At 42.2% G+C, this 144,179-nt stretch overlaps 3 protein-coding genes across 4 annotated transcripts in view; all 3 read right to left on the reverse strand.

The window, feature by feature from the left end:
• Positions 1-2,619: 2,619 nt before the first annotated feature.
• Positions 2,620-106,361, reverse strand: ccser1 (coiled-coil serine-rich protein 1). The gene is made up of 11 exons (XM_079162010.1): positions 106,212-106,361; positions 100,335-101,355; positions 99,117-99,537; positions 95,386-95,570; positions 87,748-87,838; positions 85,334-85,439; positions 69,526-69,700; positions 64,511-64,588; positions 54,234-54,311; positions 49,640-49,720; positions 2,620-3,572 (listed from the first exon to the last, which is right to left on the reverse strand). The coding sequence occupies exons 2-11, from the start codon at positions 101,328-101,330 to the stop codon at positions 2,736-2,738; spliced, it is 3,048 nt and encodes a 1,015-aa protein (XP_079018136.1). The 5' UTR covers positions 101,331-101,355; positions 106,212-106,361; the 3' UTR covers positions 2,620-2,735.
• Positions 106,362-109,545: 3,184 nt separating this feature from the next.
• trim36 (tripartite motif containing 36) lies at positions 109,546-137,537 on the reverse strand (the record flags this gene model as incomplete). 2 transcript variants are annotated; one of them, XM_079161973.1, is made up of 13 exons in its annotated part: positions 109,546-110,097; positions 110,804-110,917; positions 111,349-111,532; positions 113,879-114,084; positions 114,215-114,332; positions 119,398-119,519; positions 120,761-120,876; positions 121,079-121,216; positions 122,012-122,107; positions 123,190-123,336; positions 124,033-124,379; positions 132,785-133,019; positions 137,475-137,537. In XM_079161973.1, 13 exons carry the CDS (start codon positions 137,535-137,537, stop codon positions 109,737-109,739), a joined length of 2,247 nt encoding a protein of 748 aa, XP_079018099.1. In that variant the 3' UTR covers positions 109,546-109,736. The 2 variants fall into 2 exon arrangements, with proteins under 2 accessions (XP_079018099.1, XP_079018100.1); XM_079161974.1 differs by having other exon boundaries at positions 113,879-114,053; positions 114,211-114,332.
• A 3,214-nt stretch (positions 137,538-140,751) lies between these two features.
• pggt1b (protein geranylgeranyltransferase type I, beta subunit) overlaps positions 140,752-144,179 on the reverse strand; it is a gene marked incomplete at its 5' end in the record, with an annotated part of 13,239 nt that continues 9,811 nt past the window's right edge. Inside the window, one exon of the mRNA XM_079160567.1 lies at positions 140,752-144,179. This exon is cut by the window's right edge and continues 188 nt beyond it.

Raw genomic sequence — 144,179 nt, forward strand, 5'->3', positions numbered from 1 at the left:
CAAAATCCTCCCTTATGACATTTCACTTAGTGCCATTATGATGCATGCGTTGACGAGGGATGCAGATAGCACTTCTTAAAGAGGTCGGCCAGCGACACGGCGTTGTGTCGGGGAATGCTTGGTTCACATTGCAGCTGTGGTTCTCAGTCCCCCGGAGCCAGATTACTGCTGGCCGTCTACACAACCAGGTAGCTAATTACATTCACCAGGTGTAAAATGATTCCCTGATTAGACAGCTGGAATGAAAATCAGGCCCCAATGCTCAGGACTGAGAGCCACTGCAATAGAGTCTGTTATAGATACACTGTGTGACAATACAGGCTCTGGGTAAGTACGCTAAGCAGGGTGGAGACGTGGAGGGAAGGAGAGACCCGGGACATGATAGTGGGGGAAGGAAGATAACCGATTGAAGAGGAGCACAGCAACAAAAGGAGCTACTTAGTTTGCATGCAGTGGAGAGGGATGCTGGGGGATAGAGGGAGGGAAATGTATAGGGAGCGATTAAGGGGGAGTAAGGAGTGGACGGATGGAAAACACAGAAAATAGGGTAGAGAAAGAAATAAGGACAGCAAGTGAAAACGAACAGGGAGAAAAAGAGAGGAAATAATGTGCAAGTGAAGCAGAACAGAGGGAAAAGTGTAGTTTCCGCCAGTGGGAGCTGAGCTGTATTCCTTCAGGCTTTTCTTCACCTCTACCAGGTCCTTGCCTCATGAGGTGTACATTACAACAAAACACAATTTGTACAACCTCCCAACAGCCGGGTGCCGTCTAGAGGCAGACAAGGTCAACAACTTCCCCAAAATCTAACATTCTCCGTCGATGCCGGGAGCGGTGAACTCCTGGCCTGTGCTTAGCAGCGGCGCAGGCCACCACCTCCCGGTCGACGTTATAATATTTGTTTACCTGAAATCCTGTTCGACGGTTCAACAGAGCCGTCAGAGCCTATTCAACAGTGGCAGATTGAAGACGCTGTCATGCAGTCAAGTTGCTCACAGATTTTCAAAAGATGGGTTTTCAAACTTTATCAAATCCAGGTCATGGCAGTGATGATATATGTAAATCTCTATCAAAAGCTATGAGTCCTACTGTCCAACAACAACTTAGCCTTCCAGTACCAAATGTCATCACCCTTTTTTAAAAGATGCCCAACACATCTGAGATCAGGAAGAGAAAAGAAGGCGATCATAGAAGGACTGGGTATCATCGAAAAACTCAGTGCTGATCATTTTTCCAAATAGAAAAGGTAAAGCATGTTTTCTATTTCTTCCTTTTTCATTATTTGATCAGGTAAACAACTTTCTGTGCAGTATTATGGTCTGTCACTTGCTTCCCTGGACAAGATCAGACGTGTCAGTTCACTGCAATGCCATTATTTCAAACATTTTTCCTTTTGAACCCAAAGAATTGATTTTGATTTTGTCATTTAGCGAAGCACCAGTCGGTCTCCCTGATCAATACCCAGCCCGAAAGAAGATTTGAAGAGGTTCATTCCAAAACCTGATACTTTAACTCTCATTTTGGTAAGAAAATACATAGTGCAGGTTGTGCCAAATCCTAAAACTTGTTCTGTTGGTCTCATTTCGTGATGTGTTTTGATAAAGTTAGCTAAGGGTTCATTCAGTAAAGCTTTCGTGTACAACTTTAGTGTCATTTTGTCATTATACATGTTGAATTATTCAAATGGCAGATATCTTATTTTAGAATGAAACTCTTCATGTCTCTCCTGTACTAATCTAACATTGCAGATACACATTGATTCTTGTATATCATGCAACCTTGTATTTCTAAGCTAAAAGCTCTTGTAATGTCTTATCCATGTGAGCATAAGAACTCAAAAACACTCAACAAGCTCGCGTCTTAGAGGTTTTTGGCATGTTTGATTCCCTTCTTGAAACACTGAGATGAGGGTTGATACTGAAAAGTTATTAAAAGACTTTTAAAGTCGCCCAGATCTCTATTTTGTTGCAGTACAAAATGCTCACCTGTATTCTCCTGAATTTCTAAAAAGCATGCAGTAAAAGGTTCATGGATGTGGATGTTCATCTAAACATTAGTCTTCTCATCTGGACTTCCGTCAGTGGACATCAAGGAATGAGGAGTTGATCTGATGTAGGATTTGGCAATGCGAGTCAAATGACGGTCATTTCCATCGTTCGTTAAGCAGCACATGTTTTAACTTTTAAAGATGATCAAATAAATGGATACAAAAAAAACAACACAACACAAACACAAACCTCATCTCTGCGTTACCGAACTCTTATTTGTGCAGATTGTGAGGCAGCTATATCACAGATGACGTCTCTGTGTGAGAGTGTGCGTCTAAGTGTGTGTGTGACTAGATCTGTGTATGTGTGCATGGATATGAGGCTGTGAGTCCTCTGTGCACTCTGTGGGTCTGTGGGCGTGAGCACATCTAAACTGTCAGCATGACACACCGTGGGAGTTCTGATAGACGGGTGAGTGCCTTTTTTATACTCAAAGCCAGATATTTGTGTGTGTCTGTGTGTGTAACCTGGCATATGAGTGTGTTAAAACGAGCAAAACTAAGAACGAAATGTCAGCAAAAGGTTGGTCTGGATTGTAGAGCGAGACAAGCATGATTGTAAGCGCGTGCGGTTGGTGATTCAGGTGGAATTGGGACAAGCAACTTGTACCGAAAGAGCAGCAGTTATTTCTATAAAGTCACACAATCTGTCGCTCAAGTCAATATGGACGGCGTAAATGTTTGTGTGCCCTCAACTGTCTCTCTGCGTCAGCGCTTGCAGTTCGGCAGTCTGTAGGGAATGTTGGAGGAAGACATTTTTACGACTGTAGCTATGCAGAGACAGAGGGCCCCGAGGTGGTTGCCCTAAACGACCCGTAAACGTGGAGGAAGAGGAGGAGGAGGAGGAGGAGGACGCTGGGGAAGGAGTAGGAGGTGGAGGGGAGGCTCGGATGGGCGATGAGATGCTTGGGGAGGGGCTCCCTCTGCTTGCAAGACTGTGGAGGCTCGACGAGGCGCTGGCCCCGACTGCACGAGGGATATGGCTGTGGGGGTGGTGCTCTCCTCCTCCTCCTCCTCCTCCTCCTCTCCTTGCCCCACCTGACAGACTCACTCCCCCTCCTCCTCCCGGAGTCAAGGACTCAGAAGAGGAGGACACCCCCTCCGGCTGCCTGGAGGACAGAGACGGAATTATGTGGTGTTTAGCAGCCGCTGAACCGGAGCCGGGGCATTGATTTGGACTATGGCCCAGGTGTGAAACTTGAAGCTGGGCTGGAGTAGTAAGTGAGGCTTGGGCTGACGCTGCAGAAGTGGCACAGGACAAGTTGGAGGAGACTGGAGCCAGATTGGGAGCAGGGTTACGGGCTGTGGAGTGTGCCAAGACGCCCTGGAAGTGGCGCTCCTCCCTGGCAGTGTGTCGCTCAGAGGCAGGCGGGCGGCCGTGCAGAGGAGGATAGTAGTGGGGGAGGTGCTGGTTACAGAGGTCCCCTCCGAGTGCTGCCCCCACTCCCCGCACTGCCCTTCGTTCCCTTGAAGCCAGGCTGCTGCTGCTGCTGCTGCCTAGTCCTGACCACCGGCCTGGATGACTGGTCTGAGAGAGAAGAAGAGAGACAGAAACAGGGAAAAACACATGTTAGAGAGACTGTACCATTTACTCCGCTTTCTGTCTGTGTGATGTGGACTGAACAAGAGGAAAAGAGAGAGAGAGATAGAGTGTGTGTGTGGGAGAGAGAGAAAGAGACAAACGGAGAGACAGACGGCATGAGAGAGAGCCCTGTTGAGTGTTCACTATAGATTGTTAATTTGGTTGACATTTGGAGAACGATCTCTGGGCTCCTGCAGCTTGTTCTAATTGTTTCTAAACCAACCGGAACCCTGCTCACTAAAGAACAGACACACACACATGCAGAAACAAACACACACAGAAACAGTCGTAACATACGCATGTATTGAGATGTGCGCTCAAGGTACGCACAAAGCCCCACGCACAAAGCAGTGGGATCTCACTCTCTCCCTCAAACACACAAGCACACACACACACACAATGGGCAAGATGGCACATAACGCTGGATGGCAGAAACAGGAGCCACCTGTTCTCTTTCACACTCCACTGCACCCCCTTATGCAACCTCTCTCTCTCTCTCTCTTCTCTCCCCCCCCTCTCCCCTCTCTCTCTCTCTCTCTCTCTCTCTCTCTCTTCTCTCTCTCTCTCTCTCTCTCTCTCTCTCTCTCTCTCTCACCCAAACCCAATATTACAACGGGACCAAGTGTGCAATGTTCAATAAAAAACCACAATCTCATCCGACACTGAAGCTCATGGGAGAGTAAGCGGAGTTGACGTTTGCCGACACGATGGCTGTGTGTGTGTGTGTGTGTGTGTGTGTGTTTTTTGTATGTGCTGCGCTTATGTAAGAGCATGCAACATGGGTGTCAATATGCATGTCTGTGGGTACATATATTTAGATGCCCAAGTGCTTTCATGGGGATGAATGTGATCACGTTTCTGTGCATGAAAATGTATATTACGTTAAATGTATTACTGTGTCAAGACTGTCAACAGAAATTTGGTGTGAAAGGTAGAAGTGTAATTAGACTACAGCTAACTGAATACGTACAGTGTAACAGTAGCAATGCTAATTCAATGAAATGTTTTCTATTCATAAGAATTTCAACCTGAAATCACATTAAAGCAGCAAAGGGAGAGAGAAAGTGGGGGATCGCAAAGACACTGGAACACTTTGTGTATTGCAAATGATGCTCATTGGACACAGAACTGTTAGCTGGGATGTGTAATTGTGTCACAAGCACTTACAGATAAAACGCTGAAATGAGGAGTTATTTGATTTATTGCTGATCCTTCATTCTCAACTCGTGTAATTGGACACGTCCAACATGATGTGTTGCACTATACAACACATTTTTTGTGTTTTGTAGTACACACTGAGCATCATGAATTGTGTCATACTGATGATTTGGCTCAGTACTTTCTATACGCTGGATTTAAAAGGACAAATGAAGGTATCGGCTTTAATTTAAGTACAAGAAAAAATCCAAACCCTTTTTGTACACACCTTCAATGAGTAATTGGACAGACAGATTATATTGAATAACGAGTGTATCTCGTGCGGAGTGTAACACTAATTATATTTCAGTCAGGAACACTCTCGTTATAGATTTTAACCATTTATTGCAACAAATGGAATACAGTTAAACTTGGCGATAATGGCTCCGCTCTTTGAATGCTCCCCGGATTAGCCAGCAGCTACTGAGCTAAGACCGGGAGCACGAGCAATAACCCCCCTGGGTTTACAGGACAGAGGTACATTTTTTTTAAATACATTTCAAACATTTGCCAGAAGATGAACTAACAAAGAGGTGGAGGCTGGGGTGGAAGAGGCGAAGCTTCGCCAGCAGTGTGGTCTGTAGCAGCGTAGATGTAGAATGAATCAGTGAGAAGGAAGCCATATTTAAATAAACCTCCGTGAAGTGAGAGTGGGCTGTGATTGGTGCGTGGCCGATCGGAAGCTATGATTCAATCGGCTGGCTGTCAGCTGGTTACAGCTGGGGCGTATAACTTCCGTGTCCTGCATGAATTTACGCTAGCTTCATCATGTGGTTTGAGAATTCTGTTGGTGCAATGGCTTGTGAAAGTTTCCGGCCCCTGAACACCGCCAGACTTTTAATATCTTACTGCGAGGTGCTTTGGTTTTTTTGCATTTCAAAGTATGAAAGGATTCTATGAGGATTTAGCTGTGACTGTGCTGGGCTCTAATTTAGTCTGAGGCGGTATTGAGTACAGTTTGGGGTAAATATGATAAGTAAACAACGTCCCAAGAGCTGCAGAAAAAGACAACAAGTGAACTGAGTAAACCTCGCTTTGAACCTTTCTGTACTTGATATCAATAATCATGATTAGGAAATAGAAACAAATATATTTATTCTCTTACTTTAAAGATACAGTAGAGGGAATGTCTTGTAGTTGGTATATTTCTTATATTATTTTCATTGTATTTTTTTCATTTTGCACAATGTGTAGGCCAGTTCAAATGATGGCGACAAAAGACTGCTACATTTGTTGATTACAATCTGTCCATGCTGCGTCTCTGATGCTTGTGTTCCCCCACATACAGTACACAGAACAAGTTCCTGACATGCTCATTTCATTATTGGTATGGCTTTCAAAAAATCAGAATTACAGCCAAACAATCTGCACTTTAAAAGCTCGGTCTCTATGTCCTTTCATGTCCACAAAAAAAAAAAAAAAAAAGAACCACCACAGCGCTCCGCCAAAACATCAAACAGTATGTCGTTGTCTATGCAGCTTACTTAAAGAGCTCGGGGAGTGTGTCTCTGCTTTCTAATGGGCACTAATGGGTGCATAAACACTACAAGACGTCTTGCAGATTGCTTGATCTAATTAAGAGGAATGAGAATTTCCATTCCAGCCAAAACTTCCTACATAGGGGCGCTGTGAAAAAACATAAGGGTATTGCCACGGTGTTGAATATCCACTGTGCTGGTGTAGGTTTATGTGGGACGGCTTAATTAGGGCTAAATCTCTTCTGTAGTGTTTTTCCACCCTCAGACATTTGAGAAAACAACAGAAGGTAAGGCGAGAACAGTAAGATACAAATTGGCAGACAACGTTGAAAGAAATAATTACCAGGCACAGTACAAAGAGTTGGTTGTGGAAACATATGCTCTGTATCAAAGGGGCATTGCTGATCCAAGTTTGGAAGGAGGAAAGAAAAAAAAATGAATCAAATGAATCAAGTATAGGCGTAGGATTCGCGGGGGGACACACACACACACGGGGGAACCCCGCCCCCCCCCCTCTACCCAATAAAAACTTGAAAGTAGCAGAGGACTTTCATTTTTGAATAACCGCTTGTACTCGACTCACAGACGCAACAATGCCTCCGGCAAACATGGGGCAGTGTGTAATCTCAAAAGCAACGGTTGCAATCTTCCATAAAAAACGGAAACAAGAAGCACTGTTGAGCCTTCACTTTGACAGATAGTGCAGGCTGCTGCTGCAGGAGTCCTGTGGGAGGACTGGAGTAAACACAAGTTAACCAAAGAGCCGGGATTCTAGTCTGTCAACTGTACCGCAGTATAATGTAATAATCTGAGATTTCAAGAATTAGGTCATAATAGAATAGGTTGCTTTTTACCATCTCTGCGTCCCCCTCGCTTTGCCTTTGTTAGAGACTGTTTCCTTACGGCAGGATGATTTCCACTTAAAAGCATGGGGAAGTGGCTATAAACTGCACTTTATGAGAAGTGTGGTGAAGTGAACATTCATGTGCACAATAAGATTTATGCCTGATCAGAAGTGTTTTCTGTTGGTTTCAGTTTTTCCACCTTTGATGAAGATCAGCACCCCGAACATTGTCTCATCCAGAGACCAGGGGCCCCATTACGAACACTTCCGAGGTCTAAAATCCTATGACAGTTTGATAACTGCACTTAGGATAGGAGATTAGCTGTCACGGAACCATCCTAACGAAGGGAAAATCCAAATTAGGAACCATAAATTAGGATGGCATACACCAAGTCCTAAATTCAAAATAACTGCAACACATGTCTCGCCTAACTGGCGCCTAATCCAAAAATGGGCAAAGAGGTGGATCGTCGGTGGAGCTGAGGCGGGCCCCGGTGACGCAGCATAGCAGAAAGCTAGCAGCAAGCGAACTGCGACTGCACCCACATGTCACTCACAGCGGCCCCGTCCTCAATTATGCCTGACTTAAAGCCTTAATATAATCTAAACAGTGAATTTTAATATAACGCAGCCCCTGTCCCGGTTGTCATGAACAGGGATTTTAGCAATAAAAACCAAAACCATTTTGGGGAGTTTATGGGGATTGACTCGCTTTTGGATGAGCTGCAGTTTTTGGCACTTCTTCACTGCACCGGAGGGGACTGCCAAGACGATAAAAATAATAAATTAATAAACACGTGACACGATTAGTGCCTCAGACTACAGCTTAAATTGAACGCCCATCTTTTTTTTTTGTCCATGATGACAAGTGAAAGCTGTTGATATAATTGCTCGTCCACCTTGAGTAGCCCACTGGTACAATGCTAAATATAGATACAGACATGACAGGACGAGCGCCGACTGAAGAATCAAATATAGTTAGGATTTCTCAAGTTAAGGTATGATAGCAGGTCTGAGGTGGGATAGGATACAGCCATGAGTTTAGGAATTGCTCCTGTAATAGGAAGACATAATTGTTCCTAACTTTGAAACTTATGTTAAGATAGGATTTTCTGTAATGAGGCCCCAGAGACCCAAACGGGGTTCTGTGTCTGTCAGATGGGATACTACCTTACCAGCAGAGGAATAACGTAACACACAGGGAACTATAGGACAGGTCGCTTTTTGTCTTGAAATATTATGACCGTTAATATAATTCAAAGTCAAAATATCCTGACTTATTTTCTTCATTATGACTTATTAACCCCCCAGGGCCCCCCCCCCCCCCCCAAACATACACCTTTGAGTCAAATGCAAATAAAAGCTGGGGCGGCGTATGTGTGAGTACACAAGAGGGGCAGACAGACAGAGAAAGAGAAAAGACAAAACACAATAAAAGAGAGGAGTAAACATATTCAGAAAAAAGACTGGGAAAAAAGAATAAGAAGCTGATTAAAAACAAAGATAATAAAACAAAACATTAGAACAGACAGCAAGGCGCAGAAAGAAAGAGAGCAGGTCTGATTTACAAACTCAGGTGTCCTTTCTCAAGTACATGCTCTGCGGCAAGCAGGCTGCCTCTTCTCCAGTCGGAACGGCCTGTGTGTGTGTGTGTGTGTGTGTGTGTGTGTGTGTGTGTGTGTGTGTGTGTGCAAACACTCTCGAGTCACACACACAGTCCTAAACACACACACACACACACACACACACACACACACACACACACACACACACACACATTTAGACCTGGATAAATCGGAGAGATTTAAGGGGGCCTCTCCTGCAAACTTAGTTTTTATTGGGCAGTGATGAACACAGCAATGTGGTAATGGCCAAGTTTGCATAAAAGAGCTCCTTAAAACCCTAAAACATCCCTGTACAACGATTGCTATTGCCTGTCAATGTCATTTTTATACTGGCAGACGAGAGCTGGTGGAGGATTTATTTCCTGATTTGTCCTCCCCTCAAACAAACTAAACCCATCTAATTATAGAGAATGGAACAAACTGCAGCAAGGTGTTAGGCGGGCCCAAAAGTTTCTTCACAGTCAAATTAGAGAGGTAAAAGTTTGTAAATGTGAATTCTTTATTTTCTTTGACACCCACATACTATGTGAACAAAGTAATCCCGCGGTTCTTTAGAGTGTGAAACGGCGGGGTGTTCAGAGCGGATATAATAACTGCAGTACAGCCACACAGATGGTATTTAGACTGTAACCAAATACGTTTCCCAACCGTGAGTCCAAACCACCCTGTCTACCTTTATCTTAACAAACAGTCATTCATATGTGTTTGCCCATCTATAGTTTGCGAGGTGCAAAAACCCAGGAGCCAGAGTAAAACCAATCTTTTTAAGTGAAGAGGCAGCAGACTGTACATCAAGCTCATTTGGAGAAACTATCATTTCCTTAGCGCCTGCCCAGGAAGTATCATTGAATATTCAGAGACGAGGTTTGCACAGCAGTCTCCCACATCAGCTGAAGGCACTTTGCAGCATACACCTGCAACAATCAAACAAGGGGTGAAACTGCAGCCCGAGTCTGGTGTCTCAAGGACAAAGCAAACCTTTCCTTTGAACTGGGAGGTTTTCATCAATACACAACCCCCATAGGAAGGGAGCCTTTTGCACAGCCGGGAGCGGCATCCTCCCTCTCTCCATCTTGACTTTGTTGCAGTCTTCCACCTTTGTCTCTCTTCTTTTCCCTGCCTCTCCCCACTAGTTCCCTATACGGCTCTTCCAATTTTCTGACTGCTGTCTCACTTATGAAGTGAAATTCAACTTATACGATATGGTACAGGGGAGCACATTAAAATTCAGGAAATACAGTAGCAGTAAATCTGCTACCGATCAGGATAGTCATTTCCCCAAAGTAAGAACGGGAGAGGACAGGACAAAACAAGTAAATAAAGTTAGGGGTCAGAACTAATGCTGTGAATTATTGGACTGGGCAGGAAGTGCAGGAAAGGACACAAAAAACAAGGCTGAGACAAAAGAGCATTGCATATTGTTTGCTTATTGTAGTAATGGTCAACTACTTTGTAAGTAACATTGTCTCTTAGTTACATACGTGTTTGTGTACATTTAATAGGGCTTTGCCGATGTGTGCTAAGTCCTTGAAATGTAGCTTTTTTTATTTTCAGTAAATCTGAATAGTAAACTGCTTTTAACTGTGTGGGTATTTGAACTTTGGAGGTTGCCTATGTTAACATGAGCAGGTTGATCTCTTTCAGCCTAATCAGGACCCTTGTCAAAATAATGCTGAAGTCCAGCAGGCATAAACATCGTCGGCTCCCCTTCCACGTCCGTCTCCGTCTTCTGTCCTTTCCCTGTCTCACTCTCACTTTGTCCCCCTGACCTCCCTTCTCCTCTCATCTCTCACCTTGTCCATCACTCTGCCCTCCCTTTGGTCCTTTCTTCCCTCTTTCTTTCGTTATGTAACTTGGTGCTTAAGAACGCCAGCAGCAGGAAGGGCTGAATGGACCCTGACAGATGTTGAATTGATGGTACGCTGCTGTGGTCTGGAGACCATGTAGAGAGAAAGAGAAAGAGGGGGAGGAAGGGATGTTTTTTTTCCCCCTTATTTTTCCGGTGGTGACAGTTGGGGTGGGGTTGGAGCTGAGCTGATGAAATAAAGACGGCGCGGACCAAAGTTGAGCTTACGTCACTCCAGTTGTCAATCCAGCCCACACTGCAGCAAACTGCCAACCAGCTGGCTGGATGTCTCATCCTGGACCTTCCTGCTGGAGGCACACACTGAGAGGCAGGACACTAATGTGATGCACTGCACAGCTAATGGGCTCACAAAGCTCCCAATCTTCCTGTCACTGCACGACTGCAAAAATTATCGACATCAGGCTGATGTTATATTGAATAACTGCAGTCAAACACAGTAACCTGCTGCAACCCACGAGTATCAAACAGGGTTGTGCGCGTCTGTAACTCGATAAATATTTAGACTTAATACCTCAGACAGAGCATCTCCGCTGCATATCAATGTGGCTGAAGGCCTGAATATATAACAATGTCTGGGACTGAGTCATCTCTTGCCTATTTCACTACAAAAGAAATTCGGAAAGAAAACAAACTTATTTACAGCAGTCGCCTGGGGGGAATGTTGCAAATATTATAACCATACACGCAGCACATAAACCATCACATGCACTCCCACATGTTCAAACACACACTTGGAAGAGGTGTGCATCTGGTGGAGGTTACTGTAAGATCTTTAGGGGCATATTGCTGCTAACTTGATGCCTCTGTGATATTTACGATCTCCCCACAGCTTTGTTATCGTAAGAACCGGCTGTGTTGATGTTGGTGTGCACAAACTATTTTGTGTACCTGTCTGGTCCAAATAATTTAGATTCAAAGCACTTCATACACACAGCGCCGCCCCGTTCTCTGCTAAAGCACCTGGGGAGAGCAGGGCCGGTGTGGCAAATACTGTATAATCATAATGCAAATGAGTCCACCATGTCCTCTGGTGACTTTTATTGACTTTTGGAGCGCCCAGTCATCATTGTCCCCTTTAAAACAACTAAACTCTGAAAGCACGCTTGAATGGACAAGACGCATTGAACTACCTGGGGTCATGAGCTCACTTTTAGCCAATGATGTACAACAATGTATGGAAAACTTAACTGTCAACAACAAAACAAAAGGAGAAAAGCCAAGTAGCTCTTGCTGACAAACTGGAGGTACTTGATACCATCACAGACAGCTTAATGGCACACGGCTAATGGGGCGTTTGGAGCTCCAGCTACATTTTACATTTGTTTGTTGTAACTGTTTTTCGATTGCCTGCATGTAGATGCTGTTGATAGTTACTGTGTGTATCTTGCAGGCACACCGCTGATTACACGTTGCCTAGCAACAGCCAGACTCGTGTCACTGATAAAACTCGTCAGTGCGACCCGGATCACAGCTGCAGGGGTCGGGAGCATCGCGGTTCACCTTGGTTTTGAGGCATCCAATGGGATCGCCGCCTAACACTGGAGTGGCTGAACGTGGGTCTGATCAGTGATTCTTAGTCACTACTAGTGATTGCCGATGTTGATAAGTGTGTGGCCCCTGGACTTCCAATTGTAAGTACCGTACCCTGTGCCATGCTGTGGCCACAGGAAGCCTAATGAGGTTTCTTGAGCAGCTCTGATGGGCATAGATGCTGAGAGTCTGGCATCGCTCATCAACCACCATCCCCAACAGGTCTGAGTGTGCACGCACATACGCATGTGCCTGCGTGTGCGTGTGTGTAATCACGGTGAAATTCATCGACCACCAGCCTGTGCCACTATGCTTGGTGAGCATTGCCCAGAACCGCAAGCAGGAGAAGCGGGGTGGAAAAGGGAAGGTGAGTGAACGAGTAAAGATGAGGGAAGGAAATAAGAGAGGATGGAGGGAGGGAGAGATGGGAGACAGAGAGAGAAGTAGAGTAAAGGAGAGGTTAGTAGAGGGGGGGGAAAAAGAGGACAAAGATGTGAGAAAAGACAAATAACATAAGGAGAAAAGAGTGGGTCAAAGAAATAAAAGGGAGGGGGTGACACATTGGTAAACGTGAGGTAAAACTAGAAAAGAAGAGGACAGCAAAGGCATAGATAGTCGGGTGAGTGAGAGGAACAACGGGGGACAAAGTGAGAGTGAAAGGTGACAGCGCAGACCCAACCTTACAGAAGATCAAAGAGAGAGATAATTAGAAACCTAGAGTCCGGGATGAAGAGACGCGAGAGAGGTAGCATCAATAAAGGCAAAGAAAGAGAAACTGTTGGAAGTCCTTTTGATGGAAAGCTGCACGGTGCAGAGGGACATGAACTATTCAGGGTTGTAATAAATGTGTGTCAACAACATACACTTCAAGGGTCCCATTGGTATCCAAAGAAAGACTAGGCCTCATTTCCCGAGAATAAAATCCTGTTAAAATAGCAGTCACAACTAATATTTGATCCTGTCTGCTCTGTAAACATTGACCCTTCTAGAAAGTTCAGCATGTGTACGCCAACTTCTTTGTAGGTATAACACTAATGAAGGTTTTGTGTACCAACAGCGCGACTTCTATTTATAAGGATTGCTGAGAATTAAATGCCTGTCACGTGCTGCTGCTCATTTCGGCTCAACGGGATTGTCTGTCTGATTTAATGCCTAATTTAGGTAATAAAAACATAATTATCCACGACACAATTACCCATTACGCTTCTAACATCTATGTATCCATGTCACCCTGAACATAAAAAACACAGATTGCAATCCAGTATTCGTCTTTGCTGTTGAATCCCCACTAATAGCATCCCCATATCCATGCTTGGATCTTTTATACATGTCTAGTTATACCATTTTTGCCTTTCTCCCCATTTCTTTGTTTCATTTTCTTTTTAATTGTTACTCAATTGAATGCGTCATATAATAGTCCAACTGGCTACTATAACTGGCTCTACTCTCTTTTACAATGAAGGAGACGCTGGTTTGCAGGATTGTCACTTCTCTATTGCTGTCATGCCAAATCTGTTGAATCTGCTTTCCTATCCAAAGACATGCAGGTCAGGTCAACTGGAAACTCTACGCGGCCTGTAGGTGTGAATGTGTTTGTCTGCCCATGTGTGTTAGTCCTGTGATACCACGTGAAACCTACCTCTAACCCCATGTGTGCAGGGAGACTATCCACACTCCTGCATCATTGAGTTTAGTGGTATAATTGATGATTAGAGGGATGTTTTACCTGTTACACCGCAAACAGAAACTCATCATGATTTTTAGCTCCACACAAGCACACTTGGCTAACTTCCCCTCCTTGTCCCTTCAACTGTAACGGGATTGATTGCTGCACCTGGCTGCTCCCCCAGGTGTCGACATGGTCCCCACTGGTGCTGTCTAATTATTACAGAACCTGTGATCTATCCTCAGCATTACTCTCCGCCTAATATGTTCCTGTAAGCTGTCACTACTGCTCATCATGTGCGTACAACCAGTAGGCGATTTGTTCATTTTTACCAGAGGGGGACGGTTCACCCATTTCGCTATACTTCAGCAACACGGACAGCGCAGTAGATTTATCAATTCACAGGAAAGTGAGAGTTGCTTCTGAAATGTGCTGCGTCGCATCTGGTGGAAACACCAGCATCGTCTCGAGTGGCCGCCATCAGCTCTGGGGGCAGCTAGGCCTGGTGGAGGCTACTGACTCGTGCAAACCTCAGTCAGATAAATAATCAATGAGTGAGGTAGACTAGACTAACTTATTCAACTACACTCTGTCTGATAGTAGGGGGATGACATGTATGACAAGGTTAACAAGGGGGCTGCATTTTGGTCATTTTGGCATCCACATTGCCACATTGCATGCAGTAGTCTAGCTCACACAATCACAGCGAGCACCGCGGCGCTCAGTCCCGACAACTGTGCTGCTATAATGCATAAAGGTTGTTGGACGGGTTTGGGTGGCTGTTTCACTCATATTTTTGAGGGCTCTCACGAGTCGGGTGGGTAGTACACACTAACCTGCGCATCACTTATGTACTGCTCCATCAGTCATCCCCCTTAACTCCCCTACCACATTTCCAAAATGTTACCAATGTGTATTAGCTACCCTGAACTTTAGCTAAAACTTCTATCTGTACTTCAATTATGTTGACAGTAGGGCCGGGCAGTATATCAATATAATATAATCATTTTCTGAACTTACCAGACTGTTATTATTTTCTTTACCCACTTTATTATTACTGATGATTATCAATCAAAAGACTCACTAAATATTTAGTGAAAGCACCAATGGTCAACCCCACAATATCGTCTCAATATGAACATCGAGGTATTTGGTCAAAAACATTGTGATATTTCATTTCCTCCATATCCCTCGTTGACAGTATTGTTTACGAGGGTTGTCCTCATAATACGGAGCCCTGGCCACACCCAGATCTGGACTCTTGTCAGTGTACACTCCCTTGGCTTTACATACATGGTCTAGCTGAGAGCTGGCAGTATACCTGGGATTATTCCACCTTAATCAGGCTACCACTGTTGGCTGGCTGCTCCTTCCACCAGTCTCACCCTCCAGGCTGCGGGGGTGGGAAAGCTGTTCTGTCCCACTCCATGCCCAAGGCTTCCACTCGAGCCCTAAGATTGCCTGCATGCATGCCCATTAATCACTGACTTCTGCACACCCGAACACTTTATTGCACTTCTCTGTAACTTCTCTGTAACTTTTAAACTCTGGTTATTCCATGTCTCTCCATCTGTTTCAAAACTGTGGTCATAAGTCTTGTTTTGGCTCGCTGTCGAGCCGTGACAGAAAAAAAAAACTAAACATGTTATTTTATTTAGACACAGCGTCACCATCCAACCATGCACAGTCTTTCCAGTTCCACATAAGAAACATCTCGAGGACTGCAAGTTTATACTCTCGAAATGTCTCCTGGCTGGAATACTGTAAATATGACTTCTCGCAAAACTCACAAAGAAACGTCCAACTCGTCCAAAACTCTGGCTGAATCTTCACTTCTGTCATTGTACACAGCACCCATCCTCTCCCAGTTACACTCCCCAAACTTCTAGGATTCTGCTACTCAAATACTCAATACTCAAATACCTCTGGTGGAAGAACAGCAGCACTGTACTTCTGCTTTCCATGTCCACAACCTAGTCAGTGCTCTCTGCCTCCTTTTCCACCGAAACCTACAAATCTGTCGCTTTGCCTTCTGCTCTGCAGCACCCAGGCACGCACATTCATCACGCAACACAAAGCGCTTAGCATCCACAACTATACCCATTACATATTAATTGGATTGGAAGACTGTAATATCTACAATGCAGCTGAATTACATATCAAACTATGAGAGTATGATAGTTTTCTGACTCAGAGGCTGTGAGTTGGTGGAGTCCTCTCAGTGTGTGACATTTGCAAATGTGTACTCGGCGCATTAATATACCGGCCATTTTTCATGTGATCAACAATGACATTTTGTGGCCAAACAAAAAGACAACAATATAGTAAAGGGGCTTGACAGCAAGAGTTTGATAGGATTGATTGACAGCCCGACAGTCGGGAAAACAATGAAGATCGTGGTTACGACAGTTTGGTGAGGACTGTCAAGAGTGATACATCATGTGGGAGAGCTCAGGAAACATAGCGGTAGTGGTGCTCGAGTGTGACTGTAAACATCTTCACATGGACGCGTACATCTACATATACCGGCTATGTGTGTGTGTGTGTGTGTGTGTGCGTGAGAGCAGTGGGGTTTGTAACACAATGGTGAGCACTGATGGAGCATGAAGCTGATGGGAGCCAAAAGTATTTTTCTCTGTCTGTCTGTATCAAAGCCTCCCCCAGACGCAGCAGCACACACGCACGCACCGGCTGATTACAAATACTCATACACACACCCATGCAATTATGTGCTCATACTGCAGCAAGTACACATACAAGTATGCATACACACACACACACACACACACACAGAAGTATGCACCGAAACCTTAGCACCAATCCATACAGTATCATTAACACACACGCACACAACTTCCCTCCTGTCAGTTGGCGCAGCTGATAAGCTGCTTTCACATTTTCTCATCTTGTTGTGTGTGACAGCCCAGGAGGGCTGAAACAATACAGGAAATCTGATTGGCGGGGGTGTGGGAGAAAAACAAAGATTGAAAAATGAAGGATGAAGAGGAAAGTAGAAGAGAAGAGAATGAAATAAGTAGATTTTCCATTAGATATCTGGGATGCCCGATATTAATGTTGCAGCTGCCACCTGTGTCGTCCCACTGAAAACGACTGACTGCCCTGCTGCACCCACACTCCGCTCAACAAGACAGGGAGAAGACGAGAGAGACAGAGTTCTCCCATGACACATTTAAGTAGGATATTTAACACCAGCTGCTCTGGTGGATCCACCTGGTGACCAAGAGCACATGATGATATTGCTTGTAGGGGATCCCAGTATTTCCCTTTCTTCTCTCCTCTTTGGGCTGAATGGTGAAGGTATTTTGCTTTACATACCATATTCACCAATAAAAGGATTATAGCTATACAGTCGCATTGGTCATTTCTTCACATCTTTGTTGCATATAAGTGAACAGGTTGTTTTTGGTGTCCATTTGCAAGCAGCTATACGTGGCACTGAATGGTTGAATCACTATACAGGAAGGCTGTAAGTTACTTTGAGTGGCCAAGTTGCACAATATATTGAATTGGAGCTTGATTTCAAACAGCAGCCTTAACGTAACACCAGTAGATACAATTGAACATTTTGACCCCAAGCTCCTGTTTGTAGTTCACACTTTAGTCAATGGCTTAAGAGCGAATGCCCTATCTTTTTTTGTTTGTTCAGATAAAATGCACTCGACCTAGCACCCAATGTATCCTAGCACTAGCAAACTGGTTCTTTCTTTGGTGACCTTCTCAACAAAACATTGGCCTGGACTCACCTCTCCATTATGCACCGGTCAGTGTACCGTGACAGGGAACACAGTGCTTTTAAAGACAATGAGATTAGCTGATTTGATTGGCTATGACTGTTGCCAACTCCTGACACACCTATAATTAATTCTTCCCAATTCAACCCATTTCACATCTATGCCTCTGCTGCATCAGCACCTCGGGTCATGAAATTACCAAGTACCCGTTTGTCACAGCTAAGTGAGCACGTCCTGGGAGCTCACATTGTGGGCTTGTGAGACAGCATGGGCCCGCACCTTGATTCACAAAAACAAACAAGCCCTGTTTGGTCAGTCGGCTCCAGAGAACTGACCATTTGCACAGGCAATAAATACAAGAGACAATGTCAACGGCGTTTATACTGCAGAGACAATTGCTTTAGAAGAAAGTAGTTTCAATGAAAACTGTTCAAGGTGAAGTGAAGTCTGTGGCGATCAACCCTTACAGGGGACATTCTGGTCAGGGATATATTAAATATCATGTTCCAGTGTTGTGAGAAACAATACTGAGATTACGGCGGCAGAAACAGATGTCATAAAACCTTTCACAAAAAAACCCAAAGCATCTGCTCTGCATACATAACACGATAGAAAAAGTGGATGGAAAGGTAAAGGTTAATCCAGTTCTGAATTGCTTAATGCATCTGAATCCTTGAGAATCCTTTATCAAATCTCTTTAGGTAGTTTGTTTGGTGAGGAATTAAGACGTATCTTAGCTACAAGAACATTCAATAAATCTGCTCTGTGACATTCATTAACCCTGTCCTGACTCATCTTCCCTTTTGCTGCAAGGGAAGACAGTGTTGGCTCCTCACTGATGGGCTGCGCGACACGCTGCAGGAGCTAAAGTAAAAATACCACAGTGGAAACTATTTTAATTCTACTTTATCTTCTTTGATTAAGTACAAGAAGAAGGAGGCACTTAATACCTTACAGGACACGCAGAGAACACGTGGGCTTTGTTACTATGATTCTAACACAAACACCCGTAGAGCTGTCCGTGGCTCTTTTGTTTAAGACAGATGCTACAGAGTGGCACACTGTGTCAGACTATCCAGAGCAGACAAACACTGGCACACAACCAACAATGTATTCACTAAAGGAAGAAGGAATGTGGCCACGCTATCATCAGTGTAAATCGTTAAATGCTACCTTCTTCATGAACAGAGATTCCTGGTCGAATTCTGTGTCTATTAACACAAACTCTACCATGATAAGCTGGGCCGAATTGCCCTTGCACAGCTTCTGGAAAGAATCCAGAAAGACATCATTTTTCCAAATGAGACACATTTTCCAAATGAGGTTGGACACGGAAAATGAGTTTGCAAAAGTTATTTTGTTCTAATTATGTTTTGATGAACTATTTTTTGCTCTGAATAATTGAATCTAAAAAGCCACAGAGATCATTAGCCTACATTCTACATTGGTATTGTCATTGTTTCTGCACTGTGTCCCATTTTCAGCCTTGTTATCGGCGGATACATTAAAAGGCAGTATTTAAATCACTGCTCATTGCGTAGCAGTTAGGGTGGCCACAGACCACCCAAGCTCACTGGGAAAATGATCTGCAGAGAGCTGCTGCAAATACCAATCAGAGCTAAACAAGAGCTGAATAATATTTCAATACCTGGAAATCACAAATTGTGCTCGTGAGAATAGAGAACAACATTTAAACTTGTTATGGGCTGTATCAAATAGAGTCGATTCGCACCTGGTTCGGGAAATAGAACGCAACCTTATCCGAGCAGAAGTCAAGAAGTCAGAATATATTGTTTAACAAATCTGTGTGATACTAAAAAATCAGCTATTGGTGGAAAAATTTATTTATGACACATGTACAATTAGAAATAAATGACAATTCATGTTATTATACTGGATAACTCACAAATCAAATCCCTGAGAGGGGCACATAAACGTGCAAATAAAGAGAATAGAGGAAAGGAGTGAGAGAGGATAAAGATCACTGTCCTTCATGGCCCCGTGGTGGGGATCTATCAACTGTCACTCCTGGTATGCATGGGGAATGTGCTGCATATGAAGCTTCGTGAGCATCTGTCCATGTGTGCACACGTGGGTTCGTGTGTGTGTGTGTGTGTGTGTGTGTCTGTATTGTGTGTTATCAGTGAGTGCAGAAAGTGTCATGTCTCATATCTCTGAGTACCTGAGGGCCTTGAGAGTCCAGCACTGACTGTCTGACTAGGAGAAACAGCAGCAAAGAGAACATGGAATGAGGAAAGAGGCAAAGCGACAGCACAAAGAGTGGACGATAAAGGACATGCAAGAGAATTGGTTTATGTGCATGCAATAATATTGATGTGAGAGAAAGAATGAGAAAAGGACGGAAAGAAAATATTAATTCTATGATTAATTATTCTCATTGTATCCCTGAAAAGCGCTGAGGAAAGAATACTTTGGGAACTGGAGGAATACACAAAGACACCGACTGAAAGACACAATCAAAGCAGAGACACAAAAGGTTTATAAAAGGTTTGTGTCGCAGCGTTCTTGAAAGTTCATTAACTTCCCCTGAAGTTCTGACGACGGGGCCAGAATAACAGAAACAGACCAGCTTATGAAGTCATTAAATATACACTATGTGTAAACACTTCTGTCTCAGTCTTGTTATCTTTCAAGAAAACAAACTAGAACCACATTTGATTTTCGATGAGACTGCCCTGTAGTATAAAGTCTGGGATGTTACGGTATAAATAGCCCATAGCAAAGAAAAACAATTTCCCACACTCACAACCTCACAGGATGCACACCAACACAGAAAACACTTCTCGGACGGATGTTGTGAGTGGCCCTTTGCCCGATTATTTTTGATTGCATTGACGGAAATTGTTTAATCCCGTAGGGTCATGTGTATACATGCACACACGTTGTCACAGAGGTGCTGGAAGGCAGGTATTGTTACCTTTGGAGATAGCCAGGCTAGCCGTTTCTGCCTTTCTGCTAAGCCGCTGCTGGTGGCAGCTTCATGTTTACCATACAGACAAAGTATAAAACTATTCCTCAAATGAATAAACAAGTTTCTTTCTGACTTTCCAACATACTGCAGTTCATCCTTAACCACCCACACATGAGCACACACAGGCAATATTAGACTACTTACATCAGCTGAGTAGGATCCTACATACAAACTGCTTCTCTTGTACACATGAAACCAGCAGAAAGAAAGAAACACCTTTGAACCACAAAAGTGTCTTCAGGTGTCTGTGTGGGGGAAACATGAGACACCCAGACAATTTCAGATTTCATGTTGTCACTGAATATTAATTTGCAATATTTGTCAGAGAAATATTCCATCCTTGTGTTGTGTGCACTTGCGTGTGTGTGTGTGTGTGTGTGTGTGTGTGTGTGTGTGTGTGTGTGTGTGTGTGTGTGTGTGTGTGTGTGTGTGTGCTACTGGTATTTTTGCCTCTAGGACATCCGGAATGTGCAGATTCCAAAAGAATGGCTCATCAATATTCATATGAGTTTATGCTTTCATTAATGTTGCAGCAAATTGTCTCAGATCAAACTCACAGCTCGTATCTGCGTCCACACTAGTGTATCTCACAGACAGAGAGAGAGAGAGAGAAAGTGGGAGAGATGGAGAGTTATCAGAGGGGGATAGAGAAGGAGAGAACAAAGTGAGCTGCTACAGATGGCCCTATGTTTCTAGGAGATGAAAAGGAGACTTTGAAAAAGAAAGGGAAAAGATCATACAGATGAGGGGAGAAGGAGAGGAAAAGAAGGAGGAGGTCAAGAGAAGAAAAGAAAAGACAGGAAGAGAGACTGAGTGGGAAGGAGCAGGAAGAGAAGAGAGTCAAGTTCTAAAGGTATCTGTCCTACTTTGGTTTGACTAATGAACCCAAAGTGTCCTGAATCTGTCCTGAATCACCGCAGGCCCAGATAGACCACCCTGCGCTCAGAGTGTGTCTGTGTTTCCTCTCGTGTGTGTGTGTGTGTGTGAGCGTGTGGGACATCTTGATGTGGGCTTGATTTAATATGCTCTCTACTGTATATTGAAGTTGTGTGTATGTGATCGCAATGCCCTGCATGTGTTTAATGAGCCACTGTCCCTTCGAGTCATCTGGCCTCATACCAACATGTGCAAGTGACACACAGGCGCCCGTGCACACACACGCACACACACACACACAGAGAGAGACAAACACACACACACACACAGAGAGAGAGACAAACACACAAAGCAGAACCATGTATCATTTGACATAAATTTGCCTACAAATTTACCTACACGGGTAAATTAATGCCTGGGGTGCCAAACACACATAAATTGCAACACCTGTAGCAGGATGATCCAATGTCCGGGGAAAGAAGACACACTTACAAACACAGCACGAGTAATGACTAAAGGTTCTTGTTGCATGATGGCGATAACACAACCACAGCTGCCAGCTTCCAAGTCAAATATCTCATATCAGCGTTTAAGTGCCTGCATATCCTTTAAATAAACAATCCCCAGCGCCTTGACATGTCATCTGCATGTATGTGTGTTCGCGCTTCCTAATCTCTATCCTCTTGGCACCCCCTGCATGATTAACTATGTTCAAAGGGGACAACTATGAGCTAATGAGAGTCATGTAATTGGTTTTCATGAGCTAGATGGGGATATGTAGCTCAGGGAAAGAATCAGCAGAAGAAACAAATGGTACTAGCCTGGTTTTCAAAGTGTATACCGTGAATAAAGTCTACAGAATGAATACACGTCGTCTTTGACAAGACTTTGTCATATTTCAGTTTTACTATAGTCCTTGGTTATTTCAAAATGATTTGAAGCAAATGTGTTTTTAAGTGTTGAAGAAAAAAATACTTACAAAATAATAATAATAATAATTGAACAAAGTGTATGCTCTGTGACATTCACTCTTTACAAATGTCTGTTTACTTGCTGGTTAATCAACATTGTACTTCGGGGGCTTAAGTGTAACAACAGAAAAGAAATGCAATCTCAATTATATGTTGCATGTTAACTCTAATTATCAGCGCGAGCAGCACTTAATAAAAAAAAACTAGAATAAACATCTATTTTCTTCTTGAATACAAAGCCTGGAGGAAAACTGTCTTTAGCCGGTTTCAGCAATAATTTGTCTTCTTCTGTGTCTGACGGATGTATTTTTCATGTGGATTAAATATATGTCTTGCATTCTGTGTTCCCTCTGCTGGCATCCCACCAGTTCTTTCCACCAACTCAAGCACACCTGTTTTGATCATCTCTCTCTGCCTCTTTCTATATACACACACAGACACGACAGCACATTCTTATGCATTTGAATGCACGGAGCCGAGATGTTCTCCTCTCTCCTTTACATGCTCCATCATACTTCTCTTTCTATGCAAATATACTATATAACTCCCATGGCTTTTTCTTTGATACTCAAAGATGAAGCTCAAGCTAATTGCTTTTTTTAAACATGGTTTATTTTGTGTGAGTGTATGGCCCCAAGTGTATTTGATATGGGTGTGAACATGTGCAGCTTTACAGTGATATGTTTACTGTAACGTGTGCAAGACGCTCTTGGGGTAGAATGTTTTCTCATTTCGTGTTTTCCATCGACATGCTGTTTAATGTTGCTCTAAAGCCTCATTGTGTTTGCTGGATTTATTTAGCTGCTTGCCACAAGAGTGAAGTGGGAAGATATAAGTTTCCCACTTCTAATTTCTCCAAAACTATTGAATGTAACTCCTGGGGATGTCGGTGTGGTAGAGTGGAATAAAGAGGGTAATAATATGAATCTTTTTTTTCTGTTTTTCGATTTCTTACAACTCTTTAGGGCAATTTCAAATCTGTTACTTGTCTTAATGGACCTGACTACGACAGTAACAGGAATAATGAGAAAACTCAAAACACTCAAACCTTAGCACAAACACGTCAGACTGAGGAATGAAGTATCAAAAAAATACCATCATCGAAGGAAAGTGGGAGACGGACGCAACGTGTTGCAACAACAATGAAACGCGGCATCACGTCTCTCTTAAAAAGGATGAAAATCATAAATAAAATAAAAGCAAACTTTTATTTTTTTAAATGACAAAAAAGTGGATTGGGGTTTGAAGGAGTATGTAGAGCAGTGTGGAGCTCTGATACGGGCCGCTCTTCAAAGGCAAATGGCCTTTCATCTCCGCCTGCAGAACCTCACAAGCATGTAGTGCCTATAAAAAGTAGTCATCCCCTTTGGACCTTTCTGTACGTTTATGTTTACAAAACTAAATCACAGAAGATGTAATTAGGCTTATTTTTGAAACTGATTTAAAAAGAAAAGATTATTTCTTGTGGTGAAAACAAATCTATACAAAGTCATCTAAAATAAGAACAAATAAAACACAAGATAACTTAAGTATTTGCTTATTCTGGTTGATTAGACCTTCAAGTTGAGGGTAGAGCAATACTGGGAATACCGTGTGCGCAACAAACTCTTTGTACTGACAAAAATTATAAAGGTGTGAACAAAGCTAGTGGGAGAGTGGGTGCGATGTCAATCAAGCACAGTTTGTATGTACCTACACAATCCTGAGAGAACATCTAATTAGCTAAAATAATTGAAGGACCTTTAAATATGCTTATAAAAACCGGAGTTACTGCGACGACAGTCAAGAACTGTTGTTGAGGAAAGGTTTGGATAGGACGGCCTCCCTTCAACTTTTAGGCCAATATCAGTCCGTCGGAAGCAGTAAACATGCAGAATATCGTAGTTGCTGAGGCCTGGTTGTGCTCACTCAAACTCTATTTATATATTTGACTATTTATTCATTTGTGCTATCTAATGAATTCACGTGTACACAAAAGGTGACAGCAACCAATGAAAACGTGCCAATTACTAACTGATACTGTTACTGGAACAGATATTAAACATAGCCATGGGAATCTTAAAAACACTTAATATATGCTTCTTCAAACTGTTAATAACTTAAACCTCCACGTCACACAGACGAATGGATTCAGGCAAAATCCATTCTTGCTTATCCCTCTTTTGTCAGGACGTCTCTCTCTCTCTCTCTCTCTCTCTCTCTCTCTCTCAATATGTGTCCTAATTCCCTTTTATCTTGCCAAAGTGTGTGCCCTGAATTACCTTTTATTTATTTACAACAAACACTATTTGCACTAATCTTTTTTTGTGTGGGAGTAAGTAAATGTAATAAAATAAACAACTAAAACATGAAATGCATTGGAAAGTGTTCGAGCAAGGAAACATGACCAGTTGTCCCCTTTTGCTGTAATTCTACCTACATCTATGCCTCGTTTTGGAGCAAAATGGTTAGTTGTTATTAATTTAGGGGGACAATGTTGCTAGCATATGCAAATTCATTTAAAAAAGCCAGTTATCTGGCAGTCATGTTTTTTTTATCAGCGTTGATCTGACCTTTTGAATCATTTTTCATCCATTATCTAACAATGAAAAACTCATTAAAGTTGTTGAGGCCCATTTAGTAGAGAGTTTAATTAGCTTGTCGGAGAGACCCACAGCAGCCAATGCAAACCAAAAAGGACTGCACTCATTGCATTGTGTATATTGCATCACTGAAACAAAGCAAGGACACGTATATATTTGAAGAGAGTCACACAGTAAGTGGGCAATCATTAATCCTCCCCCATGCCAGAGATAATCTATGTGGATGCACAGTACTGAAAAATTGTAAGTACTCCAGGGCGGTTATTTTCTTCTACTGGTGATCATTTTAGGAATTCGAATGGGAGGGCTTAAGGCTGCATTATACAACAATCTTATTCAAAGTATGCCCGTTATATGAAGCTCAGCCATTGACACAGAGGTGTCTCATCAACTCCACAGAAGAGGGTATAAATTTACCACAATTTACCAAATAATAAGATTCAGTGTCGGGTACGGTCAGAGGCTGGAGATCTTCTCTGCACTGCGGAGGGTGACAAATCACAAAAAAACATCAAAACACAAAAACCCCTCTTTTGAGGGAAAGTTGCCGTCAGCAGATCCTAAATCTTCTGTCTCTTGTTTCTTTAGAAGTCTGAAACATCAAAGTCGTTGCATCAAAAGAACAAGGACACCCAGATTACTGAGGTTAGTCGGGGTCACACACACCAGAATGACTATGAGCAAACTAAGATTCAGGCAGATCAACATGACTGTTGGCAAGCTAACAGAGGCTTCCAGGTGCTTGGACAGGCCTGTAGTTGAACAACCGTGGAGAGATGAAGTAATATGAATAACTGCGATTGTCCTGAGTTAATGATTACTCAAACGTTCCTTTTTCCCGAGCAATACTTACATTTACACCAACATTTGACAATGAGGAAAGAGAAGAAAAAGGGGTCCAATGGCATCCTGCTTCACGAGTGCTTCACGGCTGCCTCACTTATCTTGAACAGAGTTGCACTAATGCTACATGATTAAGCCAGCCATCCCCTTAAAGCCTCCCCTTCAAACTGACAGAGAGAGGAGTAAGACAGGAGTTCTACCAGACTAGATCCAAAGGCTTTCACGTCTTGAAAAATATACACAAGATAAAAATCTACTGTTTTTATTAAATGTCGTACATACTCCTGTGTGGAAAATCGAACAACTGTCACTCCATCTCTCGGTCTTGCACTCTATTTCACAATTATTTCTATTCCCCAACTTATGTTCCTCAGTGTGTGTGTCACGGTCTTACACTTACATGTCACAGTCTTTCATGGCCGAGACATTTAATTACATATTTTCCAAAAATAGGCGAGAGTGTGGGCGAATGTGTGGTTGAGTGCGTGACCAATAAAGCTAACATATATAGATTTAGCATGTTTGGTGGTTTCTTTCATTAGTCTGTTTGACAGCAGACTTGTGTCTTGAATGCTGCAATGTAGAGCCAGGAGACAGTGTCCTATAGGTCTATAGGACACTGTAAGCTTAAAAAGAATTGCAAACTCAATGTGTAAAAGTGTGTCATTCATACAATATAGGAGGTATACATACAATTATTAGGAATAGGGGCGATAATTGATCATATAGTTCTTTGAATTGACTTACTATACTTACTATATTAACAGATTGATTGCATGTTCAGAACAAAATCTGAAGAGTGAAGAATTCTGAATTCTGAGTGAAAGATGACGTCTTCAAATATCTGACCAGAAGTCTAAACCCCGAAAATAAAAGTAAATATTATTAACTAAAAAAAAAAAAGAGCAGGAACTCTTTTTATTGGAGAAGCTGGAACGAGAATATACACACAAATCAGTGCATATGTGTGTGTGTGTGTGTATAAGCTTGAACTAGAGCCAAAAAACCCCACCTGGACGTGTAACAGCACAGCAGACTCTTGGAGACCCGACAGATCAAAGGTGTCTGACAGCTAACCTTTCTGTGTCTCATATCCACACGTCCATCCCTCCCCTCCCTGTGACCCTGCTCATAAATGACAGCTTGACTGTCTTTTTCTTTCTCCAACTCTCACACTGATCCATCCATCCATCATTCCCCTTAGCCTTACCCTAATTAGTACCCTTTCCCTACCTGCTTCGCTCGCACTCTTCTCTCATCCATCCATCCATCACCCTTGCTGGCCTGCCCAGGTCATTACCCACAGTGATGATGGTTTTGTTGCTCTAATTAGCCTAATTATAGTTGTCAGTTATAACCTGCTCCTCTGCTGGGACCTTGTGATCCTACTGTGACTCCATCTGACCTTGGCCATTGAGTGTGCGCATGTGAGTGATACCTCTGTGCCCATCGCTGACCTCAACACTGCACTGCACTCGTATTGAATCTTTCTCAACTTCGGGACTATTTATCTTTCCGTTTATTTTTGTTTTGTCTTCTAACCACCTTCATTTGTCCTACTTTCTACCGTACCTGTCACCTTGGCCTTAAATCCCACAATTGTGGTTAAAATAATGTACCATCTAACAGGACTTTTTGCAGGCCTAGCCCATTCACTTCTGCTTTGTTGTAGGTTGCTGTTGTTGTTACACATTTGATATGCTCTCTAACCTGATCTGTTGTATTCTATCCATTCTAAGGACCATAGTGAATGTAAGTTGTGAATGTCAAGTTCAGTTTCATTGCATTGTATTTAATAAGGGCTTTCAGGAAACGTAACCCACCCACTGCGAGCTATAGCGGAGGCAATCAGCTCTTGAGCACCGATTGGTGTGAACAGCTGATTGCATTTTTACAAGTACAAATTGGCCGCCTCCACATAATTCAATGGGCGGTTAATTTCGGTGATTAAACTGTTCCGTACTTGTTCACATATCGGCTCTGGACACCTGCTAACATATCAGCACATGTATGTGGCTATCTTCACTCAAGGCAACGCAACATCAATAAAATGAACCTAAAATCTTTGCTCAGGAAGGAAATAAAACAAGTGTGTTAAAGTATCGTGACATGTTGGCCTATGTGTTTGCTATTTTATAGTGAAAAGACAGGAGAGGAGTTTGTGAAAATAAGATGGCGTTGGTAATTGGGTGCACTTGGTCTGTTCTGGGACGGAAATGTGCCGCAATTACACAATAATGCTGAATGAGAATAAATACTTTGATTAATTAAAGCCTTTCAGTCTAATAGCCGTGTGACAGTAGCAGGCCACATGTGTGTTGCATATGAAGCAATCCTACACATGATGAACCTTTACGGTTACATTGGTTGAGAACATCAAACGGGTCGGCGTGCACAGGGCACTGCATCTACATGAATGAACAAGAACAAGAACAGGTAGATACGCCTTCATTGTCCTTTTGCACGTGACCCAGAGGTTTGCACAGAGCCTTTAATTAACACCGTCATTCACTACATTCAATATCAGTCTCTTTATTCCTGCCCGTATGTTAAACCATGAACTTTACTCAGTCCTGCAAGTCAAACTGGTCTTCCATGACGGTCTATTCTATTCCAAGTGCTTTAAAAGTAGCTACCAGCTGGCAGTTGCTTCACTAATCCGTCATGCTACATGCCATAATCATGATTAATGAAATGCTTTACTACTTCAGACTGGCCGAGAGAAGTGTGTCTTTGCCAGGGAATTCATGTCCATATTAGCTACTTTATGATGATATATGTGATGTGTTTATGTGATGCGTGCATGTAAACGTATGGGCGAGAGAGCAGGGCCCATGTCTACGCTCTATCAATCTTCATGACAAGATTCCTGTCTAAGTGTCTTGCATCTTTTTGCACTTCTGTTCTCTTTCATTTTGCCATTTATTTTCTCTTACTTGGCCTCAAACCCCCGGCAACCACCCACCGTCTCTCTGTGTCTGGCCCTCCCTCCTCCTTTTCTTCTCTGCGTGTGCTCCTCTTTAGACCCCCCCTCCATCCCTCTCTCTCCGAAGCATCTTTCTGCTCTCATGAAACAGATGTCCCTTCATTAATAAAGACCTGCTCTCCCACAGTAAGGAAGGAACGAGCACGTGAGCATAAATGAGAGGGGGAGAGGATGAGCACAGAAATATTGTATTTCACATGTATGCTACGAACCAGAACACATTGTACTACATCACTAACCCACTCCCATTTCTCTCCCTGTCAGCAAACAGACCAACATGCCGGTTACGTCTTCATTATTCTTTATTCTTATTTAGTATTGAGCGCCTGGCTGCTAGTGAATGTTAGCAAAGCATTTCTAAACCCCTGCAAGCGAAACAAAACATAAACTGGGGAATTATTAGTCTAAAGTTGGAATATTGAGCTCAACGAGAATGTCCAGGTCGGGAATGAATAACCAAATAGAGTGCACACCTGAGGCTGAAGCACAGCGTGAATCCCTCATGCCCATGCAGGGAAGTGTACTGAAGCTAAAGGAAGTGCTTGGTTATTTCCAAGGAGAGTTTAAGTAGCTTCCTGTTGTGCTCTCAAGATAATCTCATGTCTTTTCCCCTTGAGACTCCACACACACCAGCTGCTCTCGCGCACCAACACAAACTCTTCTCAAATATGGACACCAATACACATCTTCTCTCTGGCAAACGCACACATGTTTGATAACGAGTGCACACCTGCCCATGAAATTAACTGCATGCGCTGTCTACAAATAGAGATGGATCAATCGGTCAATTTTGAAGAAACACTCACAGTATATGATGCATCTTCATATGACCGGAGCAAACCAATCAGCCTGTGAACTGAGAAGAGGGGCGGGGTGATGACGGGGAGTCGGGGGAAACTTGGGGCTTCAAGGCCCACCACCCTCGCAACTTAATATTGTGTGCCCTCAGTTTTTATCTCCCTCTGATCCACTCTAATTCTAAAAAGGAGAAAATCAAAAGCCCCCCGCTCGAATTTCAAAGAGCGAGTTACTGGCTTTGTTGTTGTCTGAAAGCTGACGACCATTGTCTATGCGTTTGGTGCTTCACACTGTTCTGTTGTTTTCTCTACATTTGTCACATTGAGTCGGCAATAAATCTTTTATCTAATCATGAGCGGTGCGAAAACGTGTCACATCATTCGCAGAGGGCCGATAAAACGTTAACTTCCATCCTGCCAAGTGCTCTGGAGACAGAACTGAGTGACATGGCTTTGCTCTCAGTGGGCGAAATATTTCCATCAGAGGCCGATTCACGCCGCTCCAAACCGATTACGCTAACAATCCTCCATGCTTTCTTCATCAGATCATTTGCCCAGCATTGGGCTGTGTCTTGACTGGCCAATTTAAAAATGATATCAGAGTCACTCGGACAATTTCCTCCAATATAGGCTAATGTACAGATAAGACACTGTAATGCGCCTGAGCTCATTGTCAAACACTGTCTCGTTCAGCTGATGGAAATTGTAAGAAAAGGCTCCAAAAACTCTACGAGATGACAATAAATATTATACTCAGGCTGCCATTTAGCGAGCCGACATTGTTGCTTTATACAAAAGGGACACAATGACCGTTTACATTGTGCCTCTGTTAGGAGTGTGATCCTCTTTACAAACACAGCGTCTTCAGCCGAAGCGTCGTTAAATATATGGTACAATAGCGGAGTCTAACTGGGAGGGAAAACAAAGACAACGTGGAACAATAACACTGCCGTACTCGAGGAACAAAGCAGAATGCTTTTGATTAATTGACGTGTTCAGGTACGTCGCATACACATATAAGTGCGGCGTGATGTGAAAAGTGCAGTTCAACAACAAGTTTTGATTTAGACACAGTGACACATTTGACTTGAGATGAGACATGACACACAATACTGCCAACAGGGCAACGCAATCACAGCAATGCAAATCACCTGCCGTCACTCAAAACCACCAACCTGTGGCTTCACTCAGCATGCATTACCTGTCGACGGGTAGTTAGGGCATGCAAATCACTGCTGAGTCACACTGAATCGTGTCGATGAATCAAAAGAGAATCATGTACGACGGACAACAAATAATAAATGCTGATTAGGAATGAACAAGAAATGATGAATGCTGATTATTCTGGTTATTTTAAGTGCATCAAACTCGACGTAATCGGATTATCAAAATACAATTTTCACATCTCATTATGAGAGACAGCCGATGAAGCTAGTGTCTGAGTCAATAAATCTATCTGTAACTCTTTTGAGCCATAAAAAGACCATTTTCAACTGACATTTATTAGTATGAAGCCTGTTAAAGACAAGAGTCAGACTAAAAATCAGCATCTGAAATGTATTACATCTTTTATTCTGTTATAGTTCGAATCTACCCACTTAAATCATTGCTCAAGTGAATGAATTAAAAAAACAAAAAAGTGTCTCAATCATCTAAAGTGGCTGTCTCCATCACAGTCTTCTTTCTTTTTCTGTATTCTCACACATGTTGTTAGACTATATAGATGGAATTTGATTTCCATCTTTTGAGAGTATTGGAGTGGAGAGGAGAGACTTGGCAGGCATGAGAGAGCCACTTGAGAGCACTGAGACCTACATAGAATTAGATTGCTTTGGAATACACCCATGAGATCACATTTACCATAACGAAGGTAAATCAAATGTTCAGCTGTCTTGATTGGAGAGAGAAACAGGCTAAGCAATGAGTGGTTAGATAAATGATGGATAGATGGCAGATGGCACATACAAACCTGGGCCAGTTGTGAGCTTATCCCTGCCTCGAGGGCGAACAGACCATTACAAAGTATATGGCCTGCCAGACTATCAATTACAAAAAATAATGGAAAGCTAAAAAAATTTTTTTTAAAAAGAGCAAGATATTCATATGGATTTTCATACCTTGTTTCTACGGCGGTGCCTTTCATAACAGATCTGATATAAAATATTGAATATATAGCTGGCATGCAATAAAAAAAACAAATAACAGTGGGAGAAAGCAATGTTCACACCCAGGTTTGACGTTTCACCCAACATAGACACCGTTACCTGTTTCCTTCCTTCGTCATACCATGCTGGTTACTGCTTCCGGACAAATGGAGGGAGACGTATGGATGGAAAAACATAAGAGAAGACACAAGAGAGATGGCGCAGGGAGATGAGTAAGGTGGAACATGAGCATGGAGTACACACATGAGACTATCAGGACATGGATGAACACAGATGGGGATGCACACCAAGGAGCAAGGAGACAATATTGCCAAATGTGGTCGCAAACACACGCACAAAATTCAACGGCACAGTCTACGACTTAGTGGGTGACCTGTCAGGCGAATATACCAACAGTGAAGAGTAAAATAAGTGGGAGCTGGAAATGAGAAGGTATAACAAAATGTTTTTGTGCATTAATAATCATTTGAGTTTCAATATAGGGGGCTCTAAAGTATCTAATGAGGCACACAAAACTCAGTTCAAAAACATAAAACCCACATGTTACACGTTACACACACATACAGACATACAGACAGTAGAAGAAAGATTCTTCACGTTGCTTCGAAAAGCGCAGTGAGTCTCGAAACAGGGCTCAAGACAGTAAGTGTACCTGTAAGAGGGAGCTCGGAGAGATCTGTGTGGTTGCCTGTTTGTGCTCGTGTGTGTGCTGCTTGTGCATGTGGCATATATACAAAAGGAATCAGAGCAGCCAAAGAAAATGGCCTGTGTTGTACACGTGTAAACAGCAGTGAAGTCTGCCTCCGATAAGAGCAAATGTGTATCTTTAGCCTCAAGCCTACACCATAATCAAAAAATCCACTCGGAAAAACATGCACGCATAATGTATATTCACGCAACATAAAAAAAAAAAAAAAATGGTGACGGTGAACTGAAAAGATGGGGATGAATAGTAAAGACAGAGCCAACGAGAGAGTGCGAGAGAGGAGGAGAGAGGAGCTGTGAAATGCAGCAGCACTTGGAGAGGACGCCAAGACAGTGGGAGGTCTGGAAAAGGGACAGAGAGTGGTGGCAGATGAGAGGAGGATCAAAGACCAGGACGGCAGGATAACGAGTGGCGATGGCAGATCAATTTAGGATTTTTGCAAACAGCCTCACACCCTATCTATAGGTGATGAGAGATACTCTGTGCATTAATAACAATAATTAGCAGTAATGTTGTGTTCCTGGCGCACAAAATCACTGGAGCTACGATACAAATGAAACACTGACAAAATACACCGCCATTTATAATGTTCAAAACAGGTGGAAACCGTCCACTTCAAATGGCGAGCATGAAACGACGTCTGCCTAAATTAGTGGAGAGTAAAAAAAAAGAGTAAAAAGCTACAATCTTTGCAGAGCGACACTCAACTTGACAGGCAGTAATTGTTCGATCCTCAAAACACGAGGTTACTAGTGACATTTGAAGTTTGTGAGAAATTTTCATCGCGGACGACCTGTGTCTTCTTTGTCGTTCTCTCTGCCTGCGTGAACAAAAGCTACCGCTTTTTCTCGGCAGAGAAGTCCAACTGTGCTTCCTTTCAGCCTTACACACCAATCGCAAATACAATTACTCTCTTTTTATTGGTTTAGTCGTTTTTTTTTGTCGTTGCACCTTGCTCTTGCTGATAAACGTTATTAACTGGATCAAAAATGTCATGCATTAATCTAGAATCAACCTTTTCATAAATGCACCCCTGATAGTGTTGCTTCTGTCTAAGTCCGAGTAGTGTAGGCTTACAAAAGGCACATAAAGAGAATAATCTTTTTGATTAGAATGAATACTCACTACAAGTGAGGCTATTTCATTGTTGCCCTCACTTTTTTGTTACGTTTAGAGCTGTAGAATACCCAATGAGGATGGGAAGCCATTATGAATTAATCATTCAAGGTGAACGTAAGCAAGGGGACACAGAGGGCAGCATACTAAAGAGAACACATGGCATACAATTAAGTTACGAGTTAGAGGGATATTATGAGCAAAATAGGACTTGCTGTGACAAAATGAAACAAAACACAGAGTGAAAATGAGCAAGGAGCGAGGAAGTGAGAGAGGGATGCCTCTTGTCGCCCGAGTTAAAATGTTAATCTGGCCTTGACCTTTTGGAACATATCTAAAGGGGCTGAGAGCCAGGAGGAACACACACACACACACACACGTCAAACTCTAGGCCCCTAATTATGTTAACTCGCTACTCAAATAAACATGTGACCACAGATATGGTGTTTGGTCCTAAAAAGCTGGGGAGCCGGGAGGAGCACGAGGGAGAGAGAGAACATGATGGAGAGGAGAATCGACAGAGGGAAAAGAGAAACAGGTGGCGGATTAAAAAAAAAAGAAAAAAAGACGGACAGAGGGGAAAGATTTTGAGGAGGAGAGGGAGTCGAGAGGCAGACAGAACCTCTCGTCGTTCATTACTGATAAGAGCAGTTATAGGTCATCAACAAGACACATACTTGTGCAGGAAGGCATGTGTGCTGCGGCGCAAGACGTCACGTTTTAATGTCTTGTTTATCATTTTAGACACGTTTCAGCCTGGCATAGTTGGTATCTGTGGTAACTCGGAGGCACACTTGGCAAGACACACACACACACACACACACACACACACACACACACACACACACACACACACACACACACACACACACACACACACACAGGATGTGTCGTCCTCTTTAAGACTTCATGACTTTGTCATTGAATGGAGTATTGCTTTCATTTGTCCTTCACCTCTCCTTTCTATGTACAGTATGTGACTTCCCTCCTTTCTCTTCCCCCCCTCATCATTACCCCGTCTCCTATCTTCATAAATCTATATCCTTCACCTTGTCTCGTTTTTGTCTGCGCTTGAGTCCCTTCCCTCTGCTCTTTTTACCCTCTATTTCCTCTTCACACTTTTCTTTTGATTTTGTTAGCCATCGTAACCCTGCCCAATCCTTTCAACTCCCTTAAAGAGCTCCACACATGAAGCTATACGACATCGTGCCTTTGAGGTTGGTTCAGTAGCGTCTTCATTTTGGTACTCAAACCGCTAGAGGACTTGTGGCCCTGTGGACACTGAACTCTGTAAAATAGCAGCTAAAGATTCGCCTGCTTAGTCTTTGTTAAGTTTCACCATTCCCATGGTGTCTGTACAGCTATTTATTGGAGCTCAAACACTATATTCTCGTCCACAGTCCCCGTTGTTATATTGTATACATCCTTCATTTCCTTTGTCCTTGACTTGACTGCTTCTCCGAGTTTTCTTTACTTCTTTTCTCTCCTCACCTCCCTCCCTCCCCTCTCCCTTCCTCCCTTCCTGTCCTGCTCCTTTACCCTCTCCGTCACTCTTTCTCCTGGCCTTCTCAAATCCTCTCCTCATCTTCTCCTCACGTCCTCCCCGTCCACTCTCCTTCTCCTTCTGTCCCCCTCCCTGCCGCCTCCGCCGGTGTACCCAGTGTCATTGTTCGGATAATTATTTATTAACGTGTTTATGTCGCCACCGTCCCTGTCTGTTGCTGCCATCTGTGCCCAGTTAGGTGCCCGCCTCCCTGTGCCGTTCTGCCCTGCCCGTGGGGGAGAGAGCCATGCACGGGAGCACAGATCAGACACTCCCACACAAACACACATACTCACTCTCTCTCTCTCTCTCTTCCTCTGCTCTTCTTTCAATGACACACAAACCACCACACACACACACACCTTCTGCTGACAGCCCCCTCTCTCCCCTGCGCTGCCCCTGGGGCTAGGTGGGGTGAGCCGGGATGAGAGGCACGCAGCAGTAGCCACCACATCCCTTCTGTCCTGTTCAGTTGGGCTGGCTTTGTTCTGTTCTGTCAGCACTACCTATAGATGAAGGAGGTGGTAGCAGGAGTGGTGTTACCTTGATAAAGTTACTTAGAGGACACGGGAAGAAGGCACATATAGACAACTAATTATGGATTGACTGGGAATGCTTCGTCAAGCGTCGCAGGCCATATAAGGCAACTTAATAAACGCACTGTATTTTTTTTTGCTTACTTTTTGTGCATTTGAAAATAGACTTTTTTTCCCCCCCTCAATGCTCATGATTAAAGCACCGCTGTAAAAACAAGGTGTGCTGGGAAGCTGTAAATAGCTTGTTAAGACTCGGTACACATGTTAGTTGTCTCCAACTAAACAAATCCAGATTTGGGCTTCTGCTTCCCTTTTGGGTGTTTTGCGAGACAATATATTTATCGAATAGAACATATTGCGCGGTGATGTATAACACGCTAATGCCACCTGAGCCCAATCCTGAAGGATTTAAGCATCTGGCTAAGTGCCATCTACACCGTGTTGTGATATGACAGAGGGAGGAGGAAGAGATGGGTGGACAAAGAGAGAGGAAAGGAAACAAGGAGAAAGAGGGAGGCAGAGAAAACATGAGGGAATGTAGAGGGGGGGGATTGTGATCATGCATCCTGGATCTCAATAAATAAACAGAACAAATATTCTCCCTCTCTTCTCCTCCTTCTCTGCTCTTCCTACAAGCCATTCCTGTACCCTGTTCTCCCATCATGATCTCTATCCGTTGGCTTGTTGGCAGTCCATCGCTCTCATCTCCTCTGCTCCCCACGGCAGCTTTCTTTCATCCCCTCTTTCTTTTGCTCCACTTCTCGCTGCATTTCTTCAGCTCTCACACGTCTGTCAGCATCATTTTATTCATTTTTTTTGGTCTTTACATTCTTGCTTCTATCTAACTGAGCTCCCTCTCCGTCTCATCGTGTCTGTCTGTGCGTATGCATGAGTCTAACTTTCTCTCTCCGAGTAGAGGAATTGGAGGGAGGCTGGCAGAGGAGGTGGTCCCGGTTGCTTCTATCAAGGAGAGGAGAGGAGTGTCGGTACTTCCTCGGGGATAGAGCCTCATTAGTGTGAATGGTACACGGGAGAGCATGTAGAGACTGTGTGTATATGTGTATGTTTGAATGCCTCTGTCTATAATTAGGAGTCACAGCGAGTAGCGCTGTGGATCAGAGTTAGATAAGTGCTCTGGCAGCTAGCCAGCACTGAAGCTAGCCTCATGTGTGCATACACAGACAAACAATCTCTCACACACACTCACACACTCACACACACACACAGCTTCTTGTATGGCAGTGCAGTCTGGATGTTGGGAATGATTTGGCTGCCGCCTCCTCTCAAAAGTACCACCCGCAGATGGCAGGGGCCAGTTGGATGCATCCAGTTTTACCTTGACAACATCAGGCTCTAGGTGGAAACCACATCCACAGATGCGCACACACACACCCACACACCTGTACCTTATCGTCTCCTGTCTGAGGCAGGCAACAAGGGAACCACAATGGGTACCCAAAACAGAGGATCAAAGGCGCGATATGGCCACACATGCATGCACACACACTGAAACGCTCAAAATAGGGAATCGCTTTTGCCCTCATTCAACCCCAGAAGGGACAACTCACACACATGTGCAAAACACACACACACACACACACACACACACCTACACACACACACACACACACACACACACACACACACACACACACACACACACACACACACACACACACACACACACACACACACACACACACACACACACACACACACACACACTTCCTCCGGCATGTGTCCTCCACCTGGGTAAAGGAATCTTTCATCTCGCCGTGACTGCCACTGGGCAGGCTTAGATACCCACGCACACAGACACACAAACACTATTTCGCTCTCTCCACCTGCTACCCCTTCCCACTACGTCGATATAAGCAAACCACCACCACACCCTGAGAACTCATACACAAACACAAGCGCTGACTTTGCTTGACAACCAACAACTGTAGATGCATGTTTACAAGTCACCGGGTCACAATCCAAATTAATTCAGAAAAGTTCATAGAGCTCTGGTCCACTTAGAGCCTACTCTGACAGTCCTTTATGTGGCACTGCAAAACACTTCAGCCAAATGTAATAGTTTACTGCTTTAGTCAGAGTTTTAAGACAGTAGAATAGATGTGGTGTCTATAGCTTACGATGCCTACACTTTAGGTTGACCAAATTTGGTGGAGCCTGAGAGAGGCTCAGCTTTGGCGAACGAGCAGGAACCATCACACATTTTCTTCGTGCTTGAGAGGTAAATTGGTCCCCAAACATATGCCTCTTTAACCCCAATGACTCCTTGATGGAGCTTAATTAGCAAAATTACCACCAATACACACATAAAAAGAAGTGCAACTAGCCATTGCTAGGGAGAAAAATACTGACTTTGTATTTCTAAAGAGAAGTCGGGAGTCTTTTCCAATAACTTACAGTACAAGCCGTCTGTGTCTTCTTGGGCACAAGCCTCTAGTGGACATTATAAGAACTGCATCATGAGGCTATTCTGGCTTCAGCACTCAACCAGCACTCAGACATGGTGGTTGCCACTTGGTTTCACCTTGCTGAATAAATGAGGTTTGCCTCATTAATGTTGTTTGTCCTGCAACAGGTCCAGAAGTGACTAATAATTCAACAGCACAGCATTACTGTCAGTCCTTGAGGAGTTTAATGAGCAGAATGAATAGCCAAGACACACGCACACACACGCACACAAAGACGATGAGGGACTTCTTGCAGCAAATCTGGATGTTTGTGTAAAAATAACTCAACTACACACAAACGCACAGACAGATAAAAAAAACGTACACAAGGATGGAAGTCTGTAGGTGCCCTTGCACAAATGAAGCTCTAATGGCTTATTGTCTCTTTTTGCATTGACCTTCAAACACAGCAGTTACGTGCACACACACACACACACACACACACACACGCACACACGCACGCACACACACGCACACGCACACACACTCGAATGTGTAATCAAGCGTGGTGGAGTGGAGGTTGGTCTGGATAAGGTCACGGGTCAAACGGGTCGATAAAAGGTACTATAGTGCTGTGACACGTGGGGCTACAGATCATAGTGCATTAGCAGACAGGGTAAAAGTTCACACATGAAGAGGAAGAGGAAGGCTGGGACACTGCATTCACACATCGGTGGTCTTAATCCTACAGCATGCTCAACTTCAGTACAATCCAGCACAGTGTGGGAAGGTAGGCAGGAAGCAGGGAATAGGCATGAGAAAAAAAGTACACTTTGTTTAGCTTTCCTCCCCGGAGGCATTTTCACTTTGGGAAATTCCTGAACTCCGCTGCAACATAATATGTTCTGTGCAGTGTTTCACACAACAGCATTTCAAATCCAAACCTGATACCGTGGGCTCTACCTTGTGTTCACTGCACTTTACAATAAGCTAATGTCTGAATGCTATCTCTAAGCTGGAAGATGATGAATTTCCATAAGTGAGAACATTTCCACAAATGGAGGAGAAAAATAAAGTGCACCTTTAAAAACCACGGTGACGTTGGTTAGTTTTTAGGATACTATTAGCCGGTCTCATTTATAGAACTGGACAGTGCAAATAGCATCTTATAAACACAGGATGTATGAATACAGTTAGCTATTGGAGCAAAATACACATTTTGGTCCTTTCAAATGAGCTCGAATCGTTCAGGTATGCTTGACATGGCCTTTTAAGCACTTGAACGCCTTGAGACCGGAGTGTTCCTCACACTGTTCAATATCTGAAATGTCATTTGTCAAGATCATTGGCTTATAACAGAAATGATCTGCACCATCGATTTGCAATAAAAGAGAAATTATCTGTACCACTGACTCATGCTTGAACATAGATTTTTTTTCCCCTCCCTGACTTACGCCACAGAAAATACGACATTGATTTTACATTGACAGACAGAGCTGTTCTGTTGCATTGGCTTAAAACAGAAAAGAAATGATCTTGGTACCAAGATCCTTCAGGGTCACCATCACTTTGGGTAGGATTATTCAAGGTAGGTACAATAGGCAGCATTCTTGTCTACATTACACGACAAGGCAGTGCAGGTGGCATTCTCAACTCAGAGGGTCTCCATACCAGGATTGATTAATACATAAATTGGCTCGCCTTAACCCATCCCTGACCATTTTACTTCACATAGCCAGCAGTGGATTATGTGACAGTATCTGGTTTAATGTAAGCCCGTCAGGCTGTATCTTTTGTTGTCATAACCACTTACTTTCCACTTATAGTCACTAATTCATATTGAACTCAAGTGTATTAAGTGTGTAAAAACACATTAGTGCTACACAGAGGTACTTTGATTGTGGAAAACAAGTGGAGCAGGCACAGCACCAGCTGATTTGTGAAGTAAAACAATTGCAGATCAGAGTTCAATCAGCCTGTAGAGCCTTGACGATTAATCAAGCTTCAGTACCAAGACCCCCTGATCTCCCATCTAGTACGGTACATTAAGGTAGACCACTACAAGACACAAGGTCACGTCCAGTCAGGTGAAATCAGAACACAGACACTCACTCAGTGGTCTCCTTGACGACAAAGTGGCGCTCCCATGCGCCTTGATGCCCTGGAAACAGAAGACATGTTGACACACAGAGCAACCAATAATTTAAGAAAAAGAAGGGACGGAGACAAAGAGGGATTGTTGTTAGATCAGAGGAGAAAGCAATACTATATTTTGGTATATTTTTCACAGCAATCATAAATCAAGCTCTGCCCCATAATGTGTATTTATCAGTGGCAGGTTGTCATTTCTCATTATGTGTAAATAACAGCTCTTTGCAAAGAGAACAAATATATATAGTGACATTGGTGCATAGCAGCTTACAGCGTTGAGTGATGGTACAATTTCCATGTGACTCCCCCACATGCTTAGTTCATTCATTCATTCACTATTGCATGCATTCATTCACTCACTCACTCACTCACAGCTGCAGCACACAGTGTCTATTAAAAGACCTGGGTATGTGCACTGGCTACACACAGAACAAGGAGACACACGCCTCCTTTCTGTAATATTTATGAATAATCGGAAGGTGTTTTTGCGTCACTGGCAACCGTTTTGATGAACAGAAGAAAAAAATAGAGCTGGTGGGTGACGGCGCAGCAAAGTAGGGGTTTAAAAGTACTGGCGGTTTGTTCTTCATGTTCCCACACAGGGTTGTTCTTCTTGTACCCACACTGCAATTTGCTTGCCAAAAACTACAAATGTTAGACCGATTCCACAACATTGTGCTTCGAAGCCATGAGACAAGGACACCATTTTTTAGGCAAACGAGCAAACATGTACGCACAACGCCCAAATCACAGTATTCCCGTGGTATTTTCCTCCACGTAGTCGGCTGTGTTATCCATATTAATGGATGCTCTGTTCCTGTTGCTGATTATTTTGAATAACTAAAACAGTGAAACAAACTGCATGAAGAATTATGATTAGTAAACCTTGCATCATCTTCTATTATACCACAGAAAACACAGTTGGTCAATAAACTTGCATTTAAATAATAATTTGTTATCCTGCTACTGTTAGAGTCATTTATTTTGAGTCCAATGTGCCACATTTTGCTGACTGCATATTAATGGTTCAGCAGTATTTGTCTTTTAGCCTCAATCTGAAGGTCTGCTCAGGAGCTTAGCTTTAAGTGGATACCTAAGCACACTAGTGTTAATCATACCGCCTTAATGAGTGGATGCTTTGTTATGGTAATACAGTTGAATAATCTTGAGTTAACAATATACAGGGCAGGCCATAACGGAGCCAGCAATGTGTTGGACTTGTAAGCTGATTTTAAATATCAGATTTATTACTTAAACAAAAATATTCCCGAGCTAAAAATGTACAATAAAGTGGTTGTGGTCGAATCATAGCAACACAAACTCCTTTTAAAAGTGAAAGGAATATTGCATCATTTTAGAAAACATGCATATATGCAGATAGATGCCACTTTAATATCTGTACACTAACTATGTAGCTACAGCCAGTAGCCATTTAGATTAGCTTAGCACCAAGTTTGGAAACATGTGAAAACTGCTTTGCTCTGTCCCAAGCTAACAGACTCTGCCAACCAGCTCCTATAAAGCTCACTAGTTATATCATGTTTGTTTCGCCTGTTTAAAAAAACAAAAAAAATGCAGTGAATTCAGTCAATACCAGTGTGTTAATGTATATTATTTACAGTGCCGTGTGTGTTGGAAAGTATGTGCAGGCAAATACTGCAATAATGCACATAACATGCATAACTATTAAACAGTTGTACAGCTATCCAGTACACCTTGCAACCTCAGATAACTGTTGATCCATAGAAACAATGTAATGCTGTCCAGCGCTCCCTTACCACACTCATTCTCTACCACTTACATTGTAACATTAAGTCGCACACATGCTCACACGGCTCTAATCCTAACGGAACAGATGGAAAGAGATCTTGAACAGTAAAAGTTGATGGCCTCATAAAACCGCAATGAAATACTCTACTGTATCTATCCGTCTATCCGTCCATCCTTGTCCACAGGACCAGCAGCGTCTACAAACGACTCCAGGAATGCAGGTCAGCAACGCTGCAGTGATAGAAACCAACTCATCTCCTGCATGCTCCCCGAGCAGACACCCTGCCACATTTGATCTTGAATCTCCTTAACAGTTAACAGCCATCACACTTTAATGACCATCACCTACACGTTTGCTATCACAACTCGCCTCAGGGAACCACACACCCACAGAGACTAGCTGGATTCAGTAAACATAAATATCAGCACAAGAACCGAAGCTGATCAGCAGTAAACACAGCCAACAGTTAATAACAGGAGAGGAGAGGGTTAACAAGAGTTGGAGAGGAACTGTAATAGAGGATGAGCGATGACAGGGAGGAGCAAGGCAAGGCAAAAGATGAACGGTAATAAAGGAGAGGAATGAGAGGAGAGGGGGAAGGAACGTGAAGAGAGAGATATACAGGTTAGAGGCCGACCGTGAAGATGAGAATGTAGGAAGGCAGAGCGAGAGGATATCAAGGAGTTAATGGATGAAAAACATGCGAAAGAGACAGACGATGGAAGGAAATAGAAGAATGACAGGAAAAGAAGGAAAGCAGAGGTCTGAGAAGAGTGACATGCTGTCTGAAAGCCAGAAGAATAAGATGATGGAGGGGGGGGGGGGGGGGGGGGGGCAGTAAGGGCCAGAGACGAAGAAAGAAAAGGAGGCGCAATATGAAGATAGAGAGAGATCAGAGCAAAGACAATGAGCAGAGAGAAAGAAAGGAACATTAAGGGCATTTTTATGGAGAGAGGAAGAAAAGAAGGATTAGGGAAATCATAAATTTATAGAAGAAAGATGGAAGGACATGAAGACTGACGGACATAAAAAGAATGTATAAAAACTAAGTAGGGCAGAAAACTGCCTCTCTAGTGCTCAGCCTCCATCTCCTCCTCTTTCTCTCTATCATTCTTTCTTATTTCTATCCTTAGCAGCACCATTACTCAGGGAGGACTACCACCGTACAAAATGATCTAGTTTACAGGAATAGGAGTTGGAGACCTACATAGTCAAAATCAGCACTGGACCCTCCATCCTCCTGCTTAAATTGTCACAGACGTGGTGACGCAGGTTCCTGTGATCTCTGTCATCATACATACCGATTCAGGGTTCCCCAGCCCAAGGACGATACGTAAAGACCGACCAACGGTGCTCATTAGGAGAGCTCTCTCAGCAGGGGGGGGGGTCTGCGAAACACGATCCGTGTCACCGCCGTACACAGCAACACTATTTGGACATCAGCAAAGGCAAGCTGGACCAAAGCCTTCTTTTTCTGCTTAACCCTCTGGATCAATATCCCCGGACAAAAAACATCCCGAGAACAAAGGCCAAGAAAGAGAATCGATCGCTGTCCTGCTTTAGTTTGTACAAGTGTTCACGTTCATGCAGCTGAAAGGTGGCACGAGTTAGCGCGAGACGTAAGCAGTTAAAAGGTGGACTTTCGGGAGAAAGATTGTTAATATTTGAAGTCAACACCCAAACAAATAAGCCCCTTCAGATGTAGCGCCCCTCTCGCTCCCACTGACGTATTCTTCATAGACGTACGGTCTTTTCTCTTGTGCACGAGCATGAGCGCCCCCTGATGCTGATGGGCTGGAATAGTGTTGTCATATGTCACAGTACTATCAAAAGGGATATTTACTGACACATTGTTGATGAAAGTTGTGTATGTATCGGTCACAATGATTTACAAATAGACGTTGCAGGTTAAGTACTGGATAACATGATATATAACACTTGTTAAATCCCTTGCACAGTTTCAAGATAAAAGACCACAAGGATAGATAAAGATAAAGTCTACTGGCCAGGTGAGGACATATCAGATGATGATCGAACCAGAAAAACAGACAAGAGCCAGAACAAATGTTCAAACATCCAAAGTACTCTCAGGTGACAAATGAGCAGCTGTTTTCTTTTGTTTTAACCGATGTTAAGCACACAGTCCATTGTAAATTGTAAGGAAGCCGCAAAGTGTTTCTTTTCTTGATGATCTGTCTTTTGTCCTGTAGAGGGATTCTGTATAAGCAGAGTAAACATGTCTTTAGCTTTTTATAAGGTCCCACAGGGACATATCTGATTATCCGGTCACTATTTTTATTGCCTGGTCTTGGCATTGGCTGTCAGTTACTTTTGGCTTTCTTACATATCTAATAAGTTATCTGTCAGCAGTCTTTGACATCATGGAAAGTGATATATCTGCTACTTACAACAAGGAGTAGAATAGGCATAACTCGTAAAAAAATAAAGTCGGTCATACTTTATGTATTTTTAAATAGTAGCAGCAACGAAATATGTCAAATGTTCATCATATCGCTCTTTTTCTCTTCCATCTATCAGTCAATGATGTCCTGTGCCCAAATTGCTGATTCCTCTGCACGTAAAAAAAGTCGCTCCACACCTCAGTATGCGTCTTTTGAGATGGAGAGAGAAGAAAAGCAGAATGAGAGACAAAGGGGGAAGAATATGCATGATCTACTGAAATGTTTCTCCATTCAAATGTAATAGCCCATGAACAGACGATAAACGATCCTCAACTATCCCTCAGCTCCTCTCATTCTTTTCAGAAGCGACTGAAGAGAGAGGGGATGAAGTGACGGGTGGGTGTGAAGTCAGGACAAAAAGAGAGTAACAAGCTCAAATTCACTAAAGCTGCGACCTTGAATACGCTCGGCTGTATGCATGCGTTACATGCATTCACACACACACACACACACACACAACCTCACAAACACTTGACCGCAAATTGTATCATCCTGGGGTAAAAACTTTTTTTTTTGGTGGACAGAGCGAGCTAAGGAGCTGCTTGCTGCAGCTGCAAAAAGGAGGCAAAAGTTGCACAAATCTAGGGAGAATAGAAAATGACAGAGAAGAGAGTGAAAAAGACAGAGCAAGTGTGAGCTAAACATCAAGAGCTTTTGATTCCCCCCATAAAATGTTCCTTTTAAGAATGCCCATGAAATTAACTCGCTGAAAGAAAGCAATCTCAATCGATTCACTCCCCTCTAAAACAATCTTTCAAACAGTCACAATACCTCCAGCTCTAAAGAGTCTCTGCGGGATGTTAAAGAGATTCTCGCCTCTTCTCTCTAACCCCGCTCTTTTTTTCCCTCTCTGTCTTACTCTTTCTCAGTTTCCCTTAGACCTTAGCAGCCATCTTTACACTGGCACACTGACAGAAAGAGGAGGAATCGTTAATCTTTACAATGAGAATGGATGCTGCTTCACACTTTTTAATTTATGTTGGGCCCTCTTCCCACACTGCACCTTGCGCTCTTCACAAGGTCCCAGAATATGATGTGCCGATGCATATGTAGATGTTGTCCACATATCTAAAGACTGTTTTAGTATGTCTCTTACACAGGGTCAAAATTTTAAAAAAATGACGACAAAATAATCTATGTGTAAACCAGTAATGGCAATATAATGTCTCTGCTGATGGATGCTATATTTGTATCTGAGGATTAAACATAAAGAAGGTTGTAAATCACATTCCCAAAGATTTATCATGCATTCACTTTTTTCAGAGTTCTCGCACATTTACAAATGTAATTTGCCATCATTTACCAAAAACAAAAAGCAGGTTTGGCTTTATTTACAGCTGAATTAGATCACAATGACTGGACTGACATTTGGTAGACTGAGAGGCCCTTCAGTTTTTCTCTATACTGCATCATAAATTGGCTTACAAAGTAGGTGTGCAAAATGGTCCATTATTCATTATGGCTTTGAGAACACAGTGAATTTACTTACTAACTACAGTTGTGAGAGCTAACAAGATAAGCATCTCAGCTGTCATTTCTCTTTACTCAAATTCATGCAAACTCTCACTTGCAAGCACAATGTGACTTGTCAGTGAGGAGTGAGGCATGCACTCCTGCCATCGAAATAACTGGACCCTCCTAGAACACAGCAACACTCAAGGTATCCCGGTTAAAGTAGAGTGGAGCTGTCCTAGGACAGCGTGACCAGGGCAGGAGAATCCCTGATGGATGCCTGGAGGCCCTAAAACCTTGGTGAGGAGAGGAGAGGAACTTCTAAAAAGCTAACTTCTGCACTTTCGGGGATCAGCGAACAAACACAAGTGGGAGAGAAAAGGAGGAGGACAACTGAGAAAAGTAGGAGAATGTTCTGGAAAAGAAGGCGAGGGAGAGGATGAGTGTGATGGTCGACCTCGTGAAGTGGCAGACGCAGTAGAAATAGCTGCCCCACTTGTAGACACACTTTCTGTTGCTCGCCGATTGTCCTCGATGCACTGGGGTAGCTAACCTAAATAGGCCTGCCGCACGCTGCGGCATCTCTCCCACACACTCACAAACACACACAAACACGCACTCTGTGTGTGTGTGTGTGTGTGTGTGTGTGTGTGTGTGTGTGTGTCCCTCTCTCTCTCTCTCACTCTCTCTCTGCCTAACACACACAGATATGCACACATGGGAGGGGGGAGGGGGGGAGGCTAAAATCAGGCCACACATGCTGTAGCTACCGCTGAGTTAAGTCACCTGTGCTGCTAGCCTAGCTTGCTAGCGGGCAGCCAGCTGCTCCTCTAATTAAGAGCCCATCTACTCAAGGGGCCTGAGCATATGGAGGACTCTATAGCTAGGAACTGGTTTTATAATAGATAGCAATGCCATACGCTTGAGTACCGGCCAGAATTCCCAAAGTTGGATGTACTGCATTAGGAAGATAAGGTTATTGTGGTAAAGACCAGACACTGTGCAGTAAAGGAGTTACTATGACACTTTTAGCATACGCTCTGAGACAGTGATGAGCTTATTCAGTGGATATTTGCGTATTGCACTCCTCCTTTTGAATGGACCAGTATTGTATATCTAGTATGTCATATCGTGCTGTTTTCCACCTGCAGAGCATTTGAGACAGTTAGTGGCACTACTTGAATTTCAATGATTACCCGCAAATTAATCAAAGCACTTCACCTCAGAGAGGTGATATAATTGAGTGTATCTTCAAAGATTCAATCTCTCCTCATATACACTGTACTGTAAGGAGCAAAGACAGACATCAAGGTGTCTGAGATTAGTTTGAATTAAATTATTAATTAAATCAGAAAGTCAGAAAAAAATGACCAGAACTGGCAACAACATAAAACAACATGAAAACACATGTTCATTTTTTCTATGGGTTTTCTTGTCCAGAGAAAGAACATCTTGGAGAAACAAGATACTTCAACTAAATGCATTCTCTGTTGGTGGGATCTTCATACTGATCTATGAAATATGCCATGTGAGGCATGACAACAGATAGAAACACACAAATAAGCAGAATATTGAATGAGTTATAACATCTGAGGTATAAATGCAATCTATTTGACTGAAGTTACTTTGGTACCTTCAACAGTAGTTTTATTGACTTTGCTGTCCAAGGCCAGGACTAATGGCTACTTCACAAAACAAGCACACACACACAGACTGGCATGGGCAGACACACTGAATGACAAACACATGGGCAGGCATACAAATGTGCACACTAACACATACCGCACACACAAACCCACACCACCCTTACTTGCTGTAGCCTCCAGTACCGACAAATATACAATTATGTGGGGCCATTTCAGGCTACGTTATGAGAAATGCATTAGTCAGTGATGGCAAATGGAGCACGGCGCAGACATATCTATAGATGTGTGTGTGTGTGTGTGTGTGTGTGTGTGTGTGTGTGTGTGTGTGTGTGTGTGTGTGTGTGTGTGTGTGTGTGTGTGTGTTAATGTGTGTGCATGTGTGAGAAAGTGAAAGAAAGAAGATTAACATCTGGCTCTTACCAGCAACCTTCAACTGTAAAAGCCTCTCCATTCAGCTAATTAACCGTCTTTACCGTCATCTGAGGGTGGCAGGCACGTGTTCCATCTGCAGTTATGTGTTCCGTCTCATTTGAGTTGCACACTTTCTTTAAGCACAGACAAACCAAATTCACTGTGAATAACCTATATTGCAAAACAACCGAACTGAAGTCCACATATCAAACTAGTCTGTCCGTTCAATATTCTACAAAGGCTGCAAGATCATCGAGCAAAAACATCATGACAGGTTAAGACGGCAAGAATATTGTGAAGATGAACTGGACAAAAGAAGTTCACTTAGCGCAGGGAAAAATTAGATGACAATAAACCCTCTTGTTTTCTGTTGGAAAGACCACTGTGGACCATTTCCTTGATTCCAATGGGGTCTGGCAAATGTAGCACCTGAAGCTTAGTAGGCTAGTAGTGGCAGTAGACCTGTGGCTGCAAAGAACAACATGATGTGTATTAACGGAATCATTACTGTGCAATTAACTGTTATAGCTACAGCGCGTGACTTTCCTCAGGATTCACTACTCTACTGTGAAACTGCGAGTACTTCCTAATGGGAAGAGCAGTTCTTTAAATGGAATAAAAAGGTGCCAATGTGATTTGCCATGATTGTAACACATCTTCTGATCATATGTGCAGTTATCAATGGGAGAATCTCAGATATACAAAGCATATAAGTACGAGAATATAAAGTAAGTGCTCTGTGAAGCCGGTAACTAAAGCACAGTAGTGTAAGAGTTGGTGTTCGGCAGCAGACGGAGAGGTTTATTTCTGTTATGTGCATTTATTTTGACACTGTATGAGTAAAGTCAAACATTATCTGTGTGCATGTGTGTAAGTCACTGTATGTTAGTGTGAGTATTGTGCACCCACTCGCTCACACAATGAAACAGCTTTCCTCCGTTAACAATGTTTCTTGCCAACTTTATACGCAGCAGGATTGAAAGGTATAAAGAAACTTTGAGAGGAGATGAAAAAAGTGTTTTAAAACAAGGAGACGAGAAACAAAGAAACAGACCCCAAACTCTGCTCTTGTTTCCGTTACAGGCAGCCATTTTTAGACAGTCATCCATTAGGCCTGCTGCGTTCCCATACTGTCAGCCCCTAGTGAAGCCAAAGAGGCCATGTCAAGGGCCTAGGTAGGAAGCAGCACAGCACCCTCTCTCAGCACTGTGGGAATTGGAGGTAGGAGGGGAGGAGCAGGTAGTGGACTATAATATGAATGTCACTGCAGTACAACATCTTTAGAATGAGGAAGATGGATTATTGCTTAAGCTCAATGTGAAAACGCTCTTTAAGAAATGGGAAAGAAAGGAGGGAAGAAAGGGTGGCGGCTGAGGCTCAGCATAAAATACATTGTCACAGATAGGATAACAAAGAAAGTGGACAGAGAAGGAAGAGGCTTGCAGTAAAGATTTTTGTGAGAATTGATTTTCATTTACTTATTTGTAATCTTATAGATTCAGGCGTTGTGCTTACATAAAGCACATTTCCCACGCTTGAAATGCGGCGCAGAGTGTATTGTTTGCGTCTGTCAGAGCGAAAGAGACAGGGTGTGTGTGTGTGTGTGTGTGTGTGTGTGTGTGTGTTGTCTGTGTGTATCTCACCTCTGGCCCTATGTGCTCCGTCTGTGTTGCACGGTCAGTCATTTGGCAGTCTTTCATCTTCTGGGCAGCTTTGGCACTCTCCTGCGTACAACACAAACACACACTCATCAGCCGTGTCCAAAATCTGACAAAAACAGAACTTTAAATATGAATAAATCAGAAAAACGAAACGCTCTCCCAGCAGACTAATGCCTCCACTCGCAACACTTCCGTGCATAACTAGCTATCAAGAGAAAATAAAAAAATCTGCACCTCTTAAGAACCTCAGAGCCAAATCATTTTCTCCCCTTTGGCTGCCTCTCCTGGAAATCCAAGAGGTCATAAAACTGGGCTGAATTGCAGGAGAACTTTTCTACAGCAATATTGGAGCAGGGACCTTCCTCAAAGTGCACCAGTAGAGAAGAATTCATAAAAAAGTGACGGCTTGTACTGGCCAGCCTACTAGAAAGGTCCTTCTGGGACATAATTAATAGGTTTCCTCTGGCAGATTTACAGACGGCTGTGTAGAGAGAAAAGTGTTTGCCCTGTCCTTCAACATACAGCCCTTTGAACATGACCAGGAACCTGCCGACTCCTGTGTTACCTGTATGGGATTATTTCTGAATGCCAGGTTGCCGGTCCTCTGAATGAGAAGCACTATTTCCACCCGGAGGATTTTATGATGACGTCGCTAATCATTCTGTCACGCTCGCACTACGCTGCTCATGGGCTGGGGAACAGAGCAGGTTGTAAGTTGCACTGGATATGAAATATTGAGAAATTCATTAACCTTGACTTAAATTAATCACCAGAATTAAGACAAGGTGTAAGGATGGGTTAATGGTAAGGAGAATGAAATAAAGTTAATTTATGGTATGGCTCTAAACCCGAACTCACCGTCCTGTTCAAATCCAGCAGAGGCTAGCTGACAGATATGTTCAAAATCAGTTTTCATTGGTCATGCCCATGCCCGCATTAAAAGCAAAAGGAGCTTTCCGCAGCTAAATGTTGCAGTTGGAGCACAGCCCTTCAACAAAATGCAGCAGCAGAGAGAGGAGAAAAGTCATAAATAGTGACAGCTAGTGATGGCCAGCCAGCTAGCAGGTCCTTCTAGGAGATAATTAATAGGTTTTCACTGGCAGATTTACAGACGGAGGCAGAGCAAAAAGAGCGTTGGCTGTGAGCTGCCCTTTCCTTCAAAATGCTGCACTTTAACTTGGCTGTGTCAGGCGAGGTATCCCTTTCCGACTCACGCTGAGACACATATAGACCCTCACAAATGTTCACAACACGGACCCTCAAGTGCACAACTTCCTGAAATTTGAAACATTGACAGAATGAACTTTGTTCCAAGGAAGGCCATATGGTGTGAATACAAAATAAGGTTTGGCTTTGGCTGCAGTAAGGACTCTGGCTGGATCTGACATATACACAAACAGATGTATGCACACTTTTGCTCGTAAAAACACACACACACACACACACACACAACAGGCACACTGCATGTCTGGAAATCAAATCCAGCCGGTGGCAGGAGCCAGAACATCGCTGTCAGAGAGAAGTGCCAAACAAATGAATACACACACATCCAAGGCTGATCAACATCTGTGTGTGTTTGAGCATGGCCTAAAGACTGATGCATGAGTGCACAGACACAGAGAGTAAGAGAGAGAGAGAGAGAAAACACATCTACAATACACAAAGGGTGTCGGGGTAATGAGAAAAAGAAGTTAACACCATGTAGATATAAAAGGGTGATCAAACTGTAGACAGACTTGGAGACTTCAAAAACAAGGCATGTGGTATTCTATATTTGTGTTCCTTCATAACCATGAACACTTCAAGTTTATTTTTGATTAAATCCCACATACCGCTGCTGTAAACAGTCCCTACAAATGCACTTCTGTTTTATCAACGCTTGCTAAAAAATACAGTGCTTTGCTGTTTTAGGAAACTTCTCATCCTTGTTAAAAGTGGTGACCCGTTTTTAAAAATGTACATCTTTAGTAGGAATGAATGCCACAAATAGGCTGGGGAGCTCAGAACGTATTGAAAGGCGGACTAATGAGCTGTTGGTTTCCACCAGACTTAATGAGAATGAATAACATATAGAATGTCACCAGCCTCATTCCCTTAAATTGGCTACTTCAACTTCAAATGTTTGTGTTGCTCAGTTGTTTGACACTGTCATAGAGGAGTTACTTTAACTTTAGGTTTATTATTGAGGCATTGATGTAGTTTGTAGTTAGGTGAAATGTATTCTGCTTAATAATCTCTTGACAACGTCACTATAATCTTTATTTAAACTATAATATAACATCTACTGAAGCAGCCTCCAGACAAATTAATCAGCCTGAGCTACAAGGGACTCCATATAGATAACATTTCTTCAATAACTTCTAATCAGCTAAAGTAGTCGTGTTTTAGTCATTGAATTCCATTTCCATGTGAAATGGAATTATATATAAATGTTAAATGCATTATAGGCTGCTGCATGTATTTCTTAAAAGAATAAAACTAGCTACAAGGAATTATTGACTGCAATTAAAAGGGTGCTTTAGTCTAGCCTGTCAAGGAGAGAAATGATGGTTACATGAACTGTTAAACAGTGTGAACAGTCTTAATACAGCTCCTTTCCGGAGTGGATATTGTACGAGGGGGAACACTCAAGGGCTGAGTAGCGGGTAGCTCCAGACACAGCTGTGTTCTGGGGAACCGTGCATGTAGCCGTCTGAGTGGCCATTTAAGTCATCAGGTAAGTCTGAGGTATGAATACAAATGTGTTGGGGGAGGCAGCTTTGGAGAAACTAGCAAGAGTAAGCTAGATCTTGGAAGTATCCTCCCTGGATGCCCGAGTAGCGCATTGTTGTTGTTACTACCTCATGTCTCAATCGCGTGTAACATGAAATAAAAAGCACACAAGGCCATCGTCAGTTGTCACAGCTGTCAAGCTAGCACGTTAGCATTGGGAAGTTGTGTCTGCCCAGCCTTGTGGAAGACTCCGGTCACACGCAATGAGTGCAGTGGCAGAGTGCACATGGGTATGTGAGGAGGTAGGTAGAAAGGACGGTTGGCCTTCCAATCGTTTCATAAAGGCAGAACAAAATCATTTTAGGGGCGTATTACAGGCCTGTGACAGCCACAGTTAGCTAATTTCTGTCTCTTTTTTTGTCAGAGCATTTGATTTACTGTTTTTCTGTTAGGATGTAATTTGAATTTTGACAAATATCACAACAAAATAAGTTGCCTACGCTGGTTTTACCTCCACTTCTTTAAGCGCACACAGTGCTAACACAGCCCATATAGAAAGAGGAGAGAGGAAGATAGGTGCTGCTGAGGGAGGAAAATGAGATGCGACTGCCAGAAAGTCATCAAACAAACAGATGCCAGATGAGACTCAAGTGAGTGGGTTGGACTGGCATCTCTCACTATCGCGCCATAACGCTGGCACATTATCCTGCGAAGGCCTGGCATAATGTCTGCATTACATTGCTTTGATGGAACAGGTGACAAATTATGGATGAGCAAATGACAAATGATGGAAAAACGTTGCCGTATGGAGAATTTTCCCACGCTTCCCATCCTTGTCTACAGGGGCAGATTTGTGAAAACATACTTCTTTCTTGGCTGGACTGAAGTCCCAATCATAATTCTGCTATTACATTAAGTTGGTGGGAACAAGCAGTTTGCATTAACAAAGATGGAAAAGACGGGCTTCATGGTGCCACACCATGTGATGTCCATGCTGTGACTTCAAACCAACTATAAAAACCCTTCCCACATTCGTTTCCTCTCTCTTTCTGTGATCAGTCTTTCCTGTCACTCTGCCCTCTGCTGTATGTCGTCTCACACAGCAGAACATCATAAGAAGAAGGAAAACTGACAAAGCTGTTTGGCAAATTGAAAAAGTTAAACTTTCCAGTTCTTTGAAATGTTTGAAAGGGAATGAAAAATGGTGCTTCAAAGGCAATTAGTCTTTAATTTATACCCGTAAAACAAATAATTCAAAAACATTCAAGCGCCTTAAATTATTAATTTAGAAATTTAGAAAAACAGGGACCCAGAGAAAGAAACTGAGATAGAGATAAAATTAGATGAGCAAACCTTGCATACATCAATGTCTGAGACTATGAGTTGCTTCTCTTATTAGTTACACGACTCTACCGCATAATGAAGAAACATTTTGATTTATTGGATTCGTTAATATTTGTCATTACTGAACATCATGTGTACCTATCGCTGAACGACCATCAGCTGCTATTGAATACTGTGTTTTTATGTGAGGAAGTCAAAATGGAGCTGTCATTTGTTTCGCTTTTGCGGAAATCTGGTTGAGTTAAAAGCTTTATTTGTTATTACAGAACTATGAACTTCAAAACTACTGACTATAAATTAAAAGCTCGACTTGCAGCCTTAGTGGTACTCCAAAATGAACACGCAATCGTTTTAACTTTCAACTTCTCTCATACTGATTACTTTTTATATCGACTATCACTAAAAGGCATTTTGAATATCAAAACACTATACCGTGGCAAAAAGTAGAATTGGTGGTGAGACCTCAAGAAAAATGCTGATAATGTTTCTTATTGCGTTCACATTTAAACTCGAACCTTACCAGTTCCTTGTGGAGTCTGAGAATCAGTTCGTCTTTCTCTCTCAGCTGTTGCAGCAACGCCTCCTCTCTGCCGGGGTCCTAAACACAACCAACAAGACACCACATTACTTAGGACACTGCAGACAGCAATGATTTATCTCAGGGACCATATTCCCGCAAAAGCAATACATAGAGCCTAAGAGGATGACAACATACAAACGGTGTGTCTGTGTGTGTGTGTGTGTGTGTGCACGTGTGGATTTCTGACTGTCTCCATAAAAGTTTACGTGTGTTTTCAAGTGTTTTATGTGCATTCATGAGCGCGTTTGTTGCTGGTCTCGCTAGCGTGTGTATGTGTGTGTAATAAAGTTGTCATGCATGCAGCAGGCATTGTGATCCCCTCTTCTCTCTACGCGTCTGTGATAAACTTGGCGTGTCCTATGGCGGCACCCCCAGAGCACATGGCACTTGAAATATGACCTTGTGTGGTCAGGGGACATTGCTGTGGGGAAGATGGAGAGCAGCAACCGAGACAGAAGACAGGAGAGGGAGGAGAGTAATAATACTAATAAAAATAACTTTATTCATATGGCACCTTTCAAAACAACAGCTACAAAGTGCTTCACAGCAAAAAAAAGATGGTTATAAATAATTCTAAAAATGGCATTATGTCACATTAAAATGTGTTTGATGTTCATGATGTATCATGTTTATGACTATATGTGTGCCGCAATTGTTACTTGAGTCTCATTTATCCGACTTAAGTTAACTAACTGAAGTTACTGAAGGGAAGACAGCTCAATTTAAAGTCTGCCAACCTGATTTCCTACAGCAGGGTTTTCTAAAGCTCAGTTATTTGACTGTCAAACAGCCAAGAGGGAGCTGCCAGAAGATCTCAGGCTACACAATGACTCACAGGGAGGTCCAAAAATCGGGCTCCAGACCAAGCAGTTATGATTAAAATATTCTGAAACTGACAGGTAGCTAAGATGTGGACAGAGAGTGACGCAGTGAGAAGAACAGAGGGAATAAGAGGAAAGCAATAACAGAGCGAGAGAGAAGGAGCAGATGACAGACAGACGATCATTACCTCTTCAAGGACATAAAAGCAGGAGGAAAAAAAGAGGGGCAAGATAACAGGAGGAAAATGAGGCGGAGACGGGAGGAAAGGGGGGCAGTGATAGAGAGAAGGAGAGGACAGAGAGGGCCTGAGGCTGAGCATGATGGTCTGAGACCGTGGGGAGCCATCTAGCTAAAGGACAGACATAGAGTCAGAGGGAGACCACGGGGAACCATATAGCTGCAACAACATCCTTTAAATGACCTCTCTGCATGCAAACACAGCCTGCTAGCCTGATGCCCAAGTCTCATCAATAATCAGAAATGTACAAATGTAACTTGTGTGTTAAATTGTGATCGTTATGATGTCCCTCAATGGATGAATGACTGTGTGAGAAAATAAAAAAAGGAGCTTGACAGAAAATACTTTTTTAACTCATTTTAATACCACATAACAAACCGCAATTTAGCCAGCAGCATGTCAAAATAAGTTGCAAGGATTAAATTGATTTAATTAAAAATAAATGGACCCCGAAAAGCAGAAGAAATGGAAAGATAGATTAACCAATTAGAAAGAATTAAATCATTTCAACGGTATATATGCAGGAATTATCTTTGTAAAAAAAAAAAACGATGTAAAGATTTATACAAACATATTCCCTCTCAATCATCACTTATGCAGCCCTTAGAAGTCTGTGGCGGGGGCTCTATCTCTATCTTTTCCTCTTATTTCACTTTCAGGGATGTTTCTGGGTGTCAGCAAAGGGCGTTTGGGCCAGTAAGCAGGGTGTGCCGCCAGTTGTCATTCCCACGTTGAATACCGCCACTGTGTGCTTTGATGTGCTTCAGTGTTTATCCCTGCTCTTTGTCTCTCTCCTCTGCTGTGTGCTGCTATCGGTGTGTCAGTTTGACTGAGCTGAGCCACACACACACACACAAGACACACAGAGCAGACAGGCCGCAGCAGCATGAAGCGTGTGCTTCGGCCGCATTCATTCAAATTCCGGCAACGCGGCACCTTTGTGTTTGCTGCAGGTCTGCAGGTTCCGCGGCCTCGTTAGACTTTCTCTCTGTCATAATCTATTATTACCCGTCATTTTAATTTCAATTTTTTTAAATTATAATAAGATATAGGCTAACGGCATGTTTTAAATGTATACACAACACTGGCTCTGTATATGGGAAACAAACAAAGTGGATCGGACCCATGCCACCGGTACCACTCTGTGACCCGTAGTGGTCACAGACGCGCTCCAAGGCCTCCAGTCCGTCAAAATGATGGACGAGCTTTCGATTTTTCATTCATTGTTACAAAGTCAATGATATATATACTGTATATATATATATATTCGGTTAACAGGACTTCTGTGTTGCTGGGGACTGAAACTCCACACAAAAAAAAGACTGAACAGCCTCCCGCAGGCACAAACCACTGTCACAACAATAAGACTTTTAGGTTATAGTGGTATCATGTCTCCCAACAGCCCAGATTCTAATACAAAACATTTTAGAACTAACATACATATTAAACTTTTGAATATTTTGTAAGGCCTTAAAATTCAATGCTTTGTAATACTTTTATGTTTCATGTAACTTAGAATTCCTTCGATGTTCAAAGGTGCAAAACAGATAAACGTGCCCTTTGGAGACCTGCACTACCCTGTAAAACCCATCTTACTTTGGCACCTTTGCCAAGAATTAGGCGTCTGACTCACATTGTCTGTTTCAGAAAGTTAAAGAAACAGAACTAGCACCAGTGTATCTGATTGTGATTGAGTGTGATTGTGTGTGTGTTTGTGCGTGCGTGTGTGCGTCTGTGTGTGTGTGTGTTTGAGTGTTTGTGTGCGTACGTGTGTTTGGGGACAAGTGTCTGAAAAAGTTTTGATGGGTTTTGTTTTCTGGCTCCCTCATTTTACTAATTGATGTTGAGGTCTGTGTGGGGGCTTTACACAGACAAAAGATAATGGTCAAGAAGGACAAAGCTAAAAGCTTCGCTAAGTGCTTCCATGGTGACAAAACCTAAAAAAAGAAAACCTTTCCCTCTCGGAAATAGAAAAACAATTAACAACAACAAAACCCAGCGGCATTGAATCTGAATGGAGAGACAGGAGAGATATCGGTATTTATAGATAAGGATATGTTTTTATTCCTCCTGCCAGAGCACAGCACCAAAATTACTAACATGAGATTTGGATGGGACTGAAAAAACCACTAACATGCTGTGACAATAACTACATCAGTCAGCCTCCTAAATTAATCTCACCCGAATAGGACTGAAAGCTGTTCTAAATGAGCTGTCTGGCTACAACTGCACAGTGTGTATGTACCTGTGCCCTGTGTGTGTGTGTGTGTGTGTGTGTGTGTGTGTGCGCATGACACTGCATGTATATCTGTAGTTGTGCCTCAAAGGTTCAGAACAGGCTTATGAATAAATCTATGTCGCATGGTTTGTTTACAGGTCAGACGAGACCGTAAGAGTATAAACAGAAAGAAAGAGACGGAGATGGGTATAACCTGTGAGAGGAACACAGAAGGATCAAAAAGAGAGAGAGAGAGAGAGAGAGATAATGTACCTCAACTAGGCCACGTAGATTTAAATGCCAATGGACTGGACATGCTCATATGACCTCAATGTGATGACATACAATTAAAAAGAAAAGTGCAATGGCCTTTATTTTGTTGTCACTCAAAGACCCATTGCTGAGCAAACCTACCATGTCCTATCCTACAAAATTCATTGAAGAAAGAAAGACATTAACAACCATAAAACAAAAATGAGAAACTTTAATCTGCTTGCTAAAAGAAGCAACACAATGTGCATTTAGTCACCCATCAGGTGGCATTCCAACCAATTGTTCAAGGCTGAATTGAATGGAAAAGGCTGTGGAAGAAAAGCGGGGCATGCGAATTTATTTCTAATGTGATTGGAATAGCCTCAGTGGGGATAAATCTGATCAAAATCGCTGGAGTGCATCCACTTTATGTGATTTTGTGTAAAGGGTTGAGGCCACTCTATGCTTGCAATCAGCAGCAAGTTGAAGAGGGTATGGAGATGAATTACATTCCCGTTGTTAGCAGAAATTATTGAATTTGTTAACTTTTTTTTTGAGAAAGACACATTTGAGAAAATGTGTTGTTTATTATAAAACTCCTCTTTATCCAGTTTGTTTTACAAATTGCCTATTTCTTGAAATTGGGTAAAGAGGTGTGAGAAATAACAGCATGATCAAATGCATTCTCCTTGTTCTCTTTATACCGATTTACCAAACACCTATCCATAACTTTCCACTTCATAACTCCAAAGTGTCCCCTTAAGTTTTAAATGTAGCCTGACTAACAGACAAGAATTCTTAGACCACAAACCTAAAAGAAAACCCATTCAACTAGTGCTACAGAGTCCAAGAAGTGTAGGTATACATAAATATACACGTTTGTTGAACATATTTTGAGTATGTAATATGTTCTGTTGGAAAATGCCAGCATACTAAATACTGAATTTACTAAAAATTACTAAACACTAACCTGTGCACACTGACCCTGCATTAGGTAGCCTTCCTCTGGTGTGAAATACACGTCTATATTTATCTTTCTTTATTTCTCTCTACTTGATGTCGGTGCTCATATCGTGCCTGCCTGACGGCCTATAATTATGACTTTAGTAACATACTATTCATGCACGCTGACAGAAGAGAGCATGAGAAGCAGCTGAAGTGTAAAAAAAGAGAGGAGGTGATAAAATAATGTGTCATTTGCACATAGAGATACAGTTCCATGCCTTCAAGAATGCACAATTAAAAACTGTGACCTTTGTCAGCTGTCTTTATCAATTTACTCTGCTGTCAGTAGACTAGGAGAGGGCCGAACTACCGATGCTTCGCGATGGATGCACTGGAACTGTTAGGACTGCGTAAATGGAAGAATTAAGAGGGAACGAGTGTTCAGTGATCAACTCATCCACAAGCACTTCGATTTCGGTCACATACTGTAGATGGTGCTTACAGTAAACTGTGATGCTTTAACTCTCCATCATAAACCGAGAGGCGTGTTGTGTCTGGTGAACAGCAGCAGCCATGTGGCGCTACAGGTTCTCTATCTGTCCCAAACACCTCAAAAAAGGCAGAACAGCTGACACCTCACACGGACACAGTTTGGCAACCTGTCAAAGCAGTTATGTAAGTTCAAGCTGTTTGAGTTAGAAGAGAGATGTCACCTGCCAAAATATAGCGATAGTCACTGAGCTGGAATTATCACTGAGACATATTAAATATAGCATAAATGTTATAAATAAATATCCTAATTGAAAGCAGTGACATACTCATTTTCTACTGTATTACAGACAGGAACCCACAGACGCATCAATGATTATAAAATATGAAATTTTAGAGGACCAGAAGCACAAAGACAGGCTTTAGCTATGGCTTAGATCTAACAAAGAGTCACACTTCAGATATAATTCTTGAATGTTTTTACTGGGATTAATTGTCTATTTGTTCTGATTGAATTAACACTCTGTTGAAACTGAAAAGCACAGCCTTTTAAGCTGCTCCGCTCAACATAAGCCATTTAAACTGTCGTAAGGACGTTTTTGCAGTCTTATAAATCTCTTTCTGTCGTCATCGCCTCTCCATAAGTCTGTTTTACCTCTTATCAGCAGGTTTCATGGATTGTTACTTCAGAAACACAGCGTCTTTAGTGTCGAGATAGCCTGGGGTAAGGCAGTTAACCTGAAATATTTTGCTCTTCCTTTTTAAGCAACTGTCGCAAAGTAGCAGCAGATCAGTCTAACTCGTCTTTGTGTGAAAGTGGCCATAGTAATTATGACAGGAGCAAAGGCAGACGTCAGGTGACATAGAATAAAAAGCAACAAAATACATGTAAGAAAGGAGGGCAGGGTGACTGCACGGGTCAAACACAGGACTTTCACTCAGGAGACTGCTGTTCGTGTCCTGTGAGAAAATCAAAGTTGATTTATTTAAATTTTCTTACGGAAGCTAACTTACATAATGTACTTAACTAAGTTAACTTAAGACATACGGAACTTATTTAACTTGTGTCACAAAACACAAGTTATGCCGCCAAACGTACTTATTTCAAACACAACCAAACCAAACCTAACCGAGCCTTTTGTCGTATTTTTGTTTCAGTTTCTATTAACCACAAATTTAAATCTGTGACCGTTCCACAGCATGCACCTGTTGCTGTCACTCTCCAACAGTCATACGTGCCGTTTTGGCAAATTACCTATTTTGTCGTTCAGGTTGTGTAGCATAATTAACAACTTGAAATTTCACTATTAATATGGAGGATCATAAATTGAACAGAAAATATAAAATTCAGGACAGTAAATCCAGAGGACTGTATTTTTTCCTGATCACCTCTCACTCTCTTTCACACATTAATACCCTTCAGTTTGTGGCAGTGTGTGTGAGATACTCGCCACCCTCACTGTTAGTATGAAAGCCATACGGCATCATATTTAGTTTATAAATGCGTGTGAGGATGTGTGTGCAGTGTGCAGTGTGTGTGCTCATGAAACTTGCATCTTCACAGGTTTCCCTGCACGCATGTATATTTTTAACCCTCTCGTATCGTGGCCTTGGTGTGGGGAATGGTGCATAATTATAAATTTGAATTCATTATAATTATACATTATTAATTTCTAATTATGCAGCATGTGACACAATGATAAATGTTTGACTAAAAAAAGAAGTTCCTCATGTCTGCTGACACAAAGGTGAATGTACACAAATGTCAATTCATTAAGGAGGGACGAACGGTTTTTAGAACACACTCTGCTCTGAATACACGCCTTACAACACTAGTGTGAGATTTTGACTTCAGTCTTCTAAAATACAGTGCTACACTTTAACTGGGACAAAATCTGGTAAAAATCATGTCATATGCATCGGGTCTAAATTAAACTGGGGCGCACTGTGACACTGCAGCCTCTCAGGTGGCTACCGTAGATTATTTTTACACCCGCAGAGTCGCTTTCTGGAGTGCCAGGACAAATTCTCCTCTTCTCGCCCCTCCCTCCCTCCAACCCTCTTTTTTCTTCTCTCCCCCCGTCCCTCTATCTCTACCACCCTCCCACTCAGACTCTTCCCTCGTTTCTCCTCTCTCACCTCCATCTCTTGCACTCCCCGTATTCATTTTCTCCTATTTTACAGAGTTATCTAACTTAATGTCTTCGAACTCAATGCATCCCTTTGTATGCACCTCAGCTTTTCCCCCAAAGCCGTTCTCCCTCATCCCCTCGCTCCTCAATCTATCTTATAGTCAAGTAGAACAATGTCCTATTCTCAGCATTGCAACCATTTCCTTAAATTCTCCTCATGCAATATGCCCTCTCCAAGGTTTTGTTGTTTCTTTTCTATGCCTCCAGCTCTGTTACAGCGTTAGCCTTTGCCTGCCACCGTCTTACTTATTCTCTTCTATACATCTATATATCTATATATATATATATATTGTATCTACATATATATATACGTACACACACACACACGCTCTCTCTACCCGTTTTTATACCCTGCCTAACCTCAATTCTTCCAGCTCTTGCTGTTTTCTCAATGCTTCTTATATAAATCTCAAGTGAACTCCAAGTTAGGTAAGAAGAAGCTCAAGGTATTTAAGATGAATGCTCCATTGTTAATGGAAATCACTGTTTATGACAAGAATTTTGGCAAGTTTTTCTTGGATGCCAGCTGGTGCTTTTTCTTCAATAAAAGTTTGGCAAACAAACATGTTAATCATCTGGTGCATAACTTTCTTAATAATTAACAATGAAGTGAAGAAAGTTTAAAAAAGAAAAGAAAATCTAAATCTTCACATTGTCCTTCACCCCAACCAAGTTTCAATATCAGCTGAAAGTTTCAGATGAAGCTAACTGAACCTTAGAATATCTTTATGACAGACACTATATTCTATGTGTTCCGAACATTAATAATGCATCTTCATGCCCCTTTCAAACCAGTTTGTATGACTGCAATACCTTCAACACAAAGCCTGTCAACCTTCAACACCTACAGTAGATTTGTGATGGATCTGTACACAGCGACTCTAAGCCTTATCCACAGACAGAGCGATATAAACCTACAGTTCATGCTATTGATTTCTGATTGCAAGTCTTCATATTTGTGGTTTGGACTGTTTAATCAGACATTTGCCCTATTTCTTCCCAACCTCTCCCGAATAAACTATTCCAGTTGTCCACCTTCCCTGTCTGTCTTTCTGTCCATTCGTCCATTCCTTCATGAGGGAGTTTGAACCAAAGCTGCTGTCTTCATGCTGTGTCCCACCCTACATTTTTAATTTTCCCTTATCATCCAGCTGCCACTGATACTCCATGTAGGTCAATAAAGAGGGCATGCATTCACACAAACATCCACCATCTCTCTCTCTCACACACGCACGCACGCGAACACAAATAAATGCGTACAGACTAGAAACAAAAAATACTCTATGTAGACCTATCTATAAACACACACTTACACAGATATAAGTGCACACACACACACACACACACACAGCACAGCTATGCATAATATTGTTGGCACTGTGTCAGGTACTGAGGCCTTAGTTTGTGGTTGTGTGTTGCTCCACTACATTATAAGGGGCTTTTACTGTACCCCTCCATGTATGTGAAGGACGGGGGGGGATTTAAGAAAGCAACACGGAGCTGAAAAGTGTCGTCTCGACTGCTCGTCTCTCCTTTAACGGTTTAACGAGAACTCTGCTGCCACCCAACTAAATCCCAGAGAAAAGCTTGACAAAAGTCCTCCCTTGGTAAACCTAAACCTTGCGCGTGCACACACACACACACACACACACACACACACACACACACACACACACACACACACACACACACACACACACACACACACACACACACACACACACACACACACACACACACACACACACACACACACACACACACACACACACACACACACACACACACGAGCACGCACACTCCCAGTCCCTGCATTAATAAATCTTATCTGGGTGCACAGCTCTGATGGACTAGGTTGACAGAGGGTGTCTGGGGCCTGTCAAGGCAAGCAAAGCACTTTACCCCTCTCTCGTTCAATTTATCCCCAACTCTCTTTTTGCTACCCTCTTCTTTAAATTTCCCTCTCCTTCTCCCTTCCTGCCTTGCTCCTCTTCCTTCCTATTTGATCGTTATGAGTTAATTGTCCTGAAACCTGAGGGAAACACATGAAACAAAGGAGGATACAGTTTTATCTTTTCCTTTTTAAACCACAGATAGGGTGCTGTATTATTTTAGTTGAACTAGCTGGTTCCATGTATTAAATTGTTGTGTGAGTAAATGTTGCCCAGTTTATAAGTTTGACTTGTAGCGACCTGTAAAAACACAACAACAGAGCTCCACAAAAATACACTGTGTGTATGCGTTGATGGCATAAACGGTATTTTGCTGTAAAATGTTAAGCTGGGCCAATTTTATTCGACACTTTAATCTCTGCAGACACCTCTGCACAATCACAACCTGCTACGTTTATAATCGCTGTGTACGGATCAATCGGCCTGAGCACAATGTGGCTGCTCACACTGATCCCCAGCACAGGACTCCAGGTCACCTTTGTCCATTGACAGTTACATTTAAGTTTATACAAACAAGACAACCGAGTTGCCGACAATGGAAGACAAAAAGGGAGAAAGGCTGCGGGTGTTTGTGCATTTCTATTACGAAAAATATGAAGACAATATGGTGTCTCTTCTGTAGCAAAATTCAGTTTTTATTAGTTAGTAGTTATTTATTGAGCAGTGTCAAGGCTAGAGTTTTAGTCAATATGTACCATACTGACCAAAGTTTCTGACCTGCCAGAAATCCATCTAAACCACAGAGAGCCAGATCATTGATCATTAATGCAATATATTAAACTACAACCAATCTGGAGGAAGTTTGGCCCAGTTCTAAAAATGTGTCAGGGCAGCCAATTTGGGGCAATAATTGAGTGTAATCCATACAATGCCTGCTAGCTTTAATAGTTGATTTTAGCATTGTCTTCCTTGGGAGACACCAAGGTTAAGTGTGGGTGTTGCTTACACTCAAACTAGCTAACAGATGTCAATAATTATTAGTCAAAAGTTTGCTAAAGCCACTCACTGAACACTCAGCAAACCTCTCTCCTTTTCTCTTAAACACAAACATACACATTCAGTATTATTCATACGCATAAAGCAAATTAAAATGCTCTGCTTTAGGTTACCTTAAATGGAAGGGATTTTTCACTGCAGGGGCTGATGGGTAGAGACTGGAGGCTGCTGGCAGGACTCGTCTCTGTGCTCTGCAAAAGACAGAAATATGAAAAAAACATCAAGATGAGGTGTGTGATTTACATCGGAAGTGCTGCTTGTGGTGTGCACAGAATGATTTTTACAAGTTCAGTCTCGGTTAATAATCGTCTGTAACAAAATCGAGGCATCTGCAAGTATTTTCGCTTTTAATTCTTTCTATTTTAATGTATTGTTAAATAATATTGGCAAAAACATCACACATAGAAGCCTGGCTACCAATTCAATAAGAAAATAAAGAGGGGGATATAATAGACTAATTCCATCCAGATAGGTGCTTTTTATTATATCCTAAAAGTTAGTGTAGTAGTAATCATTTTCTACAGAATATCTGCAGGACATCATTACATCTAGTCTGTTAATCTAGGGTTGAAGCACCTTTGGTTCATAAAAATGTAGGACAACTGCCTGGATAAATACAACTTCATGTTGAAACTTTTCACCTGGTTTCTTATATTATGTCTGTGTTTTCTAACACCAGCTGCGATCAGACACATTTTGTCTCTGCTCCTTAACACAGGTGGGCAGAGAGCAAGGGCAGCTAGAGGGGGCTCCAAAACACACACACACACACACACACACCATTCAGTGCATACATTCATGTGACAAAAGTGTGCACACGCAGACATGTGCACACACACACACACACACACACACTCCTTAAAGAGAGCAGGCGCTGGCCTAAATGTCACCTGTGAGGGCTTATGATTGGACAGATGGTAAACCTGGAGAGGTTAAAGTCGTGTCTTCAGGCAGGACTGCTGATAATGATGCAATGCTGCATGCAGTGTGAGATGACAAGATACATGACAAAGATGTGACAAGGAACACGGTAAGGTATGAAGTACGAGTATGTTCCAAACAATTAGTTTTCTGATAAGGTATCTTTCTTTCTTTCTTCTGCTCACTTGCAGATTCATGTGCATGTTCCCATCTGTTGTTTGAGAGAGATGACAATACTTAACGATAACCGTAAAAAAGGTGCTTTTTAGGCAAGAATCTTGATTTTGTTTGTGCATATTTTTGTCCTAGTTTCTGGTTTTTGAAGGTAACTCTGAGAAACATCAGAGCCTAAATCTTTGCACAGCATAAACTTCATGGTTTATTGCTTTGGCTGACCTTTTAAAGAAGCATACCTCCCTATCAGAATTATAGGTGGGCTATGGCGTGAGGCCCTCAATGTGTCACCGGTGATCAATGCTTTTCCCCATGTGGAGAGACAGGCGCACACTCACTGACACCCAAACACCCTCTCTCTCCTTTCCTTCTAACACATACACATTCTCTTTAAGGTCACCCCTGTCCCACAGGACTTAACACACAACTGTCCCCACAATTAGATGTGGTTGAGTAAAAAGCCTTTCAGATTTCAAAATGGGGAAAACTGCCTGGGAGCTCTGGATTTAATGACTTGCACTACCCAGAAGCTAAATGTCTAAAGATGATGAATGGACCAAGAAAGGAAAACAGGTTTTGTAGTTTCATACACGTCTTTAATCACATTCCCACATCAGTTAAATCAAGAGAAGAAAACCTTCAAAATAACTCGAAGGTGCATTCATGCCCACTCTCTCTCATTGACATTTAGCTTTTTATCGGAAGTCAGCCCCATTAACAACATACTGTCATAAAATGTAGTGAGTTCTTTGGAAAACACAGGGTGAATGCTTTAAATTGGAAATACCTACTCTGCTCGGGTATAGCAAAGTTGATTTTCCCCTTGTGTTTCTAACCCCGGGCCTCAGGAGTTCTCGTGTAATCTGCATCTCTTAAAAAGCTGGTGTAACGATAGTTGCAGAGATAAATGGCACTGCCTTAAATGACAATATAATGAACAACAGCACTTTCGACTACGCTTTATCACACTGACAGCGATCCTTGCAAGGAGACTACCAAGACATGCTGCTGGAAACGATTTGGCGGAGGCAGCAAGAATAGGCTGCTGCCACAGGGCAAGCAGCTGCCTCAGGGGTAAGAGTCACTGGGACGGACAGAGGGGCTGCTGGGACACAAGCTAACAGGGCCTGGCGGTGCATGCGTGGATATTGCCAAACCAGGCCCACAAAGACTGTGAGTGTATGCTGTAAAAAATAGGGCCGTCACAGATTTGCTAGAATCCGTGGCTGACATTGACAAATGGGGATCATTGTGTTAGGCAACATTAATGCACACATGGACAGCGGCATTTTACAATTGTTCCTCCGTGCAGCCAAAAGGATAAACTGCTGAGAGAGGAATGAATCCAAGATGGATGGAGTCTCTGCAGCTGGCTTAAATATGCTAATCTGACTAATACGATGCACAACAAAAACGCAGGAAATGATATGGTGCGATATATTATCTGGCCTGTCGGTCATGCGTGTCTTGTGTAACGATATGCATTCGTCAATGCTTTGTGTAGGACACGCACAGTTATGTCATAGCGGTGCCAGTCCAACTTTAACTGGGGACATTGAGGTTAGTTTGCATCTAAACCGCTTAGTTTCATAACTTTTTGAAAGCAACAGAGAAACTGGGAAGTTATGTTTCTTTTTATCATCTTTTTCACTTTGTCCAGATCTTCTTGCAGACAACTGTTGAGCAGCATTACACTTATTTTCCCACAAAGCTGGCTAACGTAACTGAACTTGAGGCATTGAAGCATTACAAATATTCTCCGGTCTGCCGTCTCAGGTCGCAACAAAACTTTACAACAAAATTAATCAAAAAGTATAAAGCTCATTGTAGCGTAAGGCGTAATAAATGATCATGTAAATATCCACTTTAGTCCACGCAATTTGTAATTTCTTATTGTATTGTTCTGAGATAATGATACAGTAGTGACTGGTATAGAGCAGAACAGAGAGAGAACATCGAGGAGATAATGAGATAAATATTGGACGTTTGGACTTGAGCGCTGGTTTCATAACCGTTAGATTACTCTGCATGATTCATTATTGCAATGTTTGCCTCTTAGTGAGCATCTCCGTGCCTTTTCAGTTGTTTTTGAGGAGGACTGGAATGGAACTGCACCGTGTTATGCGTGACATACTGTATAAAGCCGAGCAGTGTTTTGGACGACATTAGAGAGACATTGGGGCAAAGCAAACAAAATGCAAAGCATACAGACGTGCAGAGTAAACCCTCCCCTTGCTGCAAAATGGATTACATCCGTTGATGGCGGGTAACAAAATGTGCAAGTTAACACACAATAACTATGACACAACAGAGCAAGCAAAGGGGGCAAAGTATCCCCTCTTTCATATTCATGTTCTGCTGCTGTGTACTCTCTCTCTCTCTCTCTCTCTCTCTCTCTCTCTCTCTCTCTCTCTCTCTCTCTCTCTCTCTCTCTCTCTCTCTCTCTCTCTCTCTCTCTCTCTCTCTCTCTCTCTCTCTCTCTCTCTCTCCTTTTAGTCTCTCCACCACCACTCTAATTTATGTCTCTCTCTACTAATTATTATATTATCATTTCATGTCTCATGTCTCTTTCACAGTTGTCCTGGGAGGAAAAAACAGAGAGATGAAAAGTGAAGCGAAAGGGAGAAAGTCACACAGACGCCTCTGTGGACTGTAATTCACAGAGAGGTCCTTACAGCTAGCTTTGATCTCAGTTCAGATGTACTAATAGTGGGGTATTAGGGAAGATCTGGTCACCCTTTTATATGTCTTTTTGTGTATTTATATTACGTGTGTCTGTATAATATTGCTGTGTTTGGTAAGGGTCAGTCACCCATGTAAATTACAAGGAAACAGCAGCCAGACATTGCTAATGGATGTTCTGTCGGCTCAACTTCCAAAGCAGGAAGGGTATTACTACCCTTTGGTGTGTAAATGTTTCATACACTTTCAAAATATATTAGTACCAATATGACCACTTTCATTCCAAAACATAACATACACAACACAATATATTACTCCAAATAACTAGTGCGGTTGAAACTGTGCTCACAAACTTGTACGACTGTTGAGGCCTCAGCCGTTTTCCGAAAGAGTGTTATTATCATTCTGTTCTGATGTGAACTCTAAATAAAACTGGATTTAAAAATCAGCGGTTGATTGTTCTTGTTGATTGTTTCATCATTATGACTGAGAATCTGCCTCGAGTCAAGCTCTGCGCAAATTGCAATCACCCCCCGAAAAAAAACAATTTTAATCTCGATAAATGATCAAATATACATCAGCTAGAATAAATAGTATTACGTTCCATTTACAGTCTGGTGTAAAGTAGTGCCACAGTTAAAAAGATGACATGACTGCACAGGGCCATCAATATGGGTCTCTGACTTTTACAGTTAAACCTTGTGCAGCTATTACATCGTGTCAGTGCTTTACTAAGTGACCATTACAGCTAATCACGTCTATAATGGTTTGGATGTAATTGTACTGGTTTCCCTGCTATCACACTGTGATGGCCTCATAGCCTGAGGCAAAACTTTTAGTTTTAAGCAGGCTAAAGCATTTAAAGAGCAGAGTAAAACAGGAGGATTTATGTGCGGAGCTTGAGTGTGTGTGTGTATGTGTGCAGATAAAGAATATGATGGCAAACGCTCAAATACGCCTCCCAGTTTCATCCACCGAATGTAGAATCTGATTAAATTAGCAAAACAAAGTGATTACAGAGACCTTTTAAAGGCGGAAAATCATCCACTTTGAGATGCTTTCATGGAGCTGAAATAGAGCCTATTAAAACATGGAGTAAAGAATTGTTTTGGTTTGAAAAGCCAATTGCTGCACATTATTTGCTAACCCCTTACCTTTATTGGTTTAAAACGATTTAATGCATGTATAACTTGATCAAAGAAGGGTCTGTAAGTGTGATAAAAGAGGTATAACAATGACTTTTGGCTTCAGGTTGTGTTATGCTTGTGCTTTGAGACAGTTAATCTGAGTACAAACCCACGTTAAGAAGATTCCGTAGGCTTGTGTCTGTGTGTGCATGTGCATATCCCACCTCCTGCAGTGTCCGTCTCAGTCGTAAAAGCAGGGTTTTGACAGCAGTGCAGTCCTGCTGCATCAGTCGGAGTGGAAGGGTCTCCAGCCCCGGAGGTAAGGGCTCATCTTCCCTCCCCAGAGCCAGCCCCGAGCTCCAGTCAGCAGGCAGCAGGCTGGTCGGACGGCTGGGCTCCCTGGAGGAAAGGTAAAGTGAAGGGAGAGAAATAAAGATCATTTGAACTTGATCATTGACCCGTCGTCACTGCTCTCCACTGGCAACCAGTGGAATCTCACACAGGCCTTCGGTCGCACCTGATGGTGTGGATCTCTGCTTCTCTGCTGCTTCTGTATGTCCCAATAGTCTGCATCATATTGCAGAGAGTAAGAAGACAATAGAAATGAGCAATGACAGATATTTCTACATAGGCAGGATAATAGAAGGTGTAACAAAGGAGACCAAGACCTGCAACATCTCAGCAGATGCTCCACAGGACTCCCTTCTGTCTCCATTTTAATGAGCACTGATTTCTATAATAAGTCTGTTTTACTGTAAGATGATTTCAAATGGAACGTCAGGTGATAACTGCTCACAGACTCCCACACAAACAACATAAAAGCACACACAAATGCCTGCATGGGAAGACACACGTTCACATTAATGCATTCAGAGATCAAAGAAGCCAAAGCACAAAAGTCCATCTGCGTCCAATCCGGCGTCTCACTGCCATTATCAACTCACAAGGATACTTCATTGTCAAGAGCTCTCATTCATTAAGGCCCATCACAGCTGTGTGATCTTGTCTGTGCGTCCTCATCTTCTTTTCAGGATCCTTAATGTAGTGTTTTGTATTACTTTGTGTCCACAATGCCTCTTCTGCAGAAACAACCCTGTGTATGTGTTTGTGCACGCAGCCGAGTGTGTGACTGTGTGTGTGTGTGTGTGTGTGTGTGTGTGTGTGTGTGTGTGTGTAGGAGATCTCTCAGTTGGAGAGCTGCATATCAAACACCTTTCTAATTAACTAATTATTGACGTTAATTGCAGCAGACCTCCTGGCCGTTTGACAGCTACAGAAGGTAAAATCTCTCCAAAAAGGACAAGTTCATAAGTTACTGCTTAACGCCTGATTAGCAACAAACCTCCAGACCGATGTAGCTCTCTATTCCTCTCCACACACTTTAGTGTTGGTGTGGGTTTGACACACATGAACACCGACAACAGGGGGAGATCAAACACGGCTCTGTTTTAATTAACTGTCCCATTTGAGAACACAGTCCATTAAGCAGTAAACAGGCCTTCTGGAGCAGTATGTCTTTGGTCTCTGGTGCATGGCCTCTGTTCTTCTCACCTTCAACACCTGTTTAGTACCGCAGAGGACAGATATTGGGAGGAACTTTCACCAGGAGTCAGAGTTGCTCAATGTCACAGCATTCCTCGTCTTTCTTTGGCCTCCAGCCAACACTAAAACTCAATTGAAGCGCCACAACTAGAAACACTGACCTTACCCATAAGAACTCTATCTTCATAGTCATTCATCGCTCGGGGCCCACTTTACATGTTCTGTCAGTTTTAGAGTTGAAATTGAACCAGAAGCATATTTTTTAACCGCTTAGAATTTAAGTTGTACTTTATATTGCACCCGACATGAAAACAGACTCAAAGTAAAGATCAAGCTCTCGTTCCGTTTTGTTGTTTCAAAATAATTATGTGAGTAATGTTTTAATTCGGTCTGTTACATCTTTGCCTGGCCACTCAAATATACAAAATGCAGCTGCTGGCTTTGAGTCATGATTGGAATTGCAAGTCTGTATGGCAGCTGTTAGTGTATCATTAAGATATTTACTACAATATTTGATAATTATGGGGAAAAGGCATTTTAATTTTCCACATTACCATTTGAGCATTAACATTTACCCTCGGTTAATAGTTCATGGATACATTTAGCACTCTTTTAACGCAGCAATAGTTATATAAAAACAAGTCCAAGCTGTTGAATTATGCTTAACCTTTCAGAGTCTGGTATGGCTAAGCTCATGGGTACTAAAGTGAGGAAACAAGTTACGTAACATGAACAGATGTGTGGTTCGCTAAGGATTCAAATGTAGAGAATCTAATGAAGACAGTGGTACGAGTACAATGAACTTCAAAAGAAATAATGAGCAAATAATCTATGGTATTTGACTTTAAAAGGATAGTTTTGTGTCGGTGTACGCTATATCGAGAATATTGTCTCCACTTTGTCTTCCCGTTTTAGACTGCCCTTTCCAGCGGGGAACTGAACCGAGAGTGAAACCTATCTACGCTCTCTTCAAAGCCACAGGACTCCGTTGACAACAACAGTACAGTTAATTTCTACTATCAGTTCAGTTCCAGGTCGGAACATATTCTATATATAGTGTACACCTGAACTGATTTACATTTTTTAGATGTGTGTTTCTTTCAGATGTCTTAAACGTGTTTTTCTGCCCACATCTGCAGCAGTACATGTGCTGGTGATCATGTCTGCGTCTCCAAACTGGGGGCGTGCCGACCGCCATCTACAGGAGGTAATACACCGACTATGGATAAGAACCTCACGCAAACCCCATTCATAACACCCAAACTGTCCCTTTAGCTCCACATTAAGTTCTGGAAATGCTGAAAAGTTAAATTTTAAAAGCTGCCTGCATCTTGTATCCATTGACAACGGTTAAAAAGCAATTGCAGTCAAGCTTTCCATCACTAACAAGGGCGAGATGACCCTTAGTTGGCCCAAAGAGATTTTCCAAATGTCACAACTGATGTACCAAACGCCTGTTGAATGTTACCCTTCAAAGTCATTGCGCTCTGAAAGAGTAAAACTATTAACAACGAGTAGACTATAGTACAAACAGGCCTATTTGTGGAATTAACTAAACGACATAGAATGCTATGAATGCAATGGCAAAGTTTCATAATTTCAGGAAAGCTGCCATCAAGAAACTGAAAAAAAAAAACACAAAAATGAACAAACAAATGAATCAAATGTGAGAATAAACTTCAGTCCTACATTTCTCTCCAAAGTTGTGATATTTTAACAGGAGTGCACAAAGAAAGGGAGGCTGCGTTCTTCACCTTCTTTATGGCATTTTCAAAAGGTGAGCTGAGAAATAACAATCTGCCGTCTAAAACCCACGCAGACAACCAGCGGGTTGAGTTCACCGTCTGCATATCAAGGAAAGGAGGACAGTCCCGTCAGTAAAGAGAGGCAGCCATAGGCGCAGAGACGAGGAGCTCGTTCTCATCACGAGGCCGTGTTCACTTTGACTGATAGCTATTTAGAGGGGAGGTGAGAGGAAATTAGGGGCCTTTTCGTCCCATTCTCCCTCTCTGTCTACCTCTCCTCCTGACTGTCTTTCTACTTAACGCTCTGTCCGAGCTCCCCTTTCTCTTACTTTTCTTTGCTCACCTGCCCCCATCACTCTGACAACCACTACACTAAACTGATGCAGCGTCAAAGCCTAACGCGTCCCCTCCGGGGATTTTGCTTAGCACTTCAGACAAATGTCGATGAAGGCCTGCTGTCTTTTGAGGACAGGTGAGCTCTGTCTGTCAGACAGAGCCCGCCCCCCCCCCAAAAAAACCTGTATTCATTGTAGCTTTTGTTCCTGCCTGGCATCTCAGGTGAGAGTGAACTTTCTCCATTTATTTCTCTGTTGCTCAAACCTGCTATCTAGGCTGGATGGATTGAGTGTAAATAAATGGCATATGATCAATCAAGCACTCTTCTCTATGACAGCTTGTGTCAGGAGGCGCGGTGCAGCACCACAACAAAGTTGTTTTTTTGTTTTGTTTTTCTACATCTGCGTGTTTGTCTGAGCCTGACACTCTTGCCCTTTTTCGAACTCTCACCAGGGTTTCAGGTTTGGATTGTTCTTTTACCTCATGTGGTGAAAATCAAATCCACAGAGTGACAGGAAAACGAGTGGGAGAAGGGTTCAAACAACACTCCCCTCCCCCGAAACAATAATCGCAGTGCCCTTATGCAAGGCAGTTACGGTTTCAGGAGACAAGAAGTGGAATATCCCTGGTTGGACTGTAACTGTGTTTTACTATCGGGATCTTTGTTCTCTTTTAAAATGGGAATGCCACTAAATCTCACCTACACAATCATTTCTGGGTCCTTTGTCATGCGGCATGTCTGTTTGTGATTGATGATTTTATTTTGCTTCTAAAAAAAAAAGATCTCCTATATAAAAAAACCTCTTCATCCATCTTCAAGTAATTTGCAATAGATTTGTATTGAATGTTCTGGCGATATTTAGTGTGAAAGCAGAAGTAGTTCATGTAGTGCAAGAAAAAGTAAGGATGTGAAGATTAGGACGATAGATGGGCACGCAAAATCCTTGACTTTGACGAGCAGCGCTGTCAGATGTGATTGACAGTTTCTCGCCCAATCACAACTTAAAACCTGCCCAATTCAATAAAAAACAGCCCAAATCATTACTTTGCCAGAAACACGTGTAAAACCCTAAAACTGTAACATGCGCAATAGAAAACACATCATAAGCATTCAAAGCTTCATATCTGCATCAAACAACCTAAGATAAAATATCAGATAGACTATCTCGACCCAAAACGAGTGCAGTCCGACAACCAAACACTGAAATTGCCTTGTGATGACGATGACGTCAAGGCAAGAAGGTCCTCCCTTATCCACCTTAATTCAGCAGAATAAATTGAGATGGATATCTGTTGAACTAAATGAAACCCAGGTTTCAGTGAGGATGGAACAAAACCGAGCGTTTCAATGACAGCAGCATTTGCAAAGACTTCCAAGCTCCGAGTGTTGGCACAACAAGCGGATTGACGTGTGAGTCAGTCGCACTAAGGCGAGTGCAAATGAAATGTTAGAGCTGGAAGACCCGCCTGCAGATCGAACATCAATATTTTCAAGGTATTACATCGAAGTTAGAAATTACAGTATTATGACAACACAAAAACAAAGAAATCTCGTACTTATGTCAATGGAAATTACCAAGTGATGTCATGCGTAATATTAAGGTACACAAAGGTGTTAAGTGTCAGTCCAAAAAAAGAGAGCGAGAGCGAGAGCGAGAGCGAGAGCGAGAGAGAGAGAGAGAGAGAGAGAGAGAGAGAGAGAGAGAGAGAGAGAGAGAGAGAGAGAGAGAGAGAGAGAGGCTGCATCCTGAGTGCTCATATGTGCGACCTGGTGGTTGTTGGTGCTCACCGCAGCTACTCCCGAATAAACTATTTCACTGCCAACGCGGCATTTACCGTCGTGTTAGTTGAAACAAGTAACATGTGTTAGGTCAGTGATAGAACAGTGTAGTACGGAAGTGTTTGAATCCTTATTTTTAGAATGAAAATGGTTTACCAATTTGGGCAAAATGTGCAATATAAATGAAAAGAGACGTCTCCTTTTTTTTTTTTCTCGCTGTACTGAACTCGCACCAAATTATGACTCCGAAACCAGGGTATGAACCGAACCGAGACTTTTGTGTACCGTTACACCCCTAGCAGTTACAGAGCAGATAAAGTCGTTTTCCAGCTAAGCACGAGTCTCATTTGCAGGTAATTAACCCATACATACTGCATGTGGAAGAGCAAACACACACAACACACACACACACACACACACAAACACCAGGAAGTGCACGGCACAGTCGAAGACAAGTCTGTTCAGTGATGATAGATGTTATACAGGCATGGAGGCCGTTCCTCTACTCAGGGTCATCTGTCTTTTCACTGTCATGAGCCGATAGCCCGACACGCTCACTCTATTTCTATTTTTTTATAACTCGCACACACACACACACACACACACACACTGCACCTCTGAACAGGTTATATGTATGTGAGTGCAGGGAACAGGACTTTGTGATAGGAGTCAATTGGAAGAGAACACAAATGGACAAAGTCCTAATTTGAATGTATATATATGTAGCATTACACCAGCTGGTGGATGAAACTGGTACAGCATGGCCTGTCAGTGTGGAGCTACAGTAATTAAAACTGAATACATGGATCAGAGTGCAATTAAATGTTTTGACAGAGATTTTTCTCTCTTAAGTAATTAAACAAAGAAAAGCAAAAGCAAATAGGGAAGGATTGTGATAAATGTCCCCTTCCTTACCATTGTACTCTTACTGTTCTTTTGCTCCGTCAGTCCTCACAATGCATTATATCGTCTTGTCTCCTATGACGTTTTCTTTTTCTCCTCTGTTTTCCTGTTCTTCATCTCTTTTCAATATGGAATTCCTCCTCTATTGCCCTCCTCTCCATCCTTCTGACTTACACCTCTCCTCTCAGAAGCCATTTCTCAATGGCGTTAGAAGTGATCCATTACACCAACCTGAAAAAGCCAATTATCTGCCTTTTTATGACTTTACATTATTTTACCACTCACACGGTGTTTTATTACTGGGCTGTCGGCTCCCAGCACTGACACATACCTGCGCATCCACACAAGCAATAAACAACACAGACACACACACACACACACAAACACACACATACACATACACAGACAGAGGCAACAACGAAGAGACACACATTTCTATATGCAAACTTAGATGTACGTCTAGATTTACATAATGTTCAGTTAGCATGTGAATTGACAAATAATGACTGCTTGTCAAATAAATGATGTTTGATTGAAGTGCACTATCTTTAGCAGCAGTGAAGAGAGCTGGGCTGCACCCTTGTCAATCAGCAATATGAAAACTGCATTGTCTCGGGAATAATAACAGTAAAAAATGACGATTAAATACTGAGACATGGCTCGGAAGACAGTCAGTCTCGTATGCCAACTTTTACCTCATTACATTTTCACTGACAAAAAGAAACATATTTACGGGGACCATCCGGTACGTGTGCGTGTAATGACATCTGTGTGTCATGTGTGCACTTGTGTGCATGCACAAGCGAAGTGTAACAGTTTACCGCAGCTACTGGAGAATGATCGCCCTCATTTGTCACTCCTTCCCATCTGACAGACCGAGTGTGCTCATCTGCATTCAGCACCTGAGGCTACGGATGTTTAATGCTGCCATTAAACTCATCTCCGTACATAAAGTGCATCTGTGACTAAAGAGTGAGCACAAGCCAAGCTCCAGGCAGTGAATCTAATGGTGAATTCAAGAATTCAGACACAGAAAGGGGGAGAAGATAAAACAAATTTAATACGGCAGGGGTAACTTTTCTGATTAACCTAATTGTCCTTTCTGCTTTACCCAGCACTCTGAATCTTGTTTTGCAACAAAAAAAACCTCTATGCTGCCTGCCTCCTTTTTATTTAACCTTTACTCTACTCCTGCCTCTCACTCTATTCTTCCCTCTCTGATTTATATAGCCTTCTGACACTGTCCTTAGCATCTTTGAGCGTAATATTGTTAATCCTACTCAAACGCCAGCTATAGAGGAGCGACTTTGGGGGGAACACACTTGGACTAATTACTTCTTGTTGCTTGGAGAGATATATTTCATATTGGTCCCATGTGCCACATTACAGTTTCCTCTTTCAGAGAATATGGCCAAGCCACATTGCCCGACATGTTATCCTGTATTGAAGCCTTAAAGCAGTATTCCACTAAAGTAGAACATTCACACTTTTTAGCACAAAAACCCTGCTATGAGTTCACAAAGTCCACTACGAAGAGTGACTTCCCCAGGAAATCTAACACGGTACGTTTTTTTATGTTTATTTATAGTGTTATGCAAGCATCATAGGATTTGTTTTACTCATTAATGAAGTTTGTCCCCGCTTATTCAAAAGTAATCCTGCCTGTTTGCAATCTCAATAATGAGAATTGACTATAAAAGCATGAATGCTAAAAGGTGACAATAGATCACAAAAGCAACCACTGGTTGACTGAGGCTGATTTTTTTTAAATATATTCTCAAATCAACAAATCCATGTTAGAAAATGCAAATTTTCCAACCAAAGGGAATTATTACTTCGAGGGCACATTAACTGTTCATCTATTCTATTCATTACTTAAGGACATGATAATTTTACGCTATTCACTCTAACGCTATAATAAAGGACCAGAATTTCAATAACCTTATAATGTGTTGTGATTGTATTTATTCAAGTAGAGATACTGAGAGAGAGAGAGAGAGAGAGAGAGAGAGAGAGAGAGAGAGAGAGAGAGAGAGAGAGAGAGAGAGAGAGAGAGAGAGCGCGCATTGGGCAGAGGAGCGTCTCATAGTCAGCGTAAACCGTATCCATCGACCTCACTGACTGCACTGGCAGAGATCATACAGGTATGCGAGACGGTACCATCCAATCATTTCATGCATGCCAAATGAAACGATTGGCAGGCTTATTACAGGCCTGCGACAGAGCATTTCATTCATCGATTGCAACGAATATAACAAAAATGCTTTAAAAGTAAATTGCCAACCCGAGCTTCAAATGAAATGGAAAGGTTCCAAGGCACCAGGAATAAACTGCTATAATACAAACACAAACCAAAAAGTAAAAAGAATACTTTGTTGTTTCATTTTGAGTTACATACTAGAACTGTTTCTTAATTAAGGGGAATCCACCTGAACTTCTGTTACATCTGCAGCTATAGCATGGGATGTGAGATATGGCCAGGGAGGGTTTTGGTCTCTGAACAGGCACACTGGTACCGCATCTTGCGACATCACTGTGACGACAAGACTTTATAATTCTGTGCACAGTCACTGAATCTAGCTGTTGTCTGCCCAGAAATAGTTACAACACGTTACTCCTCCTGAACCACAAATGATTGTTTTTTTATTCTGAGCCAGGCATGCCGTCTGTCCCGGTTTCACGTCTTTATCCTAAGTTATATCAGCAACACATTCTCATGGGAAATATTCAGTATTTATAAGTATGCTCAGCAACAGTTTAAGGAATGTGTTTGAGAAAGCAACAAACAGGGTTGGATACACCTTAATGTTTCACTGCAGAATGCAAAGGTTAGCATTTTGCTGTACATGTTCTTAGAACCATGCTCTGATCTAAGCATGCTGTATCAAAAATATGTTCAAGATCAACAAACAGCATGCCGCGGTCCACAAAAGAAGAGACAAGTTAAAAAGACAAAGAGGCAGCCAATTAAATAAGAGACAAAAACAAAAGCACACCCCTGGCTTTGTTATTAAAAAAAAAAAACTCCATATGCGACAAAATGGCATTAAAGCTCATTTAACAACCCCCCCATGTCATGTTTTACAATCTGGTAACAAAAGAGTGATTCCTTTCATTTCTGGAACAGACCACTGAGTAATGGAAAGCAAAGGGATGACTTATTCATTGCCAATCTGATGTTTGTCTCTGCGATACAAATCAGAACAGCAAGTCCCCACTCAAAACAGGAGGGGAAAAATGGAAGCCAACACTAATTAGTCTCCCAGTGTTGAACATTTAATAAACCCAATTGAGTGATAAAAAAAGTAGCAGCTACACAACAGCAATGCATGACGACAGACTAACATGTTCGGTCTGAAAATTAAAAATGAGCATGAGAGCATATTGCCATATTTCCTGTAAGGCTTCGGAGGAGCATGATGCTTAACTAGTACAAACAATCTGTGGGCACGGACTGTGAGAAAGACAGAACCGTCTCCTAATAAAAAAGAATATATATCAGGAACACAGAAAAATAACCCCCCCCATTTCCTTTGATACCAGGGCTCGACAGTAGGGGTTGCCCCAGTTTGCAGTTGGCCCCCACTTGAGAGATTGGCTCCCAATTGTTGGTTGTCAGCAGCGGCAATGTTTAATTAGTGATATTTAAAAGTTGTTGTTACAGTCACAGCACCAGACAACGCTGCAAGTGATAACTCTGCCCCGTGCATTGGCGCTTGTACTCGCATGTGCAGAGACATCTGTTTTAGAGACAATGGTGAAGCAATTAAAGTTGTTTGACTGTGGGCTGCAAAGTCCAACTAAACCTACACCAACACAAACAAATGCGCAAATTGATTCAACTGAAGAAAAAAAAAAAAGTCTTAGGAGGCGAAACATCTCGGCATCTTTGAGCTGGATGGAAAATTGTACTGCAACGCATGTACAGCGCACATGACATGTATACATATCACATTTAAATGATTAAGCGGACGTGTAACTGCATCTTAATCACTCAAAATACAGGGTGACGAAAAATGGCAAACCCTATTTTCAGTTTTCGAGTTAGCGCTGAGCCCTGGATATATAATGCATAACAGTTCAAAACCCACAGATGAAAGACTGAGTTTTGTCACCACTTGTTGGGATTAATAAATTCTGCATCATTATGTTCCAGCAAATTGAACCGAGAGGGAGTAAAAATCGGCTCTGTGCTCCCTCGTACTCCCTCTGTACGCTGCGTTCGTCTATGTGTCTGAAAATCATGCTGCAGTGCATTTTATCCGTCCCCAGCTCTTCTCCAAGGCTCAGCTGGATTCTATATGCTTGTCTATTTTTATAAATGTGCATGTGAGGGGATGTTTGTAAGCGTGTGACTTGATGTGGGGAGGGGGGACGTGCGTGTTATTTTTCGCTGACTATATTAAGTCAGGTGGGATTAGACCACAACTACAACTTGGCTGATATGCTTTATGAATCATATTAACATGAAACAAATTTGTTCCCCTGTTTATGTGCGTATGTGAGCAAATTTCGTATGATCACGGATTACATGTCTCGGTGGGAGACTATGCTCCATTTATCACCATGCACCATATCCAACCGAATGTGAGAGGAGGGTGGGGTTTTTTTTTTAATCACAAGACACCTTCTCCACACTTCTCTTCGCTGCTCAGCGCTGTTTAACTACCAACTGACTCGAGTATAACAAACAAGTATGAGAGTATAATCGGTCTTACTCTCTCCCTCTCTCTTGCCATCTATGACAAGACCCAGCTGATTCTGTTTCAATTGCCCCCAACTAGAAAGTGGAAGTGACCTTGTATAGCTTGAGCCATGAGTCAGGGTGTTCATTATATTTTGGTAGTACACTTTGAACGATCTGTTAAAAGAGATTCTCGTTTCCGGGATTATTATTAACAGGAGAGACAACGATGTTTGATTGTTTTCTAGTGTTATTATGCCAATGCATGAGCCTGCAGATCAATCCTAAAATCAGACGTGGAGATGTGGGAGTTGAGACTTTCATCAGTGTCCACTGCACGTTGACAGAGAAGGACACCTCTGAGAGTTTGCATGTCCTCTCCTTTGATTACCTGTCTACTGCGTAGTAATCACCATCAATGCCAACAATCAAAAAGGGAAAGAGAAGAAAAGAAAAGAAAAGAAAAGAGAAGAATGGAGGAGGAACACTCAACAGGCAGACTGGCGTTACCATAGAAACAGGCAAGCTGTACTGCAACTGTCAAAATTGTATTTCCTCTGTGCCTCTATAGGAGAGACGAGGGACGAGTCGATGTCTTAACACAAGCCATTAAGGTATATCACGCATACCAATCTTCAGTATTCACCTTCTAATACGTCTTCTTCCCCCCTCTTCCACCAGCTAAAAGGCACTGAGTCACACTCATCATTGTCATGCAGTGAAGATGGCAATACTATCGAGAGGAAGCGCACTGACGAGGGCTTTATGTAACAAAGCGCATGAGCTGATGCCAAAAAAAAGTATTTTTGGCCCACCTACATTCTGTCAATGTATAACCTGTGACTGCATACGTTTAGTGTTGTAAGGTTTTTCATATAAAATGCATGTATGGGGGGGGGGGGGACGGGACACCAGACGAAGCTGCTGTGTTAAAAGTCCATTAGAAAGCCACACTGCAGTACTCTCTGATAAAAGAAATTCAACCTTTATCTGATTTATGCAAAAATCGTCTTTTACTATGAATCTCGTGCAAAGTAGAAACGTCTAGAGCTGCAACGTTCAGTCAATTCATCAATTAGTCGAGTGATAGAAAAGGTGACATTTGAAGATTTCCCCTTGGACTCTGGGAAATCGTAACAGGCATCGCTCTCTATTTCCGCACATTTCATTAACAAAACCATTAATCCATTAATTTTGAAAATAATCAGCAGATTAATCAATAATGATAAATTATTATCAACTAGTTACAGGCCTAGAAAGTGGTATCACTTAACATCAGACTCTACTCTTCTTATATTCTCACCCTTTTAGTTTTATCCCAAGCTGTCAATGATGACATGGTTTAAAACTGTTGTAGAGTATACTGTGGCCCTGGTGACGGATCCCTGCTCACCAGCCACTCTGCAGCATGCACGAGGTGATGGGGGATATAGTGATTCCATATTTCTTCCTTATTCACTTATATACACAGGACAATATATCATTATGTTGCCAGTTTTTTTTTTCTCCCGAACTTCCCTTCCATCTCCCCCCTCTGTCTGTCTCTCCCTCTCCAAACTGACTATATGCACCCTCAAAGAAATGGAAACTAATATCTACCACATGGCGTTTACTGCTATAGCTTTGTTATTGAGGCATTACTGTTTACAAAGTAACACACACACACACAGACAGAATTAAATGCTTGCCATCAAAATCATCCAACTGTCGTACATCAAAGGGGAGGTGTGCGTGCAAGACTGTGTGTGTGGTTGTGTGTGTGTGTGTGTGTGTGTGTGTGTGTGTGTGTGTGTGTGTGTGTGTGTGTGTGTGTGTGTGTGTGTGTACAGCAGATGTTCTGTGCAGCATGTCAGACAGCCAGCAGTATCCTGCAGCTGATACTCTCTCTGGACAGGCTGACTGACTGACAGGTGTGTTGTATGTGTGTGTGTGTGTGTGAGAATTTGTGTTGCTGTGCACTTGTGTGTGTGTGTGTTTGTGTTTTCTTGTGTGTGAATAGTTGGGAGCTAGCTTTGCCTCCAGCAAATCAATGTCCCCTTAAGGGAATGTGGAACCTGAGACAAAGAGCGAGGGAGACTGAGACAGAAAGAGCAAGCCCAGGGCAAACACATTTTCCTCTCTTTCCCCTCTCCAATCTCAGCTTCTTCACTCACAGACTTTGCACATTCCCCAGTAAAAAGCTGTGTGAAATGTTCTGTAAGAGAAATCAGTGCAGATGTTGATTTATCACAGTGGGAAATTAACCCATGCCAGCAGCCTTGTGTTGATCAGGGTACGAAACTTGGGCTACATACAGAATGCAGGCAAATCAGATTTGTTTGCCAAATCAGATCTTTGAGACAGACTGTCTGCACTGTTATTTGCAAGTGATCAGATTGAATTTGTATGTGGAGACGGTAACAACGCTTGTTATGTCGCTACTGTATACTTCACTGTGCAGCAAGAAATGTGGTGCATATGTATTTATGTATCAATGAGTGACGTAAAAGACATTTTGAAATCCGATTTGACATCCGGACTGAGACTGAAATGTAAAAATCCAATTGGAAAGGCATTCCAAATTAACCACCTCCAAATGTGGTTTGTTAATTTCCAGGCTTACAATACAATCTGAACATGCCAAGCAGTCTGAACACGGCCTTAGACCTGGCTCCATTATGCCACCTGTTGTTTCCAGAGTCAGAGTGTTTTACTGGCATGGATTCCCATGGTTATTTAAATAAACCATTAATAATGTGATTCGTAATAGAAGTATAGCCGCTCTTTCCATCCGGTCGTTTTTTTTTGTTTTCTGAGGTTGCTCTGCTGCTCTGCACTTCAGCTACAAAAACTGCTCCCTTGCTGGTGAAGTTAACTGAACACACACTTCTCCCTGAGCCCACTATACCATATCACTGTCACACTGTCAGTAGCACACACGCTGTTAAAGTGTGTGTGATGTGTCTGCAGTTTTGTAGGCTTGAGTCATTCGGGAGGTAAAGGTTCAAGACTTTAGTGCAGACTGTTGGGTTGTTCGAGGTGGCATATACAAGAGGAACTAATTAGGTCCTCACTCAGGCATACCGTGATTTAAATGTGAATTTACTGCGTAGCTTTTTAGAAACGCTAGCAGCTTAGCTCTGGGGATGGTAAGTTATGTCCCCTCAGGATGAGTAAAAACTTAAGTGATGCACTGACATCTTATAACGCTTCATCGTCGGGTTTGTCCAGTACTTTGGTTTTAGCCAGTATCTGCAAAACAGATGACATTTCCAACAGACTCAGCTGTACTTGGGTAATTAGCAAATGTTAGCATGCTAACAAGCTAAACTAAGATTGGAAATATGGTAAATATCATACCATAAACATATTGCCTGCTACACATCAGCATGTTGGCATTGTTGTTAGCATTTAGCTAAAAGTACCTCTGTGGCCAAGTACAGCCTCACAGAGCTGCTAGCACGGCTAGCACGGCTAGCACTGATAGTCAGTTTTGTTCAAAGATGTGTCTAAAACTGATTATTTGAAGCTACACGGCTAATGTAGGGACTCCAGGCCTATATTACCTCGTCCATTTATTCATTAATTCATTTATCTCCTTGCCCTGCTAATGGGATACAATCATAATACACTATCTCTGATTGGATGGAAAGGGACGGACCCATCTCCTCATATTATGGGTTTTTTTGGAAGAAAACTGGCTTCAGATGAATGACATTTTAGCCTTCACCTTGTATACAGAGAGGATTAATGCAAATATGTGAGTGTGTGTGTGTGTGTGTGTGTGTGTGTGTGTGGACATGACTGCTCCTCTAAATGAAACAACCAATGAACTGTCTGACATAAACCTTGGGTGGGTTGAAAAGGTTGATTCTCGACTTGCATGATTCACTGACACTGTCTAGACAGAGAAAAGGTATCTCTTTTCAGTGCAATATTCAAAGAGAGTTAGAAGCTTGATAAAAAAAAAACTCTTCTCAGAAAAAGAGAAGCCGAGGCTAAGTCCTATGTCTCAATGGTGTAGTATAAATCCTTCAAACTCTACTTCAAAACCACTCACATAAGTTGACCTGCACTTTCTCTGCAAACAAAGAAGCTCATAGTCAAATTAGGGCAACACATGGATAGACAGACACATATGGGTGCCAGCAGAAATACAATTAATTCAACCAGGCAGTAGAGACAAGAACAATGAGAGTATAATCATCTGCCTGCTTGTCAGACATATCAGACAATACCACTGGTGATACAACCCTTTTATTACACACTGGTTTCATAAAACCCGATAAGCTGCACTGTGGGTGTGTCTGTGTATTCGTGTGTATGTGTGCATCTGCAAATGCATGGGCGTGCATGCATTTCTCTGTGTGCCCAGCGAGACCTATCCTGCTTCCTGGCTAAATCAAATCAGATATGGAAGCTACACGCCAGTGGTACTCACAAAAACAACAAAGTGTTCTCTTTCAGCCACCAGCTACTGGGAGAAAGAGGAGACCAGAAAGACAGCTTGCATATTCGTTTTAAGATTCTTTATTTATTTACCCTCCGTCTTTCTGTGCTAGAGTCCCATTTCATCTCCAACGGAGGGAAAGACATAAAACATGTTAGGCATTTACAGCCAACATTCAAGATCAGCAATTCCTAGAATAGGCAGTAACCCTCTCTCTGTCTCTCAAGTGGCTTTGGAGTGTGTGGTGGGGGGGGGGAAGCTATATTGGGGCTACAATGTATTGAAGATATACTGTTCAGAGGATAAATGCTTCTGTGGACAAGTGGGCATGAAAGCAGATTCTTGAGCCTTCCATATGCTCCAATTGTATGTGATTGATTGCTGTTTTAGGCTGGCCAGTACCAGACCATTTGATCCTGTATATATATATATATATATGTATATATACATACATACACACACAAATACAAACTTTTACTATTTGTCTTCATTTGCCTTGTTAGATTAGAAGACAATAACAGTGAAAGCCCTTTTGCATTTTGTGCCAATTCTCCCTTAAGCTGAATAGGAGGAGCACACAACACAGTATATTGATACAAATATGAATATTTACCTCTGATTGTTTTCTCTCCCTGGGATGCGATCTCCTGATGGGTCCATGGGGGAGGGGAGCAGGTTGAGACAGGAGGCCAGGGACTGGCTTGAGTCTTCTCTGGACACTGTGCACACACCCAAACACACGTGCAGTCATTATATGACATTGACTTCTCTAATCTCAGTTGACAGCTCAAATGTGCCAAAGTACCGAACCTGACCACAACATAGATTACCCATCAAAAATAACTGTCTACTTACATCTCCTCCCAAATTAAATTAGAGCTATAAAACGCCAGTAATGTCACAAAGTCTATTAGTTGTTTTAAAGAATCTACTTTAAATGGCACATTTGACAGCGCAGTGTGAAAGAGTCTGGAATAAAAACTGGGTGATGAAGCCAAGATTTGGCATTTCTTCATGTCTTTGAAAAGGTCTCGTTGTCTCTCTCTTTCTGTCCTCGTCTAATTCCACAGGGCATGAGTCACAGTTGGATTAGAAACACAGAGCCCTGCAGCTGAACACTGTTGGCCATAAATTGCCGTGAAACTGCTTCTTTTTAATAAAGGCTTCAACAAGCCACCTGGGAGAAGTAAAAATAAGGAGTACCAATGAGAGTGTGTGGGATGGGTGTGTGTCTAGTCGGATGTGTCCGCGTGTGTGTGTGTATCTTCATATGTATGTGTGCATGTATCTGGTCTGCCTGCTGGTTGTGTATACTGCCTGAATAAGTGTGTTCAGGTGTGTGGGAGTACTTAAATGAGTCCCTTTATATTTGGGTGTGTGAAGAACCTTCCTCTCCCATCGCCAGCACAAAGTCTTAGTCCCTTGACTTTATGAGAACAATTCATCAAACCTGTAATTTCATGCTACAGTCTGCAAACCATGAGGTCTAATGACTAAGCATGCACACTTGTGTGTTAGTGTGTGTAATAATGATGGTGCCTCTTCTTGCTCGGCACCAGCCAGTGCCTTAAAAGGTGTTTTAAATCAGTGCGTGTGGTTGTGTGAGTGCAAACCCACCCTCCCTACCAAAACGCTCCAACCCCCATAAGCACAGGAAATTCAGTTCATAAGGGCTGGAGCTTCAGTTGTAATCTGTACTCCACAGTGCTGCTGAGCATTGGACTTTATTTGATTGCAACTGTAATATTCTGCAAGTCCACCTGGGACTTGCAGCCTAGAGTAGGTGAACATAACCTCACATTTATATATAGTTTGACTGTGTGATCTGTTGGATAAGAGTCAAAGCCAGTCGTGCTCACGCACACATGATGAGAGTCAAGCGTGCACATTTACAAGAGAGTAAATGTACCCCGTCTCCATATTTGCAGTCAAACATGTGGTCCCTGAATCTGAGAAGCACAGAAATGAAAGGTGATCACATTTCAAGCTCATGAGTCATATTCATGGATCATACTAAGCTAAACACCAACTCTTCAAGTCGATGCAGTTTGAAGTCTATTCTGAAGAAAACCTTTGCAATCTGAAATATAATCAATACTAACAGTATTTGCGAGAGCTTGTAATTGTGCTAAATTACCATAATGCTCCTGCAAGGAATGATTAAATAAGAATAGTGCTTGGAAATGCAATCAATCACTTCCCACCACTACGTCTCCTAAATAGTAAAATAGTAAATTCCCTCTTAAGAATTTGCACATGAATGTGTTGGGAAGAAGTTCCTCTTAACACGTTCACTTGCGTTGTGGTTATAGCCAACCACCACACTGTGTTAGGCACTCCATGCTGCACTGTGGCAGAACACAAGCAATGATTCTCCTCCGGCAGTCACTTTTCAACCATGAGGTATGTCAGGAGGAGTGCGACTGAAATGCCGAAACAACAAAAAGGAGATAAATCGCTGCAAATGAGGCAGCTACATCAAAGTGGTGGCACATGTTAGAAGAACCAGGGAGAGTGCTGGTTTCATGTGTTAAGGTGATGGAGCAGAGGTGGCTTCATGGGGGAAAAGACAAAGAGAGAGAAAGGGAGCAAGGGAGAGAGAAGAAAGCAAAGCGGGGGGGAAGAAAGGAAAGGTGAATAAGAGGAGGGGGGGGGGGATCTGAGCAGATGTTCACTTGAATAGATGGATCGGTAGATAAAAGATGTTTATGTGACAGATCTTTCTCCCTTGATTTGAATAGTTTCTTTCCAAGAACCCTAAGCTGCTTTCCAGAGGAACAGCTACACAATGATTTACAGACCCCGTAGTTGACCCAGCTGTGGATAGCGTTGAATTATGCATTTGACTTTATCCTTATATCTAGATTATTATAGTAATGTTAAAGTAAGTACCAATACATCAATATGCAAACAGATGGTTGCTTGATACAGTTAAGTGTGGAAAGAGTGAGCAGGTGTATCATCTGTAACTTCTCAGGGATGCTTCACACGCTTGCCATGAAGTCTTCTGTGTAAATTCAAAATTACCATGTCGATGTCGCTGATCGTCAGAAAGGTCCAGGTCTAACATGAGATCATCTTCATCTAGCTCTGATGAACCCAGGTTGTTTAAAACATCCTGCAGAGAAAAAGAAAAGCACCAAAGCTTAAAATAAACAATTTAGAAATCGATCTAAACATCTGACAAAATGATAAGCAGTAATAATTATATCCATATTACGATTATAATGGTGTGTTGCTGTGTTCCTAAAAGAGATGAAATACTTTGATATTGTTGGTCTACACAAGTCGTTATGATGAATATTTTTAATTAAAAACAAATTAGAAATAGGGCTATGATATGACAACATTAGATAGAATCATTACAATATTGTCATCAAAGTATTCCAGGTGGCTCAATTCAGAAAAAGGTTCCCCAACCAGAAAAACACTACATTTGATCAACATTAGCAATAATAGCAATGCTATTTTTATTAAGGAATGGGAAGGAAAGGGGACGACATGCAGCACCTGTTATTTAGACATGTCAAATTGCATTAAAAATCCAAACTTTCAAAAACATTTGTGTGTGTGTGTGTGTGTGTGTGTGTGTGTGTGTGTGTGTGTGTGTGTGTGTGTGTGTGTGTGTGTGTGTGTGTGTGTGGACTGTGCCTTTTCTTTCATAAAATCAAATAGAGGTTTAAATCAATTCAGACGTCAGTAGCAATGTTCTCAGAAATCCAGCAATATTAAGTCAAGAACACTATAAAAACCCATGTTTTACAAACTTCCCTCCAGCCTGGGTGGCCCTGAATTATTAACAGTATCCCGATTCACATTATAGTTCTGTTATTTGTTGAGAAGTCTTTAGATAGAAATTACAAGTTTTGACTATAGTAAGTCACATTTCACGACTTAATGCCCATCACAAAATCTGTACTTGTAATCTGTCAGTAAATGCTCCCATGTTCTTAATATGAGGTTATAATGATGCTTCATTTGGTTCAGTTGTATTTCAAAAGTCAATGCTGCCATCTGATGGTCATGAAAAGAAAACCCACTGCAGAGTACATCTCTGTCTCTCATATACAGTATATACTACATATATAGTATAGTATATATATAGTAGTTTTATATAAAACCAGACAAATATTGGTAATAATATGAGCACCACGTTTTATTTTTCTTAATCTCATGCAGTAAATGGAAATGACCTGATGCTGCAAATCTCAGCAGTCGGACCACCTCACAAGGCCAGAATAACTCATTATTCACTACGAGTCGTTCTTTCAGCTGGTTTGAATATATTGTATAACCTGGAGCAACCTTTTAGAGAATTTGATTTTTCAGAAATTAAGTCGGTGAGGCTTACTAAAGGCTTTCAGAGCACTTAATACTGGTTAAAAGACCCTGTCTGAACTTTTGTGCAAAAATGAAACTCCTAAAGCAAAGCAAATATCAGGAGCCAAGAACTATTATGCGACAGTATCAGCAGATGCAGATGGATCTGAAAATCCAATAAGCAACTCTGTTCAGCTCTCATCACTGTTGTTTGGACATAAACAACCTCAGAGCCACACTCCGTATTGATCTCCTCCCATCTGAGAACGAGAGCCTCAATGCTTCGTGACGTGCCTAACTCTAGAAAAACGAATTTCCAAACAACAAAAATCAATGTTCTTCAAGGCCATACCTATATGAAGCCATTATGGTCTTTGTACTGTGTGAATGTGTAACACAATATTACTCTTTTTTTCACCAGATGCTTGGCGCGGTTACCATCGGGAAAAAGACCGGGATGCCTTTCAGTGTCATGCAATTGAACAGAAGAAGTCATTTCAGACATAAAAGCTAATAGCTCAAGGTATTGGAAAAGAAATGAAGACCCATACCGTGTGATACTATTGCACATAGACTTCATTTGAAGCTAAATTACCCATTTTAATGTGCCCCTCTAACCATAGAAATGTATTAATATGATTTTACAACCCAGACATGTCACCTTTTTACCTCGCTTATGTGATTTGAGTGAGCGTTATCCTCGAGTTAATAGAGATAATATCAGATTCAGGTGTCGTTAACAGATGGCTCCGTCTCTTAACTGCCTCGCAGGATGACATCCTAAACAGGGATAAGAGGAAGCAAGAGGTTCTTTTCCGTCCATTAAAATCCACTGGTTTCTGTTCACACTCTGCCGATCCGGGGCTGTGAGGTGATAATTTCATTCAGATCAGGATGGAGAGAGATTTTGCTTCGCAGCCAGGTAGTGTGGCTTCTAGCAATGGAAAATATACGGACTAACAAATGACTTTGATTCTGTTGAGCAGACGCTTCACAGCAAGGTGTGTTTACAATGCGCCAAAGGGAGCAAAGGATTGAATGTCCTGTGAAATTGAAAATCTGTTGTTGAATGAAAAGAGAAATGGATTTTTACGCCCACTGTCTCCCTTACAATCGCCTGCATTTCACTCTAACTATCTCCTCCCATCAATACGGAATGAGCACTCGTCCCAGAGCAAAACAAACTCGCTCAACATGCAATGCCATTTTAGAATTGAAGAGAGACAAATATTACGTCCCAGTGCTTTATACTGTTCACTTTGTTAGCAACAGAATCCATATTTCCACTATGGCTGTAAATTTTAGAGACGTACTTAAATTCAAGATTTCTATCACATTTGCATCGTCTAAACCTTTATGAGAATATGCCGTGACTGAGGCTATTGAGGCAGAAAATATGACTTCAGTCATAAATTAGAGTGAGATATCTACATTTCCTACTTCTGCAATATGTAGTCTGGTCATGAAAAGGATTTCTAGAAGATTAAGTACTTAATAAAGGACATATTGGAAGTCTTCTGCATGTTTATTGACCTTTTTATGACATTTTGACACACCGCAGGAAAAGCACAGGTGTAAATAATAACTTGAAATAACGGCATACTATTTGGGCGCTCCAGTTTCCCGGCCGTGGCATTGTGCCTGCTAGAGGAATGGCTTAAGCAGACCTGATTTTGCTCCCAATTTATTTCCATGCAGAAGAAGCACAAGACGCGTTTGCCTCTTTTGCTTCACGTATAGCGTTAAATTTGATTAAACTTTGACCTGCGGAATCGTCAGGTTCTACAACCAGTTAGAGAGAGGGCGCGGGATTGACTTCTCATTTTGGAAATGTTGTTTATTCATATTGTTGTTTTATAACTGCAAAGCGGGGGGAAAAAAGAGAAGGAATGGTGCTGCTTGGCTGTAGTGAGTGCAAGGACAGACAGAAATGAAAGTGTTTTGATAAGAAACTGTATCATTTAGAACTGTGTGGAGTGCGGTTGTTTGCCCACTAGCCATACTCCCTCATTAATGCTTAACCCTACCCATGCCATTTCCTGAACCGCCTGCTTTTTACCACATCCTGTGAGTATATTTTGCCTGAACTACAGCCTGAAAGCACTTTCACTGGGACACACCATCATTTGTTGTTTGTTACACCTGTGCTTTATCTGCAATGACTGGTGGAAATGGTATATCGTTGTCTAGGAGGGTCACAGAAGATGGAATGTGAAACCTAAAGCTGATGAATCTTGAGCACGAGAAGTATATTTAACTAAACAGAGCCTTAAATCTGGAAGTCGTAAAAAAGTGAGCATTAGAACAAGGTATTGGATTAAGTTATGACTGCATATTACCTTCTTACAATTAAATTGAATTGAACACCCGAGTGCTCCAACATAACCAAAAAGCTATTAAAAGGATTGTCTCTGAGCTCTTTAGCCACATTGCTTTGGATGATCAGAAGTTTCAGTGGATTAAAAGAAACATTGGTTTCTACGGCAGAGGTAGTCACTTCCAATCCTCGAGGGACGGAGTCCTGCAGACTCTTGTTCCCCTCTGATAGCTAATGAGCCCCTAATTGACTATCAGCTCCATTCTTTCCAGGTACACTTACCATTTTATTAGCCTCTACACTGTTCAATGATTTAAGAGTGATTTAGAATATGACCACGAACTTACCTTGATATAATCACCATGATTTATGAAACACAACCAGTTATAATGAGAGCGTTTACTATTGCGTTTAATATTGGATGCAATATTAAAAGTGTATGTGAGCATGCTGGTATTCCCATAACAGAAGCGGTGTTAATATGAAGTCCATATCTTACAGTAAGCGTTTTCTTTTTTTTAAAACGGATTTCTCGCAGCGTGATGATTATTGTTGATAAGCAATTTACTTCATTCCCATAAAATTCATTCATGATTTATTCATGTGATAATTATACTGTTGTTTTACACCACAAATGGTTATGCATTAGTCTTGAGATAAATACATTTATTTCATCAACATTGTCTTTTGGAGCTCTACTGTGTGACCAGTTGGCATTAAGAAACCTAAAAATGATTTGTTGTGTGTATAATATATGTGGCTGCCATGATGTCTTTGTGCAAAGAGCGCATTCAACACCAATAGTATATAAAACATCCTTATTATTTTTCATTTCAAAACCCAACAGACTTGTTGTGCTTGTCACAAATTGTGTGTGTGGGGGAGGAAGTGAATCGTTATCTGTTCCATGATTAATACAAGTGTCATTTATGATACCTAGCCTTTACAAGGCAGCAATCAGACTGGAGCATATGAAAAACAAGAGGCAGCCTCCGTGACAACACTGTCTAGCAAGCAAGCTGCCGAGCAACTGTTGATGAGCACGAGTAACAGTCAAAGGAAAGTGCATTACAGTTTGAACTCGTTTCACCATATATGTCGATCAAACTACAAACAAAAGTGCGCGTTCGCAGTTCAGCGTCTGTCTGAGCTCAGGAAGAATTTCTCGAGAACTTGTAAAGTTGTTCTTTTCTTGTCAACTGAAATCACCGTCAGCCTGCCAAAATATTATCACAGCTGCCACTCACAAACTTATGAGCGACTAACAACGTATATGCCGGTAAAATAAATATCTTGCAGTGTCCCAAAGGGATCTCCAAATAACAATAACAAGCAAACACAGGCTTTTTTTTTTAGCTTCGCAGATGTACCTCACCGTTTATATCCGTGAATTCAACAAACTAGCTATTTGTTATTGCAAACCTACTTTATTTGCTTTATGATAATTAGATTTTGTCTGGGCTGTAATGAAACAGCAACAATAACGCAGATCCACCAAGCATACTGTTAATATGTATTTGCCTCTGGACTGATCCACAGGCCTCAGCCACGTCGTATATGTTACCAACTGTGACCCGCGTTTTCTATTCCTGTTATTCATACCCTCACTGGTCTAAGTTATTTATTTACTGATAATCAAGGCTGAAGACATTTCTGCTTGCTGCTGCCTTTTATTCGATTTCTTTTTAATGCACTGTAACTTTTATTCATATATTTGCAACCCCTCTTATTGTACTCTAGCTTGTTTTTATTTTCTATCCTCTTGGAATTGAATGACTGCTTTAATTGCATTTTAATGTCCTTTTACGATGTGTTTCTTTTGCACTTCGGCTCAATGCTTTTGATGTTTTATGTAAATCATTTAAATTGCCCTGTTGCTGAAATGTGCTATATAAATAAACTTGCCTTGCCTTTAAAGGAGTCTCAGGTGTGTCGGTCAAGACTTTTTCATAAGCTCCGTAAGGGCCCTCTGCTAACCAACTAAATTGTATCAAGCTAAAAGAAAGAGGAGAAGTTGTGGTACATCATTTGAAATGCTCTTTCCGCACCACTTCGGTCCCCGGAGGGCCCTTCATAGGACAGAGGAAGGAAAGGAAGTGATTACTCCACGTTTAGGGAAGTGTGAGCCAAGACGAGGGTGCAGTCTGTAAAGTACATAGCAAAGTGCTTTGTGTGTCCCGGCCCTTTTTAATCTCTTTGTTGACACCTATAGTCCCTGGCAAAATAAATGGGATTGACTTAAACTAGCTTTCCTCCGACAGAGCTTCCTTGTGTGTGTGTGTGTTGTACGAAAAACCAACCAATACACAACAGTAGCTGCAGCCTTTCCCCAGAAACAAATGTGGATGTGCAGCATGCATCAACAAAGACGGGTGCAATGTCTGTTTGACAGCCAATGCTAAAAAAAAGAAAAGAAGCAGGGCACACTGCTTAAATCCTACAGATGACTGAAGAAGTTTCTTAAAGTACTTTATCCCTACACAGTCACACTGAACTTGAGTTCAGGGCTTTTGCCTTCAATAGCTTTCAATGTTTATTGTGTGTTTTCCACACATACAGTATAACTTATTTCCAGATTCTTGTGCTTAACTTGAGCTGTTGAATATCTGTACTGAGTGACACATTTAGAATTGAGGTGCCAGCCTGTTTTGGTTTAGTCAACACAGCCCTGTAGATCCCCATTACGTGTGCGACACTTCTCACTGCGCTGCATTTTAAATAACGTCTCAAAAGGAGTTTAAGAGAAGTCAGTTTCTGAGATTACAGGATCTTCAATTACCACCAACATACCACTCTAAATGTAAACTGTCACAATTCATTTCTAAACAAACCGGGTTTAGCAAATACATGTTTGGTGTTTGTTTGTTTAATTCAAAGGGAGGGAAAATGAAAAGCATTATTTTTGTGGATCAAAGCTGCAAAGTACGGCAAAGGGCACAGTGCCTGGTTTTGCCCAGGGCGTGCCGGAACACTCTTGGTATTTCCATGGCCAGAGGCACGGGCCCTGGATGAGATTAGACACGATCTCCTATCATACAGTATATTATTCGGGGGTTTGTTAGCAGCTGGTTACAATTGTGGTCAATTACAGTCACTCTTTTCATCCCCAGGGCTCTTCCTGTAATGATGCACTGGCGGTTTGGTAATCCAGTACGGAAGTCACGGTTCCTGGATATGCAGAGTTTTAAGTGTGACTACACAGCAACCCAAACAAACTGCTAAGATGGCGGTGAAGTTGGATTGAAGTTTGTGGACATGTGAAATATCTGTGAGTGATTTTACACAATTCCCACATCTGCAGATACTCTATAACTACCACTATGCTGTCGGTGCATTGTCTCTGCTCCACAGCTCACCTCACAGCACACACTGTTCAGTGCCATGTGTGTACACTTTTAAAAAAGGCATCGTTTAATCAATTTACAATTAAGAAAAAATTGGAAAAGAGAGATAGTGTTTTTTTCCTTCTCTCATAATTTCACTTTTCTCACACGTTAACATACTTGTATTTCCTTCATTGAATCTGGGGACATGTATTACTGCCCTGTAACTGCACAGCCACGTATTCCTATTTGGTCATGTTTTGCCTATTTTTATTATTATCTCATTTTTTCTACTCAAATTGATTTTGATCTTCTTCTATATAGTTTTTAAATGTTGTTCAAGTGCCTCTCTTTGCCTTATGTGAGGATGTAGAAAAGAGGAAGTGGTACATAATAAGCTATTTAGTCATGCTAACTGCATGCGTTACCTCAACATCTTCACGAGAATGTAAGCTGTTACATAAACACACACACACACACACACACACACACTATACTGTATGTTTCATAACACACACCATCGATGCTGAAGTGTGATGCAATGATAACAGAGCATGACCTGAAATCAGTTATGTAAACTATAGTTACATGATGAACTTCAGAGGCTCTCACAGGAGTAGTCATTGTGTAATCTAGGGGCTTTCAACGAATTTATAAAATCACACACACACACACACACACACACACACACGGCTCAAGACCTACCAGACTTCCCAGTTTGGAGGACGAGGAGTTGTTTCTGCGTTTGAGCAGACCACATCCCTCCATGCCCGGGGCATCTTTCTGGTTTCCATGGATACGCGGCCCACCAGCCCCCTCGGACGAGGAGCGAAGACGCCTTTCCATCCGCATCACCTCGTGATAGGGGCTGACACTGCTGCACAGAGAGGCTGGAGGAAAGGGATGAGCAACGAGAGGAAAGCGAGTCAAACAGACAGAAGCATCAAGGTGAAACAGTTCCAACAGTGATTCCACAAACTGAGAAGTAATAAGATTTTTATTTCATTTCAGACTGGTGGCAGTCGACCCCATTTGCTGTAGGAAAAAGGTTTCTTCATGAAAATGTAATGACAAAACAGCTCTTACTTATGGGGCATTTTAAATTGAGTCAAGTCTTCCCTTTCTGAAGCTCTTCAGCCATATTGCTTTTGGTAAAATGCTATTTATTGTATACACCAAGCTTGCTGTATATCAATACAACTAGAGAATGAATGTGAGATTTCAAGTGCAATACTGTTCAGTCAGACAAACAGAAGATTGCTATATTGCTCTATTTTGATCAGCGATAGATGTGAAAACAGACGGACAATGCCACGTCATCTAAGAAAAAGGTTCCATGACATTTTTTTTAAAACAGCACTTCATGGCAACCTTTTTCTCTCTTCCTCTTTCACACTCACACACTGACACATGCACGCAACCACGTGCACACATAGTGTCCCCGATGTTTATGTGTTTGTCTCCTTGTCTTTGTTCTTGTGAAATCACTCTGAACAAAAATAACAGTTATTTGCACTTTTTGGGCTTCGCACTGAGCAAAACAAAACATTGAGAAAGCCTAATGATTACCTTGTCTCCTTGTGTATTCAACCATTTTACTAGAGGCTCAGTCCTTTTCAACAAGAAAGGAAATACAGACACGGGGGCCCACACACCAGAGGCCCGTGACGCTGTTTGCTAAAATGAATATAGTCAAATTCTGTTTTTTGAGTCCAACAGACAAGCTCACCCTGTTTTAAAACTTCTAATAATACTAATTTTAAGCATGTAGCACTTTTAAAGCTTTAGCAAAAAGTTATTTACAGATTAAAAGATTTACAGAATAATACAAAATAAACAACACAGGTCATGAGAGCACTTAAGTCAGGCAACACTGAGCCCATACATAAACAGATGGAGGTGCAAATTTAAGTAAAGGAAACAACCTATAAATAATAAATAAGATGCAAATATGAAGAGGTGATCTTGTAAAAAAAACAACTAATGACCTCATTTAAAGCAGATAGCGTGCCAATAAAAAGCAGGAAAAAAAACAGATAAAAGTGCCAAATATATGGTTAGAGCGAAAATGACGATACTAAAACAAGCACAATTTGAATATTTAATGACAAAGTTCAAATAAAACACCATAAAATAGTTAGAAAAAGACAATATGAATCGTGCGATAATGGAAAAAAGAAAACATTGTGAAATGTTGGCCATCTTGTAAAAGTGAGTGTTAAGGAGGCACGTGAACGCTGCAGAGGAGTCTGCTGATCTTACACTTTGTTACAAAACAAACGTCCCCCCTTGATCGTCATGCTGGTTGGTGCAACAGCTAAAAGGTTCTCATCATCTGGTTGTAGGGGCCTGGCTGGGCTGTGAGGGGTTAAAAACGTATTTAATATAATCTGGAGCCAGGCAACGGATGGCGGATGGCCTTGTGGGCAGTTAACAGAATCTTAAAACATAATGGGCAGCCAGCCCAGCTCAGGGATGCTAAGATTGGAATGATATGATGGGACCTCCAAGATTTACTTAATAATCTGGCGGCTGAGTTTTGGATAAATTGTGCAACCGTGTGACCGAGTGGGAGTTTAAACAGGTAAAAATAGAGTTACAGTACTCCAGGCGTGATGATATGAAAGTATGTATGATTGGTTTAAAACCGAGCTTGCATCTTATCTTGGAGATCTTTCTTTACGGATAAAAACACGTTCCTGTAACTTCTGGTATGCTGCTCAAAGGATAATTGGCTATCAAAAGTTCCCCCAAGGTTCTTTGCTACAGACTTAACATTGTAAGTAAGGTAGTACCAAGACATGACTGCATCTGTAGTTTATGATGTTCTGAATCCAACATCAACATTTAAATGTAGGAAGTAGGCTGCCTACGGAACAGAAATGCAGGAATCTTTAGACTGTTCAGGTAATGTAGTTTAAATGGTGTCAAAGGGATAACATGTGCAGTGAGAATAAAATTGGTCTCAGAATAGATCATTGGGGCAGTCCACAGGTGATGCTAGCTGTTGATGGTTTAAAATCCTGGATGGAGACAAAACAATTCCTGTTTTCCAGGTAAAAGGAGCTCTTAAGTGGAAATGTTCAAGGTTTTCCAGAGCAACTCCAGCGATTCCTACAAACAGTCCAGCAGCACTACGATAGAACAATGTGCAGAATCTGCAGCCAGCAATAAGTCATTTGTCGCAAGAAAGAAAGTGTAGCTTTAAAAAAAATATATTATAACTGCTTAATCGCTGTATTCTGTCTGTAGATCCTGCTAACTGGAAGATAAATATTCACCAATATATCATATTTAATATTCAGCTATTGTCCTGCAAGAAGGAATTGCAATAAACTGCATGCGTGTCAGTGGAAGCAGAAACATTAGTGGCATTTGGCTAAAATAAAAAGAAATCCTTTACAATGTGTTACAGCAGCTGAAGAAGAAAGGAGGAGGATAGTAACAAATCATCTTCGGTTCAGCAATAAATTGTCAGTATGACACACACTGTTGCACTGCTGTCAACCCACAACTGCCATTCATGTGTTGGACTGAAGGCATCTTTTTTTGAGTTACTGCTAGAAGTGAAAGATAAAAGCTTTATTTCTTTTTCTTGTAATATTTGGAAATATCCTCAACTTTTTTGATTATGATTAGCCCAGTTTGCACCACCTCCACTTACCAGTTTCCTGTGGGAGGCGCAGGAATGAACTATTGGATGTGCTGTTCACACTTGTTAAGTCATGCATAAGGAGGAAGGAGCTGTCATTTCAACTGCCTTGTAAATATTTTCACCATTAAACTCATTTTGATAGAGATTATTGTGAATGTTTTTGATGAAAACATAGATAATAGTGACATATTTATGAATGAAATCACCAAAACTCTAACTGGTAAACTAAATTCTGGTAAATGTAATTCAAATATTGTGTGAGTGTGTAAGAGAGTGCAAGGAAAGCAAAGGAATGAATGAAATAAAAAGCATAGTATGTATATATAGTAAGCCACCAAAGAAAGCGTATGTGTCGTACTAGCAGCACGCTTGAAGAATGTCAAACAAATACGGAGGCCAAGTTTGTGTCTGTGTGTCAAAGTTATCATGTGGGATCATAAGTCCTTTTACTTTGTTATTGTCATATATAGCGTTCAATAACATAAAAACACGCAATTCAAATGATTAGGAAATAAATTATTCTATTATTATTGAAATACTTGCTTTAATCAAAAAGCATCTTGGCATTAGTAGTTTTAGTTGCATATTATAAGCGGCTTAGAGCTAGAGTCAGGAAGTTAAAGATGCATAATACCAGATTAGGAGCACCTCTCAACGGCACCAAATGTTTCTTTTATGGTAATTATTTTTTAGGTGGTTTTTCTTGCCCCTGTTTGTCTGCCCCTCTGTGGCTCTGCATGTAAATCTGTGATTTAGCGAAGTGTTTGTGTGCGTTTCATACCTGCATGTGGTTTCCTCAAATGAGAGGACCGCGGTTCGTGGCAGCCACAGAAACTTCCTCTCTCTTGAATAGAGCGCACGTTTCTCGCCCGTCTTTCCGATTGCTCCGGATTAGAGTCGCAGCCCTCGCTGCGTACCACACCACACGCCTCGCTCTCACTCGTGGTCTCTTTGTGGAGACTGGCCTTCCTCTCCTCCACCAGCTCAATCCTCTCCTTTGCTGACACCTCATCCCTGGCTTCCTTTCTCTCTTCCTCTCTTTCCTTCCTCTCTTCCAGCGATTGTTCCCGCAGAGGTAGGCAGGGGACAGCTGTCTCAGGCTCTGAGAGGGAAATGGCAGTCTCATAGTCTGTGTTGTTTGCTGTGCTGGTGTCGGGGAGTAAAGGTTTCTCAGCGCTGGACTGGGCTGGAGTGAAGAAAACCTGAACAGAGGACATTTTGTTGAGAATGTGGGAAAACAGAAAATGCGTCAATGGCATTTGACAATGTTACATTGAATTACAAGAACATTTGTGATCTCCAATGAGGCAAAACGTTTACAGAGGGAAGAGCCCACTTGAGCACGCATTTACTAGGTGGATATTTGTGTGTATACTTATTAATGGCCTTCAAAGTGCAGAGCTGTGTCTCTGCAGTTGTTCTACTACATAAATGGTTTCTTTTCTGGAGTTCCCTCCTCTTTATCTTCTATGATCAGAACTAGACAACATTATGTCTTCATTGAGCAAAGAGCAATAACAGCACTGAAGGCTTTTCTCTGAAAGCTGCCCTTTTCCAAACAGTTCCCCCCTCCCAAAAAACACGGGGGGGGGGGGGGGGGGGGTTTGGTTCCCCTCCTCTACCAGAACATGAAATAGAATAGTCTGTGAAGGAGGAAAAGTTGTGTGCACAAAGGTGTGAAATGTGGAGGGCAGTTCATACATGCGTGGGTTTTCTTTTTCATGCCGTAGCTCTTTCAATAAAAGGACTTTTCATGCCCGGCGCTCAATTGTTATGCCACATTTCACAGATTTCACACAGTGGTCATAAATATTCCTCCTTTATGTTTTTTTTGTTTTGTTCTCGACATCCAAGGGCACCTGTGGTTGAATCGTCTATTCCTGAAGCACTAATGTCGCCATCTTTTTTACGAATAAATTCCTGTTTGTATGTTTGCAAGCAGAACGATTTCATCGTTCAGATCATTTAGCACGTTTGTCAAAATGTAAGCACGCTATACCTGGGAGGTAGAGACGGCCAAGCTGAAGGTCTCTGGAGCAGGCGGGGATTCAGGTGGCTCTGTGTCAATAGCCGGCCCAGGCCCAGAGGCAGGTCCTGGGGCTAAACCAGACCCGGGGCTGGGAGCTGGCAGGGCATCCACCTCGGATGCAGAATCCTCCGTGATGGGGATGAACTCTGAAGGGGTGATGGCTATGGTTCGGTCTTCTGATACTATAGGGGACTGCAGTGAGCTTTCACCTCCGGCACCAAGCAACTCTCCTGACCACGACCCTGGCGTGAGCCCGCCCGCCCCCGGAGCGATATTGGTGGAGCTCGGGGGCTCCAGGTTCACTTCTGGAGGTCTGTGGTGATCAGAGTTCCGGGAGAAGCGGTGGTGAGCTGAGAAAGATTTGGGCAGCAGCTGTTTCTTCCGTGACGACCGTTTAGCGTTATTACTCCCCCCGCCGCTGTAGTCATCGAGGAACCCGGAGTCGTCACCCTCGTTGGCCCCTGAGCCACTGATGCAGTTTATAAATACATTTCGATTACTCGTGGAGGAGGAAGAGGACACTTTCTCAAAATCCTCGGTCTGAGAGCGTGTGATCTTCTTCTGCTTGTGGCTGCCGAACCCAAATGAGTGGCGCGACTTGGGCCGTCCGCCACCTTCACTGAATCCCGCTGACGACGACGACGACGTTATCGCCTGCTGGCTATTCCCATTGGCATCGGTGCTCTGTGTCAGCGGGGGGGTGAGGTTGAGGTTGATGGGCTGGACACGCGGCTCGCTGTTCCGTTTAGCTGAGAAGCTGAGGGACGGGGCTCGGAAAAGGCTCCGGCGTTTCCCGGTACTGCCGGAGCTGGAGTTGGTGCTGGAGGGCGAAGAGGTGTGGACGCCATTGCCCTGTCCGCCCGAAGACGGAGAGGAGGGGAGCGACTCCTGCCTCTTGCTGCTGCTGCGGCGGAAGATCGGCAGGCGGGACACGAGCGTGGAACGGCGTGACCCCGATTCCCCCATCTAGGAGCTGAGGCGGCAGAGTACTCTGAGGGAACAAACACACACAAGAAAAACATTTGGAAGAAGTTTGAACATGAGAAAATGTTCTCTAATGCGGCAGGCAAGATATCTCAAATGAAACAGTGACGGCTCAAATTCACTGACCTATAAAGTGATTTTCCAAAATATAAATAACAGGAGCCTCAGCGTACTGACTGTTTAACGTGAGACGACTCGCATTAACAGAACACATTCCCCGCACTGAATGAGTCAGAGCAAGTTGTTGCTGCAGATGCTTCTGTTGCAGCGGATGGTGTCACATGTGAAGGAGTTTTCTTTCATGTGTAAACAAAAACAGTGCTGTTTACCCTGTCGCTCCTCGACTCTCCCTGTGAAGTGCGCGTGATGAAAACCGTTTAACTGCCTGAAACTTTAAAAAGGCAAAAAATGAAAAATCATTTCAAATTTTGGCTTCGATAGAACGCGGTTATCAACTCTGAAAGTACAGAGAGCATATTAAAGACGCCGCGCGATGTTCTGGTACATCCGTATCTTTAACTCTAAACCTCCCTGCCATCGGACATATTCCACTAAACAAGAGAGACAACACGGTTATTTATTTTTGTGATGAGGTAAAACAACATGCATCTGTAGCAAAGCTCAGAATTTAGCACACTGAGCGTATGCCCTTAAGATGGCATATATCCTAGTTCAGTCTGAGGATAAAAAGAAAGTCTGTGCGTGCATGTGATGACTGCAGGTGTGAGAGCTGGAGGGCTAACTTCTCTTTGACATGCCGCATATCACAATTAACATTTATCTGACAGCTAAATCATGAAGAGACAGGGCCGACCCAGAGGGAGAGCGAGAGACGCAGAGAGAGGTAAAGATCATAAAGGCAGTACTTATTACTATTACTCCTATAATGAGGTGCTCATAACTCAAATACAAAAAAAATACAAAAGATTCTGATACATTCCTGCTACTCTGTGCTCCCAAGCATTGTGTGTATGTACTGCTTAAATCAGTTACTGACTGGTTTGAAAGCAAAACATGTAAAAGAAGAAAATAAGCAAAGCGGGAGTCCGATTTAAAGATTATCATCCCAAACAAAAGCGCCCTGATAGATACTGAGAGAAGTTATGACGAGCCTTCATTTCCTGGCCTGTGGCTCAGAGACATTCACAATGTTAACAACCAACTTGCATCAACTGTCTCTGAGAGTAAAACCTGAGCTTGTAAGGCCACAGCACTCCCTGTGCCTCATGTAATCTCCATTTACCAAAAGTCTGTACACATTTTACAATCAGCAAGCTCTTTAAAAACTAATGAAATTAGAGCTTATATTGTCTCCCTGCTTCCCAGCGTTAACGTCACAGATTAACAGGGAGACGTTTGTTTAGGTAAATACTCACGTCTTCATTATTTTCTGCAATGAATTAGCCAAACAGTGACTACGCAGTCCTTGTAACGGTGAAGAAGCTGCCTCTGTGAGAGCCGCTGAAGCACTTTGTTTTCGATCACTGTGTAACAAGATTACATTAACACCCTTTACTGGAGTGGCTTATGAGTGTGTCGCCTCCTTGAAAGTAAATTTGATCAAGTTCTGAATAAACAGTGATGCCGTTTCTATTTCCACACAAAAAGGTATCCCAGCGTAACACATAAAAAGAGTCCATGAATACTGCCAGAGACAGAGGAAGCCAAAACTCATTTACAGTAATGACACAGTGAACCATAGACACACACACACATAACAAAATGCAGTTACACTGTGCTGGATCGCTTCCAGCTGTGTGTGCAGGTGAAAACACACTGCAGGTTACAAGCCGTGTGACCTTTAGAAACACATTCCCTTTTTTTTTCCGGATGAGCCAGCAGTTCCGTCGCGCTTAGCTTAGCTGCTTATACCAGCACACAGACATTATGACCAGGCCATGGCCCTCTGACCTGGCTCGTGAAGACAAGGTAAACACCCTCCGAGCAATGAGCGGGAGATTAAAATGGATTGAGAACACCGTGAACCAATCGGGTAATAATCACAACACTCTGGTAAGTGACGGCTTACAGGTGTCGGTCCTGGTGAACCAGCATCATAACAAAATCACTATGTGATAAAGGGCGGGCTAACGCACAGTGAAGCCTGTCCGCGCTAAGGCTGAGAGCAAGAGGAGCTAGAGAGGAAGTACTGCACTGAGGCAGGAGCTTACTTCCTCACTGGTCTGCCGCTGCACAAGAGGTGAGTCGACCTGTGATGGAGAAGCAAAACAAAAAGTCTCATCTCAGTTCCTCTTCCCTTTGCTTTGTAGTGCAGTTAGTAATAGTGTTGAATAACAAAGCACACAATTTGATTTGCTGTGTGTTGGGACTTCCATTTGTAAGTGGACTCAGAGATTGATTGAACACAATCCCCACAATCTGACACTAAACTACTATTTTTCTGATTTCTGAATATTTCATTTCCGTACGAGCAATTTAGAGTCCTCAATCAACCTCTGGGGATGTGGGAGGAAGCTGGAGAACCCGCGTTGACATGGGATCGAAAACCCATGTGCCTCTCGCTGTGAGGCAAAAGCTCTGACCACTGTACCACCATGCGTCCCCTAGCAGCCATCAAGATACAACAAATCCACACGTTTCAAAGGTGCCTATGCGACAGGGTTAAGAACACGGAGGGAAAAAAATACATATTTTCACAGATCAGCTTCCGACTGCTCGTACAAAGTCAGATTTTATGGCTCACTGCCTTGCAGGACTTCTCTTTAACACCAGAGTAATGATGTTTGCACCATTATGCTCGATTGTAACGCCACCTTTCCATTTCAAACACAGAGTGCTGCGATGCAATTTGAACAAACAATACACAAACTATGTTGGTAATGCATTGTTTTGAAATGAATGGCTCTAGGAGTTCAGGGGAGCCCCCTGCCGTGCTCCTAATGATCGCAGCGTGTGCCAAATATCCATCTTAGCTCGACGTCGTCTGTTCCTGCAGTGCTGTGCAGTTCGTGTCGTCTCAGTACACCGAGCTCACACCAGTTATGTGATAAATCAGATAAATCAGGAGGCTAATGTATGGGTCCAAATTCCTCTTTCATGATTCATGATTGACTGTTGGTTTGACAGAGTAAAAGGTGTGTGTGGGGTGTAACTGGGTGTTCCCTATAAAACAGGTTCTCACTTAGGAGTTTTTCACACATTATAAGCAAACCACAATCGTGTAATGGATGTGATGGAAGATTACGTATTAGGCAACACTGTGCTGCTGCTCTTACCCTTGGCTGAATACAGACAATGATATGTATGATACAAGCTGTCATCGTTTTTGAGATTACTTCAAAGAAATGTATCAAAGTGAGCTATTGGATTTAGCCTGGGGGGGGGAGTTAACTGGCTTCAATGATGGGATAATCAAAATATCCCAATATTTTATCCCAATATTAACACACAAACAGTACTGTCCATTTAACTCGGGTACAACATTGAAATACCAGGAAACACAAGTATAAGATACATTTAAGTCATCATACAATAAACAGATGATCAGAATATGACAGATCTATTGTCCCTTAATCTATGTTACGTTAACATATTACTTCTGCGACCTAGCCATGACATGTGGTCAAAACAACAAGCGATCTTGAGCAAGAGGACTCCTTCTTTTAAACCAGGGGCTCAAACATCGATTGTATTCTCTCCACCTTTGGCCCAACAGAAACATCGCTTTTCTGAACATATGACAACCATCTGGTTTGGGCTCACTGAAGAAACAAGAAACTACAATTTCTCACTTTATCAAAAATGACAACTGCAGACTATAAACCTCTGCTAATTCAGACTACACATCCCATGACATCTTGATACAGCGTGTGTTCACACAATGAAAGGCGGAGAAACACACTGCAACTGAAGGAAAACGCATGCGAAAAGACAAAACACGAGAAAAACACAATCAAGGACTTTGGCAACAAGTAAATCGAATTTAGAGAACATGATGCAAATAAAAGCAGAACGCATGCAAAGTGACAAGTAAAACATTTACTAACAACAACAACACACAGCCATAGAGACACACACTGCAAATATGGAAAACAAAAATATACAGAAGTGCTAAAGAAGATAATGCTGGGATGGATAAATTAATGTACACATAATCAGTGTATTTGTAATTGATATAAACACACACAGATGTGTGTCTTAGATATGTAAGCGATGGTGAACACACTCCCTTCCTTATAATGTTGACGAGTCATAGTATTGAACTCATGTATATGGGACTATGATATGATGATATTGCATTAAACAGTGTCATGGCACACACTAGAATGATGACTTATCCATGTGCAATATGTTTCTTGTATTTACAGTAAAATGATTAGTGATTAGTGTTTGTCTAAAGCATCAGAAGTCAATGAATGGGCCTCAGCATGTTGTTAGTGTGTGCTTACAGTACAGTTCCTACAACTGTCCAACGGGCCCGCTTGCTTTTTTTTTTTTGTATTCTGTCCACGTCTTAGCTGTAGCCAGTTATCATATTATACAGTTTGCATGAGATCAGATGCAGGAACGTAAATGCATGTAAGCAGCAGCAGCAGCAGCAGCAGCAGCTGGACTCCAGCAGCTGTCAAAGCGAAACGTCAACAACGCGTACAGAAGCCCGTCGACCTTAAACCCACACTAGCTAGCTGAGTCAATTCACTGACACTCAGCCGTCGCGAGGAAGCTTTGGCGCTAATGGCCCCTGCGGATAACACATCAATACAATGCCGCTTTCTTCAGGCTGTAACGGTGACCCGGTGCTCAGAGGAAATACTGTAGCAGGCACCGTCCCGGTGGTTCAGCCCGGGACCGGCTAGCAGGCAGCGGACAAAACAGACTCAGCCGTCCGTTAAGGTACGTTACCTTCAGCGGATTCCTCTACCGACGCCGCGCCGTGCAGAAACAGCCGAGTGTATCTTCGCTTTGTGGTCATACGAGTTATTATAACCCAGGCGAGGATATCTTGAAGTGTACAATGGGACTGGAATCGCACTGAGGTAGCACTTGTGTGTTGCACTGACGCCGATATTACACCTCAGTGACGTGGAGTCTCTTTTCCTCCTTCGTCGCTTCCGCGTTGCAACGACAGGGCGCGAGCGTGCACTGCGTGACGTCCTCGTCGTCCTCCTCCTCCTCCTCCCACAGCTCAGCATCCTGCAGCAGGTGGATGGATGGACAAGTCAATGTTTCTGCGGCGAATACCATCAATAAACCCATCCATAATCGATTCCTCTCATACATAGCTCATGAAATAGAATAAATAAGGATTTATCTGCAACCTTACGGTGAGTGGATTTAGCGTTCACTTTAAATCTTGTTCTCATGTCATATGCTACGTTTGCATCAACTAAGATAAGGCATACTTCATCCGATGCATGGAAATTGATCATTGCAGAGATAAAACGGATTAGTAACAATAGAATATAAAAATACAGGTACAAAATGAAGCATGAAAAAGCAAGAATAGAAGGGAGGTTAAATGGCACCAAGTTATGTTTTTGGGTTGTGACTTCTGCCAGGCACTGCCTTAACGTTTTCACTGCTACAGCTGTTGGATTAATCAAAGCGAAACTACAAAACATTAAAGAGACAAAACAAGATTTAAAAACACACTAGTTTTATTTAATGAAATTCCCACACAGCAAAGTATAAAGTGTAGCATTTTCCAGGAATCGTAGCAAAGAACATTTCCACATCTTTACAGTAACCCACCACGTACACACCACTTCCAAATTCTCTGGAGAAAACACAAAAGGGACAAATGTCACTAATTTAAAGTTCAGAACAATTAGTTTGCAAGTCAAGTAGTGTTTAAAGTTTGTATCAAGGAAAAGCCCATTTAAAACCACAAAGTAAACTAATTAGAGTGCAAATTGTCTTGATAGGCTTAGGTCTGTCTAAACCTTTCTACAGCCTGATTGATAATATTAATATTGCACACACACACACATTATACACACCTGCAGAGCCAAATGACTACCGACATGCTACAGATTACCTAAAGTGCAAGCTTGGAAATGGATTGAGAGCCAGCCTGCTAAATATTTGGTTGTACATTATTTAATGAAAAACGGGCCAGGGGGCATTATAATTTAAAATCAGATGAGATGTCGCGATTATCAGATTTCTACAACTATAGAAAACTGTGTTGTGACTCAGAGTGGAACAAACCAACATTCACCCGTTTGTTCCGTCATTAACAGGAATACATTCTGTGATCAAATAAAACCGTGAACCTGCCCTGCAAATTCATAAATGCATAGACTTGTTTTAAAGATGTTTAAACAGTCAATTTTAAAATACAGGCATCAAGGTTCAGGTCCGTGAAAGTAATTCACAGAAACACCTGTGAGACCAAAGTCACACAGTCACAGAAATCCTTTTTTTAAAACTGGAGAATGTTTCTGTCCAGCTGAAAAACATGAATTCACCCCAAAACCCACAATGTGCTCCACATTATATAGCCAAAACATTTAAACCGATTTATCAAACCAACACCACAAAGAAAAGAAGAAGAAACCGTTAGTACCATTTGAAAAGCACTCCCTTGACAAAGGCAGTTGAACAGGAGAACATCTGATTACAATAACTTCCACCAATAGTGATACACGCCTTTCAAGTCCACAAGCAAACACCAACTAATAAAACATTTAAGATGTACTTTATTTCACTGAAAATAATACTCTGGATTAACATGTACATGGAAGTTAAATCAAACATTTAGAAAAATCCCCTTATAATCTGACAACGAGAAGGCGGAGATATTGAACGGACTGTTACGGACAAAGCTGAAAATCAAACCAAACTTGTTTCTGTGAGGAAAGGTACAGCAGTTAAGGTTTCCCAGGCCTGATGGACAGAGGTAGGTAGCATTAGGCCCCAATCAGGGCCAGAAACCTGAGAAAACACACACCGATTACCCTAATCCTCCAGAAATCAAAATATACATGAATGTACAAACAAACCCATGTGCTGATTTAAAGCAAAGCCAATCAGCTACTCATGTGATCTGTCCGACAGCCCGCCTCACCAGTGACATAGTAATATGCTACACTTTATGCGTCTGCAAGTCAACGGTGGTTTTGATAGTAAAAAAAAAAAAGGTACTGAACCGTGTGTTGTGATAGCATTTATTGTAAGAACCTGAAGAACAGTTTGTGTGTTTTAAAGCGGTTAAAGGCTGCTCGGCCACAGAGTGGTGAGTGGTGTGTTGCACTTATGTCAGCACCTCGACTTCCAACGCGCTTTGGCTGTTAGTGACTCTGCAGCTGTGTAGTCGACGTTGACTACAAGTACACAGTGTTCTGGTACCTGGCTGACTTTATAGTGCATGAGTCACATTCAGTGCTGTGCAAACAGTGAGAGGCTTTAAATCCAAGTAACTACTCCAGGATTTACATTGATGGTAGTAAAAGGTGAACCGCTTGAGAGCGTGACAGTCACTGTGAGACATTAATGTGCGAATTATGTCTACAACGTTTAAAGTGAAGAAGCTAACTAGGTAGTGATCAAAACGTGATGATTGTTAAAATTATCATATGCGAGGCTTCATTCATAATATTGTGCAAAAAACAGCCGAACATAACTGTGACGAGGAGGAAAGGTAGTGTTTTCTGTGATCAAGTCAAGAGGAAAAAGGGAAGTATAGAGAATACCATGAACATTTATAACTTTGACACCCTGTCTGTGATGAAACTACCCACAATAAAAACTCACATAAAGCATTTATGCTAAGTATTTCCATAATGCTTGTGCAATGACACCAACATCTGCTTGCTAGAGCAAACTAAGAGACCCATTTCCTTAAAAAAAAAAAAAAGAAAAAAAAGAAAAGGCACAAAGGCGCTAGCTGTATAGTAGCTACAAGGCTCTTAGGTCCACCATGATTACATCTAAACCTATGCTGCTACTTTTAGCCAAATAGTTAAAGATCCCAAAAAGAAAAAAACACCCAATAATTACTACACAAATTAATCCATCAACATATACCTGGCAAAAGAGGAAGTGTAAATGTAAACTCAAGGCGTTTCATGTTAAAAACAAAGATTTAAACTAGCTGCAGACTAATTGCAGCCAATTCCACTATATTAACAGCTGATCATAGCTGGCAATTAAAACCAGGTCAAATACAATTAGCAGATACAGAGACTTTGGTATGTAGAGAAGATCTGTCACATACCAACCTCTGAAGACCTTTGTATGTGGACTCTTGTGTATGGATCATACATTATACATGCCAACTGTAAATAGGTCAGTCTCTGGCAGAGATACCATTTTTCACATTTAGGACTGAAGGCCCTGCTCACATCTGCCTTCAACAAAAACCATTTGGATTGTACTCCATCACCCTGTCATTAAAATCTGCAGCTCCCAATGCTCCATCCCTCCTCAGAAGGTCAGCCTCTTAGCGGTGATGAACTCCTCCAGTTGAACCTTGCCGCTGCCCATGAGCCCGAAAGCTGGATACATTGTTCCCGAACAATCCACCTGCCTCTCATAAAGGCACCTCATGGTGTCGGCGTCGTAAAAGAACACCCGGCACGCATCGTAATCTAGGCAAACGCCCAAGCGCTGTGGCATGGGGAGCACGCGGTTGCCGGGGTCTCCAGACGCTGCGTTTGCTGTGGAGGATGAGGCAGTCTTGGGGATGAAGAGTTTGCCCATCCCAATGGTGAGGAGGGTGAAGGGCTGGGAGAGCTCATAGCATGTGTCTTCACTGCCGCTGTCATGCCCACTATCATGGTCATACCTGGTGAATGGAAGAGGAAGAAGAAGAGGGGGGGGGGGGATAGATGGACACAGAGAGACAAGGATGTTAGTTTGTATAAAATGTTTTGAAACCTACGTCAAAGCCAGAATCATAATCCTGTGTAAAATAGAGAGCAGAGTAATGATCTGCCCAAATTAAAGCTACAACTATCACTTTCATTATCAATTTATCTGCCGGATATTTTTTTATCTTTTAGTAAAATGTAAAAATCACAAACTGATATCTTCAAACGTTTGATCCAAAACATACATTCAATTTACAATCAAGGAAAAAAAAGAAAGAGGGTAAATAAAAAAATAAATAAAAACATACTCAACCTCATATAACTAGTTGAATGCTGCCCGGTGTTTATCACCTTGCATGCATTATGTCATTTCCGTAGGATTAAAATGTTTTTGCGTAAATAAATGTGGTTCTTTACATGCTTTTACAGGAGCTGAGCCAGTGAGAAAGGCAGCTTTGTCTGAGTGTAAGCTCTTTACGAGTTTACACTGGTTCTCTTACATCACTGGATTAGGTATGACTCAAACACACTTATCTCTGTGCTGCGATCGTTTGCGTCTGTGTGCGTGTGCGCTGCAGTCAGGTATGTAGAGGTAAAGATAAATAGAATTTGTAAAACTTTGTTTCAGTTTCACTACATGGACAGATTGTAGAGGATAGACATCATGGTGCGTGCTCTTACCTCGGGCTGCTGGTGTCTCTGGGATTGTGAAACCATTCAAGCAGCTTTGAGTCAGAGGCCACCCCAACTTTAACCATGTAGCAGTACGGCTCCACCTTGAAGGCCCAATAGTGTCTGCAAAACAAAAACAGAGCAAGCGCGGTTATTACTGCAGGACTGGACATTGTGACGACCTGTTGATATTCGTCCTCTGGTGGATGTTGATAAAGACGGTTAAGAGATGACTGTTTAATAATCCTACCACCTTGTGCTCAAAAAGAAAGTTTTATCTCTGCTTTGTGTCTCTTAAATATTTCATATCCAGACAGCAGGACATATCGTCAGTCTAATGAGCAAATGCCAGAGGGCCTCCACGTTGTGTGCTACACTTCCTGTGTTTTGTAGTTTTTGCCTCAATTTAGCTCTAATTGGCTAATGTTTGTGCAGCTCTGTTCTTTAGACAAAATCTTACAATGACTCCCTTCGCAACATTAACATTGCCAATTAGCCATACTGCTGGACACAACTTCTTTGTACAAAGTCTCTGTTGTCAGTTTTTGGCATACCTTCCCTGAGAGATGCCCGTGTCCCCAATTATGTAGTCCAGGCCAATGTAGCTGCCCGTCTGCACACGTTCTGCTGCGAGGAGGAAGGCCATGCTTGCTACGCTCTCCACAGTGTCCCGTCGCTGGTTTAGAATGAGGCGATCCGTACTGAAGCCACACTTGTCGCTGAACAGGAAACCAAAAGCTGTACGTGAAGAAGTAGGGAGTGAATAAGCCAGAGGACAGACGAATGGAAGAGAAGACAATAAGACAGAAAAGGTGGACAAAAAACACAGAAAGAGGAACGTGGGGGAAGAGGTTGAGGAGAGAGAAGAAACCAGAAAGGGTAAAATGAAGAAAAAATTAGTACGTTGTCAAGAAAAAAAAATAATCTTGTGAGGGCATACAATTTGTACAAAAGGCAGTAGTTTCTTCTCTGTTGGGGAATAAACTGGTTTAGAGCTGTGTAGGTGACAAGAGCTGCCACATGAGGGCGATATAGCACAATGTTAAAGAGCTAAGCAAAGACCCACTTATCATCATCATCATCATCATCATCACACCATTTAGAACAGCCATGAAATCCAGTCCTCATTTCTTATGTGCAGCTGCCATTTATATTCATCATCTGGGTTCAATTAAATGCATTCTATAAATAGTTAATGGTCCAAAGGCCACAATTACAATAATCCACAATATATGAAGGCTGACATGATTATGCCTGTTCACTCAACCATCCAACGCAATCTGAAGTCTACACTGGGGAGGAACCAGCTCATTTGCATGTGTCTGGGGTCCTTCTAGGCCATGATGAGGATAATAGTAGTAGAACCTTGCCTGGACAGACAACAATGCTGCAGCTTTATGTTAAGTTAGTTGGGATACCGACAGCTATCTTGCAGTGCCAAGTCAGAGACATAAGCCAAAGGGTGTATAAAACCCTTCACTGTCCAATTATTAAAGTCTTGTCTTTGGGTTTCATTTTTAATATGCAACAGTGATAACATCCATTTTGCAAAATACCATCTGTGACATCTGCTTGCTACTGTAACTTGATAGGATTTAATAAATAAAAGAAAAATTGGGGCAAACATAATTAAGCATGAAATTAGTCCCAAAGCAGAAATATTATAATTTAGCATCCAGTTAAGAAGTAGACCTTGATATTTATAGTATGGATTTCTCTTCTTTTTTTTTCCACAGCGAGTTAATGATGACTTAGCAGCTCATGGGACAAACTGCGTCTCTCTCAACCTCAACCAGACCTTGAAATCTGCGAGTTCAGCAGCAAAGTGCTTTTTCCATAAACCCACGTTAGCTGTTCAACATACTTGCTCAAAGCTGGGCTTTGAAGGACTGAAAGATATCCTGCTCACCAAATGAATCATTACCAAGACGTTAACGCTGAAAACAAAATGTAAGCACTTAGATCTTTGCTTGAAGTCCTCACAATTTAAAAAAATTATATGGCTAAAAAAAAAAAAAAAAAAAGAAACGTTTGTGGTCTGTAACTGTGTCCACTCATGCTTTGTCATGAGTACTGTTGTGTATGTGTGTGTGAGATCCATGGTTTGTTTTGTCCTCTGCCTCTCACCCTGGCCTGAAATGTCACCTCATTAGTGACGCACAGTGAATCCATCCACTCAGTCTTACACGAACCAGAGAGCACAGGAATGTGGAAGCTCCAATCCCAACACAAATGACAAGGCTTGTGCAGGACACACATCAAAGCACAGCCATATCAGATCACAGCAGGAAGTGACGTGTCGGTGTGCAACAGACTCATTTTGATGCAGCCTCCTGCCATGGGGGGGGGGATGTGGAGTCTGAACACCACAGAAAACACCTCTGGAAAGCTTGCACTGAATATTGATACTCTGGGATTTGCAAAGAGAGGACAATGAAATGATTGCCCAGCAGAATATAAATCAAAGTGACAGTCCCTTATTGGGAGGAAATTATTTGAATTCAAGTTCAGCAGATGTTTGGGATGATTGTGTTTAATGAATGCCACCTTGCGCCTGTCAGCCAAGCCTGAAATGCTTGCAACAGATGCAACTACAGGTCTCTTTCCCAAGCTGTTGCTCTGTACAACGCCCTCCACTCCCACACAAAGAAGCTATATCGGTTTCAGCAATAGCAAACACAAAAGCCATTACCATGGTGATAAACTAAAACACGCCGTCGTGAATGCCGCACGAGAATTCAAAAATCTAAAACCAATAAAGCATCCGTCACTCAAGTGAAAAGGGCTAGAGCGGCTCAGCTGCTGCCTTGGCCAAAAGAAGCCCAATAACAGGGGCTGTTCTCCTGTACGTAAATACTGTGTTAATGATTTTAAAAAAGATTGCGTTATAATAATTTTCTTGGCTTCAACAACACTTTGTCTTTAAGAACCTAACAGACGTCTTCACGTTTATCTACACCTCCTTTCTTCTATTCCCTTTAGGTCCAATTCAAGACTCAAAGGAAAGACCAAGAACACGCAAACCCATCATGGGGGAGAAGGTAACAGACATTTCTGGAATACTTCAGCCGGTCTCATGCTTACCAGGTGCAGGTGGTGTGTGGAAGGTGACCTCGGGGCTGTGGGGGCTGAACATGGAGTTCCTGCAGCTTCTGACCCTGAAGGAGTACAGGCTGTCAGGGTCCAGGTCGCCCACCACAGTGCTAGCACCGTACACCCTGTCTGTAGTCCTCCAGACCCCACTGTCCTCACTGTCCTCCTGGGTCGGGGACTTGCTCGGGCCCCCGAGTCTGGAGAAAAAAGGAGTTTACAGTAAATATCGAGTAGTTTGGATTTGACCACAAGCATGTAGCTCGTCAGTGGATCTACACGATCCTCCACTCTTCTCCTGCTGTTATTTCTTTGTATGCATGCACCAACCTGCGGTATTCAAGCATGTGGTGATCTGTAGGCAGGTGGTCATCAGGCAGCCTCCAGCAGATCGAGGCCTCGTTATAGACTCTGGTATTGGACAAGTCAATCAGAGGAGGGTCTGGAACTGGAGAAACACAAAAGAACCAGTTAGTCTTGCTGCCGTGTCGGGTTTACATTTTACTAACATAACATGGGTCATCCTCTCATGACGCATGAGGTGTATTAACTAAAACAAGTACAATCTAAAATATTGGAATACAGCCAACAAAAGGAGCTCAATGCTGAGACACTGGTTTCTGTTGATGAAGAAGATGTAACAGATCTTGTGCATAAATGGGGGAAAAACTACAGTAATTTAACTTATACAGAAGGAAATTCCAGTAAAAGCTCCCATGTCTTAATCATGCTTAGTATAGTGCTTCAGCTCAATATCTTAGGTTTAAGCAAATGCCGCAGTGTTAGTGTGGCAAAGATTAGATTTGTCGGGATCAGGACTATCCACTCAGGACAATGGACAAGACTGCCTTACATAATGGAGCCCGTTAAGAGGTTTTCAAATAGCCTCACTGCCAGGAAACGCACTTTGTAAAACCCCCACCACCAACAGCACATCTCTCTTCCTCTCTCACCTTCAATTTCCCTTCTTTCATCTCTTTACCATGGCCGTTTGACCACTTTCATCTTTCCCGCTCCCCCATCCCATTTGTCTTTTCTCTCTCCTTTTGTGGTTGTAAGAGTTCCCGTGAAGCAACAAACTTCAGTCTAAACTTTACAACCCACTTCACATCCATCCTCTATTTTAAGTCAACAAATCCACCTTTTCATTTCCTGTTCTCTATACCCAAACCCAATTTTTCTCCAGGACCAGAATTACATTATTGTAACCATGTAGGTCACCGTCTTTTCTCTAAGATAAAGTAATTTTTCAGAACTCATTCATTCTCCCTGTGAGAATTCCCCTCCTCATCGCCTTTGTAATAAGAGTCCCTCTCCCTCTCCCTCTCTCTCTCTCTCTCTCCCTCCCCCTCTCCCCCTCTCTCTCCCTCTCTCTCTCTCCCTCCCCCTCTCTCTCTCCATCTTTTGACATTCCCAATCCCTCTTTTCTAAAGCACTTTCCCCCTACAGACAGATTCCCCTCGCTGACCAGTTCCGCAGAGCCTTCTGTGCCTCAAAAGTCAGTTGGCTAATCCTCAGTCTCCAAAGTCTTTATTCTCACAGGCTCAACTCTCCTTCATGAGCTTGTATCCTCTTATAGCCCCAATGAAGTCCACGTACAACTCCACTGCCATGTTGGTAACATTTCTGTATGTGAAGACGCATTACAGACATATATCAAATAATGCAGAATAAAGAATAAAGATGACCCGTTTCAGTGGCTTTGACTAAACTTATTGGATTTTGAAAGTGAATTTTAACATTTTGAGGGAGAAGGGATGAAAAATGGTCTTGATTTCTACTTCTTTTTTAATTATCTGGTCACCACGAGGAAGTTGGGAACAGTCTTTTAAGGGACATTCAACACTTTCATTCTTAGCCGATTTAACGACATGAGAACACCTTCATGTTAGATGATTAGTAAGCAAGGGAAGTAATGAGTTACCACTCAAGTGTAAATCACATAATGGGGATTCTTTATTCTAAACTAACCAGCCGCTAACAATGAATGATACGATTTGATGTTTACACCCGTTTCCAACAGATGGACCAACAGGCAAAAAAACTAAAACCAGGCCGTCAGCCATCCAACACAGCAGGCAGCAGTCACAAAGTTCAGTCACTCAGAAAGAAAAAAAGCACTATTGATGATCACATACAGTATATAGTATGCTGCCAGGCAGACAGCAGCCAGGCCAAATTACACAGCAGGGAATTACTTTCTCCTGTGTCCATTTAAATTCTTCTGTCCCTCTACAAATGTGAGAGGACTGGACTCAACTCGTCACATCTTTAAGAGGATATGTATTAAACTAAAACGTTGACTCAAAGTGGAAATAGTTGAGAGAAGCAATGCTTTCAGCCTGACATTTTGAGGAAACGCTCATTTGAAAGAGACCACAAACGGGCATTTACGCTTGACAACACAGTCTTTCACGGCCTCTCAAGAGAGAGCATGGGGTCAAAATCTGCAGCTGGTTTAACATGAGCACAAACATGCCGTTATCCAAGAGGGGAAGATATGACTGGAAAACATGGGACAAGCTAGCAAGGGAGCAAAATCCGACATACAGCTTTACACACCAACAAGACGGCTGCCAATCATGTTCAAAACTTGACAATAGCATATTAAGTTGTGTTGTTCTTTGACTGCTACGAGGACGCAATACACTCAGTTTACAAAACATAATAGCAAGGTCTTTGTAGTCACGGATTTTAAATCAGCCTCAGCTTTGTCCATAAACATAGATGCGTTTTCATTTTCCTGTATAAAAGGATGTATAAGAGCTTTGGGGCACTATCCAGTGATACAATAGTGTTTTGTCACCGCTGCGTCATCTGCCAAGACTTCAATTAAATTAATGCCTCTACAGCTTCTTTTTGCTCTCTGAGCTCCGACTAAGAGCATCACTAACTCCCACGGGATACTTAGATTAAAGGCAAACATCAATGTAAGTGCCACCAAACTGCTGCATGCAGCAGCGATTAGTTTAGTGTCCACTCTTATATGAAAACCCCGTTTTCTCCAGTGTTGGCATTATAGGAAAGTCTAAAGAGGCAAACAGCTGAACATTCAGTTCTGTTAAAACAAGGTATTATAGGTATAGATTTGTATCCACTCTGAACCTTGACATAGTACGGGTGTTTGGTTGTGCACTTAAATACTGTAGATGAGAAGAAGTAACGTAGATGTTTCAAACGGTCATTGAGACAAAAAATATGATAACAGCAATAAAGATTTTATATTTTTACAGGTTAAAAGTTTGCAGATTAGATTGTTGCCAATTCCGTTTAAAATGTTAATGAAAGTATTTAAATATAAAAAGGAAAACATTACAAAAACATCACTGATGGTTAAATCACAGCTTTCAAAATGGTTGCCCAATCTTGCGTCTCGTCATCTGGTGACGCAATTGGTTGCTGCATTTTGTGCAACGTCACCAATTTCCCCCCTTTTTTTTTTCATTATATCCTACTTTTTTTATGTCTCATGAATAGCTGCTTAACATCCTTCTGGGCAACTTCAAAGACTAACGTAGAATTACTTCTGTAAAACTAGACTTCACGTCATTTCTCTTCAAGTGTGGGTTGAAAGTAGCCAATGTTTTAGAAAGCACTACGTTTTAAGGCATTTCATTTTCAAACTCAACTTCACTGGAACTGGTTCGATGATTATCCAACAGTTTATTCTTCTCATCATTTAAAGTGGTCCATTTCTAGTCCACTGGCCCGTGAGTCGAGCCAGAATCAACAGTAGCCTCAGACATAAATCTCACATCACTGATTTTAAACAAGCTAACAGGGCTGCACCAGCCACCAACTCACCAACAGTCACAGAGACAACTGTCAGTTGTTCGGCTGCATCCACTTGATGCCAAAGGGACCTCAGCTATTGTCTGGAAGCACAGCTGCCACTCCAATCTAAACCGTTTACTTTGTATTGAGACGGACCATCTTATCATTTACACAGGGCTCTTTCTTCAGGATGCCCCCAAACACCAGTCAACCGTCTCTGGCTAAGTAAGACTGAACGACCCGTCGCAACCAACCGTCACCATCTGCAGAAATGATCTTCAATACTGCTCACTGACACGCATAACGTTGTCAGGTTAGACAGGAAACCAGCCTCGGCCACACACAGCCAGAAACCATCACTCAGTCGTAACGAGTATGTCTCAATCTCCAATCCTGTCATTATGCAATCAAGGAAGGAATGTGACTCAGGTGGATCCAACATAAACGCCATACTATGCTTATGTTAATGCGATAATGTTCAGTTTGAGGATGCATAATTGTAGTGTAATGTGTATAATTCTCCAGTTTTAGTTTAGTATGTGAAGAGGATTTTAGCCATGATGACAAACGGCTTAATCTGACAATGATTATCAAAGTTATGACGCACACACACACGTCAGTCCAGCTGCTTTAGGATTAATGTCAAAGACTCACCTGGTCAGGCACTGCTCTTTGCTCTTGGAAACTTTTATGATCAATAAAGGTTTGCTGTTACGCATGATAACATTTTATTTTACCTACCAAGCTGTTCAGTCCTTTATAGCTCTGAGATTCAACAGAAATAGTTCCCCATACTCTGACGAGCCGTTTCTCAGAAAATCGTGGGACGGTACAGCTCTTAACTTTGAATTGGAAAAATAATTTCGCCCCTCGTGCTATGCTGCAATATTATCTGCATATTCCTGCTGGCCGAGCGTCAAGTGTCCATTACGTGTTTCTTTCTTTCTTTCTTTCTCTGTCTGTCTCATAACACCGTATACCTAAAATAATAGTGTAATAATCCCTCTAATACACTTTCTTTAAAAAAGAAAGTATGTCAGTTCAATGAAAGTAGTATGTATCCTATCTTCCCTGGGAAACTTCAGCCTGATCAGTCTTTTATAGAACAAGTCTTTGTAAATCAGCAGACCAGAAACAAGCTTCACAGAGCAGTAAAACCCACTACGAGTGCATCCAGGGTTGTACCAGTCGATCCTACAGATGACCTCTGACCTCTTAGCACAGCACAGTTCACAGGGCTGTGCATGTGACGGACAGGTGATGACAATCAGCTTATTCTGAACATATGCCTGCTTTTCAAAAAAGGACAAGCTTATTTTGTTAAACTAACTTTTTAAAGGGGCAAAACTCAGCGTTAGAGCCAGTTTTCCCATGGTCTAGAGGACACATGAAGAATTTTTCATTTTAGAGCTGAATAGAAGCAGCGATTGTTCCCATATTTTCGTGACATGAACCAATGATCACTTTTTCCAGCCACTTTGTCCTTTAACAAAAAGTTTCTGCGAGACATCTTGTGTGCAAACACTACAGTGGAGCAGTGTACTGAATGAGAACAAGACGGAGGTCACAAAACGGCCTGAAAACATGTAAACACTTCCTGATTCAAACTGGGACAGGACTTTCATTCAAGGTTTAAAGTATTTGTGAAGAAAACACGCAAAACGAGCAAATTCAATTTTAGAACTTAACACTGTCACAGTAAATATTGTATCTTGCTCTGTGAAATAAATTGGTTGTACCTCCACCAAAGCACATCTCTTTGAGCAGAGCTTCTTCTCTGGATGTGTCCAGCACAAACTCATCAAAGCAGGGGTCAGATGCAGGGTGGAAGGTCCTCAGAGACTCTGTCGCCTTCTGGATCCTGAAAACACACACGGTCGACATATACAATTTTTTTAAATATTCATTGGAGGCTCATCTTGAGTAGCATGGAATTACTATTGTAATACATCAGGTGTGCTCCACCATATCTTTAAATCAAGCTTGTACTCTGGCATCATTTAGGTAGTTGTGTCTATATTATATTGGCTTTCATAACTGAAAAAGGGGAATAGAAATAAGGTCCTTGTCGACAGGAGAAACCGTACAGGCCCCAGTATCATGCTCTTGAGAGTGAAAATGTTTCCTGATTATCCAAAGCTGCTAATGGAGATCAATTAGTCAGCTTAGAGCAGAAGACACAGCGCTGACTGGACACTGCAGCATAAGTCTTTCCTTTACTGCCCTTGAGTTTTGTAACCTCTGTGCACGTGCCTTTGTGTGTTCCTGACACACTCCAGTCACCCAAACACATAATCCGATAGATGCTCTGAACACTAACATCAACGGACCAAATCCCACCAGTGAACTCCACCGAGAAACTGGAAGGTATCGCTAACGATAGGCGAGGACGTGTACGACACAAAAATAAGTCCCATCGCACTCAAGATTGTGGAGTTTGTTAAACAATCAAGTTTAGCGAAATTATATCTGATAAATTAATAATTAAGCAGCTTAGTAATGATTGACATTTTACTGCAGTTCAAAGTGGAAGCTGTGAATTCCCATCAGGCCCGGCTTCCAGTTATTGAAGGAGGAAAACAAGACACTAGAGTGACGCTTTAGTGCGCTGTCCATCTTAAAATGAACGTTAGTTGTCGACTTCTTTCTACTTTGATTCCAATCACATCTGATAAATACTTTGAAGTGGTGTTTTACAGAAGTAGTACAATCTACATATATTCTGTTATGTTATAAGTCTGCCAACAATAACGAATAACCTCGATCACATAAACTTAAGCAGGATGATATACATGCATCATTACCACAGTACCAGAGATGCCTACTCAGTGTAGGCATTGTTGATTACGCACTATTGGATATCAGAACTCTTTTGGGATTAGGGGGATTTTAGTCTGTGTGATTGCGTATGACCCCTATATAACAGGATGTTATTTCCCCAGACCTTTAAATTAAATAAATGAATACATTTGTTGCTTATCCAGAGTAATCACTTGTTAAAATTAAAAAATGAAGGATCACAGTTAACATGATACAAACATTAACAGCTTGGCCTCAAGTCCGTATTACTAAATATAAACTTCACCCATCACCCAGATCTACCTGATGTGCAGCTGCTTTGCAGTCTGTACAAAGCACGACTGATCCGTCTCCTTCAGCACCTCCTGAGCGTAGCCCACTAGACCACTGTTCTCCAGCATGCCCTGGTACTCCTCCACCTGGGACATTTTCAAAAAGTCAGGGAATTTAAATATTGTTTAAAATAAGTGGCATCCTCAGAAAAACAAATCTCATAAAAGGGAAGAAGGTTACTAAGGCATGATTTATTTTTCTACAGTTCAGAATATGATGAGTAAAGGAAGCATGCATGAATGAAGAGGATCCACTATAGAAATGGAACTCAGTCCTGGTATTTCGTACCTGAACCTTGAGTTGGTCCAGGCGTCGGTTTCTTGACTGTTCGATCGACTTCAGCATCTCTGACTTCCTCTCCTGCAGAGTCTCAAACAGGCGCTCAAAGTGCTCATTGGCTTGACGCTCTGCTAGCTGTCCATTTTCCTTTAAGATGATCATTTTGTTATCAATTTGTACAAAGCAAATAAAAATGTTCTTCTCACATGTCCCTCCCAAAACACACACTATAAGCATTTCTTCAGAGGGAACAGAGTATTGAGTAGCTATGCGATCAGTCTCCTCGTTTTCCAACCATTACTAAAGTAAGGAGGCAACAGTGGCAGTACAGTTAAAATGTATTAAACTTTGATCAATCGACATCATGGTTGTTTTAATTAATTAAAACTACTTTGACTGAAGGTGGTTATAACCACAGCTAAGAGTTTAGGAATATACTGTCACCGCCCATTCTCAGGCAATATTCAAGGAAAGAGAAGCTTAAAAGTTCACATCACACAACTGAAGTATAGAGAGAGAAGGATTAATGGACCAAATAAAGTGCTTAAACCAAGAGAGCATCCCAAACATACTCTTCTTACAAAACACCCAAAGCGTAGGTGCATTGAACGCTACGCATTTAGGACCAGCACCAAAGAAAAAAGGGAAGGACACGTCAGAGGGAAACTAGTAGGCAAATCCTTCCCTTCCTTGTTTGCATACTGTTTGTTGAGCACCTTCCTTATTCGGACACAGAGAATTTTCAATTGTGCCTCAACTTAACGGACTGGTTTTGTAAAAGCTATACAAACATTTGTATTGTTTAGAAAGCAGAATGAACATACAAGAGTCGTCTTTTCTTAGAGCTACCAACTGAACTAGCTTTGAAGGAGGTATAAGATGTGATTTTGTGAGGGGCGTGGGGAAAAGAGGACTTCTGGCAGCACGAGTCAGCTATCTTACCTCGGTCTGACTGACGAGCAGCTCAAGACCAGTAATCTGAGTCCGGACCTGGTCCTCTTTACTGATGAGGTAATGGATACTCTTGGCCAGCTTCTCCTGGTGAAACAAGAGATCAGCAGCATATAAAGTGAAACTCTGAAGCACATACACAGTGACAAGGCACTAAGATGATAAATAACATATCGTTAATGTGCCACTTTAAGGAATAGGGTGGGATTTATCAATGTATACTTTGTGCTCACATTCCCAGGATCTGACAGGGTCACAACATGTTCCTCTCATCTTATATCACATTCACAGCTGCAGCTGCAGCTGTTCTGGTCATGTGCAGTGTCCCGTAAGACCATGTATGTGGGAGCCTGTTTCACTGGGTGCTGTGTGTCAAACAACATTCACCATCACAATGATATGACTCAGAGTGCATTGCTGTTAAAAGCAAATGTAACTCAAAACTACTTCCTGGCTGACGAAGGATTCCAGGACATCCGATACATCTTCCAACAATTTGTAGAGACAATGCACACAAAATCATGGGAAACAAATAGAGTCATTAAATATTAAGCACCATTGTGTTTGTGTCAACACAGACAAGCAGATTGAATGTCACACAGATTCTGCCTCGACCACTCTGCTCCTGGCAGTATTATCTCCACACAAGATAAACCAAACACTCACACTGATTGAAATGGTTTCTACTGTGTGGCACAAATCTGACGACCACACGTGAGACCAATTAGTTTTAACCCAGTTAGCCAGCCTGGGTTTCAGTTTCCAAAAGGAGACTGATATCCAAGATCTTGTGCCAGCACAGGTACGGGTCAGACATTAATATTACAGCGGGAGACGAGAGATTCAGGGATCAGTCAGTGGGCTGCACAGAACAACAAAAATCCATCTGTACTGAATATCATCATAGTTGTTGGAATTATTTGTTTTTACAGAGAAATTGCCAAGTTGTATGGCTGCTTTACTTGGCCACCACTCCATTAAAAGCCTTCAACAGTGGCATTGTGATCGAGCACAGCGTTATCCTTTCCATCATAAAAGGGTATTGTGTTACACTCCAAATGACTCACTACGTCTCACAGAGAGTAACAAAACAAGTTCCAGTGTATTGAATCAACGCTCGCAAGCAGCAGACTCTTTTCTCAAAGAGTTAAAGTGTGTGAATGTGGTACCTTGAGGATCTTATAGGCACTGCTCATGGAGGTGACTTTGTGGTTGGCGTGGGATCCTCCCAGCTTGCAGAGGTGACACACGGGTCGTCTGCAGACCTCGCAGTACATGTTCACCTTCTCCATCTCGTGCTCTGGGCACATGAGCACCTGAGATATTTAACAGAACAACAATGAGTTAAAATTCCAGACAAAATCTGTACGTACATGGTCTGCATTTTACTTCTACAGTGATCAAAAACTAGCTGAAGTGAAACAGGAACATGGCCTGTATTTTAGAAGCATCTAGACAGCTCTCTGTGAGCCATTTCCTGAAGTGTCTTAAAATAGAATTTAAAATCAGCACTTTTTTTACTGCCAAGATCCCCATTAGAACTTATCATAGACAGCATTTAGCCGTTTGATTAACAAGGGGATAGGACAGAGCAATGCAATATATTGACAAAGCCAGTAACTCAAGCTTCCAACAAGGCTTCAAATATTCTAAGATCAATGATTCAGATTGTTTTGGATTTCCAATCAATGCGGCAGTCACAGGGGAACACATAATGAATAAAATAGTCACATAAATGTTCCCACTTCTATATAATCCATTTTATAATTGAAGCCCTGTTCAAGAGGGCAAACCATCAATTTATGATCAGGAAAACTACAAGGTGACAGATTTTCAGCTGAATTCTTCTCAATCATTAAATAAATCTATACACGCTAAAGTCTACTTTGGACTCCTGAGAGACGTTCATAGTCCCAACGGAGTTAAAATCATGTTTGTTCGTCTTAGGAAATAACCGATAAACAGAGGAAAAAAAACAAAGCCTTCACAAGGCAGTGACAGACGGTACTTGCCTTGGGCCTAAAATTGGTGGTGGGCCCAACATACTCATGCTGAGCTTTGGGTGTGCCCCAGGGGTGGTGCAGCTTGAAGCACTCGTTACAGAAGCTAGCCTTGCAGTCCATACAGCTCTTTGTAGCCTCCTGCTGCTGTGGAGGCTTACAGATGTTACACATGATGGCGATGGCCGCGCGGGCGGCCTGGCGGTAGCGCTCGACGATGTTCTCCAGGGTAAAGTTGCGGAACAACATGCTGATGCCGCGCTCGCCGAGGTCGATGTCGTGCTGGCATCCCGGGCATGGGATGGCGGTGACCCTTGGAGTCACGGAACCTCTGCGCCACCCTGGGGACGAGATGGAGCCTGGAGGAGAGCGAAGACGGACAAGTGAGAAAAGAGCATGCGTAATGTGGATTCATGGCTTTGGGTCATCCAGCTTCAACTCTTGTCTGAGGCCCTATTTTGACATGTGAACAACAATGTCCTTTGACTTCAAATTACACTGAAGGCATAGTTTCCAAGAGAGTCAAATGGGGGCTTTGAAACATGTGAACACCCATTTGTGTTCAACACACTCTGGGCTGAGATTCACAAAAGCAGCATTACATCATCTGCATGAGTTGCCAAGTATGATCGTAATGAAAAAGAATGCCTTTGATATCATATAAGCCTTCACAAATAGGGCCTCAGTGTGTCTCCCTTCAAGCTTTATTTCCACAATGACCACTACGCCATAAGGAGATGGATGTATGCTGCAAAACATCAGTACAGGCAATTCTTTGGCGAGTTGTCATTACAGGGAAATGAGTCCGGTAAGAGACTTTCCAAGAGTACTGGGGCAGAGTGAAGACATACAGGATAGTTAATGAGAGGACGGCATCCTTGGAGCTTCTAAAGAATACACTGTATGAGTAATCAATTTCACACTGCAAGACATTTAACATTATCACAGGAATGAAGAGTATGTAAGTGCACACAATGAGCTGGACAATGGAAATAATTATATTTTCCTAAAATGAGTGATCAAGAAAAAATAAATAAAAATGAATGACAAACTACAGTATTTTTTTTTTTTCTTTTTTTTTAAATCATGCAATGTGAATGAATTACACTGTGTGAAGTGGAACTTAAGCAACATTTTAAATAAACATGTCCCGCATGTGAACTTTCATATCACATGTCCAGGTCAATGCAGCAACACTTATTTTCACATGACAACAAAACTCTGAAAGCAACACTGCTTTCAAGAGTTTCTCACAACATTGTGCTTGTTACTGATGCAGCAGCATCGCAACAAAGCAGCAACACGAGGAGGGAATAAAGGAACACGGTCACATCACAGAAGCAAGCGTTGGGGAATGCAAAACTCAAACTCCACGGCAAAATAAATTACAAAAAAAGTATTGTTTCACGTTTCTGGGGGACAGGGGAAGCGAGGAGTGCTGGATTTATCTCAGTACGCAAGCCAGTATTCCCACTTCGTTGCCGAGGACCTGAAAATTAAATCAAACACTCCTCAGGTAAGCCAAATACAGGAAGACTTCCAAATAACACAATAAAAAGGTGCAGCTGAGGGAAAAGCAGTGGCAGAACAGCAAACAAACTATGTGATATGTGTAGCCATGTGCATGAAGTGTGAGCGAGTGATGTGCGCAGAAGAGAGGACTGTGGGACAGTTTGCTACCTAGAGGCAAAACCTGCCTGTGATCCAACAACAAACTGAACTACTGAGCTTTGATTGCAAACGATTGATTACCCTTCCGACCTGATTGCATATGACAAAAGGTGAACTTTACATTGTGGAGCGGCGTTACGATGAAAGATTTAGTCTGACGATGATGAAGGCTTGGTCTTGTTAGGTGAAATCATTGGATGAAAGGAGAAGTCTGTCAGAAGGCCTTCATACGAGTGCACGAATGTATGCATGCGTGTGTCGGGTTGGGAAACTGCACACTGACTCAGGTTCTGCGGACAGGACGGCAGGCGTGAGGGAACAGGAAGCAAACGAGATGCCTGCAGCAAAGTGTGTGTGTGTTGATTTGTGGATCTGCAGAGGGACCGCATAGTCGAAGGTAGAAACTGCCGAGTCATGGCCGAGGCAAAGGGTCTCTTTCCCCTGCACACATCTGCAGACACCGTTGCTTGGACTGATGCAGCATTTACACGTTTCATAAAATTATACTGTAAACGTGATCATGTCTGCACATTTTAAAACAACTTAATACGGTCGCACAGTTCAGGGAATCTTGTGTAATAGCCAGGTACAGTAATCCTTTAAATTTGTCATTTCTAAACAGTTTAATTAGGCTTGTTGAATATGCTTTTGCTATCCAAACATATGTATCGACATTATGTTCATTCAGCGGCTGCCTGAGAGGGATTTTAAGACCGTAATCTGTATAAAGATTAATTTGTTATTGTTCATGGTTTGCTGCTCTTTTATTATATGTTCAGGTATATTACCGTCTATTCTTTGGAGGGGATTAGTATAGACAGGCTATTTCTTAAGCGAAAAACAACTCTTAAAAACACCCACTGAGCATGTCAAATAGTTGCATTAGCTGGCCTAATCTGACAAAGAAAACTAGTATTCAGTCTTGTTTTACTTGGCCTGCAATCTGACTCTCAATTCATCATCCCCAAAACAATTAGAGGTAGGCTGAAACAAGTCTGCATTCTTATAAACGTTACTCAAGCACTAATGATTGTCAAGTGAAGCATAAACGGTATCCTAAAGGCACACAGCCAGACAGACCGTGTTAAGAATCTTAGCAAGCCCAAACATATTGTAGGTTTTCTGTGTGTATAACTCAGAAACAACAGAGACTTAACAGTTCTCCATCTCAAATCAAGCAGCTTTACTTGCAGACATGTTTTACGAAAGGAATACTAAACTCAGCTAGTGTACAGAAACGCACACACAAATTCCTGTCCCACTTCAACTCCTAGGAAACATCCTCACCCCTCTCTCACTAGTTTTAGTCTCAGCTCCTTTCAATTCCTTTCTGTCACAGCTCCCGTCAAAGACTCTACCTCCCCCCCGATTCTCATCTCTCCTTTACGCCACACCGCTCCTCTTTTAGTCCGCCCCTTTGTATGCTGACTCAGCATTGCTTTAAAAAAATATGTATAAAAAGTTATTTTGCCTCTTTTACCACCATCTTTAAATTCCTTGTTTATCCGGATTTTTAAAAAGTCAGATCCCTTTAAAGCTCAGTGGACATTTTTAAAAGGAGGTACATGGTTTTAGATGTGAACCATTATTACCTGGCATTAAGTGTCTAACAAAGAATGAACAACACACTTTACAACATTAAATGCAGCAACTAAAGAGACTCCTGAAAATTCTGTTTCATACCCAACCGGTGGTCGTATGGAGTTTGTACGGTCGTGTTGACAGGGCTGAAGTAGACTAGTGGAGAAAAGGTAGAACCAAACTAGGGTTTCACAGGGTTTCTAGTAACACTGTACTCACTACTACAGCTACTGAAAACACGGAGGCCCCGTCTACCTCGACTTCCAAGCGACCTTCGCACTGTGGCTGCAAGCAATGAACAGAGAAGTGAGGTGAGACCAACAAGAAAAAAAGAAACAATGCATAATGTGAAGTGACGTGAGAAACCAGTTTGTGTTAAACATGACATTCGAGAAACAAAGACAACTTAAAAGTAAACTGAAAGAAAAGTCTGGTAATGCAAGTCAGAGTGAAATACAAAACATGGTTTAAAATATACATACAACATGTGAACAGCTGTTAAAGTACAATTAACTCTTGATCCGTGCACTTATTTACAGTCTAGATTTGATCACAAATCCATGCAATTAAACAACTTTTAAGGACTAGACTGTTGTGGAAAAAAAATCACATTACTGTACTCGTCAGACAATTCTTTTGTCAATTTATTTAAAAGGAATAGTTTGGTATTGTAGGAAATATGCTTATTTGGTGTTTTGCTGAATATGAAGCTAGACCCAGGAGACAGCTAGCTTAGCTGAATTAGCATCAAGATTGAAAACACAGGGAAACTGTTAGCTTACCAAAAAAGGTAAAAACATCCCATCAGCTCTACTATACTCCCCACCTGTTACACTTCAGTCTCTGTATCGATTAAACCAAGTGACTGTTCATTAAACCTCTCCCGTTGGGCAGGCAGCTTTATCCTCAGTCCTTAATCACGACATCTTGAATATGTAACACCCTTTTACAGTGTTCGGTTTAAAAAAAAAAAAAAAGACTCATCCGGAAACATCAGCGTTTTACTAGCTGCTGATAGCTTAATTTGCTTGCTTGCCATAGCTGATAAAATCTGCCAAGGAAAGTTAAAAATAGATGTTAGTCAGTTAGAAATGAGAAGACTGCTTTCATCTACAATTAACAACTCATTTCAAGTGGTAAATCTTTCACCGTTATCACTGTAAAAACTGCATTATGTGCCGTGCGAGAACAGAAAGTGTGACAAGCAAAGAAACAGTAAGGAGGGGGGGGGGGTTCCAGTCTGTATGCTAAGCTAACCTTGTCCAGGATGTAGCTTCATGTTTAGCGTACATACTGGGATCAATCAATATACAAGCATATATCCAACGCATCCAATTCTTCCTTTCAGAGCACTGGTCCAGAGTTAGCTGTTGAACATAGATGCATCGTGCTCTGTTTCGAGCCCTGGCAACATAAAGTAAGATGAAGTTGAGAAACAATGCAGATGAAGTTTTAGTGACCACATTCCCTCCGTCCATGCACAACAGGGCTTGTCCGAGCTGCACTGATAAATATAGCCTTAAGTCCTTTCTTTCGCTCCCTTCACCTAATCCCTCATTCATTCCTTACAGGAAGGTTGCGTCACCATGGCAGCGTTGGAGGCGGTTGGTTGTTCTGTTGGGAGTAAATGTGCTCATAAAGTACTCTGTGTTAAGATAATTTAGGAAACCTCAGAGTATTAATCTGCTGAGTAAATGCATTTGACACGGGAACAACCTCCTGTTGACTAAATGGACTTAGTTTCTTCATGAGATGCTGGTAAATGAACTATACATTAAATATATATATATTTTAGAAAGGGACCTCAATTGAGTGCATGAATTCTAAATAAGAACGAGCGTATAGAAATTACAGACTTGTCCACAAAGATTTGTTTACCCAAAAAAAGCAGGATTTGATTATTGCAGTCCTGCCAGTGAAGAATGAGCTCATTCAGGTTAAAGGAGAGAGTCTGAATGAGGCAGGCTGTGTTTAAGAGCCCGCTCTCTGTGGTTTTGAACCATGAATGGCTGAATAGCTCCCAAAAAAAGCAGTTCACCTCGCCGTACTCTGGGGATCTCTTTAGCTCTGTACCTCAGTGTGGCTCTGAGGCAGCTTAGTTAAATGGATACCAGGTTACACCAACTGTCCAGTTAGTGTCATATAGTATGGGCCATTGATTAGACTTATTTGAGTTCAACCATTCAGACTTCAGGAAATCCCTTTATATGTCCCAAACCCATACTGCACAGTGTGTGAACTATATGCTAGTCTGTATACTGCTTCAGTGAAATCATTTACACCAATAAGAAATGACAATACTTGCGCCATGTAGGGCTGCAACTAACGATTATTTTAATAATCAATTAATCTGTCGATTATTTGTTCGATTAATCGATGAATCGGATTAAAAAAAAAAAGCATTAGTTTCTAACCCTTTTTTCTAACAGAACTGACAAAACAACAAACTCACAGTGCAAAAAATCTTCAGAAAGTGCACAAACAGGTTGCTCGAACATCCCTGAGCTGTTAAAGTAATAATTTAAAAAAATAAATGGACTAATATCAGGAGTGGGGTTCAGCGGGTTACCCACGCCTCTCGGCCAAGGGTAGACACACGCTGATCCACTCAGTGTGGCGCGCGTGCAGCCCCGGACATCTAAGGGCACAGACCTGTTAATGCTTAATCTCGTGGCTGAACGCCACTCGTCCCTCTGAGAAGCTGGACGCCGATCACACGGGGCCACGTAACTAGTTAGCATGCCGGAGTCTCGTTCGTTATCGGAATTAACCAGACAAATCGCTCCACCGACTAAGAACGGCCATGCACCACCACACACAGAATGGCGAAAGAGCATCAATCTGTCAATCCTTTCCGTGTTCGGGCCGGGTGAGGTTCCCCCGGCCGTCCCTCTTAATCATGGCCCCAGTTCAGAGAAAAACCCACAAAATAGAACCTGTAGCCACACTGGTCATAAAGAGTCCACGCTTATTCCTGATGTTCACGTTTATTATTGTCCTCTCATGGAAACACCGGGAAAACTAGAGACACAAAACAGCTTCATGTACAAACAACAAAGAAACAAATACTCTTGTCTCTCATCACCTACACGTATAACAGCACTTTAATGAGTGAACTGAATACACGTCACCGTGTTCTGGTAGACCAGCAGTAGAATAACACGGGGAAGAAAAAGTTCGCTGTTTTCTCCCGCCATTTCTCATCTTTCTGGGCTCCGCTTAACTTCCGGTTTAATGGTCACGTTACAAAAACAAAAGCTCGTCTATCATAAGTAAAACAACGGCACGGTTACGAGTTAAACACAAGGTACCCAAAATGGCAGTAAATGTAATTATTATAATTGCAGAAATAAACTAAAAATAATACAAATCGCGTAAATCAACTTCCGGTGTTGTCACGGCAACGTTTATACGCCGGTCAGCGTCAGCTACAGAACCGGAGTCCTGTTCCGTTATTCCGAGCTGCTGTGAACACTCAAACATCTCCGCGACTTATTGAGTGGCGTAATAATCGCGCGACACAACGAATCGATAATGAAATTCGTTGCCAACTCTTTTGATAATCGATTTTTATCGATTCGTTGTTGCAGCCCTAGCGCCATGCATCATCAAACTGCAGCTTGAATACTACCGACAACTAAACTTCACAAAGACGTATTTTGCCTTCTGTGGCGTCTCTGAAGCCGTTTCACCGACATCCACAATTAGTTGAATATTTTTTCAGCTGTGAGAAGCTGCTCCATTTTCTTCCAACAGCATTGCAGACTTACTGTTTTTAAGTACATGTGATTATGTCATTTTCTCAGTATGAACACACTTCATACTCAAAACCTGCTTAAAATGAGTGTAGTATGGATTTGGGACTCTGAATATGTATAAGTGTTTATCTTCAGCATTACGAGTTGTGCCTCAATTCACTACAAAAATCGTACAGTATTTTCATTATTTTGTATGCCAACATAGAATTATATATGTGCACTGGTGGACATCACTGTAAATTAAACTTCAAAACTTGGGTGAACTTGATTATTTTGTTTTTGTAGCCGTCTTGTCTTCACCAAGTAGCATCTCCATTACTTTTGTGCATTGCATTGTGGGACAATACTGTACATGAACAATAACACAAAATATATAATGCGTCTAGTCTGCATACTGACCATTCGACTACACTTCATTGTGTCTCTTCCAGTATGAACACACACCACACTACCCTGGTTTGGTCAAGAAGAGTGGACAAGAGCACAAATGAGACGACATCTTTATCGAAATGGCGTGCAGCCCGGAGCTCTCAGAGCGAGGAGAGGCGGCCTTGTGTCCCGCCACGCTGTTTTCAAGGCTTAGACATTGACCTGATCAGGCTCAGCTCAAGCAGCGCTTGTGTTCAGCAGAGAACTTAGAAAATGTTGTGACAAGTTAATTCAGCTACCTGCAACACCCCCCCCCTCAACCACAGCTTTCCCTCCCTCCAGCTCAGCTTGGTTTTAAGAGTTTAAAATATCTTAAAAGGGAGCTTACAGATGTGCTTTGTTCACTTGTGTGTACACAAGACACACACACATATGCCTGTATATCCGATTAAAAGGTGGAGTGAAACCTCCGTTCCTCAAACATTTTCAAATGAATGCATGAGCCCCTGCATGATTGAAGGGGATGTTTGATGCCCCTGGGCCATTAGAGGCAGACAACGGAGACAATTGGGGCTTGTCAACATTTCTGTTCTCATGGTAGACAAGCCAACAGCTTGTCAGGTTCCCCTGCTGTCTGTTTAATGAAGCAGACAGGATTAGAGGACGAGGTGATGGCAGACAACGCTACGGCTGAGTGGTAACATTACCAAATCATTTTTATGTTTGTTCTTGTTTATCTAGGACAAGAGAGGGAGGAGGGCAGTGTCTGTGCCATACTAAAACCAGATATCATACAATAATGCTTGGCCCATTTTTTTGCCTTGCTCAGAGTTTCCATCAACTTATTTTCTCTCAACCTTTAATCTGCATTGGTAAAGACTTGCTCTTCACGGTGGAACTACCCTTGTTGATGGTCAGGTAACTAAATATGGCCTTATCACATATTTCCTTATTTGAGAAATATGTTTCAACCTTTTGTTCTTTTCTCTAGGGGGTGGCTCCAGCCATTGAAACCTGTTGAATGCAGCCACTGAGAGGACCAGCAGGACTAAAGGAAGACAATGTAACAGGACGTTTGCATGACTGATGCAAAACTTTTATTGTCTTACTTGAAAGGGATCACAAATGGCCTGAGATGCAATTCAATACTTGTCCTTCCCGTCCAATGCTTAATAGCTTCCATCAGCTCACATAATCAGGCTGCCCAACAACATAGCACAAACACGGCTCCTACTAAAGCCCCAACATCCCTTTAACCTCGGAGTAATGCGAGATCCACTTGCCCGCACTAATCTCGACGTAATAAAATCCTTCCTGTAAAGAACGCATTTATTCAATCTAAAAAAGAAAAACAGATATCTTTGACTCCTTACCCCGAGACCCACCTGATCTCACAAGCCTGTCTAGCCTCTCCATGGACGGGGAGGGCACCCTGGACCTGGGGCTGCCCGGCAGGGAGCACTCGGAGCCGGCATCAAAAGAGTCCTCGTGGTTCAGCATCAGCAGCTCCCTGATGCACTTGTGGCAGACGCTGTGCTGGCATGGCAGGATCAACGGGTGGGTGAAGAGCTCCTTACAGATCGGGCAGATCAGCTCCCTCTCGATGTTTTTGATCGGGACCTGGTGATGGGAGACATGATCACTGAAAACTGCCATACAAAGGGCACTAGGGGTTTAGCATTAGGCGCAACCACAGCTGCCGTCATCTTTAAAAAGATGCTCTAATGAGAGACTGAGAAGAAAGTAAAGAACAGAAGGCATCACAGATCAGCCTGAAAATAAGCTTGGCAACTTCACCAGGAGGAAAGGATACAGAGGCCTTTTATTCTTGGAACAATAACCTATTATTAGGACATTTTAGATGCAGCTCAAATAGGGCTATTGTCTGCACTTTTAGCTGGGAACACTACATGTTGCTGTGTTGGTGAGGTGGGAAGATTGGTCTTTAAAAAAGGTGGGTAGAAGTGCGATGTAACCATTCATCCCACCCGAGCATACCTTCAACTTTACTTTTTTTTTTTAAAAGCACTGATGCAGTCACAATAACAGCCAGCCATTGTGTGTTTAACATGTTTCTGATACATTACATAAGAGAGGATTAAGCCCAGCTCGCTAAATATAGACAACCAGTAAAACACACGATTCCAGCAGCTCACGTTTTCACATTGAAACACGATTAAAGAAGGTTTCTGGGAGTCCTCCCGCATTTACGGACTGATTAGTTAATGTATAACAGGTGGTGTGATAGAAACGTCTCAATAAAGTCTACCAAACATTGATTTAGGAAAAACGCCTCCGCACGTGCTAAAAGACAATACCCAGAAGGATAGAGGAAGTTTAATCGGAAAAAAACAGACAAAACAGAGGCTGTCCCCAATCCTGCTCAAAGCGAATAGTTTCATTTAAAACAACAAACAATGGCTCGAATCAGTAATGAATGAACACACGCTGGTGGCACTTTACGGCTCCACAAAACAAATGGTCAACTTTCTTTACGAAGCCCGGTCACTCCGCATGCACCGCAGAGACGCTACAGACTGTTAAACAATGACGGGACGAAATGAAAAACGCTTCTTTTTAATCATAACCTCTCTCTTCTCGCACTTACCGAAGTTGTGCTGCTACGCCGCTTCTCTGTAGACATGGTGAGGGAGATACAATCTAACAAGCCCGTGTGAGTAAAACGACACCTTATCCGGAGGGGTTGTTTTTTTTGTTCGGGCTAAACACAAACTTCTCGGACGGGCAGCAGAAGATGCCGACAGCGACGGTCTGAGTGAATTTAAATAGAGTGACGCTGCTGAGAGAGGCTGCGGTGAATCAGCAGCCAATTCACTGCTGCAGTGCACGCGGGCGGGCCGACACAGTGGGGGGTGGAGAGAGACGAGGGGGCTGGATCTCCATCGGAACTAATGCTGCCTTCACGTGCTGCTCGTAAATTGTATCAATTAATCAATCCGACTTGTCTCTAGTCGGCACTATTTTGCATATTTACTTTGCATTATCTTCCTCCTTTCAATCAGAGTGGATGAGATTAGATAAAATAGGTAATGTTACAGTGTGATTTGAGTTCAAACATGCTCATTGTGGCATCGCTAACACGCAGATGTTCAATTTGCACTAAACAGAAAACACAGCTGAGGCTCTCTTTTTTTGTAGGTTATGAATTAAAGTATTGGTCAAATACACATTTGACCTGATGATGGCGCTCGTGAGAACTTGAAGGGAAGTTATTACATGTCATTCTCAGGCCAACAATAACATCTGTACCAACTTTTGTCTAGATGTTCAGGTATTTACTGCGTAGGTGTAAACCATGACCTGATTGTGGCACTATGAAAAGCCAGGGGATCAGCAAAGTCAGCAAGATTCATCCTCTGGAGAACATGAATGACCGTGCAAAATGTCATGGCAATACATCAAATAGTTGTTGAGATATTTCAGTCTGGACCAAAGTGATGTACTGACCAGTATTGCTCCGCATAAACTTAAATAGACCTGCTATATACAAAACGAACTATGAACTGAAACAAGAATACTCGCAAATGTAAAAAGACAAGGACACAAATTGACATGAGGGAATAGAATTGGGTGGTGGGGAAAGTGTCTTGTGTCTGCAGACGTCAGCAGCACGAAATATCATTATTGCACTGGTAGCAGTGAAACCAGTGTGTGTTTTACAACGCAAACACAGAGGTGCTGGAGGTGTGCGGTGGGATTGACTTTTACTCCATTAGTCTATACATCAGTCCATATATCAGTATCAGGACTTAATTAAAACAAAAGCTCTCAAGTGCCACACAACATCTTGCTTAGTGTTTTTATAAAAGGCTAACTGGTTTTCAGAGTCTCCGGTCTGACAATATATAGGCTCCTGTCTTCCACCATCATTGTAAACTAATGTCAGGCTCCCTTTCATAGTTTGAGGTGTTTTATGATCTGCTAACCGCTTGCTGCAGTGGCTATTGATGAGGTCTGCAGTCCATTATATTGTTCATAAGGGCCCCCTAGCAGGTCAACAGGGTTTGGGTTCAAGAACAAAATGGACCAGTGTAATGTAACAAGTTTTTTGGGAGGGAGCTGCGATGTCTTTAGGGATAAATAGACAACGCTGTGCAGCAGCACAGAATGATGTGGATGAAATGTTTGAATTAATACCAGCCAACGTGTGCAAGGTCACTGAAGGCACTGCAGGCATCTTTAGGACTGTTGAGTCATTCACTTTTCAAACAGCATTTGTTGGCAGCAAACCATACAGACAGCAGCTCCACAGTATCGGAATCACTGGAGGTATAACAGAGGTTCCATCCATTTCTACAATTCTATCTAATATCTACTTCCTGCTACAGCAGTGTTTAACCTGAATGTTCAGTGTGCCGCATGTAGGGACCTATAGGACCCATGGGAGTCAAAACACAAGGGAGAGAGGATGCTATAGCCTCCAAATGGCTCTATGAAATTCTGCATCATTTTCAAAGTAGGTTATTTATTTTCATTCTCAGGCCAAAAGATTCAATTGTGAAAACTGTATGTACATTTTATGTATCGCTGGCTCATTATCAGCAAAGAGGTGTAACTAAAAAGGATCTTTAAGGGAATGTCTGTGGACAGTCGCTTGTTACTGTGGCCTAAAAGAGAATAATGATTCTTTCACAACCACTGTTATACAGTATATTGTGTTTAGATTTGCTCATCGTCTACATTTTTGCTTATTAGCTCTGATGATTTGGCACCACAGAGATAATAGTAAACCTTGTAGTCCATTGTGCAAGACAGGCCTGATTACATTTGAAACTGAATTCAGTAACTGTATCTGGCCATTCAATTGCATGCAGTCTGCTCTTTGTTTCTTCATTTAACACATGGAACACACACACAGCTCATGCATGGATGAATGTCACAGATTGTGTGAGCAGGAGAGATGCATTTCAACACATTGTGTCAGTCTGAAATGGGTAAAGACCCCCTCCCTGTGCACATACACACCTCAGTAACCCAGTGCCCCTTCTCACCACACAGCTGCTGCCAAGTGTCCCACATATTGACAGGAGCCCGTGATCTGCCTGCAGCCCTAGCTAACTACCAACACACTCAGCGACTGAAGCCTCTAATTAAGCTCTTTACGTTCACGTTTCCCCCCCTCTAAGAATAGAAGCCTATGCCTTCAAGCCACCAGGCCTTGACATATATAATATAATAGAATAGAGATGTAGGTCTATCTATAGCCTATGAAATTCTTTAACAGAAAAGGGTCAGATCTTCTTTCAATGTCAGAGTAGAGTTATGGGGGTTTATTGCAGCTTAATAATGTATTAAAACCCAGTTAAACAGGGCAGGCTAAAATATATAATTATATAAAGACTTTTGAACTGCAGTGTTGCCATTAATAGGTTTGCACACAGCTGACATATTTCACAGGGATACAATATAGAATACAGTATACAGAGGAGGATAGATAGATAGATAGATAGATAGATAGATAGATAGATAGATAGATAGATAGATAGATAGATAGATAGATAGATAGATAGATAGATAGATAGGACTACATTCACAGACTATGTAATTAACAGATTATAGACTATTACTACTCATTACAATAGGAACATATAGTAGAATATAACTATTGGGGTTTTACATTATTTAATATTATTATATTAACATATCAATTGTTACTATAATGTAATTGAACTAAATAGGTAATAGTATGATTAGTAAAGAGGCACACACGTGAAATCGTGTCAGACATAGAATAGAATAGGTGTGGGTAGGCTATTCAATCAGTAAAAAATAACACTAATACCTCATATAACGTTAAAATATCTGCAATGAGTAGTGTAAAACATATACTGTGTTATCAATGGATATAGTGTTGGTACTGATAAGATTAAAAAAACGAATAGAATAGAAGATAATAGAATAGAATATAGGTAGTAGTCTGGTTTTTTTCTTTTTACATCCCTCTCCATCCCCTGACAGCTCCGCAGGCCGGCCCGGCGTCGTTGCTGTCGGAAGCATGACGACAGACATACTGGTGCTGTCAGAAGGACCGTAAATCATCCGGAGGACACTCACCTCGCCCCGCTCGATCCGCTCCACGATGCTGGCGAACTCCGTCATGTCCTCAGAGTCCGACATGGCTACAGATGACGGTGGATGTTACAGCGCACAGACCGGTCAGCAAACAGGGACGTATTGAAAATGTAGAAAAACCACACACGCACACACACACACACACACACACACACACACACACACACACACACACACACACACACAGAGCAGCTGCGGCTTAAATAAACACGATCAAAAGCTCCACCGCTTCACAGGGGAGATGAGACAACACTAAGAGAGAAGAGCCGCTCCTCAGACCGCAACCTCATCACCACCATCCTCTCTCCGCTCTCCCTCGCTGTCTGTCCGTGGAGTCTACAGTAGCCTGTACATGCGCCGGCTGCAAGAAGCCAATTTTATTTTAGTTAGCCTCATCTTGGAGGGAAAACCCCGCCCCCGTCTCCTCGGTATAGGCTCCACTGTACCGTCTCCCTCCTTCTCTCTCTCCTTCTCTCTCTCTCTCTCTCTCTCTCTCTCTCTACATCATCCCTCAGCGGCGATGTCCCTGCGCACAGAGCTCTTTGTAGCTATATCCTCGCGCTCTGTCATACATCAATCCGTTTTTATCACTTGTAAATACTCATGATAATCTCAGATTGAAGATTAAAAGGGCGGGGGGGGGGGTCTCAAATCTGTCAATGCCGCATTCTGTCAAATTGGGCATTTACACATGGCTGGCAGCGCGCTCAAGTGTGTGTATATTGCTTTATATGGGCTGATTTCTGCTCATTGCGACCCAAATATGTGACTGCAGCTCGTGAGTCTCATAGCAGTATTTGGGCGGATTGATTTTATCATGAAAGACTCCAATAGAGACCTATATTTCACGCACGAACCGGAATGTGAGGCGACTGTTGTGCGAGGCGGGATTAAGTTTCTTTTTTCTATATTTTTTTCAGGCAATGCCACTTGTTCCGCGTCACCAGATGGCCGCATGGCTTCATGCAGACATATTCCACCCCATTGAGCATGTGCAGGGGGGGGGGGGGGGGGGGGGGGGGCAAGCGGGCAGACTGCCCTGACGGAGCAAACGGTGCATGACAAAACTAATAACTCATCTACTAACTGACCACTGTTTCCAAAAGCACTGAGGTAATCACGGTTTACTGCAGTGGAGCAACTTGGTTTCATTTTGGAAAAAGCCATCATCCATATGGTGAGATGGATAATCTTAAAAAGACCGTTATTACACCTAAGGGATCTCTTCCTGCATGTGTAAAGGTGTTATAAATGGCTGCATATGGATTTCATGCTTTATACATCAGTTATAAGTCATCAATAAGAACCAGTCTTGGGTTGCCAGGTTGTGTCTACATGCTAGCAGCACTGTGAGGCTCTACTTTTAACATGCTGATGTTTACCATGAGATCCTCATGGCGGCACTAGGGGAAAGGTCAGGAGATTACCAAAGTGATTCATCATCTGGGAACCATGAATGTTGTTACCAAATTGCATGAACAAGCCTGTCCTTGAGAACAACTCAACCCTGTATGAAGGCTGCCTCACTATAAACGTATCAGTTGGCTCACAGGTCAAGTGCAGCATCTACAGTGGTGGTATCCATGTCTTTTATGGCCTCTTCAGACTCTTGGGGCAAAGATGAGAGCAGTGCTCATGGGTACTGTGTGTGGAGATGACACTTGACTGTCCCATAAAAAAAGCCCCATAACTGACCCACAGTGCCCTCCACGGAAATGATTAATCGATCAAATGTATTGATTGGTGTGGTTCACTAAGCAGAATTGATTAAAGTGAAATAACTACAGAGCAAGCACCCTGTTGTGTAAGCACATACATCCACCCAGGGGCGTGTGGATCATTGAGAATGAGTCATTGCTGTCACATGATGCAGATGGTAAAGAGTGTTTGTATACACACAAGTCAATCATGAGAGCATCAGTTTTCTCTGCAGTGCACGGCAGAACATCGGATTCATCAATGTTTACTAAACCAGATGAGTTTTCTTCAGCCTCACCTACTTGGTGGCAATATAAGGTTACATGTCTCGTAGGGGAGTCTGGTGCCACCCAGGTGTAATGTCTGTTGAACAGGGGACCATATAACCACAGCTGTGGCTGGCTGTCATGGGCACATCTCCTGAGAGTTGTAATCTAGGATGGGCTGTATTCATTGTGGAAGAAAAGACATTTCAAACCTTAATCCTTTGTTTTTATTGTTTAAAATGGCTTCCTGAACTTCAAAAAACCTCAAATGTGGGATTACGTACCGTTTAAATGTTTATCAACCTTTACATTCAGATTAGATACAAGTACCACTAGGCCACATTTGTTTGTATCGGATTACCTCATCAGTGCCAACAGTGAAGTCTGTGACTGTGCTATGCATCTCCCAAGTGTGTGTTTGCATGTGTTTCCTGTATCCAGCAGAAGTCCCCTTCCCCCACTGCTTTTAATTATGTCTTAGTCACTGACCTAGCAAAGAAATACAAAAATTAAAATCAGACTGTGCTACTTGAACTCATCCACGTAGGTAGAAAAATGAAAGGCAATTGAGGCAAATTAGGAAAAACGCTTACCAGTTGTCTTTTGAAGTTAAAAATAGAACAACAGTTTTGAGTCATCCAGCCACAGTCTACTGCGGAAGGAAATACAGACGATGTCTTTTATACATAAACTAAAGTGTTGTATCATACAACACCCTTATTTTGTTTTTCCTGAAGGACAGAAAAAGTACTCCACCTCAGCGTATACCTGCATCGTAAAGGTGCATAGGAAGCCTATAAGCCTGAAAGAAATGCCACATTAGAGTCAGGACTCACGTTAGAGATGGATGTAATATCGGACTAGTAAAGGTAACAATGTCGGCCTCTGATTTTAATCCTAGCTTTCATCAGAACGTAAAACCCCTTTCTCCAAATAGTCATAATGAATGACTTAGCAGGAGAGGAAATTAATTTTATTCTAAAAGGACACGTAGGGGGCCAAATGGTCAAGATCTTATGGCTCAACTGAATATCGGGGATATTCACACGTGATTTCGAGAGGCAAGCCCTCTCTTAGTGCCCCCCCCCCTTCAGGGCAAAATGTCACCTTTGCACATGACATCACAAACTAATAAGTGAATTACTGTGAAATCTTTGGGGCACGTTCATGGTCTCGAAGGCTTCAAGTCTTGATACTGAACGCAATCCTGAGATCTCACACTGAAACCAGAACAATCGCAAAAGTTAGTACGTGTCTTTATTCATCATAAATACAGTATGCACCGCCAAGCTAGATCCAAATCATTGTCCTCAAATTCAAAGCTGAAGTAGTAGAATGCATCACAGATCAACATTTGCATATCCAACTCCTCTCACCGTCTCACTCGTGTAGCTGTAAACATTGGTTCATCTCGAGCACTTGCAAAATAGAAGTCACATATTTATAGACATTTACATATTTATCTACACCCGATCTCTCTACAAAGCATAGAAAAAATAAATTCCATTACATTTATTGTTACATTATTCATTATTACAGTATGTATATTAGTGGATAGCGCAAGGATTCACGGTTGACTATGTGTGGCCATTTTGGCTGCGTCTCAAAAGTCTTTCACAATCCTCCGAACGCAGCTTTCACTGCAGCCATTTTAAAAGAGGAACGCCTCGGCCCCCCCCTCTTTACATGCTGCAGGGCCGAGAGCAGCGAGTGCACTGTGATGGAGCAAAAACGGAGACACAATACAACAACTGCTGAGACGCAGAAAGTGGCAAATCACCCATCCTCCTTTAAGTCGGGTAAGCATTCACGGGTTCTGTCTCAATGAATTCCTCCCTCCTTCTGGAAACACATTATCGATCAGACATGAAGGGACAAAGTCAGATTCTGGAGCAACGACCGCTGCCACTCAGCTTATGTCTGACTGAATGAGTGAACTCTACAGAAGATGGGAGGAGGAAAAAAACACAGTTTACAGAGTACGTGCTCCATTTCCTAGGGTTTTAGATGCACGTTTCCTCCATCCCCTCCAGTAGAGACTTGTTAATTCAGCGCCCGTCTTGGTAATAACAGCCGAGCTAAGCCCGATTTAAGCATGCTGTGCATGTAGCGAAATCTGGAAAAGGGGAAGAAGAGAGCATACACAAAGCGGTGACCCAAAACAATGCTACATGAGGCACATTTCAGAGTCGGGTTCGAGATAGTGGTGCAGCCATGCGACATGGCCGGTGCGCACTAAGGACTGAACCGAGCAGCCGAAGGAGAAAGTGGAGCAGTGAAAGTTGAGACATGGCCGCTCCCTTTCACTGCATTTTGTGTTTGAGGACCCAACAGATTTAGGACATATCATAACTAGGTTACAAAAAAAAGATTGATACCAGAATATTATACAGTGAATAATTCAGAAGCTATTTTTTATTGAGCTTGTTTTGTAACATTTGCGTATCTGAGGCTCAATTCATTAGGTGCAATGAAAGACATGGTTTGCCTTTCCCAAAAGTGAAAATATTTTATGATAACTCACAAAATGTTTGTAAAATAAAAAAATGTCAAGAAAAGTCGGCAGCAAAGCTCATTGACTTTGGCAAAACAGCAACATCAAACAATACAGCAACATAAAGCAATAGAGTGTGCATCAAAATAAGGCTGTACAACACTGGGGGGGTTGTTTGGGTTGAGAGAGGAGATTCCAGCCTCCGACAGTTCACTTTCAATAATAGATGGGTCAAATTATTTATTTATTCACCTCTCCTCTGTCTGCCTGCTCCGTTTCTAAGTCTGGGGGAAGAAAAAAAAAAGGCAACTTGTCGGGAAAGGAGACGAGGCCAAGAACAACTTCACTTTAGACGGAAAAACCAAAGAGGCGATATATATATTTTAGGTATCCGGTCAGAACTGGTGCTAAACACAGCACATGTTGCAGACGAGCCGCTGTATTTCTGACCTGCTGTGACATTGTCCCCTCCTCACCCTCCATGGTCTCAGGGAGCAGGTGCTGGTCTTATAATGGACGGGTGTGGCTTCAGCAGGGGGCTGGAGGAAACCTGTGAAACTGAAAATGTCGCCTTTGTGGGAATCAAAGCAGTCATGTGATGAGCAGGCAAGAGGAGCAGCTAAACCCAGAATCTGTCACCATGTTCGGATCTTTTTAGGATTTACAATGATACATTTCAAACATGTAGCTGAGCTCAAGAGCAAGAAGGCTGGAAGGTCCATCGCGAGATGCAGGTGGCAATTTAGGTCTCAAAGGAATGCGTGGTGTTGGTTAACAGTTGCTTCTGTAACCGGACTCTCTGAGGCACAGGCTGCTCATGTGCATTGGTCTTTGTTTTTGCCCTGCGTCCTTTCTGTTCTGAAAATAAGATGTCAATTCCCAGCGCTGCTCAAAAGAATACATCTCCCCAAGTCACGATGCCACTGTCTCATCTTCCTCCTATTGATTTCAGGCTGGCTAGTGCCTTACAGGGAGCATGGAGGCTGGCGAAGGAGGGTAGCCCGGATCAGTTCAGGGTTCAGGAGTCAGGGGGATGCTGAGATTGACAGCTGCTACCTTGTAGGAGAGAAGGGATTATGCCCATTTTTTAGGCCCAAATCGGTTTTCCTGTAAGCCTCTGGGAAATTGCCGAATGTTATTTCTTAAAATCTTTTTTTCTACCAGTTTTGGATTTCTTTCTTTCATCGTCGATTTGCCTGTTGGGGGCGGTTGTTGGCTGCCCAGCAGATCTATTATCATTTCCATCTCTTGGGATCACTAAACAGAGCCTGTAGTGGTGGAACTGCAGGGACCTGAAGTGAGCTTCACTGCCAGGCTGCTATCACCTTTGGGACTGGAGAGCTCGAGGCTTTTGAAGAGGTTCAAGAGCAACGCGAGGATGGAGATGTTAGAGGGGCAGAGAGGCAAAACAAATACTGTATCAGGAGAACAGGGCCTTGGGGTGTTTCTTCCTCTAAGGATGTAGGGTTGGTTGTTAAATGTAAAAAAAAGCCAACAACTACCATTGGGCTCATACTGGTTTGTAAACAAAAATGAGGAACTCATTCACGACATCTTTGCAATACACATGGAAAACTATTCAGCGATGGCAAACGCGTATCTACTCGATTCACAAAACAATTGCACCAGCCCACTCAAAACCTTTCAGCTACCGAAGCCACCAGTTACTGCAGAACCATTTAAAAGACACAATGTAAACGTCCCTTCAGCCCTCCTCGGGGGTCTCGGTGACTAACATTTACTCCGTGGATGTTTCATATGTCCGTGGGAAGCAGTCGGTTCATCCTTGGCTCGGAAGGTTTACAGCAGATTGGTTGGTTTACTATGGAGGAGGAGCAAGAAGGCTCCGAAACTGCATTTAAAAAAAAAGTACGCCAAATTGAGGCATCTGAGGCATCTCCAGTGACTCAAATTTGACTTTCTGGCACATCATTTCATCACCACAAACCACAATGCACAATGTTATTTACTACAGTCTAATAATAAAAAGGCAGCAAAAAAAAAAGAAGTGTGGCGTATATTGCTTAACACAAAAGTCACTGTAGATGGACTTAAAATGAGCTCCCCAAAGTTACTACTGTGTAACTGGGGACTTAACCATCCTGATTGCTGTAATTAAGAGGCCTCTTAGATGGGTGGCCAAACGTCTTCAAGACACACAGCAAAAGTTCATTTGCCTTTGACCGACCACGGTTAGATGTTCCCGATTACTGAACCTGTTCAGAAACA

The sequence above is a fragment of the Pholis gunnellus genome (genome assembly GCF_910591455.1).
Source record: "Pholis gunnellus genome assembly, chromosome: 6".
NCBI lineage: Eukaryota > Metazoa > Chordata > Actinopteri > Perciformes > Pholidae > Pholis > Pholis gunnellus.

Excerpts from the sequence above, each read along its gene's own strand:
- ccser1 (XM_079162010.1), bottom strand. The coding sequence starts at position 101,330 with ATGGGGGAATCGGGGTCACGCCGTTCCACGCTCGTGTCCCGCCTGCCG. Across the intron at positions 69,701-85,333 it reads GGGAGAGAAAACAATCAGAG|GGAGCCCAGCCGTCCGACCA; the intron begins GTAAATATTCAT and ends CCTTTCCTCCAG. Across the intron at positions 49,721-54,233 it reads TCAGACTCCACAAGGAACTG|GAGAGTGCCAAAGCTGCCCA; the intron begins GTAAGGTTCGAG and ends TGTTGTACGCAG.